This window comes from Juglans regia, chromosome 7, assembly GCF_001411555.2.
Source record: "Juglans regia cultivar Chandler chromosome 7, Walnut 2.0, whole genome shotgun sequence".
Classification (NCBI taxonomy): domain Eukaryota; kingdom Viridiplantae; phylum Streptophyta; class Magnoliopsida; order Fagales; family Juglandaceae; genus Juglans; species Juglans regia.
Genome location: NC_049907.1, coordinates 22,559,067 through 22,703,245, shown reverse-complemented (window position 1 = coordinate 22,703,245; position 144,179 = coordinate 22,559,067). Strand labels below are relative to the sequence as shown.

Genomic DNA, 144,179 nt, shown 5'->3' with positions numbered 1-144,179 from the left:
GAGTGCAGTCTATGATACACAAACTTGCGAACAATTTGAGGAGAAGTGGGTGCAGTTAATTCATAAGTATGATCTTATTGATAATGCATGGTTGCAGGGGTTGTACACCGAGAGGTCCTTTTGGGTACCAGTTTACTTGAAAGGTGTATTCTCGGCTGGTATGAGCACTACCCAACGGTCTGAAAGTATGAACGCCTTCTTTGATGGATATGTGCATTCCGGTACGACATTGAAAGAATTTGTCGATCAATTCGACAATGCTTTGAGGAAGAAGGTGGAGGCAGAGACGACATCTGATTTTCAGTCCTGTAACCAAACCGTCCCATGTGTATCCCTATTCAAAATTGAGAGCCAGTTTCAATCAATGTACACAAATGCAAAATTTAAAGAAGTCCAAGCGGAGGTTTGGGGGATGCTTTTATGTAACCCTACACTTGTGGGCACTGAAGGGTGCATTTCCACCTTTGATGTTTTCGAAGAAATCTCTACACCTGTTGGACAGTCCAAAATTGTGAAGTACATAGTGTACTTCAATGAAGACGAATGCGAAGTTAAATGCACGTGTGCCCTGTTTGAGATGAGGGGGATTCTCTGTAGGCATGGATTGAAAGTATGTCAAATGAAGTACATTCATGTGTTGCCAGATAAATATGTGTTGGATAGATGGAGGAAAGACTTAAAGAGAAGATACACACTTGTTAAGAGTAGCTATGATGATTTACGGGTCAATGCGGATGCACGACGGTATGAGCTTGTCGTTAAAAGATGTCTAAGATTTGCGACGCGTGTATCTCGAAATGAGGACCATGTGAATGCATTCTTCCATATGTTGGATGAGTTTGAGCATAAGTGTGTAGGATTAGAGCCTGAGTCCGGTTCAGCAAAGTTAAAAGAGAACGTGGTTGCCGATAAGGATAAGAAAATATTAAGCCCGAACGTTGTTCGGAGGAAAGGGAGACCGCCAACGAGAAGAAAGGTCCCAATGGTTGAGAAGGCTACAAGGAAGAGAAAGAAGACACAGGTATTACATTTTGCATCGTCAGTTGTATAGAATTCTGGTGGAAGAGTTACATATGTTGTTCCTAATAGATGTAAATTTTTATTTTCCAATTTAGACATACAGGAATCTATTTGACGAAGACTCCACTAATATCGACCTGCCGGTGTCAGAAGTTGGTGCTACCGTTGACGAGGTTGTTATCCCAACGCAATGTAGTACTCTAACACAAGTAAGGCCTCTGGCCGATGACGAGGTGTGAGGTTATTCCTACCTCTTGGCATATATATTTTTCTGTTTTTAAGCAAATTCTGAGAAAATATTTTGATATTTTTAATATTTTTCAGGCTACGCCAAGCTTGCCCCATGGAACATAGCGTACATACTGTCCTCTTTTTTTGATTAGCATTGGCCTGCTAATTGTGTATATGTGTTTTGGAGATCTCAGTCTTTTGGGAAATATGGGCATTTTGGCTGATAGTGAATATGGTGGAAGCATCCTGAGTTCTCTAGTTTGCTATGGATGGATTTTGCCATGAGCATTGGCCTGCTGAATGCGTATATATATTTTGGAGATCTCAGTCTTTTGGGAAGTATGGTGGAAGATAGAGTTTTGGGCATTTTGTTTGAAAGCGAATATGGTGGCAGTTCATAAGAGATTCTGTATTTTACTATTTCCAGCTACATTGCAGGGTAGCTGTTTACAGCACTTGTTACTAGCTTTTTCTGCTGTTGGTAAGTGTGAGACATGTTGCAAATTATTTGGTATGAGTTTTAACTAATTCAGACAATAACATTGCTGACACAATATTGTTTTTGTTAGGCTCTCAAAGTTTATACAATATTGCTGACACCCAAATCTATGTTTCTAGAGTTCAGGAGAAACACTTATGTTTCTATCACATTATGACGTGGAAGGAGTTCAAGTTTCAGGACTGATAAAAGTAAGTTCCCTAAACCATGCCACCTTGTTTCGTTTAATGCTTTTATGTTTTATTTGTTACTTAGGCTGTGTATCTTGTTGAATGATAGTTTTTTAACTATTTTCATTTTGGTCAAGATGCCACATCAGAAGTAAATGATGTCTCATATGCGAAGTAAAATTTTTCTGGAGTGTTTAAAGTGGTCCAGATGCCACATCAGAAGATTTGGACTTACATGCTTGAGTATACTGGAAGTGTGAGACCAAAGCATACGAGGCCCTAGCAAATTCTGAGAAGGTATGGATGCACTCATGATGTTTTCGAAGACATTTTTTTTAATGAGTCAGCCACTCTTTTTTTTATTCAAGTTATGATTTTTACAATAGTTTGGGGCCATAGATGTGAAGGACATTCTGAAATCCTAAAGTTGGGTGAGAAATGCATCCTAATAGATGCAGGAGTTGTTTCTGGAGTTGAAATGAGACATATGGAAAATGAGAAAGAGCATGTGGGCTTGGTCAAAGTCTGTAGTTTCTGAACCTTCATTGCTTATTTCAAAGAAAAGTAGAAGTGGTCTTTATGCTTCCCTTCCAGCACTTGTTCAATGGGAGGCAATGGTTATTGCTCTATAGGTGTGTAGCTCATATGCATAAAAGAAATGGATCTTCCTAAGGTTGTACCGAAGGAGCATGCTTTGGCCCGGGCTCATACTCACGCTGGTAAGTGCTTTTATTCATTGTTTTTTTGGATATTAACTTGAAGTTTGTGGATTTTTGGATGTAATACTGCATGGAGAAATTGAAACGGTTGTGTATATGTAAGTCTGTCTTCTGGAAGTTTAAATTCTCTGGGACATCTTGCAAATTAAGTGGAGGCAATATTGGAAATTGAAACGGTTAATTAGCTGAAAAAGATAGCCTTTTTATTTCTATTACTAAGATAAATCTGCTGTTGGTAAGTGTTTTTATAAATCATTTGGATGTCACTATATAAAAGGATCATGTTAGTCATACAGCCTATTATAATTCACAACTTGGACTGATTAAATTATAATGAACAGGGCTTGGAGACTCAATGTATAAGAGGATTACAGTCTTCGTCTCATGATCCCGGGCAATTCCTCCCAAACTCTTGTACAACCATGGAGATGTTTATTTGGTAGAGTGCTGAATGAAGTATTACATGCATGATCCCGGGCAATGAAATGAGACTATACTGATGGAGTAGAGTCTGGAGCTGGTTTTGCCTTCTTTGTAACAAACTCTTGTACAAACATATTGAGTAATTTTCTTGCGTCAATCCTGAGTGCTTGAACCTCTATGGACATGGGTTGTGATGGTACATTGACTATTTCATTTTAATGGTTGCTTTTATATTTTGAAGCAACTGGAACCAGTTTTACAATAGTTTGTGTTTAATTGAATAATAGCTGATGTTTGTGTTAGGATCTGGGGCCATTTATGTTTACTTGAATAAACTCATCTGTTTGTGTGTGTGGCATATAATGTTTTTCCCTAAACATTACCAAACACAGCATGATTGGTATGATTAATGTAGATATTTTATTATATGTTTTTCACTAAATTCTTTTACTAAAATCTGGCTTTGTGGTTTGGCCGTAGCTTTCTGATGAGATGAGTTTTTAGTTGAATCTTCCTTCATGGCTTTAGGATGTGGTTTGGCCGTAGCTTCAGATGATTTACGGGTAGCCAGTTTCGTGATGTTAATCATTTTATAGGAAGAAAAAAAAAAAGTCAATGTATTAATGTATTAACTCTATAGTTTGAAGCTTATCCACCAAAAGCTTCATTTAAGACAGGTCGTGATGATGATGAATAGCTGTTTACAGCACTTTGTTTACACTTTCAAGGATGTCCCAGACCATTACCTTTTGTGGGTGTATCGTTAGCAACCAAAGAAGGAAGCAGAAGAAATGGGTGGATTTTATTTTACAATTCACTCAAAGTTTACTTTATTATTAACTTATTAGTGTTGGCCTGATTTGAAAGTATGTCTGGACCTATATTCACCAAACCGTATGCCTTAACTTGAAGGCAGGTTCGTGGGTACCAGCAAAGGCGTAATGTGCTTCGGTTTTCCATACATCTTACCCGCAGCAAATACTCATGATTCTATGCCAACCGTAGCTTTAATACTCATGTGCTTCAGTTGAACAAAGAATTATGCTCTGTACCAACTACATAAGAAAAAAATGGCTATGCCAACTACACGCAAAACAAAGTGAACTTCATATACATATAAGCTGTCATAATTATATTCATAGATAATATATCATACATGTTAGGATTCCATCAGTCTTTTTTCATTTCTAACCACTCGGCATCTACATTCAGAACCAACCAAAAACAATTACAACTGATACAATCCAATAGAGACACAACAAAATACGTACAACCCTATTCTCTACTATCATTTTATGAAGGTCGTCATCTTGCTTCTGCAGCGTTTTCTCTCTCTCTAATAGTTTGTCCTCTTTTTTTTGAGCTTCATACTCACGCAACAACAAAGCATCCTCCCTCTTCCGAATTTCATTCTCTCTTGTCAGGTACTTCTCAGATATTACTGATTGAAGTATATCTGCCCAAATGAAGAATTGGCATCTTGTTTCTCCCTGTGTATAATTCAAGAATTTCATATTTAATTACAAGAGAGAATTTTGGTACATGCATTCAACTGCAATACAAAAAAGAGGCAAATTATTTACCGTTCCATAAGTCGGACAAGCATAAAATTTCCTTCCAGGATTTTTGTGGGTGTGGGAGATCTTTAATGGCGCTTTCAAACCACACCAACAACTCGGTGATTCCATTTCAATATCATTAACTACACATGATGACGCTTGACTCGATGCCATAGTCGGTCTACGTGATGAAAGAGAGATGACTACTTTTAAGTGCAACACTGAGATAACAAAGTGCAGACATTATAGGGGAATGCTAACAACAAATCTAGGTGCTTCTAATGTTGGACATTATTATTTTTTTCAAACCAAGTATAATCCTATCTAAAAGCAGTTAAGATGCATGTTAATATGCTAACAAGATTCTATGTTTCTGTCTGCATCTATTGTGCATCTATTGTTTGACATTAATTGATTTTTTAACCAACCAAGTATAAATCTATCTAAAAGCTAACAAGATGCATGACTCTTGTTTATTAAAAAGACAGAAAGCCAGAAATTGAAGAGGTATTCAAAGTTAGAATTTCTTAGGTTATTGAGAGTCATGAGTGCAGTTTCTGATCTTTGCCATTAAACATTTTTTAGTTAATGTATCCCCAGCCATGCGAAGTAGACCTTTTTACACTTTAATGAAGTAGACCTCCTATAATTTTTATTCTTTTTTTCTTCTATTTCTGTTGTTAGAGTAAATTTTAATTTTTTGGTATTTTTGTCTCCAAAAGTCGCCTGGGAGCCAACAGCTTCATCTCTGGAAGCTTCAACATGACCATAACAGTTTTGTGATACTCACATCACGCAAGACCAACTCAGACTCTAAACTGTTTGATGGAAGACCAACTTATTTCTGTTGTCACGCAATATATCAACATGACCATACCAGACTCTAAACTGGTATTAGCAAAATGGTTTCCACACCCCATGCCTTCCTTTCCAGAAAAAAGTTCACCATCTAAAGACCAACTCAGATACTGTGTAATTTACTAAGCAATGCAGTTAAATTTACTTCTGAGGGGCATGTAACCATTCGAGCTTGGGTTAGGAAACCCGGTTTTCAGAATTCAATCAATGCTTCTAAACAGAACTGCTTGCCTTGCTTTTTATACAAGAGCAGTCAAGCATATAATGACTTTGAAGTGGTGGATACAGCCCAACATGATCCAAATACTATGGACTTTGTATTTGAGGTGGATGATACAGGTAAAGGAATTCCAAAAGATAACGTGCATAACAGAACTGTATTTTTGTTCTTGATAACAGAACTCATTTGATATTTATAATTACTGTGATCACTGAAAACACAAAACAGACATGGATGCTATCACTGAAAACACAAAACAGATTGAAAACACAAGAGACAGTCATGGTTTCGATTGTGCTAAGGTACTCAATATCAAACCAGAACGTATATTCAAATAAGCCTATATTCAAACCAGTCTATATTCAAATAAGCCTATATTCAAATAAGCCTATATTCAAACCATCCTCTCCAACCAGAACGTATATTCAAACCATCAACAAAGGTAAATCAGCCTATATTCAAACTTATGTAAAATCATCAACATAGGCACCAGAAGCCAAAACATCCAAGGAGAATGCTGCTGCTAAAAGTATGCTAGAAGAGGGTTTACGATTCCATCTGCAAGAGACTGTCATTCTAATAGCAGCAAATGTGTGTGATGGTTCCTATAAGGCTGGTTGTGATGTATTTATCAGATATGATACTTCTTTATAGACTTCCATATGCAAATGCAATTTAACAGCTCTATAATAGTGAAGCCAGAAAACTTTGCTATTTCTTCCAATTCTCAGAGAAAAGGCTTTCCAAAGCACACAAAGATCAAAGGAAAACTATCTAGTGTAACAAGCATGATAGCCAGCCCCATCTCAGCCCACTGAAACACTATTTTAAATATCTTAAAGCTGTTATTCCTTCCCAGGACGTAGATGGATGGTAGAAATATAATATTGGATTGACTGGGATGGACTTTGAATGTCTTAGAGTTTGTTGTGTTGGATGAGCTCATGGAACAGGTGCACCGAGTTGTAAACAAGTTGGAATTTAAGCATAGGTGCTCGAACTCGACTCAACTATACTGTTTAAGAGCTAGAATCTGAGTCATTTATTTATTTATTTTACCAAGCTCGAACTCAATTGAACCAATGTATTTCAATTGAGTTAATTTCAAATCAACACACAATCTAAACCGTGTAAACCAAAGAGACTAAGCAACGAATACCTAATACCCAGAAGCGTGTAAACCATTGAAGCAAAAAATACCCAGAACAAATACACACAATGTTCTTTTCATGCGGTGTACAAATACCCAGAACAAGTTTGATGAGGAAATATATGGATATGCGGTGGTGTACCTACCACAACCAGAGGCACGATTCGACGCCGAGGAGTGGGCAGCTTCTGGCCAATCTGACGATGGAGTTGGGACTGCGTAGCGGAGGAGAGCAGCCGATTTCAGGATCTGAGGGAAGAAGAAGGCAGAGACGTGAGAGACAGAGGGAAGAAGAGAAGAAAGAAGAGGCGCGGGAGACAAAGAGGGAAGAAGAAGAAAGAAAGAAATTGCGGGAGAGGAGCCGAAAACAATAAACAATTCATTTAGATTTGGAACAGTTCTTTTCATCTTTGAAAAGAAAGATAAAATTACTGTAGATCAAATTTAATATGAAATGGGTTTGAAGAAGCCGATGTCAGTTATTTATAAAATTATCTAAATTTGAAGATAAAAAGCATTTTGAAGAAACGGATGCCCGAACTTCATATAATGGAACATCTTGCTGCTGCTATTCATGATATGCAAGTTTTATGGCATTGTTAATGATAATGAGAGTGGTCCCAAGTGGTGATGGACAATTTGTTCACTTCACTTCACTTCACTTTCCATGTGCACCCAACTTTTGTAAAAACAAAAAAAAAAAAAACCCCTTGGGAATTCACAGCAAGTTGTTATGCATGAACAATTCGGAATGAGAGCCTACAACCGAGATTCTACAAAGCAAAGCAAAGCACAAGCTCCCAGTTTGTAACTTATTGATCACTTTCTGGCTTAGGATTGTTGTTCAAGTTCTTCACTTCAATTATTGTGGTAAAGAAAAGGGAAGGTTAGTCAATTTCTTATTCTAATAAAGTTTCTAATTTAAAAATCCTAGCAATGACCAACTCACATCTATTTTAGCTCACATATTCAAGTTCCTCATCTACTTTGAAGTTTCAAATGCTAACACAATTGAGACGCAGAGCACCCCCATACAAATTGGGTATTCTAACACTCCCCTTGATCTACTATGTTGTTCATGCATCAAGAAGAATGAAAAGAACAAAGAAAAACCTATATGGAATTATACATATTTCAAAACGGGCACTATAACATTGCTCCTGTACAAGCATGTGTTGAAGAGATGTTGACAAGGCATATAAATCCAAACAGCTTATACTTAATGTGAAGAAGTGTCTAAGATGCCAATTTAGAAAGAAGAACCATTTTGAAAATCTGAGCACGTCATTATTAGTGCTCCATCTAAGGAGAATATCAATTCTCTGTGACAGCCATGATTTATGTTGTTTTAAAATCTAACATGCCAAGTTAGCCACTATCAAGCACATTAGCTTCTCTGGCATAAACTATTTTGGCAAATTGTTGCTAACTGTATGCTTATATATTATTTTACATTCAACATTTAACATAGTTCATAACAGAGAGCTTTTACAAAAACAAAATGTAATTTACAATGGATGTTTCCTAATTTCTAAAGGGTTTTTTATTTGGAGTCCAAAAAATTTTTCAGTCATCGGCTTTTGCTTTTGTGCATTGTACCATAGAAATTATACATGGCCATTAACATTTTAATTCAGACGCAGAGCATAAAAAAAATCCAGAATTTAATGTGTAAACATGTGCGACAATTCAGAGTCCCATTAAAGTGTGTCTCCATAAAAAAATGCAGCAATTCTGAGCGAACAAAGGTAGACATTTCAAACGAATTGCAAAAAAAAATTACCTTTCACGGAGATTTCTTCAAACTTAAGGGGCTGAGGGAGATGGGTCTTCAGCTGAATCGGTCCGCGTGTACCTAACAAAGAATGCAGAAACTCTGAGAGAGACAGACGCAGCATTGACACAAAGGTAGACATTTAAAATGAATTGGGTAAAAAAAAATACCTTCGACGAAGATTTCTTCTACTGAAGGGGGTGAGGGAGATGGGTCTTCAGCTGCTTGGGGCTGAAGGGGGGAGAGAGAAAGGGTATGAGGTTCGAGATGTCTGAGGGAGAACGAGGGTGAGAGGTCTGAGGCTCGTAGAAATTTTCTAGGGTTCGGGATTTTGGGGTTAGGGCGTCGGGGTGAGAAAGAAGGCGTGAGAGAGAAGAGTATGAGGTTCGAGATGTCTGAGGGAGAACGAGGGTGAGAGGTCTGAGGCTCGATGCATTCTTTCTAGGGTTCGGGATTTTGGGGATTTCATAGGGTTCGGGAGATTTTGGGGTTAGGGCGTCGGGGTGAGAAGGAAGGCCTGAGAGAGAAGAGTATCAGGTTACAAGGGTCTGAGGGAGAACGAGGGTGAGAGGTCTGAGGCTCGTAGACGATTCAAATCGTTGTGCCAATGTCAATGTCACTCTGAGGGAGAAGAGGGACGGAGAGGGAGGGAGATGCGCGAGTCACTCTGAGGGAGAATAGGGAGAGTAAGCAGCTCGGGATAGCAAAGAACCGTGACATTGGCAAGAACCGGGTTCGGCCACGTCAGGAGTGTGCCGTGCGGTTAGAGAACCGGGGGTTGAATAGAGTTTTCGTAATATTATTTGCCGCAAATACTAAATTGCAATTGCAAACAAGATCAAATCCTAGTTAGTCTCAATTGCAATTTAGTACTCCAACTACATATTCAATTCCCGCAAAGGATTCTGCCATTTTGTCCATCTAATAAGCATTTTACAATGAATCACGTACATAAGGATAGCTCGATCAGTCATCTAAAAGAAAGAAAAACAACTAAAAGAAAAAATAGGGTTTGCCTTCCACAAAGCCAGGTGATAAGGAAAATGCCGCTTACCACATGAGGTATATATTAATATTTAATAATTTTAATTCATGCCATGCTGTAAATAAAATACACCAATTATCTATGTCGCATGCAATTCTTTAATTAGCATCTTTCTCGTAGAACCCTACGCGCGTCCCCAACCCTTTCTCTCTTCACTTGGCATTGAGAAGAAAGAACTACGAACAGCGTACCCGAATTGCAGTAGAGTGAAGCTAAAATGGATAACGAACCGAATGGTACTGCGAAATTTGTCTTTTTGGGAATGCAAAAGGGCCTCCGAATCTCCTCCTCGCTAGACGACGATGATGGAGAAGAAGAACAACTACAACCAATACATGAGGAGCAGCTAGACGTAGAGTTCTCGTAAAACTCTACTCCCTAACCCTTTCTCTCTTCACTCAGCATTGAGAAGAAAGAACTACGAACAGCTTACCCGAAGCTTCAAGATCATTAAAGGTGAAGCTGAAATGGATAATGAACTGAATGGTACTGCACAATGTGTCTTTTTTGGGAATGTAGAAGCGCCTCCGAATCTCCTCGCTAGACGACGATGATGGAGAAGAAGAAGAACTGCTACCACAGAAGTATTTGCCGCATATGGAGAAGAAGACGACAAATAAGAAGAAGAAGATTTTGTGATTTTAGATTTTCTAGAGAAGCCTAATAACCGCTAGTATCTTCTCCATCAAATGTTTCCTGGTAAGGCAGGAGGCGTACCGCGCTGTACTTATCAATGCTTCATTTTATCGAAACTTCTATTTTTGTTTACTCTAGAAAGCGTTTTTGGGCTGCTTCTGTGATTGTAGCTAGGCTTGGTTGGGTCCGGTAATTTACCATCAGGATCATAATCTTGTGTCTATGATTTATGCGGAGAACCTTTGCAGTTCCTACTTCAGGTATAGATCTTTTTTAATTCTATAACTACAAGTTCTTTTTTATTAATATAGCCCAAATAACAAGGGTTTCATAGGATCATACGTTAGATGAAATTCTGATTCATTATTCACAGCGGCGGACCTACATAGGGGCAGGGGGGGGCCACGGCCCCCCCAAAAGTTTTAAAAAAAAAATAATATATATTAATTTTTTATAATTTAATAAGATTATATTAATATTATTTTGTGTTGGCCCCCTCTAAAAAAATTATCTTGGCCCCTTTTTAATTTTATAGATTAATTATTTATAAGTCCAATTAGATTCAATACTTGATGATTTTATTTCTTTAAAAGAATGCAAGTTACAATTTTAGATATTCTGTGTTTCTTTTATTTGATATATTTGTATGAACGTCTTTATGTTATTTTAATGATATATTGTTCTTGACATATTATATACTTTTTTAATACATAGGTTGTATTAAACGTATTTTATTTTTATTTTAGACCTTACTGTCATATTGTTCTATACTGTAGAAAAAATTGTATAGAAATAGAATAAAAAATATTTTATTATAGTTTTAACTTTACTAATTGGCCCCTCCTAAAACAAATTCCTGGTTCCGCCACTGATTATTCATGTGAGTATGTATAACATTAATGTAATATGGTATCTGGATATGTGCATATGTACTATTTACTTGTTAGAACATCATTTTTTTTCCAATCAATTCAGTTGGGTTTATATGTTGAACAGTAGTTGATAATAGTTACCAATTATAACCGTCGTGTTTCTAGGTTTATGCACTAATTGAGAAAGATTATGCATTTCATCAGTCATTACTTGTTTTGATGTGTTCATCAATGAACTGACTTCTTCGGGATCAACATGAGCAATGGAAACGCCATCCAGTGAAGCCATCCAGAAGGTATTCTCTATTATACCTGTTATCAATATATATATTTTCGTTTGAAAGTATGATTTGTAGCTATCTGATGATAAATAGAAGGTAGCATGAATTTTGCATGCAAGTAAACCAATTGTGTTTGTAAACAATATGACACCCACTTGTTTATCATATTGAATAGATTTTTTTAACTTGGGAAAAACTAATTATATTGAATAGATTGGTCTTTACAAAACCAAGAAGATTGGATATGGTCATGAACATGTAACTACATTACATTAATGCACTTGCAAAATCTCATGATGTGATATGTTAGATCTACTTTACACTAAAAGTAACTTTACAATTTGACGTACTGCATCAAGCCACGTCAGTTAGTAGATTTATTTTTATGTAATCCATTTGTGGCTAAAGTATTTTTCTTTTGAAGAGATTCCACATCTGAAAAGTTATGCTTTTGCAAACAGTTGCAAGCAACACTCTATGGCCAGAATCTGTGATTATAATTGAGAATGAAAGTGAATTCAGCACAGAAATGATCGAGGATAATTCATTGGTCTCTGAGGGCAAAATAGATGGCGCGATGAAGTCGCTGTTGGACAGATTTGAGGTATTTATTATTTGTGCTGTTGGAGTTTAAACTTATGTTTACTTGTTTTGGTTCTAGTCTTTACATGCTTATTATATCTTTGTCGGTGAACAGGGCGACGATGAGAGGAAAAGTTTCCGAGGCCACAACTAAAGTCTAAAGTTTCTAGTTCTGAGTGGTCGGCAACATATATACACTGATCAGCATGCTATGCAATGATGCTTGTAGGCAATTGAAATTAGCAACATAAAATCATCTGCGAACCATATAAGCAACAAATCCTCATTATCCAGCTCTATTGCTGGAGCCTTTTATTTTCTTATGCAATCAGTCAATTACAACTTAACTTATCACAAAGATACATTGCTTCATGAGCCAGATGAGAACCTGTTCGATTATGGCGTCATGATTAAATATAACAAGTACATGAGTTGCAGATTCTTTACAGTGGCACATCAAAGAATATATTCAATAGCTATCCTACAGGTAAGCTACCCTTCAAATTCTTTCTTTGGCAGTTGCATCATATACCCTCCTTAGATAGAATGGCATGCTGAACAAGCATCACAAGGCTCATCAGCAGAAATTTATAAATGGATCTCGACGGCCAGATCTGACCTTTACACGAAACAAAGAAAATTCAATCAAAAATTCTCTCCCCTGTTGAAAACAGTATAAACACCAAAGAACTAAAGATGCAGAGAAACCCAGGTATGTAAAACACTGTTCTCCAGGTTTCTGGACTTGAAAGGTCTGCATTAGCACTTCTCGCAGCTTCAAGAAGCCTACCAGTTAGATCAACTCCAATGATGCCAGCGAATGTGCCAGCAGTATTAGAAACTCCCATCAAAATCCCTGCATATCTCGGAGCAATATCCATGTGGTTTACCGCAAACCCAGCTCTTCCTAATGCCAAGAAACCAAGAGCCACAGAAGAACAGAAGATGGCTCCACCAGCGGTTCTGAAAATGGGAATTGCCATCAACGCAAGAGCAGCAACTAAGAATCCAACAGTGTTCAACAACTTCCGGATTTTAGTCACAGACAAAATTCTCTTGGTGATTAAGTGGTCAGCAACCACTCCCCCAATATTTGAAAATATAACCATGTTACAATATGGCATCATTTTAGATGATCCCATCTCCTGAAGGCTAAGCTGCAGGCCTTGCTCAAAGTATGTTGGCAGCCAGTTCATCAACACATACAAGGCATAATGGAAAGTGAAATTATTTACAACAATAGCCCAAACTGGCAAGCTGAGTAAAATCTTTTTCCATGGGATGCTGGGAGTTCTGGCAGACAATCCACCATTCTCCACTTTCATTTTCTGGTTTCCTTTGAGTGGCAGCAAAGACTCACCAAAACCAGCAGCAGTGGCTTTCGGATGTTCAGACCGAGGAGGGTCACTAGCATACTTGAACCAAAGCAAGCACCACATGGCACCTAATGCTGCCTCAACAAGAAATACAGATTGGGGCCCTCTATACTTCACCAGGCTTGGAAGGACAAGCATTCCCACAGCTGCGCCAAGATACATCCCAGACATTGTTAGAGAAACGGATCTGGATCTTTCATGGGGCGGAACCCACTGTGCTAGAACTGTGTGGATGGAGGGGAAGATGAAGCCTTGTGCCACACCAACAAGCAAGCGGGCAATCACTAACACCACAACTTTACTAGGGTCTAAAGGGACTAATGCACAAGTCGACGACCACAACACAAAAGAAATAAGGAGGACCTTCCTTCCCCCAATTTTCTGAGCTACCCATCCTCCAGGCACCTGTGAGCAGGCATATCCACAATAGAACGTAGAAAGTATCATTCCTTTAGTTGATTGGCTTACCTTGGCTTCATCAGCTGCAACTGTATATGCAATAGAGAAGCCCACACGTTCTATGTAGCAAACAGATGTGCTGATGAAGGTTAAAATGACTATCAAGTAACGCTTTGGAAATTTCATCATTCTCATACTTCGCCTATAGTCTTGTCTGGATAATATACTCAGTCAATTGTCTTTTTACAATCCCGTCTATCAACAGCTTTTAAACTACTAACAAGTGATTCCAGAAAAAATGGCAACAACTTCATGCCTATCACACATTGGAAGATGATAAAATCAGCATAGCTCATACATATCGAGCAGAGCATATAAAAAAAATGGGAAAAAATGAGCAACTTGCAAAACAACAGACAGAAATCTACTCGAAGAAAGCAATAATTACTGTGCAAGAAAAATGGAAAATAAAAATTGCAGGAACCCAGCACTTATCAATAGGGGAGCTCTAAATGAAATTCTGAAGCAGATACTTTGATAATGAAACTGGAATCTTCTCATTCTAATTGATGATCTTGAACTTATAAAATGTGATCCCGAGTATCTGATGACAAAAATCGCTATTACCAGGTCCATCAGATGAATAAATGATTTGGGGCATCTCGGTAGAGAGACAGCAATCTGTGTGTATACAATGCAGCTGCCCTGTTAAAGACTGCCATATAGGCATCCCCTTATAAATATGGGCTCTAGTAGAAACACTATGCAAAAGAGCATGAAATGAAATGGAAGCAAGTGCTAGAATATGCATAAAAAAACCACAGGTTCTGCCAGGTAAATGCATAAAAAAGGGATAACTTTAGCAGACAGTGCTGTTACGGTTGGTGGCGAACATGCTTTGAGAGTATTAGTAGCCTATATTGCATGGAAGGGTTACAACGATACCATGTTCAAACAAGAAACTCATTCAACACTGAGATCACATGAGACAAAATCTACTTTACAGTCAACAATATCAAATCCCAGGACAGAAGCATTGATAAAGAGATAATTTAAGGCATTGACTTGGACCTGTTTGAAACAAATCTATATTTTTTGTAACCTAATATATCAAAACTAACAATATTTTACTTCGCAGATGTTCATTTTGAACTCTACTGCAAGTGCATTATCCAGCATATTCAAGCCCAACTCAATAGATTTGGCAAACCTCGTGTTTTTTCTTTTGCCTCCTCTCTTTCCAGGCAACCAAACAGACCCAAATCAAAATAAAATGCAGAGAACAAAACACGCTAGAATTAAAAAGGACATAACATCAACCAATCCGCCAGACTCTTCGAACACAAGCTAAGACAGATACAAGAATCTATCAGTTAAAAGAGTTCCAACAGACAGAGAGGAAAGAGAGAGAGAGAGTGACACAGATAGAAACTAACCTTGGGTTCTTGATATCTACGACGGAGAGGCTGCCTTACGACTGGCGGAGCGCCATGGGGGGATGAAGACGAGGGCCACGAGTCAACGAAGCTTCGATGGCATGGAACCTAGGGTTTCGGCGTGCGAGAGAGAGAGAGAGAGAGATCGCCGGGGTGAGTAAAGCAATTGTAAAACCTCAAATTAAAACGACGTCGTTTTGGTTGACAAAAACGTCGTCGTTTCACTACAAAAATGAATTTTTAAATAGAAACCAGACCGAGTATCGGGTTTAATGTTTAAACCCGGTATCCGGGTCCTATACCCGTACCCATTCCGGGTAGGGGCGGGTTGGGTAATCCGTTTTATGTCCGGGTAAGACCCGGCCCGGTTGAACAGTCTTGACTCTTGACTCTTGGCTGTTGCCTGTTGGTGAGGAGAAGAAGCCAGAGGCGCTGAAGAAGAACAAACACTCGTACTCTTCGATCTCCCTCTCCAATCCGCAACCATGGGTAATGAGACAATCAGCAGGCACTTTCTCTTTTCTCTCCCTTTCTTTCATGCTCGAGCTAATGGAAGCTTCTGCTCGATAAATGTTAGGTATCTCGCGTGACTCTATTCACAAGAGGCATGCCATTGGAGCAAGAAGAAGACATGGAGGAAGAAGAGAAAGTAATGCAACCCACCCTTTCTCACTCATTAATTTGTTTGTGTTATTAATTTATAATATTCTCTCCCGTCTCTGTTTGGTTGGTCAGAAAGAGTATGGAAGCAATGTTTTCTTTCCTTTCCCGACTGCTATAGTACTCTTTGTTCTTGCATTTTCTCGGCTTCCTGATCGGGGTTTTTATCTCTTGTCGGATCTGTTAGTGCTGTGGACCGTGGTCTTCATTTTTATCAATTCTCGACCTTTGGTTATTCAGGGCTGTTTGATTGTTAAACTCAATGAGTGCTTCTTACCCAATATACATATATGTTGCTGTCCTGAGCTGAACTCTCGTTTTCGAATCTTACGTTTGAATATTTACACTGCGTTTCAGTTACAAAACACATTTGAGTAATATCCTTTCTTGACTCTCTTTTGTTTTGTTTTCTAATTTTTCTGTTTTCCTTCTTTCCCTTGTCCTAATGCGTAGCCACGTGAGAATTTTGTACAACGGCTCTATCTAGTGTGATGTATTGAGTTTGGTACTTTAGGATACGGGTGGGAATCTCAGGTTGTTTGGTGTCACTGAAGATTACCTTTATTTATCGTCGGGTCGTTTGATATAGTGTTGCATGGTTAATATTTTAGCACGAGTTCAAATTTTGTACTAAAATTTCCCAAGGATAAAAACTTGTTATTGTTTCACCTCCTAATATGTATACGGTATTTCTGAGGATACTAGATTATATAAGTCGTTGTGTGTAGGTATTTCCTCGTATATACTTTGTACTTGGGTTATGCCTATTCATGGTAATAAAATTCTTATTAGTTATAAAAAAAAAAAAGATTATATAATATGTGATTCTCGATATATGTATATATATTATATATATGTGTGTGTATATGTATTATTGGTAAAATTAAAGCAGACATTCCTGAGTCATGATAATATATTTGAGTTGGCTTTTTCACGTGAGGCTTGATGTTCGCATTTGCCTGTAATATCACTAATTTTCTCTCTATGCAATGCTGATCACTTTTAGACTTGTGCAGTATGAGCTTGGCCACCAGCCTGCTAATACTAAGCTTTCAAGCAACAAGACTGAGGCGAATTCGGGTGAGAGGAGGCAATGTGAAATGGAGAGCCCGCAGTTTGGATACCGGGAACTACTCATGGGGTAGTGAAGCTGACACCTGCAAAACACGTATGTTGTCTACAATGCTTCAAACTACTCATGGGGTAGCCACCACTGGATTTTGTCTACAATGCTTCAAACAATGAGCTTGTGAGAACACAAACTCTAGTGAAAAGTGCCATTGTTCAAGTGGATGCTGCCCGATTCAAGCAATGGTGGCTGCTAAGAAGGAAACCCCAGAGGTACCATTGGTCATTTTCTCCAAATTGTTTGCTTTCATTTAGATTGATTATTAGCTTCTGTACAGCCAGATGTTTTTTTTTATAAGTCTCTGTACAGCCGGTGTGACAATAACCTGACAGTTAAGAGGAAATTGCTCATTGTATCAGTCTTATTGTGTGTTGCATTACTAATGCACATGGAATGCTTGCAGATGCGAATGTATTGTACATGATCATTTTTCATATAAAATACAGTTTTCAAAATCTTTTTTTTTTACTACTTGTTCGGTCTTTTTATTGGCGTTTATAGCATTTACCCTCATTTTCTGCTGGCAAATGACAAGGTCCTGAAATTACTGGATCTAATAGAAAGGGTGCATTTTATGAAAATTTGGGTGGCTGGCCCCCTTCTTTCCCTTTCAAAAAGTTCTATGTTAATGGGCTAAGGTTATGTTTTCTTTCAACGGTGAAAAGCTACATGTAAGTTGTAACCACTTGCTGGTAATGATGACAATTTATGAAATTCAGTTAGGTGATGTTGGTTTCAAAGGTGTAGAATTTATCGTTTTGATTTCTGTTGGGTTTTTTGCTCCTTTGCTAATCCCACGTTGGTAGAAAATGAGAAAGGGCATGGTTCAAGGCTTATAAAGGAGGTTTAACCTCCTTGATAAAGGACACCAATCTAAAGCTTAACTAGTAATTTTTTACTTAAGTAAAATTCTTCTGTTGGCCTTTTTTTTGTAAAAGGAGGAGAGAAGAGTTATAGTTTTGCTAGTGGGGAAACTTTGTGGGTGTCCTTGGGATGAGAAGAAAAGTTATATGATTATAAAAATTTTTCACATAGTGGATTTTCTTCTCTGAGTCTAATGGTTTTTCTCCTGTTTTGGGAGTTTTCCACTTAAATTCTTGTGTTGTTATTATTTCTCTGTTTTTTTTAATATTCGTCCAAATGGTGGATCTTGGAGGGTGAATTTGGGAGGTCCAAATTCCCAACAAGTGGTATTAGAGCTTAGGTCCTTTTGTTGGGGTGGAGCTTTGGTGTGGTAGTGTGGATATGTAATGTCTAAGGAGGTTCTGTTTAGGAGATTGGAATTTAAGCAGGACCATTGTGACCCTCCAATCTTTCCTAGGAACTTACTTAGTGAGTACTATTCATTTATACGGTAAATTTCATCAAGGCAATGTCAGGAAGTAGGGCTTCAAATCCTATCAGATTTGAGGTGGAGAAATTTGATAGGAGAATCAATTTTGGCTTGTGGCAAGTTCAAATCATTGATGTTTTGATTCAATCAGGATTATACAAGGCGTTGAAGGACAGACCAACCCATGAAGTCAGTAGTGATACTAGCGAATGGTGAAACGGCTAGTACAAGGAGCAGGTTCGGCAAGTGGCTCCAAGTCAGTAAATGGAGATACTGGAAATGAAGCTAACTTTGTGTCTCTCTCCATGGAAGACGATCTCCTTTGGAAATGGACATGTACATCCTCATGGCATGCTACTAATTCTCAAAGTTGTCATGATAGAGGATGTGTTAATGTTAGTGAGTCCACAAGTTTGCACACAAGCATTGGTTTGGCATTGATCCAGGGTGTGAGGTGGAAATTCATGTCGATGGCTGATGAACTTCCAGGAAAGCCAAAACACCATAATTTTCAGCAAGATTTTTTTTTACATGGGCCAAAGTGAGATGCTTGGAATTGGTTTATTCTGAGTAGGTATGCTTTTATGGTGGAGCATGATAGCAGAAGTTATGAAGATCTTCATTGGGTTGGAGCGTGGCTGTGGGATCAGCCAAAGTCACAAGGTGGAGATTGTTGGGTTTTTTACTCCTTTGCTAATCCCACATTGGTAGGAAATGAGAAAGGGACATGGTTCAAGGCTTATAAAAGGAGGCTTAACCTTCTTTATAAAGGACACCAGTCTAAAGCTTAACTAGTAATTTTTTACTTTAGTAAAATTCCTCTGTTGGCCTTTTTTTCTATAGAATGAGAAGATATGAGAGTTAAAGTTTTGCTAGTGGGGAAGTTTTGTGGGTGTCCTTAGGGTGAGGACAAAAATTGTGTGATTGTAACAATTTTTCACATAGTAGATTTTCTTCTCTAGGTCTGGTGGTTTTTTTCCTATTTTGGAAGTTTTCCACCTAAATTCTTGTATTGTTATTATTTCTCTGTTTTTTTTTTATATTCCTGCAAATGGTGGATCTGGGGGGGGTGAATTTGGGAGATCCAAATTCCCAACTATTTCTTCCTTGGTTCTTTTTAATGATGGCTAGCATTCATGTGATAATATTTCTTCAATTCCTGGATACTATTTCTGAATTTTTCAATCTTATATATTCTATGAGAGGCCTATCGGTACATGATAGGATGCGGTGGAGGCCCAACGGGAGCAAACGGTTTGCAGTGAGATGTTGGCATCATATGGTAATGTTCCTTTTCCGTGGAAGAGTATTTAGAGGTCTCGTGTGCCTTCCAAAGTCACACGATAGCATATGGACTGCCTCTTTAGAGAATATTTTGACCACAGATAATTTGAGGAAGTGAGGTCTCATTGTAATGGATTTGTGTTATTTATGCAAGAAGAATGGGGAATCAGAGGATCATTTATTACTGCATTGTGAGGTGACGAGAGTTGTGAGATGAGCTCTTTAGAAGAATTGGTGTGGATTGGGTTATGCCTTTTAAGGGTGGTGGATTTACTAGCTTGCTTGAAGGATATTCAAGGCTATCCCCAAGCGGCTGTTGTTTGGAGGATGATTTATTTGTGCATTATGTGATGTATTTGGATGGAAATGAATGATCGGTGCTTTGAAGATACGGAGCACACAATGGAGGAACTTTGAAAATTTTTTGTGCACACCTTATTACTTTGTTTTTCACCCATTGTGCTTAACGGAACTAGTGTTCATGATTTTCTATTTTTAATTTCTGGTTCCTAGAATATATTTATCCTTTCTTTTGTATACTTTCTGTATACATGGGTTTTGCCTACTTCATCCGTATCAATAAAATTTTCGTTGTATTTATCAAAAAAAAAATTTCTTCATTTCCTGTATCTATTTGATAATGCAACTTGCTAGGTACCCTTTTAGTTGGTGGGAAGAGGGTGAGTTAGACCATTCTGGTGTAGATATGGTGTGTCTTCTGCTTCTAAGCTAGGATCAATATATTTTTTGTGATTTTAGTATTGAAATCCAGTATTTTCGTACCAATTAGATCAATATATATTTTGTGCTTTTACATATATAACTGAATGTTATGCCTTTACAAGCAAATGCTCGCTTCTATGTATCATTTGTAGTCCTTAAGGCTTAAATGAAGGAAGTTTGGTGGGGTATAGTTCTTGGATTATGTTATTGACAAGTTTTCTAGGATGATTTCGCCTCATTTACTTGATCTGTATCACAAAATTGATTCATTAGGGTATCAGGTCTGGAATATCATTGCCTGAGCATCAAAATGCCAAAACTCTAATATTAATACTGTGTATTCTGTTTAAAGATGCCATTGATGTGGGGGTTGCTTCTTTTCCGTTGTCTTCATTGTTTCCAATAGTTGATCTACTTATCATGCAGGAATACAACTCCAGGTATTTGTTATGGATAGAATCGATGCCATTTCATTGTTTTTTTTTTCTTCTCACAAGTAAACGGTGGTTCCTTCTTCATGTCTTGTATCAAGCTGCAATGGAAATCTAGATAGTATTTTCTGATGAACTGTACATTTGTTTGCTGTCAGAACCGTTCATCTTCTTTTGTGGTTTGTACATCATCAATTTGAAATAACAAGTTTCATCATATCAATCAGCAGGAAGTAGAAGCAGCTACTAGGGATGCAACCCGAGCTCAAAATACCAGTTCTGCGACCGACCGACCCGATCCGACCGTTCAAATCTAAATCGGGTCGAACCCGTATGACCCGACTGATCTTATTAAAAAAAAAGATGCCTTTTTTTTCTAGGAAACATCCATCGACCCATTTACTAAAGTAGGAAGGAAGACGAGTTCAAGTAAATAATGCGAATATTACTGATAACAGCAAAAATTACAGTTATATGCAGTTTCAATCAATTAAGAACCCCATAGATCTGTAAATCCTCAGATGGAAAAATATGTACAACTTGATTGGAATCTAGGCCGTTCTTGGTGCTCCCGGCTCCTTTCTTGTGCACATTTTGAATGGTCAGCGGCAATCTCACGGAAGATGGCTTGGGACCCACCATGCGTATGGACCCCAAGTCACCTCTGAAGAAGAAGAAGAGCTCGGAGAAGCTAAGGTGAGGCCACTGAATGCCCCAGCCAGGTTGAAACTCATCGACGTAGCCACCGCCATTTTCTTCTTCTTTTCTCTTCTTACGTAACCTTCAGTATCTAGTCTATAGCTTGTGAACGAGGGTAGAGAGAGAGAGTAATTATGGGAGGGGTTGCGTGAAGGAGGAGAGAGAGAGAGAGTAATTATGGGAGGGGTTGCGTGAAGGAGGAGAGAGAGAGAGAGTAATTATGATTTATGGGAGGTTGCGTGAAGGACTAAGGGAGAGTAATTATGGGAAGGGTTGCGTGTCATTTGTATGAAACAAAGGAAGTTATGGATGGAGGATTTATGCTATTTTTGTAAAAGAGAAAAAAAAACAAAGTGAATGTTGCGGTTTCTTCGGTTTTGACCGATATAAAACGTAGCCAACCCGTTATTTCCCTTGATCCGATGAACCCGAATTTTGTCAGGTGGGCCAATAGCGGTTCTTGCGGACGGATCGGTTTAGGCCTTTTATGAACAAGCCTAGCAGCTACAGAGGAAGCAAAGAAGAGTAATTGTGTCCTTAGGAAGCTTGAGAAGCGCCAACAAGGTCGTAAACTTGATCTTAGGGGTGCTAATCGCCCCCTACGGGGCGGGGGCACCCATTCCCCGCACCCCGCCCCATATCGTTCCAACAACTTTTGCAATAGTATTTTTTTTTTTTTTGCCTCGTTCTAAAATATTTGCAAAAAACATATTTGAGCAATCTTTTTGTACTTATTCTAAATAAGTATAAAAAAATTCGAACCATGCTTATAATGTTTCTTCTTTATTTTTTCTTATCTTTGTCATTAATCACTTTCTCTTTGAGTACGTAATAAACGTTTTAGCCCAACTTTCCTTATTTCATTGCAATAGTGTAATTATGCCTTTTGCAAAGAATGGTTTTTTTGAATTTGTTAATTTGCTACATTATTAAAAAAAACAAAATTTATATTGTAATTATAAAACCAAAAACACTTGGGACATTCTTCCTTACCAAGAAAAGAGAATATAATTTAACATATTTTATTCAAATTTTTTTTTTATCTCTTTTTCTTTGTAAGGGAGGAATGTTCTTAGTGTTTTGAGAATTGTTGTTATGATAAGTTTTGTTATTGCTCAAAAATGTAATAAATATGACAAATTCTAAATCTTTTTTTCCTAAGTATTTTAGTAAAATAAAATAATGGAAGCCATAATAATAATAATAATAAATTGGAATTAAAGAGTCAATAATAATATAAAGATGAAACTGAATATAAAAAACTATCCTAAAAACAAAAAAAAAAAACTAAATTAGAATAATAAATTGTTTTATGAATATACAGATTAGAGCACATATAGTATTTACAACCATCAAATTTTTCATTTGAATTATACTAACTATATTTTTTTGTAAATTCTTTGTCATGAAAGAACATGATTTTTTAAATTTGTAAACTTACTACATTATAAAAAAAAAAAAAAAAAACCAAAATTTATATTGTAATAATAAAACCAAAAACACTTGGGATGTTTTATTCAAATTTTATATTGTAATAATAAAACCAAAAGGGATGAATGTTCTCAGTGTTTTAGGAATTGTTGTTATAATAAGTTTTGTTCTTGCTAAAAAATGTAATAAATATGCCAAGTTCTAAATCTTTTTTCCTAACCATTTTAGAAAGATTTTGGTTTTTTCCCGTTGCTTAATTTATTACTGAAAAGTTAAAAACTTTAAGGTTAATTGTGTACAACAATATTTGTTACAACGTACATTTTTTTCTGTATGCATTAAATTATTGATTGAAATCAACTTTTTTATAAAAATACAAAGGAAGAGAAAACAATAATGAATTTCAAAAATTTATACATGTGTGTGTATACAATGCAATCAAAACTTACAATGTATTTTATGTGTAGACAGAAATTATCCTTCTTATCAAGAAATCTAAATATATAAAAGATTCTCTACTGTTCATTGAAGACATGTAAGTGCCTTTATATAAATATATATATATATTTATCTTTTTTTGCAGGTCCTACTTGTAATTTTTAGTTGGTATTTGCTAATAGTAAATTAATTTTGAGAAATATTTTATTTTAAGAATTTTTATATGTGATATCAATCTATGTTTTTTATAGGTTCCCTTTTCATGGTATTTTTTCATTTCATGTGTTATTTTGTTATCTTCATTTCCTTGTTGATTTAATATGTATTTTTCAACGTATGAATCAACGAAATTGTTTATAGGCTATAGCATTTAAAATGCACCATGGAGGTGTAGATGTCGTATTAAACAATTGTTAATTATTCATTTAGGAGATGTTTGGATTCGAAGATGAGTTGAGATGACTTGAGATGGATTGTGAATAGTAACGATATGAGTTATGAATAGTAGTGAGATTTGTGAGTTAAAGTTGCTGAATAGTAATGAATAGTAGTGAGATGAGTTGAGATGAGCTGAGATCTCTTTCGAATTCAAACGTCTCCTAATCTTGGTTGTGTGGAACAGTATCCAACGTTTGGAAGAATTGTTTGCTTCATTAACATAATGAGAAGTGTTAAGATTGTGTTAATGAGTTATGTAGCATTTGTTTTGAAATAGTAATATTAATTTTATAAAAGTTAAGTTTGGAAACTATTTTTTGAAGATCATAGAAAACAACCAGCAAAGAAAATCTCGTATAAAGATTTATCAAAATAGAAAAATGAAGAACTCTGTAGAAAACAGAGATAAAGATATGCTAAAAAAAACATCTAGAAGCAATTTCATCCAGTTAAAAGATTCAGTTTCATTTGGTGATAATAAAATGACTACGTCAATTGATGAACCTTCAAATGATGATTTTCAACATATAAACATCATTCAGGATTTCACTGTTCTACAAAAAGTGTCAAAGAGACAATGAATTTTTCGCGCTGATGTTGACATCGATGAATTTGTTTCGTCTCATGAAGTATGTGTTCATCTTGGTGTTAATGTCTGTGTGGTTGATTCAGAAGCTACTTCATCATTAAATAATGTGATGAATCGTTCTAATTGTCCGAGTGATTCTATGGATTTACTGACACGTAAATCAGGAAACAAATACATAGATGAAACAATCATCTCTAATCAGTTTTTGATTTAACAGGTTTTCCTGAAATTATTTTTTCATCTTTCTTATTCAAGCAACTTTATATTCTTTTTCATTGAAATTTGGGAACATCCTATTCAAATAGGCTCCATGTGTTGTTCGAGAAGAGTCAAGCTTTGAAACAAGTATACCGCCACCTTGTAGGGATAAGAAACAAGTATAATTATATTATTCGTTCTTCTGATTCCATTGTCAACTCTTGTCACTCTTCCAGTAATGTCCTTAGTTAGATCATTCAAAGAATTCAATGGGTTTATGTCTATTGTCTTCATAGGTAAAAGGCATCACCGCTCTGCTGGACTTAAACAATTATTACAAATCGTGTCATCTAAAACATATTCATTGTTATATGTGTCTTGTTGTAGATATTGTAAAGCAAAGCAATTCAATTATGAAACAAACAGATTTTGCTGTATTGATGGGACAATTTCTTTGGCCACAAATGATGTCTCTGATCAACTTTATGATCTTTTTACCTCCAACACAGACGAAGCCACGCCTTTTAAGACCTATGTTTGGACTTATAATAACAAGTTCGCATTTACATCTTTTAGAGTTAAACTCGATAGAGATTTTTGCAGACGAAATAGAGGAATTTATACCTTCCAAACGCAGGGATAGATCTATCACTATATCAATTATTTAGTCCCCTTAAATGGTCGTCCTTCTTATCTCCAATTATATTTCTATAATACTGAGCATAAATTAGAAAATTGCATTTCTAATTCATACAAAATGAATCCATCAATTATAGCTCAACTCATCGATATTCTTCGCATCAATCCATATTCTGTGTTTTTCTTATCTCTTGGTGATTTGCCAAATTTGAAAAATCAAGTAATCCATATAAGATTAGATGCTGGCCAAGATCAGCGTGTATTCAATGCCTCGACATCTTCATAAGTTGCAGCAATATGGGTTGAAAATGAAGATGCAGATCAGTTGGGAGGACGAGACATATGTTTCTTTAGTCATTCTGGTGGAATTCATATTGTTCAGTATTATTTTGGCTGCTATGATCCACTTCAATATCTACTGTTATTTTCTTTTGAGGATACTGGTTGGCATAAAGACATTCAAAAGGTAAAGAGAGGAAGTACATTAATGTGTAATAAAACAACCCGATCAATAGATCATCACCAATCAATGTCAGCAGAAAAATTACTTACAAGAGAACAACGAGGTTAGAGTGTAATCTTAATATTCCCAGTTTGTACTCAGTTTGTAGATATCCAATTTTGTAATATTTAATTCCCCTTCAACTTTTGTAGCATTAAACAGAAAAATGAAAGATCTAATTATTTCGTTCCATGAATATTATTGCTACAAATTACAAATCAGAGAAAATGTCAGATCAATTTTGCTGTTGTCTGGTCATCTATTGCAATAATTTGTTGTTGATATGTATGTTAAGATCGATGCATCAAGATTAGATTATTTCCATAGCAAACAACAACATATTCAATCTGAGTTATATCAAGATATTGTTGATACCATTACGCTTGGGAAAACTAATGCTTCTAATGTTGGCAAACAGATTATTCTGCTTTAGTCGTTTATTGGGAGTCCAAGAGACATACGAAAAAAATATAAGAAAGCAATGGCTTTAGTTCAGCCTTATGATAAACTAGACATTTTTTTTAACAATGACATGCAATCCAAACTGGTAAGAAATTTCAAATGAATTATGCCTGCAATAGGAGAGTCAAAATCGGCCCGATTTGGTTGCTTATGTCTTTCGTGCAAAATTAGAAGAATGAAAGGATTGATTATTCAAGCAACAAATATTTGGAAAAGTCTCAGCATATGTTTATGTTATTGAGCACCAAAAAAGAAGGCTTCCACATGTTCATTTTTTAATTATATTATAAAGGGATTGGAAACTCTATTAGCCTGTATCTTTTGATGAGATTTTATCGGCAGAAATACCTGATAAAAATATGAATTTGCACTTGCATAATGCTGTTGTCAAGCATATGATGCATGTACCATGTGGAGTGTTGAATTCAACAAATGTTTGCATGAAAAAAAATGGTTATTGCAAAAGCCATTATCCAAAAAATTTTGCATCAGGTATGACTGTTGGAAATGATTACTTCGCAATATATAGACGTTCTGACAATGGAGTAACTGTCAAAGTGAGATGTCATAATTTGGATAACCTTTGGGTCGTTCCATATAATCTGTATTTGCTTGCAACATTTGACTGTCACTTTAACGTCGAGATTTGTTCTACGATAAAAGCTATCAAATATCTTTATAAGTACATTTACAAAGGGCATGATCGTGCTGCTTTCAATTTGGTTTCTGAACAAAACAATCAACAAATAGATGAAATCCAACAATTCCAATCGGTCCGATAGATTGCTCCGCCTAAAACTATGTGGAGAATATATGGCTTCATTGTTAATGAAATGTACCCAATAGTGTATAACTTACATTTACATATTGAGGATCAACACTAAATAACGTTTCGAGCAAATGAAGACTTAATCAATGTTCTCAATCCTGATCTGTTTCTAAAATCGATGTTAATAGAATTCTTTACATTAAACCGAGTGGATGAGAATGCCAGGATATTGTTATACAAAGAATTTCCAAAATTCTATATTTGGAGCCAACAATACAAAGAGTGGACTTGTCGGAAAAAGAAAACTGTTATAGGTCGAATATTTACAGCAAATCCATTTGAATGTGAGATGTATTATTTGCGGATATTGCTAAATCACATAAGAGGACCTTTGTCATTTGAAGATCTGATGACAGTTAATGGTGTTGTGGCTTTAACATTTCGTGAGGCAGCAACTATGCATATTTTGCTAGAGAGAGACAGTAGCTTAGAAGATTGTTTACATGAAACATCTCTATATCAAATGCCGTCCAATTTGAGATGTCTATTTGCTACTATATTGATTTATTGTAATCCAACCAATCTGAGAGAGCTTTGGAAATGTTTTGAGCAAGATATGTCAATTGATTTTAGGTCAACTGAACATTCTATGTTGAATGTAATTTATTGTAATCCAACCAATCTGAGAGAGGTTTGGGAATGTTTTGAGTAAGATATGTCAATTGATTTTAGGTCAACTGAACATTCTATGTTGAATGTAAGAATGCAAGTTTTGCGCTCAATCTCTTTTACACTTGAACCAATGAGGAAAGACATTAATTCGTTCCATCTTTTTTATGACGATATTTGTTTTGATGAAGACCAATTCAAATATAGGGAAACCAATGATGAATTGGTTGTTGAAATTCCAGAAGAAGATATTGTTGCATTAAAAGCCCTTAATAGTGAACAGCGACATGTCTATAATTCAGTTTTGGAAAAATATTTTTTCAAACAAAACTGTTACATTCTTTGTTGATGGCCCTAGTGGGACAGGAAAGACATTCATGTACAAGGCATATCTCGCCACAGTAAGATCAAGAAAATTAGTGGCACTTGCAACTGTTTTATCTGGTGTTGCTGCATCTATCATTCCTAGAGGTCGAACAGCACACTCGCACTTTAAGATTCCACTAGATACTGATGAACATAGCATGTATTGTGTCAGTAAACAAAGTGCCATTGCAAAGCTACTATGTGTAGCAAAGTTAATTATATGGGATGAGGCCCCTATATCAAGAAAACAACACATTAAAACATTAGATAAAATGCTACAAGACATTAATGATTCAAAGTTAACATTCGTTGGAAAAGTTACCCTTTTTTGTGGAGATTTTCACCAGGTTTACCTGTGGTTTGTAAAAAAGAAAACAAGAATAGGTTGACGTCAGTTTGGTTTCTTTCTATTTGTGGCCTACATTGATCAAGTTTCGTTTGACTGAAAATATGCGAGCAATATTGGATCCTATTTTTTCATAATATGTGTTAGAATTAGGCAACAGAATACCACCAATCACAGTTGATGAAACTATAAAAGTTTCCGATGGCATGCATGTTCCCTATGAAGATGATTGTACTTCTTTAGATCATTTAATAAATCTATTGTTTTAATAAATATTTCAGCTATGATGAATCGGGTCATATTAACACCAAAGAGCAGTTATGTTGATGAAATAAATGCATTACTAATTCATAGATTTCCTGGTGAGTTTAGGCGATATTATAGCTTTGATAAAGCAATAGATACATCCGAACAATCAGTTATGAGGGATTTTTTAAATACTCTGATCTTAAATGGACTTCCTCCTCATGAATTGTTACTGAAGATAAATTGTCTCATCATGCTACTTAAAAACATTAATCCTTCAAAAGGACTATGCAACGCAACAAGTCTAATTTGTCGTGTGGCGCCCTTGACCCCCACGTGTTATTTTAGTGGAGTTCGTGACACTGGGATGATGACCACACGGATCACGTACCCCAACGACCAGTGTTCAGAGTGTATACATCATGCAATAAGTGTACAAAATAATATTCGCAGTGGAGAAATAAAAGGTCTTTCTTTATTAAGTACCAAAATTGTTCAAAAAATAGAAAAGTAACTTTACAAGGATTAAACAGGCATCCGACAAATAAATTAAAAACAAGAAATAACATAAGGGAAACAAATCCCATAACGTTGAACAGTTTCTCAGCAACTCAAACCTAGGGTGGAGCTGATCCCTCGGGTTCATACTCAAACTCTGCATCAGACTATACGGCATCATAAGACGGAACCGTAGAGTAAAACACCACAATGAGATTATGACATCTCAGCAAGTAATTAACCAAAATTAACATCTAAGAAATATATAAAAATAACACGCGTCCCCATACGAACATAATATGCATAAAACAACACCATATGTTCTTTTTCCCAAAATACCATTTTTAACCACTCACGCCAAAAATCTCATTTTTGGTTCAATCATAACTATTAATTAAAAAGCATGCGCCACGGTCTCCCCTATGGACCGTCCGCACGACCTGGCTCTCATCGTCACATCACGGGTAACGTCCATGTATGAGACTTCGTAACGAACGATGTCCAGTTCCGCGCCCAGCGCGTACATGGCCAACCATCCTCTAACCTCGCCAGCCAAAGGTCACGGAATCGATACAAGAGAGTTACCGTCTCGTCCATTCCCGTCGTCGCCCTGCGACAACTCAGGGGACGTCACGTCAGTCTGTTACTCTCCCGAGTGACCAGAAGAGCTCCACCGAGATAATGCCCCATCTCGGCTTGGGGTCGTGATACACACGCACCCACATTTTCAGTCACCATTACAAACAGACCACGTGACATCACAACACATTTTTAATAAAAACCATAAATATACATTTCAACAATTAACTGGAATATACAATTAAAATAATTCATTTATAAAAAAATCCTTCATTTACAATTTCACCATTTCATAAATACAAGTCAAACCCTGTCCTCCAAACCGGCCCAAGACCCAATTCCAACAACTACAATTTACAACCCAACGCTTCAACAGCCCAAGGCCCAAATCCAACAGCTCAGTATAATTAATAGTACAACTGAAACCACAGTTTACAAAAAAAATTACTACAATTATATTATAAAATTGGGAAATTACATTCACACGAAGACAGGAAAAATTCTAGAAGATCATGTGAAAGGAAAAGTTGCACAAGGTGACGGCACAACCGCAGCACACGACAAAACACTGCCAAAAAGGCCTCTCAACTCTCGGGTTGGTCAAAACACAAGTAGATGGAAACTCAACACAAACAACCCAACAATTTACCAAGAACCCGAGCAAAATTCATGATTTTAGAAACAATATAGAGCTCGGCAGAACAACACCAGCTCACAGGTTCATAAACAAAAACCCAGAAAAATTATCAAATACCAAAAATGCGAAAAGCCTAAAAGAGAGAGAGAAGATGATGATCTCGGAAACATTTAAGTTGGAGATATTGTAACGCCCCATTCCCGCAGGGATCGAAAAGTTACTTTATATAACTCAAAACTCACAATTCATCAATATATTTATAGACTCCAAAATATAACGTCATCAGAATACTACAAAATCTCTTAATAAAATCCGCCACTTAGAAATCTTCTATGAGTAATCCACTATGCTTAAATAATCATCTCACCGATGCTCCATAATCCTGATCCTTAGCTGGACTATTCAAAAATCATCTGAAAAATAATTGGAGATAAGGGGTGAGTTATCAACAACTGAGTAAGCAGAGGACATATACTAGTATGTAAACATGAGCATTTTTACAGAATTCAGAATGCAGAAAACAAACATTTCAGTATCAATATGCAAATCTCAACAATACATATTATCAGAAAATCAGAGCGACTTTTCAAACATTTCATATGCAGAAAACCAACTTTTCATATTCAAAGACTCCTTTGGCACAACATGACCGAACATTTTCGTCTTATCTTATCATATCAGAATATCATATCAGAACAGAGACCATGTTTAACCCCCGTGGTAGGGTTGTGCATCCTGCGAAAAGCCAAGCAGAACATAAATCACCATGTTACCAAAGCGATTGCACTCAGAACAGAAAACCACTATTATATCCCGTGGGGGCCAGAGGTCACTATTGTATCCCGTGACAGGCCCAGAGGTCACTATTATCTCCCGTGACAGGGCCAGAAGTCACTATTATATCTCGTGACAGGGCCAGAGGTCACTATTGTCTCCCGTGACAAGGTCAGAGGTCACTATTATATCCCGTGACAGAGCCACATATCAAAGTAAAACATAATCAGAATTACCATATCAGAGTTAGAATCAGAGTCAGAACAGAATCAGAAAGCCATGCCAAAGGTTTTTCAGATGCCACATCATATCAAAACGGAGTACTGATATTCAGATCATTTCACATTTTCCAAAACAGATTCAGAACATCTTCACGTAACATGCGAAATTTATCAAATTTTCATATTCACTCATTTGTTTTAGTTCAATAACAGAATGCCAAAAATAAGCTCATGTCTACACCAGTCATGACAGAAAATATTTTTTTCTTAAACAAAATCTCATGAGTAATGCGGAATAAATATCTGAGGTTGTTTTCAGATTTCTTTTCATAACAAAACATGTACATTTTCCAAAAAAGACCTCAGTTCATTTTGTTTTAATGCAAAGTTAAGCATAGGAATCCCGCTTACCTGGACTTAGCTTTTTCAAAATTTTTCTCAAAATGTCGAACAATTAACAATCGTCACCTATAAAATAATCAAGTAATTCCAGTAAATTTCTAATCAATCACGTATTTCGATATTTAATCCTAAATTTCTAAAATAACCTATTTAATTCCGTAAAATCTAAAATCTCATAACCTTGAATTATAAAACATCGCTTTCTAAAAATCATCAATATTGATTTAATAACCTTGACTAAAACATTTAAAAGTTGACATATTTATTATTGAAAGCAAACTATAAAGTTTAATACTAGATAATATAATTATCCTAAAATATTTTAAAATAAACCATAACTATTTTTGAATAGACTAAATCATATCTAAAGTGTAAAAACAACATTACACCAATATTATATACTCTTAAAATAAATATTTACTTAATAACATGTTAAAATACTTAAATGATTTTCTGTAATCATAATAAAAAAAGTTTATTAACACATAATACAAATTTTAAAACATTTGGCATAAGTTGCAGTTCAAAGGGTAAAAGAGTAATTAAATAAAATTAGTGTAAAGTATAGCTTAGAAGCATGAAATACACTTACGTAAAAACTAATTTCTTTGAATAACACAGCAGCTACGTACGCAACGAAGGGCACGAAGGCAGCTAGCTGGGCGGTTGCTTACGGAGGTGGGGGCGTCGGCAGCACACTGGTTAAAGAGAGAGACCATCTAGAGAGAGAGAGAGAGACGAACCTTACGTAGAAAAGAGAGAGAGACGGAGAGAGAGAGAGAGAGAGAGAGAGAGTGTGTGTGTGTGTGAAGCTCACCGTGAGCCTAAGGTGGCACGCGGCAGACAAAAAGGGCTAGGTGGAGGTCTACGGTGGTGAGCTCGATGGCTGGGTAGTGATGTAGCTTGAGGTTGAGGCAACCAGCGTGGAGGAGTTGCGGTATGTGAAAATGCTCTGTTTTTAGTGGTGAAAAATAGAGGTTTATCGTGTGACTGCTGGTGACTTGGTGGCTTCCTTGCACGGTGGTTACAAGGCTGGATCCGGTGGCTGGTCAGCGGTTGTGAGTTGGCTGTGAAGGAGCTTTGATAGTGGGATGGTTCACGATGATCAGACCTACGGTTTCTACAAGGGTGCACTCTCCACGGCTAGGTTGTGGAAAGGAGGAGGTGTGTCCGGTTTGTTGTTGATTGGGTGGACGCTGGTGGCAGTGGCTGAGGCCATGAAGGAGGTGGTGGCGCACGGCAAGGCTTTGAGCCTTGATGATGGTCGTTAACGGTGGAGGGTATGGGCGTCAGTTTTACGTGCGTGGAGGTTGGTGTCGAACTAGGAGGGCCCGGGTGGTTCTGGAGGCTGGTTGCAGAGATGATACAGGGCAGTTTTCGAAGGTCTAAGATGAAAGTGTATATTTATATGGGTGCTAAGAAAAACCCTGGAGAAAGAAAAGAGATAGACGTGCATGGGATAGTGCCGTGCGTGGGAAAATAAAATAAATAAATAAAACAATAATAACAAACACTAATTAATATCACCAAAGCACATCAAAGTAAATTTTACAACTTAAGAATTATAAAATAAATCCAACGAGAAAATTTGATAAATTTTAAAACAAGAACAATAATATTTAAATTAATTGAAAAAAATAATCTTCCACATAAAATAAATACGCTAAAATACGAGATATTACAGATGTCGTGGCCTATTTATAGACCAATCATGGCGGTTTGTAAAACCACGTGTCACACGGGTGGAAAGGAAGAAACCGACAACACAAGCCGTGGAGAAGAGGTAGCATATCGAGCAGACGCGTGGCGAGGGGGCAAGGACAGCACAACCCGAAATCACAACCAGTTGACACGGAGTTGCTTATGGTGGATGGAGGTGGCCTCAAAAAGGGACGGCTTGACAGCAACCTAAACCGAAGTCCCACTGAACGACACCGAGAGTTCATGCAAGAAGGAGGTGGAAGAATGAGGTGGAAATGGGAGGGGTGACTCACGGCAACTACTGCGTGTAGCTCAAAGGAAGAAGAAGAAGAAGAAGAGAGGAGAAGGGGCACGGCGCAAGGGGAGAAAAAGATGAAACCCTACTCCCCCTTGACCCAAAACGACGCCGTAGAGATAAGTGTGGGGCTGGGTTCTCGCACAGGCTGGGCTGGGTCTTCGGGCTGGGCTGGGCTGGGTCACCACTTCACACGGGCAGGTTTAACACAGCACACACACACCCATGGCCCACAACCAGAAACACAAAAACACAAGCCCAAATAAAATAAAACACTACAAAAATAATTAAAATAACACACTTAAAATAAAATAAAAATTAACAAAAATAAAATACCATGAGTAAAATAACACAATCAACATAATTAAAATAACACATTAAAATAACAAAATAACACCTCAAAAAATAATAATATGGATTAAAAACACAAGCAAAAATTAGAGATCTCACATGTTGGACTTTTGATCGAAATGTCATTGATACAGAAATTGCAGTTGGGAACTATAGCGAAAAAAGGGTCTTTATTCTAAGGATCTCATTCTTACCAAATGTTGATGAAAATAGTAGTTTCTCATTCAAATGAATCCAGTTCCCTATCAAATTAAGCTTTGCAATGACAATAAATAAGTCACAAGAGTAAACATTGGATTTTGTTATGATATATTTACCTCAACCTGTTTTCTTACATGGTCAATTATACGTGGTTTTATCAAGGGCTAAAACTGCATCTATAGTAAGGGTCTTAATACAGCCAGTGTCGACTGAACGATCAGAATAGAACTACACAAAAAATATTGTGTATTTGGAATTATTAAGTTTAGCATGTTCAGATTAATGTTATATGGGTAATGATTCAATTGTATAATTTGAGTTTAACTACTTAAACAAAATTACGCATTTAATATAATTCTCTTTTCTATATGTTTAGTATTGTATTCTTTAATTTATTGTGTTCTTTTATTCTCTTTGCAATTTTTTTTTTAATTTAGTATTGGGTTTACTATACTTACACATTTAATATCTTTGTATGTGAACAGCTTTAAAGATGTGGACGGTTTATACATCGATAAAATATATCACTCCAATTACAAGGAATTGGAAAATCAAAATGATCTTGGCAAACAAGTCACCCAAACAAACAGGTCAACGCTCACCAGTGAAGTACTAAAGTCTAACATTAATTGATCCATAAGTATAGTATTTATTTCTATCTATTGACTTTTGTCTTCTTCTTCTTTTTTTCTTTTTTTTTTTTTGTGTGTACTAAAAACTGGTAAATGATTTTGTTATTTTTGCATCCTATTTATTAAGTTTTTTTTTTTTTTACTACTAATTTGTTGGGTCTTTCGATATTTGATTTCTTAAATCTTTTCATATTATATAAAGGTTGATGATGTTCCGCTTATTTAGTTTTCTTCTTGTAATACATTTAAAAAATATTATTTTTTTAAAACCCAAAAATAATTTAAAATCAAACAAAATTATTATACTCAATTATTCATTACATTTTTTTTTGTAAATTATTAGTTTCAATTTCTTATACTTTACAGAGAAATCAAGTGCAAGCGACAATGTTTGATAAAGATATTGACTCGTGAAATGATACTTTACATATTTTCCGGTCATATTACATCAGTAATACATATGTGACGCCACTAGATCCAAAATATAGAATTGAAACACATGAATATCAATGGATCTTAAATTCTAAAACGATAATTGAGGAAATTCCAAAAGATGAAGAACAATTGGAGTCACCGAAGTACCAACTCATTCCCTTCAATGAATTAGACTCTTACAATGACTCAATTATAGAAATAAGTAATTCACTCTTTATTTTAGAATCTTTAATTATCAATATATTAAAAATTTAAATCTTATTTGTCAGATGTTTTAGCTGTTGCAATCCATATCAAGCCATGTAGAGAGATAACTTCAACGCGTGGACCAATAACTATTTAGGAAATATATGTCATCGATCAAAGGTAAAAATATTTTTTGGGTATTTCACTCTTTTAGAATTATGTTTCAGTCTTTATTTCATGCATATTCTGTTAATTCTTTTTTTATTCCAATTTTATACCTAAACCCCATATGTTTAACTATATGGGGTCAATTTGTGCAAGATGAATGCAAAAAAATCTCAGAAATAATTGGGACAAAACCAGTTATACTTGGAACAAGAATAAGAGTTGGTTCTTATAATGGTATTTTTAATAATTAACAATCTTATGTTTTCTTTTTTATTGTATATACTTGTATTAATCATGATCTCTATTTCCAATGAAGGATTGTCTTTTCTATCACGTCTGAAAAGTAAATTTATGATCAATCATGTTCTTCCTGAGGCAACTTCATTGCAAGAGTGGTAATCGTCACAAATAAGTCATTATTTGTTTCATGCCACTTGAATATTAAAATCTTCATATTTTTATTTCTTACGTTGCATTTGTTTTTATGAATTTTAAGAGCGGTGATTAATGATTCATTACTTGAGAGTATTATTGCAAAATGCTTGACATACCCGTCTACATCTCTGTCTTCTTTTGGTATTCGGGAAATAAACAAGAATTTTGATGTTGCTAAGTTGATCAAAAGTTTGCAACCTATGGCGATAAAATCCTATTTTTCGTAACAAATTTAAATATTTATACAATCAATTCATCTAAAAAATTGTTTCTAATGTAATGTAAAAAGTAAAATTTTGGATAAATGCGAAGATAATTGTGGTTGACTTGCGTCAAATATTTTTTTACATGTCATTTATCAGTTGTAATAAAGGAACTGGGTATAATTACAATAATAACTTTCTTTATTACCATTGCAAACACCAAAGCATTTCTCAACCACGGTATGTATCTTTCAACTCGACGATGGTACATGAAAACTATCTACTGTTATGTTTGGTGAAGTTGTAGAGGAAATATTCGTTCGTTCGGCAGTTGAGCTTATGAATTATACTGGCGATATATATTTTCTTATTTCTCATTGCCTTTATTGTTGTGAGTAAAAAATTCAATCTTAGAATTTTTGACATATTTACTACATTATCTATAAGTACATTGAGGTTTATATTAAAAAAAACTATTAAAAACAAATTATAACAAAAATAATTTAAATTGATTTTTATATACTTGTATATTATGCCAATTTTATTTTTATTTATAACATGTATAGTAATTTAATTAAGAACATTACATTCAAAGATTTGTGTAATTTACAAGACATCAATTTCCAACATATATGTTCTTTAAGTTTTTATTAATCATGCAAAGCTATTAAAAATTTCATTTGCAAGAATATTTGTCATATATAGAAAATCTTATAGCACAAGTTTCACAGAAAGAGTGGATGATTAAACTTTTAGTAGACCCCAATCGACTCAACCAACAGCAGCACAAGAATTTCAATGTTATCTCTATTGATGTAGTACAAGATGACACAAAATGATGGATCATAGTAAAAAAAATAAAAGGACTCAAATTTTGAACTGATGTTTTTGTTAGGTTTGTTGCTAAAACAATAGATGTTATCAATATATGTTGAACTATGTTATATTTTGAACTAATGTTTTTGTTGGGCTTGTATTAAACTTATCACAGATAACTTTACTAAAACTATCGTTGTTATAAATATGTGTTGGACTATATTATATTTTAAACTAATATTTTTATCTTCTAATCTATGCAAACATGTAATTATTATACTCTACTTAACTATCATTATCCCTAAATATTTGCTAGATTTCACATTTTTTCCCATATGCCTTAAATTATTGATTGAAATCAACTTTTTTATGAAATATATACTATTTTTTTAAAATAATTATTCCATCGAACTAGGCAAATGTGTTTTGCACGTTGTTCTGACCTAGTATATATATATATATATATATAAATATATAAGCAGTGTTACTCTGCCGACTGAATAGCACTGCTCATTTTGACCACTGGTTCAAAATGCTATTTTTATTTTTTTTAATTTTCTTATTCATATTTTTTTATTATTTTAAAACATTTTTAAAATATATAAAAAAACATATCAATACACTAATAGTTAGTTCTTTAACTATTCAGTAAAAAAAAATTAAAATATATGAGATATCAAAATGAGAGGACAAATAAAGTAGGCAAAGTATCATTTATATATATATATATATATATCTTCTATATATAAAAGCGTCAATCCAAAAAGCAATAGTGTTTTTTATTCCGACTTTTTCTGACGGTTTTATCCCTCATTTATTTGTCTCATTTGTCCCTGCTTTTGTCATTCAGTTTGCTTTTTCTTCCCATTTTGCACATCTGTCGACTCTCATCCTCGATGTCTAGCAAGCTCTACACAGCAAACAAAACAGGAAGCCTCCAAGCATGCCAAAACAAACCACCGTAGCACATTGCCAACCTCAAGCTCACGACAATTTTTTTTCTCATTTTGTGTTAAAGCCGAAGGCAATAACCCATAGGCCACATATGCACCAAACCCATGTCCAAAGTCAGCTCTCCTCCGTCTAGGGTCTCCACTGCATAAAACAACCTAACATCACCACAAAATATCTCTATTTTCCCATTCCAAAACAAAGCACGATAGCTCTTCTCTCCCTCACCGGAATCCACCATTGTGAGCCATTACAAAATATACTGAAGCCATAGAATACGCCGCACGTGGCTAGCACCTCCATGTCGACTCCCCATGCACAGAAAGTGCCGACCACCACGTATAGAGCACCACCGCGTTCAAGAGAAGCCGACGAGTCTCCACCACAGCTCTACCAGCCTAAGATCTGTCGCACATAGGTTTCCTCATGTTCTTCTGAAGCTTTCGCCGTTGTTGATCTTCTCGTCTCCATCCATGTCATTCCTGCCTCCATCTCACACGGCATACCTTTCCCCCTATCATGGGTGTGGGAAGTAATTGATAGAATGAAGTCGTTGGGAGAATCAGGGATGCAACAGGGAGTTTTGGGGTTTTAATGAAACGAGTCATTTATGAGGCATGTGTGATAGGGTGTTGTAATAAAACGCATCGTTTTATGATTGCTTTTAGTTGAAACGGTGCTTTAGCTTCTTCTTCCTTAGATTCATTTGTAATTATGTTACTATAAAATGTAGAGAGGGAAGAGAGGATGGTCATTCTGAATGCTTGTGGAGTTATCTTCGAGGTTAAGGTTACCTCAAATAATCCTATGTGTGATTCAATCTTGATTCAATAATACCAAAATGGATTTTTTCACTATTTTCCTTGTTTCTTAATCTTTGTCACTTACACCCTCACGATAAGTCTTGTGTTTAGGCGCAAGAGGGAAAAGAGAGAGTGAGAGAGGAAAGAAGAAAAAAAAATTGTGTTTCGGCGTAGGAAGAGAGAGAGGAGAGAGAGAAGGGGGGAAGAAGAAGAAAAACAAAATTTAGGGTTTTATATCCTTCATTAAACGGGGCCACATCAAATGGAGGGGCTAGATTGTGTTTCTCCCTTTTGGGCTTTACACGGGGAAAAAAAAAAAAGAACATTTGAGAAATCTGGGGTAAAAGTGTACAACACTATTTTTCCCAAAAGTAACATTTTTTTTAAAGAGAATATTACTTCCAATAAAACGGTGCCGCACATCTCACGCCAACAGCACACCCTTCTCCACAAACGATTTCCTCCCCTGCCACTCCACCCCTCGTACAGCCCACCGTGGTTTCATTGCTCGACACAAAGACCAGCAGCCCCACGAAACACCAACACAAGCCCCTATTCTTGCTCCTCAAAACAGGGCAGGCCCCCACTACAATGAACGATGAACTCCAGCAGTCACAGCCCCACCATAGCCTTGCCTCGTCTCACCCATGCCATTGTCACACGTCCTCTCTCCTCCACACTGCAGAAGTCACAGACAGCCCACCTTCCTCCACTAGCCCTTCACGTCGCTACATTCGCATGGTAAAACACCACCCGACGCCAAACAAACGTTGTTGCACTGCCAAGTCGTGTACCCAATGTGCCCACCTCCTTGCATTGTTGCAAACAGCATTGGAACACCACCCACCTTCATTTTCGTTGGTCCGTCACAAACGCCAAATACATTAAGGCCTATAGAGGGGAGACCCAACTTTGTTGTTGTTATAATAGATGAAGATGCAGCCACTACACAGGGAATTACAAGACCAGACGGTCCACTGAGAAAATGAGTGGTTTGCAATCTACTCTTAGCACTAGGGTGGACGTGCCAGTATATTCTTTCATTTTGTAAACATGTATACATCAAAGTTTTGAATTGCATTCCGTACCGGCCGGTACGGCCGAAATTTTTCGTACCGGCCATCCGGCTGGTACAGGGACTATATCCATTTCGTACCGGCCAAAATACCGGCCGTACCGACCTAAATTTTGGCCTGTACCGGCCTCAATTTCGGCCGGTACCGGTCAATATTTCGGCCAGTGTTTTTTTTTTTTTTTCAAAGTACAAATTTATTTTTTAACCCTCAATTCAGACTAGACTATTTATAATTTATATATATATGTATTTATATATAATTTATTTATATATAGACTATTATTTTGAAATATAATTTTTATATATAATTTATTTGTATATCGACTATTCCGAAATGGTATCCCGAAACGCTATCCCGAAATGGTACCGGTACCGAAATATTTCGTTCCAATGCCTTGACCGGTACAGCGTCCGGTACTGTATTCAAAACATTGGTATACATCCTTGTGCACATGTCAGAATTTAGTTGCTTTCCTTTTTGGTCTTTTCTATTCATTTGTAGCTGTGTGTATAGCATATAAAAAATTGTATTCATTTGTGAAGAGCTTAATGAGAATTACATAAAATTTATCTTCTTTGTTGGCCCTCAGTTTCTTCTCATTCTTCTTCCTCTTCAAATCACTTTTCTAACATGGTATCAAAGCAGGTCTACTAAACCCTACTCCTCTCTTTCTGTTCTCAATCATCCCTCTATCTGTCACCTCTTCTTTTCCTTCCTTTGCTCTTTCATTACTTTATCTTTAACTCTTTGTTCCCATGGCTGAGGGAAATCCACAGCATCACTCTTCCCAGAACACTTCTCCATCCGAGGACCCCCATAGTCCTTTCTATCTGCACCACAGTGACAATGCCAACACTATGGTGGTCACACCTCATCTCACAGGCCCCAACTACCTCTCTTGGCACCATTCATTCACCCTGGCCATCTCAATCAAGAACAAACTTGAATTCCTAGATGGAACCATTGAAACACCTAAGCTTTCCAGTACCCTTTTTGTCCCTTGGCTCCGCTGCAACAACTTGATTCTCTCCTGGATCTTCAACTCAATCTCAAAAGAAATTGCTTCCAATGTTCTGTATATCAGCTCAGCTAAAGAATTTTGGGAGAAATTCAAAACTCATTTTGCACAACCTAATAATGTACGCATATACCAACTACAACTACAACTTGGGTCCATCATTCAAAGGACACAATCCGTGAGTGATTACTTCACCCAACTTAACGCAATGAGGGAGGAGCTTCACAATTATAGACCATTACCTCATTGCTCTTATGGTCTATGCACCTGCAAGGCTTTAAAGTCCATAAAAGAAGCTCAACAAACAGACTCAGTGTTCAAATTCTTAAGGACTAAATGAAACCTATGATAGCATAAGAGGGCAAATCATTCTCATGAGTCTCATGCCTTCATTGGACAGGATTTTCTCTCTTGTTCAGAAAGAAGAACGACAAAGGCAAGCTAGAACTCTTGTTATGGTTGCCACTAAGTCATCTATTTTGATTGCTTACCATAATCAAGCCAAAAAGAAGGAGGAAACAGATGTTACATGCTATCATTGTGGAAAGCTGGGACACACAAAGGAAAAATGCTACCGTTTGGTTGGATTCCCACCCAACTTTAAGTTCACTAAGTCTAAGCCTGGGTACTCAATTGGTGCACCATCAAATGCCCATTCAGCCAATCAAGTCACTACTCAAAACTAGGAAAAGAGCTTCTCGAGTCCTTCACAACTACCCCTGACTGAAGCTCAAAATTAGCAAACAGTAGCTCTTGTCAATGCTCAATCTTCTCAGCTCAGTCCAAAAGTGGGAAACTTGCTAATCACCCAACCTAGCACTCAGCCTTTCAACAGCCACAGATGCTAAATTTCCCAGCCATCACTAATCCAATATGGCAGGTATAACTCCTCAAACTCTTACTGATTTTAGCTTGCCAGCATCTTCTATTTTTTTTACAAACCATAATCAAAATGCACATTCCTTCATAAACCACAAATCTGATATGTCACATGCTATCCAATGGATACTTGACACTAGAGCCACAAACCATATGGTCTACTCCATCTCACTTCTCACCACCATTACATGTGAAAAACAAACCCAGGTACACCTCCCAAACAAAACACATGCTAAGATGACACACATAGGCACTGTTAGGATTCAGATAAACTTACTCTCACAAATGTCTTCTGTGTACCCACCTTCACTTTTAATCTTATATCTTCCAGCAAGCTCACTCAAGACTCTTCTCTTTGTCTTGTATTTCTTGAAAAATTTTGCTTCATACAAGACCTGTCTTCATGGATGACGATCTGTCTTGCTGAAGTTTTCAATGGCCTCTATTTCCTCAGACCTCAATCCCCCTCCTGCTATGCTGTTAAAGGTCCTTCATCAACCAAAAACCTTTCCAATCAGTCCACACACTCTGCCAACAATCAAGACTCAAGCTCAAGTAAACCAAAAAGCTTTGATCTATGTCATTTTAGATTAGGCCATGTACCTCATCAGAGGATGAATATTATTCGATCTCATGTTCTTAATGTAAGATGTAATAGTGAAATGCAATGCACAGTTTGCCACTTGGCTAAACAAAAGAGGAAACCATTTCATTTGAGTTCCATTTCATCTTCCCTTCCTTTTAAGTTAATTCAGTGTGACATTTGGGGACCATACTCTAATCCTTCCATCCAAGGTCATCACTATTTTCTAACTATTGTGGATGAAAAAAGCCGAGTCACTTTGGTTTACTTAATGAAATTCAAGTCTGAAGCAAGAACCATCCTACAAAACTTTGTTCATATGATAAAAAATCAGTTTAATGCTAAAGTTAAACAAATAAGATTTGATAATGGCCTTGAGTTCCAAATGATGGACTTTTATAATTCTCATGGCATCTTACATATAAAAAAAAATCCTACATCTACACCCCTCAACAGAATGGGGTGTTGGAGAGAAAACATCAACATCCCCTATCCACTGCTAGAGCCATTCTTTTCCTAGCCTCCCTTCTACTAAAATTTTGGATCGATGTTGTGCTAACAGCAACTCATCTTATCAATAGAATTCCAACTCCTGTCCTCAACAATAAGCCTCCATATGAGGTTCTCTTCTCATCCATCTCTTCATATTCTCACTTAAAGATTTTTGGATACCTATGTTTTGCTTCCACCCTCAAGAGTAATAGAAGTAAGCTAAGTCCCCGAGCCCAAAAATGTATTTTCATAGGTTACCCACCTGGTGTGAAAGGGGTACCAAGTTTATGATCTTAAAGATCATTCTTGCTTTGTCTCATGAGATGTCATATTCTATTACTCAGTTTTTCCTTTTCATAAACTCAATTTTGATGTCATGTCCTCTATTGACTCTCACAATATGGTTCTTCCCGTAGCAATACCAGAATCCATCTCTTCCCTTTCCACATGCCAATCTTTCGCTCCCTCTACTCCACTTGACACCCAAGAAAATTTTCCTACCACTCAATCCAACTCATAAAACATCGATCACAACAACCTACCTCCCTATTCTCCCACTGAAAATAGTGCCCCACCTTCACACACTTCTATAGAATTACCTCCTCCTCCAATCTTCAACACACCCCCTGTCACCCTTAGGAGAACTGACAGAGCTCGACAACCACTTGTTTACCTCCACGACTACCACTGCCAGACTGCTCATGCCAGTCCAACAACACATTCACCTCCTACCAACACTGCTCACCCCCTTCTCCAATACCTGTCTTATAAGAATCTGTCCACCCATCAAAAATATTTTGCCCTTCCACTCTCACTACTTCCTTAACCTCAAAATCACCAAGAAGCTGTTAAGTCTAAGTATTGGCAAGATGCCATGAATACTAAATTGAAGGCTTTAGAAGATAATAGGACATGGTCAGTCACTATTTTACCTCAAGGAAAAAGAGTAGTGAGATGTAAGTATGTCTATAAGATCAAGCTCAAATCTGATGGAACAGTAGAAAGGCCTAAGGCCAAGTTAGTGGAAAAAGGCTATACTCAAAGAGAGGGATTCGTGTGATACCCTGCTCCTTCCTTCTGACGTACGTTCCTTCTTTATGACGTAAGCAAATCCCGAGGGCAGAGATTTTGTGATTGTCTGCCCTTCTATCTAGCGACTGCGAGACTCGTCATGCATGTCGAACCATGATGGCGTGTTTTGAAAGATATCGTGTGACTTCTAGGGCACGCCCAGTGTTTTAAATGTGCTGAAAATATTTATAAGGAGTATTTTGAGTGTTATTGAATTAAGATTGATCTTAAATATGACAATCATAATATTCTTGAAAAGCTCCAAAAATATTATAATCGTCGGAAATCATTTTAATATTATTATTAAAATGATTTCAATTATTTAAGATATTATGAAATTTAAATTATGTTGAAAGCTTTTATTAATCAAATGGTTTTATTCTCTTTAATATGTTAAGTGAGACTTCACCATTTTATTAATGACGAAAAATATTATTTTATAAACTAAAGTTAGTTTAAAATAATATTCTACCTTAATTCCTCTAAGCACATTTAATTAAGTTAATGTTTTACGCATTTTCAAATCAGTGTTTGAGATCCATCGTTAGATCATTACATGAATCCCCAGACGAAGGGACTGGGTTAAATACCCAGACCCCCTCTCTTTCTCCCTCATTTCCCGTAGCTCTCTCCCTCTCCTCCCTCTCCCCAGCGTACGTCGTACGCGGTCCACCCCCACGCCCGATTCTTCCGTGGCTCAGCCCGGCGCCGCCGTGCATCGCCAAACCACATCGCCGGCACCACCAGCTCCACCTCATGCCGGTGAGTCCTCCCATGCCAGCCTCTCTCTCCCATGCTCCCTCTCTCTCTTCGCTGGCCATGCACAGCCCGAACAGGCTTAGTGCTTACTGCGCCGCCATGCGCTGCTCAATGGTGCCACCACCTCCACAGCAGCTTCCCCTCCCACCGGCCATCACTCTCCAGTGAGCTTAGGCCCTCCCATGCAGCCACCTTCCCTGTCGCACGCACAAGAGACCCACACACGGCTTCACCATGCAATGCCTCTAGCACCGTCGTACGGGGTACCCACGGCCACCAAGCACTGCCATGGACCTCCCAACTCCTCCCCCTTCCTTCTCCACGTGACCCATGGCCAGAAGCCCCTCCTCAACGCACTGGCTTCCCCTTCTCCACGCACGGGTTGCACAGCTCTCACCGCCATGCACCGCCACCCACGGCAGATGACCATCACCTCCAGCCTCCTTTGGCCACCACCAAGCTATCCCAACCGCTCATAGCCTCGATCTACCACCCATGCACAGACACTCTCTCTCACTCTCCCACGGCTTCTCCTCCACCGTGTGGCCAGATCCGCCGTCGTGAACCACCATGGTGCCACCCCTCAGCCCAACCCTAGGTCCAAACCACCACTTTGAGTGGTGGGTAGTCACTGCAAGTGATGGACAGCCACTGTGCGTGGTTGACCACCACTGTACAAGGCTAGATCCGCCGTGTTACTCTCTTTGCCATCATCATAAGGCCACCACGAGCCCTTCCAAGACCACACCTAGCTATCCAAACGCCTAAACAGTTAACGTACGTGGGTTAGCCGCCACGTACGACACTTCCGACATCATCGGCTGTGACGATCAACTAGCAACGCACAGGTTTTCTCGTCGATGGTATAACCCTTTATCCCTCGTTAATTATGTTAGATATTGATTAGTTGACTAGGTTGTGGATTTTGCTGTTTGTATTGTGGAGTTTGGTATTGTGATGTGGTGCTGTGTGATGAAGTGTTGGGCATATCTGTGTAGTGTGGTGATGTGATGTGATATGATGCATATGTGAGGTGTTGGTCATATATGTGTTGGGTGGAGATGTGTTGTGTCGTGTAGTGTACTGTGAAGTGTTGGGCATAATTGAAAAGCGTACTGTGAAGTGTTGTGGACTGTGCCGTGTAATGTGGTTGTGGAGTATGTGTTGTATTGGTGACGTGGCAGATGGAATGGGAATAGTACACGCTGGGTGTATTTTGTGTGTGGCGTAATATGAGACAATGAGAGTATATGTAAAATATACCCTCCTGACGTAGTGTGGAACGGGAAGAGTACACGCTGAGTGTACTCTGTGTGGGGTATGGTATATGAAGGGAGTACATATGAAATGTACTCCGTATAGCGAGTTGATGCACCATGTGGCGGATATGCCATAATGGTGATGTGGTGTGATGCAAGTGAATGGAGTACACATGGAGTGTACTCCATGTGGCATAGTGATGCACCATATGGCGGGTACGCCATAATGGTGATGTGGCATGATGTGTATGAAGGGAGTACATGTAGAATGTACTCCGTATGGTGGAGTGATACACCATGTGGCAGATATGCCATAATGGTGATGTAGCGTAAGTAAAGGGAGTACACGTGGAGTGTACTCAATGTGATGGAGTGATGTACCATATGGAGGGTATACCATAGTGGTGATATAGCGTAGTATATGAAAGGAGTATACGTGGAGTGTACTCCACGTGGCAGCGACACTTCGTGTGGCGTGTCGCAGAGATAAGGATGGTTGTGTGACTGATGAGCGTAGAACGTGATGGGTAGTGTCAGGAACTGTGGAATAGTGTCCCGAAGTAGTTATGGCGTAGCCTGTAGTCTGAGGTGGTAAATGTCACCGTGATGGACTTATGGCTAAGAGTATGCGTAAAGTAGCAGTACAAGTATAAAAGTGCGTAGCGGAAGCATGACTAAGGAATGTCACAAAGTGATATGACTATTGACAGTCGTGCTTCCGATGGACGAAGTAGCGGAATAAGTGTAAGAGTACGCAACGGAAGCATGACTGGGCAACATTACTAAGTGACGTGGTTATTGGCAGTCATGTTTATGATAGGTGAAGTGTTAGAGTGTAGAAATGGCGTAACGGGAACGTGATGAGGTGTCACGATGTGACATGAGTACGTGAGGAACCGTACTCGTGATGAGTTAGGAGTTGGCGTAGAAATGATGTAACGGGATGTCAGGTGATGTGACAAGGTCATGATGTAGCTTGGGAGCAATCTCAAGCTATCTGACGTGACATAAGGCGTAGTTGTGAATGGAGTCCTGTCATGTCAAGTGTTGGGATGAACTATCAAAAAGGGACGGGTAGCGTGAAAAGTATGCTAGTCGGGTTAAGAGAAGGTTGATATCGGAGCATGGCCCTTGTCTCTGTGAGCAGGTGATCAACATGTTATATATTGGTCTTAGGTGATAAAAGGGTAAGGTACATGTGTAATCTGGTTAGACACATGTGCTGGACGGATTCACCATATATAATGGGTAATCTGTCGTTAGCACAGTTACACGGTGCTTAAGCCACAGAATGGCTTAGAGCCGTGTGGCTTGTATGGATGGGAATGAGGATTTAGTGTGGGCTAAGATGCATGAAGATAATGACGGTCGTATTATCTAGGATTGGGATGCGTGATTCCATCGATCGGAATCATGCATCGGAACGTGGTTGTAAGAAGAGTAAGACGAATGTCTTAGTGTCTTAATCCTAAGGTGAATCATGGGTTCACTTTAGTGGATGAGCACTCGAGGAAAGACTTTGAGTTGCAAGATGTGGTGATCGTAAGTGGTGCCTGAAGGGTTTAACATAGTAAAGGAGAGTGTTCTAAGTGATGTGTAGCTCTATTTCTAGTTAAGTTGCTTATGTATTAGATAGAGAATGATGCTAAGGTATGTGTATGCATGTAGGTTGTCATCTGACAAGTACATGAATGGACTGCATGACATGCAAGTAGCATGGAGTTCAGGTAAGTGTTACGTTCATACTCTTCTAGAGTTTTCTAAGATACAAGAAACGTTTTTCCTTTAAGATGCTTACGAAAAGAAACGAAAGGCTTTAAGAAAGAAAATGGTAAGTGTTTAAATGTATAAGTATGTACGGCCCCTCCTTGGCAGCCCCTTTTTATGCAACCAAAGTATTAATTGTACGCATGTGAATGGATGACTATACACTGTATCTATTCTATGTATTTTCTAAGAAAATCCATAAACTGATGAAAATGCATGAAAGGCATGACAACTAATGCTTTTATGGATCCTACGAACCGACGCTCTCATATGCGCCACGAGGTGATGCTTGTGGATGCCATGATTGACGACGTTCAAGGTGACGCTTATGGATGCCATGAAAGCTGACGTTTAAGCCATGTATGTTCTTAAATAACATTTTCCACGAACGAACTGTTAAAGAAAGGATAGGATTGAAATGAACTGAAAAAGGAAAAGACGATTTTCGGGCTTATGCCCAAAACGATGTTTTTCCATGAGAAGAAATGTTTTCTCATGAAATGACTGTTAAATGAAAGAATGAACTGAATGAAAGCTCCAACTCTTTCGAGCTGACATGAATGAATGAATGAAAAGCAAAGAAAGAAATGAAAGCATGAAATGTATGAAGATACGTAACGGCCACATGAATGAATGAAAAGGGTACCAATGAAAGGGCAGATTGCAAAGCTGGGTAAGTAGTACTGGAAGTGCACCCAGTGCTGCCCCCTATGAAAGGGATTCTCAACCCGTGGCCATGGGCGGAAATCCGGGTCCAAAGGAAGACCGCTAACTCCAACACAGGGGGCGTAACAGTGTGTACTGGCCTATGAAAGTGATAAGAATGAATGAATGTATGCATGTATGTACGAACACACGAATGCACGAACCTTTAAGAAATGAAGGCACTGACGGGGGACACGCTTTAAAGAAAGGAAAGCCTTTTGAAAGGAAAACTCTGTCCAGTGACGTTTTCAAATGAACGCATGTACGCACGAACTCTTGAAGAAATGAAGGCACTGACGGGAGAAACGTTTTACGAAAATGATGCCCATGCTTAAAAGAGAAAAATTCCATCCAGTGACGTTTTCAAATGAACGCACGTATGACACGTATGCATGCACGTAATAGTACGTACGAGTGATGAATGCATAAATGAAAACCTATACTGTTATATTTTAACTGTATGAAGTAATGCTTACGAGTCTTCAACTCATTTAAGTTTTTATGCATGTCCCTCCCCCCACAGGAACTGCATGATCAGGACACGACTCATGGGGAAGAGCACGAAAGTATAGGCATGAGTTTTAAATGTACGAGAGGCCTTTTATTGTAAAAATTAATATTTTCCGTTGTAAACCTCTTTCATCCTAAGCACATTTCATTTTATAAACGTAGAGTCTCGCACTCTGGGTATGCAAGTGAAAAGTTTTAAATCGGACGGTAATTTCTGTCGTCCTTTCTAAGAATATTTTATAAAAAGTCCCACCACAAGGACGAGCGTTACAATTGGACTACCAAGAGACTTTCAGTCCAGTTGCCAAACTCACAACTGTCAGAGTTTTCCTTGCATTGGCTGCTATGTTCAATTAGCACCTCTATCAACTAGATGTGCACAATTATTTCCTTCATGGGGAGTTTGATGAAGAAATCTATATGGAGTTACCTCCAAGTTATCACAGTAAGGGGGAGTCCACTACCAAGAGAAAACTTGTTTCAAAACTTCACAAATCACTTAATAAGCTCAAACAGGCCTCTCGGCAATGGCACTCAAAGTTTTCTCATTCTCTTGTTTCCATTGGTTTTCAGCAGTCAAAATCAGATTATTCCCTCTTTACCAGAAATGATGAGAATGGTTTCATAGCCTTACTTGTCTATGTTGATGACATAGTCATAAGTAGTTTTAACATCAAGGCAATTAACAATGTGAAAGCCCATTTACACTCTCAATTCAAAATCAAAGACCTTGGCATCTAAAGTTTTTCTTGGGTTTAGAGATTGCAAGGTCGCCTGCTGGCATCCATTTGTGCCAAAGAAAGTAGAGCCTTGAAATTCTAGAAGATGCAGGGCTTCTCAGGTGCAAACCAACAAGCACACCCATTGAGATCAATCACAAGCTCTCACATTCCTCCCTAGATTTATTAAATGATCCTACAAGCTATAGAAGACTTATTGGCAGACAGATCTACCTCACCATAGCTCGGCATAACTCGGCCTGACATCACCTATGTAGTAAGCATACTTAGTCAGTTCATGGATAGGCCAAGTGAAGTCCATATGCAAGCTGCCCATCAAATCTTAAGGTATGTGAAAGGATCAATAGGTCAAGTTATACTCCTCTCCTCCCAATCTATTAAGCACATTAAGGCTTACAGTGACTCAGATTGGGCAGCTTGTCCACAAACAAGAAAATCTATAATAGGTTTATGTGTGTTCATTGGTGATTCCCTAATCTCCTTACTAAAGGACTTTAACATAGAGCACTCTAAGCCTACCCTCTTGTATTGTGATAACCAATATGCTCTACACATTATTAAGAACCTAGTTTTTCATGAAATGACCAAGCATATTGAATTGGATTTCCATTTTGTTAGAGAGAAAGTGTTGGCCAAGGTTATCACCTCTATACATGTTGCGTCAAAATTCCAACTTGCAGATATTTTCACTAAAGCTTTAAGCACTGCAAGTTTTCAGTTTTTGCTGTCCAAGATGAGCATCTTAAACATTTATGTCTATCTTGAGGGGAAGTAACAAAAGCCAAATACATTAAGGCTTGTAGAGGGGAGACCCAATTCTGCTGCAGGTATAATAGATGAAGATACAGCCACTACATAGGGAATTACATGACCAGACATTACACTGAGACAATGAGTAGTTTGCAGTCTGCTCTTAGCACTAGGGTGGACATGCCAGTATATTCTTTCATTTTGTAAACATGTATACGTGCTTGTGCACATGTCAGAATTTGGTTACTTTCATTTTGGTCTTTGCTATTCATTTGTAGATGTGTGTATAGCATATAAAAAGTTGTATTCATTTGTGAAAAGCTTAACGAGAATTATAGAAAATTTCTCTTCTTTGTTGGCCCTCAGTTTCCTCTCATTCTTCTTCCTCTTCAAGTCACTTTCTAACACTGTGAGCCACCATCAACCCATGGCAGAAATCTACTGTCGCATTTCTCTTCTCTCGACACCCACCACCATGCACAAAGGAAGCCGACTAGCAACCACCGTGATTCTCAGCCCAACCACCATTTTGTCGGCCTCTATTTTCAGTGCACGTTAAGCCTCCGTCGCACTACTCTTTTCCTCTCAAGGGAATGTCGGATACAAAGTAAAAAAAATGATGTTTTCAATTCTTCAGCAAGCATGTTACCTGTGTACAACTGGGTAAATTTTAAAGTGTCTTTACAATTTTACACTTATCTTTGTTATGAATATATATATCTTAATCTTTTTTTCAGTTAAAAATTCTATTTGTCATCTCTACAAGTTATATTTTTTTTTAATTAAATATGTGGTGTATAGATAATAAATAGAAGAATTCAATTAATTTAAAAATAATAAAATTAAAATAAATTAAAAATTAAAATAAATATAGTGCATGAGATTTTACAAAAATATGCCCTTTTCAATCATTTGTCGTTGGTGTTCTGGGAAGCATCTTGAAGAATTGATTTTACAATAAAGTTTGTATGCCGCCTCAACTATACTGCTCAGTGTGACTGCTTGCCAAAAAAAATATATATATATATTTAATAATTAAGAAAGTAATTTTAAGTATATTAATATTTTTTAAATTTTTTAAAATATTTAAAAATGATAAAAATATATGAATAAAAAAATAAATAATAAAAAAAAAACACTAGTTTGCACTAGCGGTCACTTGCAGCTGCAAGTGGCAAGCTAGTGCTACTCTTGATTTTAAGAATAATTACTTTTAGAGTAATTCTATGCATCAGCCTACACTCTTCACATACTATGCATTTAATTTTTTTTTTTTTAACTCAATACACTAAGTGTGTTGAGTGTAATAAATAGTAGGCTAATGTAAATATTTTTCCTTACTTTTATGACCTTACGCTTCAGTATTTGTTTAAGTTTGCCTCATTTGCGTGGGCTGGGCTTAATTTTGACATGGGCTTGGTTTATTGTATTTCAAGAAATATTATAATATTTTAAGGAGATCGATTTTTCAGATGGATTTTGACGTTTAAGTTGAATTCAGTTTTAATCTATAATTAGCCCATAAACTTTATTTTTCATTAACCTTATTCTTCTTACATAAAACATATAAGAATTTTCCTATAAAAAAAAAACTATAAAAATTTAAATTGTATTATTGAGTATTAAATTTTTATAACTAGATTTCAATGGTAAAATATTAAGAGTTTAATCTTTATTTTAAATGTGATTAAGACTTGTTATGAAATAAATTTCGTTGTTTATTTCGTCAAATTTGATAAAAAAATTTCTATTACAGTTATAATTAAAAATTAAAAAAATATGTTAAGAATATTTAAATGATATTATTATTTATTAGATTTCTTATAGAATCGAACAATTATTTAGTGTTAAAAAAAATTAAGTTATTTTATGAATTAAGATTTCTGCGACTTATTTTAACAGTGTGTATAAAGTCTAATTATTTTACTAAATTATAATTTAAAGTGAAAATATGTTATTAGTATTTAATTTATTATATGATATTAGTATTCAATGATTTTGTATGAAACATAATATTTGTTAACTTATAATCCATGTTATGAATTAAGTAAGCAGAATATTACGACACGTTTTGCTAGAAACGTTTGTGACGATTCATACTTTGTGTAGATAATGCGCTATGAAGAAAAATTCAGATAAGATAAGTATAGTAAGTCAAATAAATTAAGATAAGTCATGCATGACATGAGCATATGTATGAATGATCATGATTTTAAATTCTTAGCATGAAATATTTTATGAAAAATCTTATGTTTATTATGTTTACGTTATAATGAGTTTCTTACTGAGTTTTCTACTCATTTTATCTTACTGAGTATTTTCGACTCATTTTAGTTTTATTTTATGTTTTTAACCACTCAGGAGAGGATGATAAACACGAGCAAGCGAGCCAGAATTAGATGAGGCAATTAATTAAATTCTAAACTTCTTAGAATAAATTATTTTTATGACATAAATTTTATCAAATTGTTTCATTTAATATTTGGAGACATGTTTTATTAAATAAATGTTTATTTTATTAAATATGACATCTCTTATAGAGTTATTTTTATAAAAACATGTGACATCTCTAGCTTACGGAAAGGGATATTGCATTTGCTCTTCATGCTATTTGAGATTTGGCCTTCATGACATTGCTTTCATATTATGAGCTAATGATAATGCTTTTTTTTTTTTTCCTTAAAAAAATCTACAACCTCCCCTTTTAACCATCTATCGATTGATTAGTAAATAGCTACTACCATCGACCGAATGTTTTTAAGAAGAACATAATAAAATTCAGGAAGATTTAGACTGTAATTAGATGTTTAAGTAATTTCATGTGATTTGAATTAATTTGTACAAAGTAATATTTTGTAAGTTATATTGAAATATGTTTTCTTTTACAATAGGGCGAGGGATTTCGAACTCAGATTTTTATTTGAAAAATCAAGCTATATGTCATTAGATCATTAAACTCTTGGCATTGAAATATATTTGAATGTAAATATATTGAGATATATCTTTAAATATATGAAATAAATTGAGATAAATTTAACTTTTTTTTATGAGAAGTTAAAAAAAAATAGATTTCATTAATAATTAATTTGAAATGTGTTGAAAAAGTAGTGTTTAGGCTTTGTTTGGCAAGTGAGAGTACCTCAAGTACTCTCATTACTATTCTTTACTTTATTATTACTTTTTATCTACTTTTCTACTATTCATTACTTTTCACTTACTTTTTACTACTATTCAATATTTTATTATTACTTTTTCATTACTTTTTCACTACTATTTCTAAACATTCTCAACACTTCTCACTACCCAAATGTAAACCTTGCTCCCAGTCTCCCATAATGCGTTCCTCGAATTGATCTCAAACTTGATGCCGTCCTAGAAATATTTCATATTTCATATTGCGCATTAAATGATAAATGTAAAATGGTTATGATAAATAGAAGGTACAAAAAATTAATTTTTTTTTTATTTTCTATAATCCGCTTTACCATTCCTAATTATTTCTTTATTTTTTTTAATAGGTGAATTTTAAAGGATAATTAATTGTGGTCTAAAATAAAATGACAACTTTGATAGTCTGATGATACTCATATAGCAAAAGGAATGCCCAGTTTATAGCACCATCCTCTTCAAACATGCAATTACTACTCATAGCCATAGGAAGAGTTTACACATTTTATTAATTGATTACACAGTACTCTGATTTACATTCCAAAAATATTCACCAAACTCCAACAAATAACCTCAATTCTCATACTGTTTGTTGGTTTTACAATAGATGAGATGATAGATGAGTGGCTGGGAGGTAGTAGGTAGGGAGGGAGGGAAGGAAGGAAGGAGGCCGTTCTCAACCGACACTAGACACTGGCTCCTGCTTTGCTTCTACTTTCTGTGTAAACACAGGATAGAAAAAGAAATCATTAATGATTGACCACAAAAACAAATCAAACCATGGTATTGCAATCAGATAAAATAAGATGTTTAGTGAACTTACTGACGATCTCGCTTGCTCTAATTTGTTCATCTTCGAAAAGATGGTGCCATAAAACTGGGCATCCTTCTTATTATATTCTCTGACTTTCTCCTTCAAAATCTTGTATTCGAGTTTTACATCCCTGACAACAACCGATAATTTTTTTGGGTTAAGTCACAAAGATGAATATAATACAAATATTAAAATCTACCTCTTTTCATTAGTTTAAAATTTTAGAACGAGTAAAAATCTAACATGATATGATCCTGAGTTCAAACTCAAACTCTACATTTTATTCCATTTAATTAAATATACCACGTGTTGGATCTACTCATTGAGAAGAGTCTAACTCATATATAAGGGGGAGTGCTGAGAACAAAATACAAATATCAAAATCTACATCTTCCCATCAGCTTAAACTTTTGAGACAAATGATGATTTTACATAGTTACAGAATCGATCCACAAAACACAACATTCAGTGCATCGATCAGAAGAAAAATTTGTTCAAACAACATCTTATATAGCCCTATCTTATATATATCAGAAAAGCACAGTAATCCATGAAATTAGTGAACTCACCTGTTGTCTGGGTCTATCTCAAGAGCCTTTTTGATATCCAGTTCTGCCAGATCCAAATCAACAAGTTGTATACATGCTTGTGCCCTCCTGTATAGAGCTTTCACATTCCTACTGTCAAGTTCTAACACCTACATAAAGACAAATCTTGCAGATATCAGGACATTAATTAATTCCACACATACACAGCTGGAAGAAGAATAACAGGAACCATCATACTAAACTAAGTACAAAGAAAAGACAGACCTTTGTGCACAGCCTCTCAGCCTGCTTGTAGTCTTTAAGTTTCAGCTTGCAAGCTGCATTATTAAGATTGCAGGTAATTTTGAGCACCTTGGCCTGCTTCTTCTCTTCTTCACTGAAAGAAGAGTCATGGTCAATGAACCTTACAGCCTGCACAACACAGAGAACGGTTATATGAGCACGTCCATATCACAAGCACGTAATATCTTATACATCTTAAGCTTAGATCTAATCACAGATGAATTTTCATGTAGACCTTTTCATATCGTTTTGATGCTCTTTCATATTTAGCAGCCTTGAACAAAGCGTTCCCTTCTTCCTTCTTCTTACCAGCTGCTTCAATCTTCTCCTGCGTATTCATCTCCCAAGATTCCTTATCCTGCATTCCATTTATTTATTACTCCTTATCGTATCCCCAAAGTATTTGAACGACGATAACCTTCATCCAAAGAGAAGTGTATCACACAGAAAGCAACACCTTACACCCACCTTCACAAAGGAGAGCAGCTCAACTTCATAATCCACAGTCGCATTTGCAGGAACGATTGCCAATTCTTGCTGTGTTTCGGATGGCCCAAAAGCATACTCTGGTTGAATAGTCACAAGAGCAACTTCCCCTTTCTTCATTTTTTTCACAGCTCTATCAAGTCCGTCAACAACTTGTTCTGGACACAAATCATAATCCAGGTATCATCTGTAAATACCTTTTGAAAATTATGTGCAAAAAAAAAAAAAAAAAATAGAGTAGACTTTAATCTAGGAAGATAATCACAGAAGCAAAGAAATTTGAGTTACAAACTACAAAAAAGCTGTTGTACCTTCATCTACTTTGAATTCAAATGGCTCCTCCTCATGACCCTTCTTTGTGAAGATAGTCCCATCATCCAGCTTGCCAATTAGTTTCACTGAAAAGTTGGCAAGGATAACAACAAGATTTACATGGCGCAGTTGAACAAAGAAATTGAGGAACTTAAATGCCACAGATCTACTTATTGCTTCCAGCCATAATACCTTGGACAACTGCTCCATCATTTGGTCGTTCATATCCCTCTCCCTCCTTCAGGATCTTTTTCAGAACCTTCTTGTCTTTGGTTATTTCAGAAACAGCCTTCCAAGAGACCAACTCAACAGTTATCTGGAGGGTAGCATTTGGAGGCACAGCACCTTCGTCACCAGATGCCGGTCGTCCTGACTCCCCAAATGCATCTGCAAAAAGTAAGAATAAATATGATGAATAATTGCCGATATGGTTATCAAAATAGAATATAGAAGTTAAATTTGCAAACAAGACCTGAACTCACATTGTGGCTTCACTGTCAAGAGGACTTTTTCCCCCTTCTTCATTGTTTTCACAGATTTTGACAGAGCAGGACAGAAATAGCCTGCAAACAAAAAGACAACACATTGCAATTACTGAAGTAGCTAATTTACATGGTGCAATAATTACTTAAGACAATGTAAAATGCACTTGTCTACATATAGTTATGGAGGCAAACCATTTCCAACATTGAACTCCACCCCGTCAGATTTTGAAATGAGAGTTCCATCTTCAAGCCGAGCTTCATATTTAACTGCAATGCAGAGAACAAAAAATGGTCAGAGAACAACAAAACAGGTCCATTAAAGTTATATCAATGAGTCGAGAAGTACAGGATTGAAGATATACCAAAGGCTTCATCCAAGTCTTTCGGATTCTCCCATTTCTCTCCTTTGGTAAGTATTTTCTTGAAAATTCCCCCATCTTTGCATATGTCCTTAATACTAGTCCAAGACAGCAATTCCACATCAAACTGAAGGATGGCATTGGGTGGTATAGCTGGGGGGGATCCCGACTCACCATAAGCCAACTCAGGAGGAATGGTGAAAATGGCTTTCTCGCCCTTCTTCATGCTTTTTATGCCTTCATCCCATCCCTTAATCACTTGTCCTGAAATCAAGAAACATAATTATGAGCTTGACCTTGAACGCAAACCACAGAGCACAGACACAAGAAAGAACGGCCAAGACCAAAGAAACACTCAAGGAGCTACTGAGGTGACTTTTGAGTGCAATAACTGGGTAATAAAATCTTCCAAACCTAAAATTCTTCCCATCTATATAATATACAATGGGGGAAGTACAACACAAAATATCTTTGATCGTGTATCATGAAAAATAGTCCTCAATTATTCTAAAATACAATACTGATGAAAAAACACCATTTTTTTTCTTAATCCAATATTCCTTAAGATGCAAATCTTATTGAATCTCCACCTAGAGAATGGAACGGAGAAACGATCAGACTTTCTTCTATCTACTAAAGGCCAAGCTCAAGAAATCTTATTGAATGTTATGTTGTAACTTCAAATTAAAAGAGAATACTTAAGTGTAACCCGCCCATGTACTTGACTAACAGAAGCACTACATGTTTTGAAGCGCCCTTAATCCAAAAGAAGGGATGCTTGTATTGAAAACAAAAATTTCTGGGTAAGTTACAAAAAAGAAATCACTTGATGCTTCTAACCAGCAAAATCAAGATTTTGCAATCCTAAATATATCTGGATAATCAACATTGCCAAACTTCTTTATGTAAGAAGTTTGGAAACATCCATTTTGACCTCTCTGCTCGTATTCGGATGACATCAACTAGTTAAAACCTTAAACTTAACCAGATTATGAAGCTTCCATCTGTAATAATTAAATCTTAAAACCCTCAAGTAGAACTCATTGTCCATGAAACAAATAACAGCTCCAACAACCAATTCATAAAAAAGTTCTAATTTTTCGATGGTTTAATTCCCTACGCTTGCAGTTAAATGAACCATGAAACTAAACACAAGAAAGTTTCTTCATACGTTACTTCGAACCGAAGCCCGACAAACAGGCTAGGCTAGACTAGTACAAATGCAGAATAAACGAGCCAAAAAGCCATGTATAATTAAGAAGAAAGTTAATTACCTTGGCCAAGCTTGAACTTGAACGATGTGCCCCTGTCACGGCTAGAGTCGAACTGCGTTCCATCAAGTAGCGTCCCAGTGTAATGAACTGCAAATGCAATGCCAACCCATCCACAAAATCACCTTCCACAACCAAAGAAACTCAAACAAACATATATGCAATCGATCAAACAGCATACGAACCTTCAACTTCATCTCCTGCACTAGGAGTCTCCCAGCCTTCGCCTTCCTTGACCAGTTTCTTCTTCAGCCCGTTCTTCCCAATTTCCTTCTCTTCACCCTCCTTGAGAATCGGATTAACTGGATCATCCTCGGGAATGCCCATGTCCTCGTCCATATTCACGTCGCTGGAGGTCGGGAGCTCGAAGTCGTCATCCATGGCTAAGGTTATGAACCGATTTTGCAATGAATCAGATAAGGATCAATGTGTGAGAGCAACGCTTGATTAATGCTTTCAAGATGACTCACGTCGAGAGAGGCTGGGTTTTAAGCTTTAATGGTGGCAGAGACGAGGGAGGTAACGTGAAATGTCTAGAGAGTTCCAAAAGCTGAACAAGTCAATATTCTTCCTTCCGTTTTGGGCGCCATTCGTAATGTGTTTTTCGAAGGAGTTCGTCTATCCATCTGCCCGTTCCTCACATACGGCACACGAATTCTGACGTGGCCTTTTCTTTTTTTTTCTTTTTTTTTTTTTTTCTTTTTTTAAACGTGCGTAAAAGTAAAACATTGAATGCCCCCCGCGTTCAACCCCACCCCCCCCCCCCCCCCCCCGCGCGATTCATCCTCCCCTGCATTCTTCCTCTGCCATCACACTCTTCCTCCCCCCGCATTCTACCTCCGCCAGTGGCCTCTTCACGTCCGGCACCGTCTAGCACCGCCGAATCCACGACTGACCCACTACTGTCTACTGGTAAATCTTCTCCTGAAGATTTTTTTTCTCTATTTTATAATTTTTGAGAGGCAAAATATTTATACAAGTTCACAAGTTTATTTTCTTTGCTCAGCTCAGGTGTTTTTTCTTTACCATTGATAAGTTTTTTAGACGAAGTAGATTTTATTTTCGGTGATTTTGTTTGCTCAGGTTGTGGTTTTTTATGTGAATCTTGCAAAGCCTTTCTTAACTTTATTTGGACTTGAAGAAGCAGAGGACATTGTAGTTAGTTTTTCAATTAGCAACTAATTATTTTCTAGGGTTTTATTGTTAAAGTTTCTTCTTTCTTGAAAAATCTTTAAATGAGGCTATAATGAAGATATGGTTTTTGTTTGCTCAGGTTGTTATTTCAGTTCAAAGTTTGGATTTTTCTTAAACCGAAAATCACAGTAAATAAATAAAGTTTGGATTTTTCTTTACTTTTTATTTTTTGTTTACTTCTTATTGAATTTTATGAACTATGACTTGGCTATATAATCATCATGTAAAATGTAAGCAATGGAATTGGCTATCGCAAGTTCATTACATTAAGTTTTTTACTCTTTTGTCTATATATTTGATATGTTTCATTTTCTAATTTGTTTGGAAACTTGGGACTTGGGGTGTTAGTGTAAGGTAATTTTTTTTGTGTTGTATAAGAGTGGGAACTACTTTTTTGATGCGTTGTATAAAAGTGGGAACTATTTTTTGTTTGTTTTGGATTCAAATTTAAAATTAAATGATTAGAGCCGTATAAAGAATATTAGTTTGAGTTGGGTAACCATGTTCTTTGTATTTTTTTTAGTTGGGTAACAATTTAATTTAATTTCCGTATCTTCAGTTGAAACAGCGGGATGGACAAAGAGGAAGATAAAACACCACCTACACCATCTACATCGATTTCACCGACTCAAGTATGAAATATAATGGTCATTTGGAAATGTCGTTGTGTCTGCTATTGCCATTTAGTTAAATCTATTTTTTATTTGTGTATTATAGGGATATTATGGTCCAGGAAACCCGTACTACCCGTTAGTTATCATACCTCAAAATGCATATCCAAATCCATATACATGTGCTTGGGGTCAGGTAGATTCTTTTTAAACTGTTTTAGTTTTTTTTTTTTTTTTCCTTATATGCATTTGGGATGTTCTAACACCGTGCATAACTACAGGTACCGTTGATGCCACCTTTTGCACCAACGATGCCCTACCCTCTGTCGAATAATCTGGATGAGTCCACACAAGTTCAATATACCTACCAGGTATATTCCTTTCAAACCTTTTTAGTTTTTTTTTTTTCTTATCATGCATTGAATTTATTTGAACACCGGGCCTCATTATAGCCTCCATCGAGTAATCCGGAGGAGTTAGCAAGATCTGAAAAGACTCCTCAAGCAAGTGAATCATCAATTGTGCCATTGCCATTGGGTGCTGAAACTGAAAAGAATTTTGGAGGTACATCACACACGATTGATCAGAGCTGTCATGTAACTAACGGTATTAGACTTTTAACTAAATTAGTAGACATCCAATGTTATAATATAAATTCTAATACAAAACATGCATTTTTATTTTCAGAAACTTCGTCGGACATAAATAAAGAGGCAGAGGCCGAAGGAACTAATGAAGTATCGGATGATGATGAACGAGTTGAGGAGCCAAAGCCTGGTATGGAATTCGCCACTGATAAAGAGCTTCTGGCATATTATAAGCGATATGCCAAACAACAAGGTTTTAGTGTTATCACACAAAGGACGAAGAGAGATGCATCTGGGAAACCGAAGTATGTGACAATTGGGTGTGCACGTGGCGGCAAGTACCATCCGAGTCATAGTAATATCTCGAAGCCGCGGCCAACCATTAAAACGGACTGTAAGGCGAAGTTAAATGCTCACTTGGACAAAAAGGGTGTATGGGTTTTGACCACTGCTGAGAATACTCACAATCATGGTACTGTCAGCCCACAGAAGTCTAGATTTTTTAGAAGTCACAAGTGTTTAGATGAATACAGTAAAAGAATGCTCGATCTAAATGACAAGGCATGTATTCGAATGAACAAAAAATTTGGAGCACTTGTTGTTGATGCGGGCGGGTTCGAGAATCTTGAATTTCAAGAGAAAGATTGTCGAAATTATATTGACAAAGCAAAACACTTGAGGCTGGGTAAAGGAGGTGGCGAAGCACTTAGTGATTACTTTAAGAGGATGAGGAAGATGAATGATGGATTTATTTCTGTGATTGATGTGGATGATGAGTTGCGACTCAGAAATGTGTTCTGGGCTGATGCACGTAGTCGAGCTACGTACGAGTATTTCGGAGATGTGATCACCTTCGATACGACGTATCTAACAAATAGATACGGTATGCCTTTTGCTCCTTTTGTTGGGGTAAACCATCACGGGCAGTCCATACTGTTAGGGGCTGGATTGATTTCAAGCGAGGATACAAGTACTTTTGTGTGGTTGTTCCGAGCATGGTTGGACTGCATGAATGGTCAAGCTCCAAAAGCAATCATAACAGACCAAGATCGGGCAATGAAGAGTGCCATTGCGATGGTATTCCCAGAAACACGCCATAGATATTGTCTATGGCATATCATGCGGAAACTGCCTGAGAAATTGGGATCCCACTCACAATTCAACGCAGGGTTGAAGACTGACATTCAGAGTGCCATATATGATTCGCATACCTGTGAAGAATTTGATGGCAAATGGGGGGAACTAATTCAGAAATATGACCTTGGTGATAACGCGTGGCTAGAAGGGTTGTATACCGAGAGATCATTTTGGGTTCCAGCTTACTTGAAGGGTGTATTCTGGGCTGGTATGAGCACTACACAGCGGTCTGAAAGCATGAATGCCTTTTTCGACGGATATGTGCATTCTGGTACAACGTTAAAGGAATTTGTCGATCAATTTGACAATGCTTTGAGGAAGAAGGTGGAAGTAGAGACGACAGCTGATTTCAATTCGTGCAACCAAACCATCCCTTGTGTGACTCCATTCCACTTTGAGAAGCAGTTTCAAGCGGTGTATACAAATGCAAAGTTTAAAGAAATCCAAGGGGAGGTGTGGGGGATGATTTGTTGTAACTGCATACCTGTTAGCAAACAGGGTTGTATTTCCACCTTTGACGTGTTGGATGAAATTACCACGGGTGATCATGTCAAAACCGTCCATTACGTAGTTTACTATAACGAGGAGGAATGTGATATTAAATGCACGTGTGCACTGTTTGAAATGAGGGGCATTCTTTGTAGGCATGTATTTAAACTTTGTCAAATTAAGAAGATTCATGTGTTGCCAGAGAGGTATATCTTGGATCGGTGGAGGAAAGACTTAAAGAGAAGATACACACTTGTCAAAAGTAGCTATGATGATTTGCGGGATAATGCAGACTCACGAAGGTATGAACTTGTGATTAAAAGATGTATGAAATTAGCGACGCGTGTATCCCCAAGTGATGAGCATGTCAATGCATTCATGCGGGTTTTGGATGAATTTGAGCATAATTTTAAAGAATTACCACTTGAGTCCGGTTCAACCAAGGTCAATGAGAGCGACGTCGTGGATAAGGGTAAAAAAATATTAAGCCCTAACGTTATTTGAGGGAAAGGGAGACCTCCAACTAAGAGAAAGGTTCCACCTGTAGAAAAGGCTGCAACCAAGAGAAAGAAGAAACAGGTACTCTGTTTTTTTTTTCTATTAATTGTATATATGTTGGACTAGTGTTTCTTTTCCTTTCTAATAAATGTGTATTTTCTGGCATTTTGGAAATTAGACTTGCAGGAAAATATTTGCTGACGAACAAGTTGGAGTTGGTGAGGTATTGGCCCCCCAAGTTGGTGCTAACGTTGAAGATGTTGTTGTTGGAACCCAATATAGTACTGTCACACAACAAACACCATCGGGCAATGATGAGAATTTGTGAAACGTTGTTTATGGGTTTCTTTGAGTATTTTTTGTGGGTGTTCAACATGTATGACAATCATTATTATATTTTTGATGGGTTATTTGAAAGATTTTGTGAAAATCTGGAGCCTTTTTGTTGACAGTTGTGGTTGTAAAGAATGTACAGATAGTCGAATGCAGTACTTGTATAAAAACATTATTATATAAATTATAGAAATCTTGAAGTATTTTGTGCACATTTATTTTGAGGTTGTGGTCGTATGTGACAATTGTTGGTGGAATGTTTTTATGCATTTCATTATTATAAATGCACCACGTTAGTTGTATGTGAGTTTTGCTCATTTAGGTTGAGTTTTGCTTTGTTTTGTTATTCATTATTGTTTTGCCTGTTGGTATATAAAATAACTAGTTATTTTGTTTTAAAAAAAATAAACAAAAAAAGGTTGGTAGATGTACAGGTTGCTGCATGTATATACAGTCCCTCCTTGCAGCATTTACAGGATTCTTCTTAATTAATATATTGTATATTCTTGCCTGCATGTATATATTCTTGCCTGCAAAACATGTCCATAACATTCTAAAACATTGACAAAAGCCAACTCATTACATCACATGTTCATTACATTTACTAAACACGACTAATTACATCACATGTTCATTACAATCAGTTGTCTAAAACTAAAACAACTTACATTACATGAGTTGAAGCACTGTCCGACATACAGAAGTATTTTTGGGATACATAAAAATTACAGCAAAAATCGCAATAAACAACAACCACGATGTGAACAACACTTTTAAGGTTCCCTTATACTTCTTCTCCATTGCGTTATATTTTGCAGTTTCGATCGTTACATGTTCATGAAATAACCTCTCGTTCCTTCGTTGAGCTAACTCTAACGTCATCTTGCAACATGGATTTTGTTGACTTTCAAGATCAATCCATTCAAAATATTGACATTGTTTATTGATCTTATAGTTTGGGCAGTTGTAAAATCTTCTGCCAAAACTATTACTCTTCCCAGATATTCGAAGTTTCGATGGAATGCCACAATAGCAAAGTGGCCTGTCCAAACTTGCTTTGTCTTTCCCTCTTGAAGTCCACGCACTTGAACCGATATTGGTACTTGAACTTGTCATTTGCTGAAAATAGATAAACATTGTCATTGGTAAATAGATAAACATAGGTTGTTGTGTCATTGGTAAATGGATACTTTGGGTGCACATTGCAAAATAGGATAGATATTCTTGTCATTTCACTAACAAATGAATAGATATTCTTGATATTTAACTAACATGTCCACAATTAATTTCTTCCTCAAAATTACACAAATAACTACGTAAAAAGAACATTCAGCAACACAACAGCCTTCTTAGTCTGATCTGAAATGGCCAGCTCTAGAAGACAAGATAATGCCGACAAAATGTTTACTTTCAGAAACATGAGATTCATGGAGATAACTAAAACTATGTAAAAACCATCGTTCTTCTTTGCCTATAATATATATATATATATAATATTATATATATATATAATATTCTGAGGTTATAACTGGGGTGCATTTTGATTAACATGCACATCAATGGATCCACATATGCACATGCTCCTGCTAGTGCATAATTATTTTCTTGCATGTTTCATCCTCTCACGAATTTGAATTTCTTTAAACCTAACTAATCCTGTGGAGAACAAGCCTTTCATTTTGAGTTTATACTGGAATTTCTTTGACAAATTAGGGAATTGAAATTGATTTTCTTTCTTTTTGTTCAAATTCTAATTAGTTTAGTTAACCTTGTCTTATTTGAAGTTGATTCTATCTTTTAAAATCTGTTCGTTGTTTTTGGGCCAGTTGTCAAGTTAAGACTTTATCACTGTGAATACTGTAATTTATTGAAAGATAATTTGTCTAATTTATCTTTTCTGGTCGGTGTTCCTTTTTTAAAACATATTGAATCTTTGTAATTTATTTATCATGGCTAAGGCTTTATATCTAGCTGTTTATGCTTTACTACAAATTGTTAGTGCATTGTGTTGGTTGTTTCCAATTAATCTGTAAATGCTGACAATGCACTTTAGTCAAAGTTAGAGTATGTTTCCAACTTCAAGTATTGTCGTATAAACTTAATTATGTGCCACCAGAACCTGCTTGGTTGAATTTTTTTGTACAAATTCACACACCTGTATGGGACAATATCTATTACCCTATCCTTCACCCTTTGTTTGAGTGAGAACTACTTGGCTTCATAGCATGCAAACCTAATCATCTTAGCAAATTAACTACATTAACTTCAAACTTTCTTCTTAGAAGATTCAAACTCAAGCCGTGTATGCCTATATAATCTGTAGAATGAAGGCTTATCCACCATTAGTTTCTTGTGTTGATTCCCTACTAAAGCTGCTCTCCATAGTTTCACATGCATGCAATAGCACAGAACATGGGGGCCCTAACAGCACAAGGGAGGAGCAGTCTTTTAGATGACACGGGTTTCTCATTACATCACATTAAGGTCACGGGCTCAGGAACATGTTTGGCTCAGGAACATGTTTGCTGGGTCACCCCAGTTATACCAGCCTTTGGGAATGATAATGTTGTCCATATATGTGTAAGCAAAGAAGACCCGAGAGAAAGGACCCCATGCCCTCCCAAGGAAACTATAATATTAGAGTACATTTCATTAGTATACCGAGAGATAATTTGCATGCCTTCACTACAAAAGTTCTATTAATTAGAATGAGATAGTCTATTTTGTCTATTTTCACATGCATCCAGGAAAATAGCAAGTCAAATACTTATCATTGAAGGCCATTTTTCATCTTCATCTTACTATCGTTCTTCTTTGCCTATTATATATATATATATATATATATATATATATATGTAACTCACTACATTTACCAATGCTCCACAATCCCATCCCAAAAGTTACAGTTGTGTGTATAGCATGAGCATACACTAGAATCACAAGTGAAACATTGAAATGCATCAACCTTTGACTAAGCTGTAAATTCGAAAATCCAGCTAATAATATTCTAGAAACAGAACTGAGAATCAGGTGTAGACTAGGTATGGCTTGGAAAAAAATAAAAATGAGTGCAGACTTGATATGAAGCATGCCATTCGCATCATTTCCATCACCACAGCGCAAAATGAGCAAATGTTTTCTTTGAGGGGCAGAATGTTTTGTTTGAGTCTTTTTTACAAACACATGCTATTCAATTCTCAAAGTGGCATTATCAATCCATATGCCTACATATTTCCATAGCCTAGATTACAATCACCATAACAAAGAGAATAAAATCACTTGTACTTTACACGACATTTAAAAAATTTGAAAAAATGTATTACTCGTCTTTGTGAAGAACGCCCTCTCTCTCTCGGGGTCGAGATCAGTCCGTCGCGGCTTTGGGTGCTCCGTCCTACACTTGGCTCGGGGGGTCGAGTTGCCGTCGTGGTAATCAAGAATCTTGAGAGAGTGATTTCTGAAGGGAGGTCGTTTCGAGATTCAGGGAGGGGGAGGAAAACGAGGGCAGGGGTGGGTGGGAATTCAAACTCAATTTGATTTTTATTATTCGGTAACTAAACGCACGTTTAAGTGTAATTCAAAAAAAAAAAAAAAGGAAAAGGCCACGTCAGATTTCGTGTGCCGTATGTGAGGCAGTAGGCAGATGGGTAGAATATTTCTTTTCGAAAGTCCTAGAAATATGATACTGCCCCAACCTCCTTAATTTTTATTTTTTATTAAAATTGAAATTAATTGGGAGTTTATTATACAATTATGTTGTACCTTTTCTGACTATAGGTGTAAAAAAAAATCGAAAAATCGTTTGAATTGAATCCTATGGATTTGGTCTAGTTTGTAATCAGTCTAATGAGATATTGATTCTTAAAACTGAAAATCGATCGTAAATCTGCACTGATTTTCATATTTTAAAAATCAATTTAAATCGAACTAAATCGATATATATATATTTTTTTAATTTTTTATATTATATATAAATTTTTATATTATTATATACATTATATATTATATTTCTAATTAATATAACATAAAATTTTAATCTTATTATTCAAGTTTATTAACCTTATTAATAAGTTAGAAACTACTTGTATTATAATACTATAATTAAACATTAATGAATAGTAATTATTAATAATAAATACTAAATTATCACAATTAAGTTTAGTATTAAAAATAATTATAATATTAAACGTATATAATGTCACATGTGTAAATGGTAAACAGGAAAATCAGACCAGATCGGATCGAAACTAAAAAAATCGAAAAGTTCAATTTCGATTCTTAAATTTTCAAAATTGGTATATACCAATTTGATTTCAAATTTCTCTAAAATTAGATTAAACTGGACCGATTATACCTCTAACTTTTCTCACTTCCCATGCCATTTCATTTGGAAGCATTTTAGACTCCAATCAAACGATGTAACTGCCAAGAAAAATTATACTTGGTCTCGTGAGTTTATCCTTTTAAAATTATGGATATTTTATTTTATTTTATTAATTTTTTAATAGTTAAAAATTTAACTAATTAGTAAAGTGGTATATTTTTTATTTTTAAAAGACGTTTAAAATAAAAAATAAAAAAGTAAAATTTGCTCTAATGATAAGTTTAAAGAGACAAACTCATGGGAATAGGTAGCAGCACCCAATTGCCAATGCTTAGTTCACTTAAAGACTATTAGAGTATACCATAATCTTTCTCATTTAGATAAAAATGTAATATGATATACTAGATTGTAAATATTTTTTTATTATAAAATAGATTTAACGTATTATATTCAACTACGTCAATATGTAAACTTTATTTTATAAAAATTTTATGTGGACCCTACCCTTCTTAAAAGATAATAAAGAATTTTGAGTCGACAATATTTTATGGAAAAATATTTGATTAATCTTAAATATATATATATATATATATATATATTTAATAACTAAGAGAATGCTAAATAGATCTAAATAGTACAATACATATAATAGAATTATTTTGTTATATCCATAACTAATACCAATTTAAAAATAAAATGTGACCAAGCATAACGTGACTTGAATCAATTGGACACAAATCCGATTGACCCAAATAACCCACTGGTTGAACTGATTAACTCATTTAATACATCATTTTTCACAGTAGAAAGTTTTATTCAGTGCTACACATAATATAGACTTCGAAAAGTCTTAACAATTCATGAAATAACTTTTAGTGACTACCATTTGACATTGAATTATTTGAATATCGATAAAATGCCAAAAATTATCACATCTATTTATTATGATAATTGATTGAGTTAGGACTTACCATGGTTGAAAAGTGAAAATCTTTAGAACGTCACGTTTGGACAGTGAGATAAAATAAAATGATTTTAGATGAATATTAAAAATTAAAGAAAATATTATTATAATATTATTTTTTAGTATCATTATTACTTTGATATTTAAAAATTTTGAATTATTTATTATATTTTATGTGAAAATTTGATAAAATTGTAATCTCATATCGTCTCATCTCATCATTACAACTTTTTTAAACTTCCATATAAAATATAATAATCAATTCAATTTTTTCAAATCTCAAAATAATAATAATATTAAAAAATAATATTCTAATAATATTTTATTCAATTTTTAACTTTTATCTCAACTCACTATCCAAACCACATAATTTCAAATAAATAATATATTCTTACTCCAAATGATGTTATCGATGTATGTTGTAGATGAACAATATAACAAAACAAAGAAAAGACTAATGAAAACACGTTAAAAACATGTCTCTTGATTGACATAATCTGTAATCTTTATCTAGAGTTCGAAACTCTATTCTTCCTGTATAAAAAAAAATGAAAACATATATATAATTATATAATTAAATTAAGTTGATTAGAAAGAAGATAGATAATCTATGAGTCAACACAAACCTGAATGACTGAAACTCGACTGGCATGATTTTTGTTATTCGGGGAAAGTCAGGTTTGACCGATTGATGACTCACACCCGAATAAAGTTTGTGATGGTAGATCCATTAAGTGCCCCATTAAATTTCTGATAGTAGGTCCAGAATGAAAAATAAGTATGTGGTTATTCTTGAATGAATTAAACATAAAAAGGGGCAGAGTGACTATAGTTATTATATGAGATATATACTCAATACTATATGTAGAGACATATAATAGATCAATGAGTATCATGAGTTGTCCATTGATAAAATTAATTACAATTCCTCTTTAGAACGGTAATGTCGAAGTTGGGAGTTTAATGGCAACCAATGCTATGCTGACACATCAGACTCCTCATAGAAAACTCATACAATGCATCACAGCATAGCAAAAGCAAAACTTTCACTTTCCCTCGTGTATGTTTTTTCCTCCTGTGAAGAGAGACCCACTTCGACACCTTCGCACTTTACACCCACTCCAGACTAGATCGGCGCACCCTTTCAAACCGTTGTGTTAGGGCATTCAAGATCCCATTGAAGTTGGTGGATTCGAACAGGGCCTTAGCAGTCATATCCCTCTGGAACTTCCAAATGTAGCTCAGTCCCACTAATAGCTCGGTAATGGTAGCCTCGATCTTCTCCTGATTCACAAAACATAGCGTCTGCAAAAGCATCACGTTTATTTTGGGCACCAAAGTGTGCTACTCAAAGCTCTATCACTTTGCCATTTTATCATATTATGTGCTAATGGTGACAACCAACCCAAGATCCTTCCCAAGGCCTCCCTCCACTTCTCAGCAAGAACCGGATCGCTCACCGAAAACCCCGCAGATCCCTTCAACCTATCCCTCAGCATCGAACGCATACTACTTTGTAACATTGCATTAAGATCATCCCTGGCATCCACACCGACCAATTGTGGTGACTTGATCATCTTCTCCAACTATGATCAAATTCGAGTAGCGTAGGGCTAAAGCTGCACCTAGCGTAGTTGCTGGGGGCTTTAGGAGCGTGGATTTGGACTCGAAAAACCCATCATCCAAATCTTTCTTTTCCTCAAATTTTGAGCTTTTCATTAATGGCCCTGACATGAAAAGGCAAGAACTTGGGTTGTGAGGAATGAGTGAGAGAGAGAGAGAGAGAGAGAGAGAGAGAGAGAGAGGGGGGGGGCGACTTGGGAGTGAGGAAGAATTTTTTTTTCTTCCTTTGCAGTGCGGTCCAGGCTTCTGAATATGGGGTGTCTACATGGCAGGCAACCATTGAAGACTATTATTTGAAGGAAATCGGAAGGCCCTATGAGAATATATTCTCATTTAATTATTATTGTCATTTTAGTCTTGATTTATTCTCTTTCTTGTATAACCCTAGTTTAGAGAATAAATAGATAAGAGAACCCATAGAAAATATGACTAGAAACGCATAATAGAGTCTAACCACAAAGACCAAATTGATTTTCTTCATATATATATATATATATATATATATATATAGACTCTAGATTGCCTAGTAACATGAAAATTAAAAAGCATCACAAACTTCTCATTTTCTTTTTATTGTAATGTTTGGATTATTATATGATCATGTTTAGATCTATGATAGATGGACTAGTAACGACATCTCTTATCTTGATGACATCATATGAATAAAAAATATAAGGAAATAGTGTTGCTTTGAGATTTCATATGAAATGAGGCATGAATATAGTCACTCTGAAATGGCTCTTGGAGTTACTAAGGAAACTTTGAGCTTAAATTGGTGGTGATTGAGAATATAAATTGAACTCTATGAGCTTTTCTCTCCTAGTATTGCTCGATACCTCGGTGGTAGAGCGGTAGACTATTTAGTTAACTGGTTATATGTAATGACCCGGCCTAATAATTCTAAAGTTGAAATATTGATAATTTTTATTTGACCTAAATTATATTTAATGGGCAATATTGGATAAACTCACGAGCGATAAATTATTGAAATTGATTAGAAGTTTTAATTATACTCAATAACTAGGTTAAATCTCATTTATTATTTATTGAACGAGTTAGACTTCTTTTAAAATTTAAAGATCAGTCATTAGAAATTTATTTCAATTTAAAATATAACTGATTGAATTTTTTACATAATCTCATTCACTGCTAATCCTACATTAAATGAACTACTAGATCATGTTTTTAAATTCAATCTCTCTTCTTGAATGATCGTGACCGAGTCCAACTCGAACTCGAACTCAAACTCGTCGGCATCCTATTCCAACAGGGATACAACTCTACAAGTCATTTTCACATTAAAACTCTTTAACCGACTGTCTTCTCAAACTCTAAGCTATGCACATCTCTACCTTCCACTAGGATTCATGACCTAATAGAACTCTCTTACAATTATACAAATCATCTTCACATTAAAGATTTTAAATTGATTCCTTATATATACGTTCAGCTTCATGCACTTTACGTGTATCTCATTCATTTTCAAGCCCAGTGTAGTTTTTGTTTATCCAAAATCACGCAGAGCACCTCTAGTTTACCACCATCCCTCACATGTTCTCTCTCCTTCTAATTTACATGATCGATCTCATGTCGAAAATATTGAATTAACACTACGAGGAAAGTAGTACGATCATATCCTTACACATATGAACGGTAAAATGCATATCTTTTATAAAAATATTATGCATGTACGCCCTCAATTGGAAACACTTTTTTATGTACCCAAGTCATAAATATCATAATTTTATGCATAAGTTTCGTGTTAGTTGCAAGACATGCATTAAATATTTTATGAAAATTCATGATTTATGTGAAGATTTATGCATTAAATTATTTATGAAAGGAGTTGTGCATCGAAAGATTTATGAAAAATCATGATTTTATGTAAGGAAAATTGTATCATGACATTTTATGAAAGAATGCGATTTCATTGAAAATTTATGATATGACAAGCATGCAAGTATGATTATGATGAAGTATGAATGATAATATACGTAACGACATATGTTATGATATGAAAATGGTACCATATGTTATGGGCATATTGCATTGACATGTTGTACATGCTGGTAGTGCAAACAGAGTGTCTTCCTTATGTATGGGTTCCATAACCTGCAGCCATGGGCGGAATCGAAATCTACTTAGATTTGCTAACCCTAACTCACATGGGTCAACAGTGGGTACCAATTTATGAAAAGTGAAAGATAAATAAATGTTCATGTTATTTACGTATATATTAATGAGTATGCATATTTTTCAAGAAACCTTATATTTATTATGTTTACTGTTCGAAATGTTGCTTATTTAGTATTCGACTTATTTTTTGTATGTTTTTATTTTTTTAACCATCACAAGTGATGATATTTATAAGGATGAGACTACATGACATGATTTGGCTAGGGAGGCGAGGCAAAGGCCTAGATAATTTATGTCATGCTCAGTTTTATGATTTAAAGTTTAATATGTTATTTTGATAAGTACATGAGACTTTATTGAATTTAAATAAGTGTTTCTTCAAACTCTCTTTTGAATTTTAAGTATTTAATAAAGATAGTATTATAAGGAATCTTTGTACCTAGCACTTCATTAGAAGAAAAAAAAATTTAAGTTCAAGTTTAGTAGCATACCGATTCTCCGAAAATTTTAAAAATGACTTTATTAGGGAGTGAGGTGTTACATTATAGGTTCAAATTTTGTATACAGAGGTTTAGGGCTTGTTTGGATACTTGGAACATCTCATAATTATGTGAATAGTGGTGAAATGGTTTGAGTGAAAATGTTTTATTAGATTTTGGGAAATAAGAGAGAGAAATTGAATAGAAATAGTATATAAAGTTAACAAATTATTTAAATATAATTTTTTAATATAACTTTTGTTTTGAAGTTTGTAAAAGTTGTATTGATACTTGTGTTATATTTTATAATTTATAAAAGTTGTGTAGGTTTTTATGTATGGATAATGATTAGATGAAAAAGTTTAAAATTCAAAATTGATTTTTTTTTTTTTATATTTGAATGATATTTGAAAATAAAATTTTGAGAATTCTATATCTCATCTCTGTATCCAAATGTTTCATTGAACACATATTTGGACATTGTCGAAATTCTCAAAAAATTTCTCATAATTTCATTCATAATATCAATCAAACACAAAACATTTGTTAATTTCAAACTTTCAATATTTTCATCTAATTATTACTTAATCATTATTCAAATACAAAAACCAATACAATTTTTACGAACTTCATAATAAAACAAAAAAAGCAACAAAATTTTTATAAAATTCAAAACAAAAATTATATTGAAAAATTATATTAAAATAATTTTTTAACTTTATAATATTTTTATTCAACTTTTTCCTTCTCTTTTCTTAAAATTTAATAAAATATTTTCACTCGAACCATTTCATTCATATTCATAAAATTCTAAAAGACTCCAAGTTTTCAAACATGCACTAAATCAATGAGAAACTGTTTTGCAAATGGTTTAAAACTGGAATGTTTTGCCTTTCTATTTTGAGATATTGCGAAAGGTCTTTGTGGTTGGCTATGTTAGAAGTAGGGGTGTAACCGGTCCGGTCCGGTCCAGTTTTGGACAAAATCTAGGACCGAAGCGGTATGTACCGGTTTTGCATTTTTCAAAACTGATTACGCCTCGATTACCCTCCTAAACCGGTACCTTCGATTTTACTGGTTTCCAGTCCGGTCCGATCCGGTTTTTTTAAAATGTAAAAAACATATAATAAAGTGTTACTTCTTATGATAAAATGTTATTAATAATTTAATATATATATTATGTTTAAAGCATATGATCAATTAAATTTTTATCTTTAAGATTAAACTTTTATTTGATAAATTATAACAACATTATCTTATATATAATTATATTAATAACATATGATCAAACAAATTACAAATGTTCATATTTAAAATTAACATTTTATGTTATAATTTATAAATTATAATATGAAATTATTTCATATATGATATATAATTATATATATAAATATTTTGTATAATATATAAAATAAATTTATATATTTTTTTACCAATTGGTCATGTTCGGTTCGGTCCGGTCCGGTTCCAGAAACTACGGAACCGAAACCAGACCGAATTCGACCGATTTTCATAAAATAGGAACCGATTTTCTGATTTAAATTTATACCCTTAGTTAGAAGTACTCGCTCACTTAAGTTAGTCAGCTTAGCCATATACCAAATTATAAACAAATGTGATATTATAAACATATAGGTGTCGTTTGGATTCGAAGATGAGTTAAGATGATTTAAGATGATTTGAAATGAGTTTTGAATAGTAGTGAGATGAGTTGAGATGAGTTATAAATAGTAGTGAGATGAGTTGAGATGAGTTATAAATAGTAATAAGATGAGTTGAAATAATTTATAAATAGTTGTAATTTATTTATGAATTGATATGGTTTTAACTTTATATTAATGTTATTTATAAATACATTCATAAATAAGATTATAAATTACCCAGTTACTTTTTTTTTTTAATGAAGTGAATAATAATATTTTTTGGATTACAATAGTCTTTTCTAATGAAATTTTGTTGTATTTATTCAACAAAATTTCATTAGAAAGTTAATATTACATAATAATAATAATCATTTATTCAAAAATGACTATTGTAATTGTTTGCAAAAAATGGTTAAATAATACTAATATATATAAAATAATTTTTTACAAATAGCTGTGCTTAAATTCGTTTCCCATATTCACCGTAGTAATGCTCATTTTGCCTACCTCTAATTTTCAATTATAGTCAGTGATAATCAATTAGGAAAATAACATCATTAAATTATAAAATCAATCCTTGTAAATTTTAGTACGATAAAATTTACATATCGACCAATTATTTATGAAACTAAATTTACGTATATAGCTTATAATATTAGCAACCATATTTTCTAAATAAATTTGCTACAAACTTCCTCATCTATATAGATTAGTAATATATTGCCAGACCAAAATCAAATTTGTAATACATTTGAATCTCTAACTATACCCTTATATTGATAATAATGTCAATATTTATCAATATAAGTCAATGACCACCCCTAGTTTCCCACATACGTTTGGCAATGTCATCCCTAATTGCAGCCATAGCTCGGGCTGATTCGACGGTCATGTCAGGATGATTTCCTGAAACTGCGGCGTCACTATATGCACGACTGCTTGGACTGAGCTCCATATTTCTCCACTCCTCGAACAACCAATCATTCGGGGTCATCATTCTAATAAAATTGTGTAACGTACAACATGCAATGATCAGATCCCCTTGCCTCCCAACTTTATAACCAGGCATGAGTCTTAAAATTCTAAATCGTGATTTCAAGACCCCAAATGTACATTCTATTACGTTACGAATGCATGAATGACGATGATTAAAATAATCTTTATACCCCCTAAATCCCCGGTGACCCTGACGGTCACTTCTATGATATCTCTCTCTAGGGTAAAGGGGCATAAATCCTCAAGTACATGGGTACGCCGAATCGACTAGATAATAATGACTTGTCAACCATTAACATTCTGAGATAATCAGGCCCCAAGGAACGAATCCCATAGATTTAACAACAGCAGATATAAAGACCCAAAATTTTTCAGACAAAAATAATTATATAATATTAAATATTTACCATCGAGAGGCATTGGAAATGCGTTGCGGCCCTGACTCAATGCATCGATGAATACACGTGCATCATGCGAGCTTCCCTCCCAACCAATGTACAGGAATGTGAACTTCATGTCCAAGTCACATACACACAATACGTTTTGGGCAACTTTGCCATGCCGGTTGCGATATGCCTCACGCACCTCTACAGGTACAACAACGTCGATCATGGTCCTATCAATTGCACCAATGCATCCCTACAAACGAAGAACCGGACATGATACATATGATTCCATACGGTTCAAGTAATTTACAAAACAATGACCCAATATAATCAGAATTATATTTTATTATCTACCATAAACAACTTACCTCAAACCAAGGATAATTTCTCGGATTGCCTGCGATTGTTGGGTGCACCCCGGATGTGTGAGTTGGGTAAATAAGATGTGTCCTTAGCCTACACAGGGCCTTCATAACGTTCCTTACATGGGCATTAACAGTTTCCGTTGAATGTTGAAATCGCTGCCCCACAATCCGTTGTTCGTCTCCAGCCACCACTACCGATGTGAACATGCCTATTTGTTCCTCGACGGTCAGCCATTTTCTAGTATCATTCAAAAAACTATTTGAACGTAACAAGCTGCATAATGCGCGGAAGGCATCAACCTCAATTCGGAATAACTCGCGACAATTTCTTGGATTCCCATTCAAAACTTCCAAAATATATTGATGTCCCCGTAATCCGATATTGTGTTGTGGTTGTCTAAGCTGTTGTTGTGCTTCTCTACCAGCCCTCACAAGAAATGCGAGTGTCTCAAGATCATCAGTTGCAAGGTCATCTTCACTACTATCAGTCCAACACACATTAGGGAACATATCATCTGCATCTCGATTCACGTTCATCGAGTAGCTTCCTGCTGACCAATTCCCATGGTGCACAGTGGGTTAATTCGTACATTTTATCTTTACAACAGTTGTAAATAATCTCTCTCAAGTTAACAAAATAATAAGGGGGCATTACGATAACCATATAATAATTAAACATAATCCAATATAATTAGACATAATCCGAACAAAGCCTTAAACTCGCCATAATCCGTCCCCATTTCGATGAGATTACAACAAATCAAATAGACAACCCACATTGGAAAAGTAGCTGTTTATAAACTCATCAAAGGAATACAAATGGTCTCATGAAAAATAAAGGGTGACAATGCCATCGAAAATAAAACCTAACAATTAACGCATGCATGCTACTTTAACAATTACGGGCCCAATCGTCCCTCCCTGCAGCATCCAAGGACAAGAAAAACGGTCGCATATATGGGTTTAGTAATTCCTTAATTGCGCGAACAAGTTGAGATGGCTCCAACCTTGGGGAAAGCTCGCTGAGCAACGTCGCACAATGATTAATCGGATCATACCCCCCATTGGTCCCATCACTAGGCTGTGACTCTTTGTTGCGCTTCAATGATTCCACAGCTTCTTGATCCTCATATCATTTACGCCTCGCTCTCTGCGTCAGTTTCACCTCCACCACGGCCTCAGAAAGCTGCACCTCAAAATCGCTCTTCTTTCTTGTCTTCGGCCTACGTGATGATTGTGTCACTGCATCGACTGAAGGTGACCCGATCCCCATCAAGTCAATAAAGTCATCATTGTCAATGGGCAATCCCTGTCGATGGCCTAGTGCGGGAGGGCGTCGAGCTCGCATCTCCTCATCCAGGCGCCGCTCCTTGTCGCTATCTGCGGGCAGCTGTGTTGATGCGTGTTGCATAGTCCCGTATGCAACTGAAGCGCCAAATATGGTGCACAACTCCTCGTACTTTGGGCAGTCAAAAGTACGAAACCTCCCCCATTTCGATTTAACCTAACAATTACAGAAGAAACATACCCAGTTAATAATCAGACATCGAGTGCTCAAACATACTGTTTGGTGCAATAAAGATGGTTAACTTTAATTAAAATTTTACCCTAATGGCATTTTCCCAGCACTCGTCACTCGCGACTACTGTCTTTGTGTCGGGATCCCAACCCATACCAGTTTGGCTCAACAAATCGGTAAACAAGCGCTGCATCCCCTTCAACCTCGTCAATTTTTCACAAACCTGGTTCCCCCGTCAAACACTTTCTTCCCAAGGTGAGTCGCTGTGCATAAACTCCATGCTCTCTAAACGTTATCTTTCCGCCCTTTAATCTACCTTAAAGGGCGTCCTGGTAGAGCATGTCGATGAATATCTCCTCCATGGCATCGCCCCAAAGCACATTATCCCGGCTCGTGTCTTCTGGGTCATCCATTTTAAATAGCTAAAATGGTAATATAAGACAAAAAAAAAAAAAGTTTTTCATGTCAACTACGCTACGTTATATGCGTTAATATGAGTAATGACTCGAAATTAAAAATGAGACATACCTGTTGATACGGCTGATGTCTAGCAGATGAGCGTAAGGAGTATCGCTATGGGAACATGGATGACAGAAGTTTATTAATCCCCATATATATTTGTTATATATAAGTACACAACAGTAGTAGAGGAAACTTGACAAAAATCAAAATACCCCACTACCACATTCAACCACATGCGTACCACAATAACAACTCCAGAAACATAACATTAATAAATACACAGGGCCATGATAGAAATTAACATACTTGGAAGAATTGCAGATTTTTTGGTTATTAGGAAAGCTGATAGAAATTAATATAGGATTTCATAATTGCAGATTTTTTGGTTATATTATTTTTGACTTGTGGATAAAAACAAGAATTTAAACAGATGCTTGTAAAATGAGTGAGTACTATAGATATTATTTAAGTATATTCAAGAGAGGAAGCTTTTTTTTAATAAGTATATTGAAGAGAAGGAAACATTGCGATGGACCAGTTGAAATGCCTGGTTTCATTGTGTATGAGGACTGTGGTTTTAACTTTAATTTTTTTTTCTTTCCTGGGAGTTGTACCCAGAACTGAAAGGCTGAAAGGTCCTTTCTGCCTTCTGGTGTGAAACCTGACACCTATAAACATGGCCCTGTGTATCGTATTTTTTAAACCCAGATTGCCTTCCTACTTCCTAGTATAACACTCACACGGAGCACCAGTGAAGTGCCAAGCACGGAGTCTTTTACCTTGAGGGGTACCTTTTAATTGGCCAACAATGAACAATCTTCCAACATGGGTATTTTTTTTTTTACCAAGTTAAAGTTAAAACTTTCAATTTTGCACGTCTATTTTTTGGTCAAGTTGTTATAGCCATTTTCTTGTGTGCTTGTCTTCATAGTCAAGGATGGGATGGTTGTTGTGATTCACGTTCATATATTGAGAATGAGCACTATGTAAACTTTAGATAGATAGATAGTCAGTTGCTATAAGTTGCTAGGTGAAGGAAAAATATGTAATTTGCAGGAAAAAAGATCATTTGAACACAGAAAAATGTTATATTATTTATGTATGATACCATAAATAAAAAAATAAAAAACACTATATAAACATAATTCAATCTGCTTAAAACACATCAAGGTAGTGACAAATTATAAATTATAAATTATAAATCATGATTCTCTCTTCAATGGAGACTTACAGGCCAAAAACCATTAGGGGATCAATTTCATTTGTACAATCTTATTGTACAAGTTCAATATGTGGGGAATAAAGGCAATGTTCAACTGTCCTGGAGAGTTGGAATAGAGCTCCAGTATCTTCATTATTCTAAATTTGTATAAGCTCATGCGAATCAAATAAAGTTTAGGAATGCTACTAAAATGAAAGTGCATGATACATCCCATATATATATAAGTTTGTTTTGCTTCAGGCCCCAATAATGGGGGAAAAATAAAAGGCTCGGGGCATCCACAGAAAATTGTGAGTAAGGAAACTTTTCGATTCATATAATCTAAGGATAACATGTTTTCTGTTCAATTCATATTAATCTCAGTCAATAACCACAAGCCGAACCAAATTAGGGTCAAATTCATGTTCAAAAAATAAGAGTAATGCCCACTGAAATTTACACATTTCGCATAAGGAACACGACAGTAGATGAATTGAGATGAGATACACATACTTGGAAGGATCGTGTTGTTGGAGCCGTGGTGGTGATATGGGTACCCCGAAGGTGCTTATGGTGGAATCGAGTTCTTGAGGTGGGGTGTTTGGTGGTTTTCGGAATTGTGGCATTCATTTGTGAGGGGGACACAATCAATTTCTAATGTAAAATCCCACGGAAACACCTACCTAAATCTACACTGTTTGATGCGAATCTATCACGAAAACCCTAGACAGGGTCGCAGCGTTTGGGTCAGGGGCAGGGGAATCTCTGTAATGGAAGGGGGACCTGATTGGGTACGGTTACCAGATATGGAAGATCATCAAATCGGTTGCTTGGATTGAGATTTGTACGCGACTGACCTCCCTGGGTTGCCTCTGGCCATGGGAAATTTTGTTGCTTCTGAAGCTCGGCTTGCCTTCGAACACGCCTATTACCAGAGATTGCAGATGAGCTGCTGCATTCAAGCCGTGATAAACGGCTCTTAACATTCGGTCTGGCGTTGATGGTGGCAGGGAGTATCACTACCCAGAGTTGAGACGAGCTCTGCGCGGAGATGACCGCTGAGCCTGAGAAGCTTCGGTGAGGGTGATTCGTGTCTTGCGTGGAGCTGAGTGTGCGTGAACCGAATGGGTGAAGGGTGGGTGGGAGGGCCTTCAGAGCCATTACACCCGATGTCAAGTTGCCTACAGTCAAAAGTGGAAAAGCTGAAAAGCAATGGTCGTAAATCACATTTGTCTTATGCGAGAGTTTGCTGAGATAAGTGTAGTTTGACAGACCACTTTACCGTACGAAATCATCCTCACATATTCGAAGTCATCCTCATATATTCGAAGTCACCTTTGAAAAGGCCTATACTATAGGTAGGTTTGGTTTGGATTACTGATTTAAGGAGGATCTCTTTCCCTACCTGAGAAAGGAACTTCAAATTCCAACTGCTCACCTTCCTTCTAATTTTGTCTAATATAGTGTTAAAAGCCTTGGCCTTGTGCCTACCCACGTATGAGGGTAAACCCAAATATGTCTCATAGGAATTAGATGCCCTCACTCTAGTGGTAGCCAACAAAATTTCTTTCACATCAGATTTGGTATTGCTGCTAAAGAAGATGAAAGTTTTGTCTCTATTTAATATCTGACCCAAGGCCTGCTCATAGGTTTCAAGGATTTTGTGAAGCCTGCTCCATTCCAATGAGTTTGCTTTGCAAAAAAAGAGGTTGTCATATGCAAAAAATAAATGGTTAATTCTCAATGAGCCACGAGCCAATAGAATGCCTGAAATGAGACCATTAGATTCAGCATGATTGAGCTAAGGGCTTCTGCACATAAGAGAAAAAGGTAAGGGGAGAGGGGATCCCCTTGTCTAATTCCTCTAGAGGGTTGAAACTTCTTTTGAGGGGCACCATTTATGAGTATTGTATAGCTCACTGAAGAGATACATTGCTTGATTAGAGAGACCCATCTGTTGCATGACAGCTTCCACAAAGTCCAATTCCACTCGATCATAGGCCTTGCTCATGTCCAGTTTAAGTGCCATATAGCCATCCTTTCTCCCTTGCATTCTGGTTTTCATTATGTGTAAGGCCTCATAGGCAACAAATATATTGTCCGAGATAAGTCTACCAGGAATGAAGGCATTTTGAGTGGATGAAATTATCACAGACAGGAGTCTTTTAAGCACGTTAGCTAAGACTTCAGCAATGACCTTATAAGATACATTGTAGAGACTAATGGGGCGATATTCAATCACTAGTGTTGGGTTCTTTTTTTGGAATGAGGGTAATATAGGTTTCATTAAGTACTTCAATCCCTGACTTGGAAGATAGAACATCATTCACTGCATAGGCTAGGTCTTTGCCAACTGTATCCCAATGGTTTTGATAGAAAATAGCTGGGAATCCATCGGGCCCAAGAGAGTTGAGAGTAAACACATCTAAAAAACTACCTCCTTTATCTCTTTAGTTGTAAACTTAGAGAGTAACTGGGTATTCATCTCAGCTGTGACAACTTTCTTCATGTGGATGAGGTTGTCTTGGATACCTTGAGGCTGGGAAGAGGTGAAGAGTCCCACATAAAAGGCCTGAAAAAGATCACTAACTGCTTTTGGATGTGATGCAGAAACACTTTCTTCATTTGAAACACTCTGAATATAATTGGATTTCTTCCTTTGGTTTGCACAGGAGTGGTAGAATTTAGCATTCCTATCACCATCTCTCAGCCATCTTTGCTTGGCCCTTTGGTGCCACTTGATTTCCTCCTCTTCCAAAAAATCATTCACTTCCTTCTGCATGCCTCTAATCTCCTCTGGGAGATTCCCTTAGTTTAGGTTTGCAACTATTTGATCTTCTTCCTTTTTTCAGCAGTAACCTTTTTAGAATCCCAAATGAGGGATCTGCTCCAATTGGTTAGGTGTTGTTGGCATCTAGAAAACCCTTTTTAATGAAATAAGTACTGCAAGGGAGTCTGGGGGTGCCCAGCCATGTATGTTTAATAATTAATTCTTGCATACTCTTCCTTTTTGGACCATGAGGCCTCATATCTGAAAATTCTTTTCTTGTGCCTGAGAACACTACAAGGGGTGGGGCATTGAGTGAGCAAGGGCTTGTGGTTAGAACATTGAACTGGGAGGACAGAGACCTTAGTGTTATCATGAAGAGAGATCCAAGTTCGGTTACCCACCACTCTATCTAATATTTCCTTAGTGAATGCATTACCTTATCTACCATTACACCAAGTGAATTTAGAATCCTCATAGCCTAAGTTATTCAATCCACAGTCTTTGAGAGTTTCCCTGAAAAGTTCCATATGTTTATAAGGTTTAAGTGCAACACCTACTTTTTCATCTTGGGAAGTAATTTCATTAAAGTCCCCCATGCAAAGCCAAGGAACTTGATCATCTGAAGTAATTTTCCTCAATAATTTCCAGCTTTCCATCCTTTTAGCAACCAGTGGATTACCATAAAAACCAGTTATAAGCCACTTATGATCCCACTCCTGCATCTAAAACTCTAAATAAATATGGCTTTGGGAGTAATTGACTAGTTGTGCAGTAAGGACATATGTCCACATAATAGCTAGACCACCAGTTCTCCCTAAGCTGTCAACTACAAAACTGTGAGTAAAACTCAGTTTATTATGAATTTCAAATTTTTGTCTTCTACATTTAGTTTCAATGAGAACAACTACATTGGGTAGCTTATCTTTCACCAAAAGGTGAAGTTCACGAACTGTTCGAGGGTTCCCAAGCCTTTGACAGTTCCAGCACAGGATGTTCATTGAGTATGGTAGGATTGCACAACAACCTCTACCAATCCTTTCTTACTAGCTTTACCAATAGTTTTTCAAATTTTGGTGCTTATATTTGATCTCAAATGAACCTTTATATCATCATTAACTCACTTCCCAACACATTTTAAAGGAGGATTAGTATTCACCTGGTTCTTTAAAACCCTGGCTCTTTTCTTCCAGGTGGAAGTGGTTTTGGTGCAACCTCTTGGTTTAGATTTGTTAGGAACTGGATACTTGGCAGGATCACCCACTAAGGACTCTGTAGGGCCTTTCACCTTTCCTGCAGCGTTATTAACCTCAAAAGATCTTTTTGCCTTGTCCATATTAATGGAAAGGGAACCACCTTCCTTTTCCTTAGAGGCTGAAAAAGTGACAGCATTTCTTGCAGAGGCATGTCCTACCTATGTCAGGTCGACCTACATGCTTTCTGATCCAGCCTCCTCATTCTTTATAAGAGGATTTGTCAGCTTGGTACGCTCCAAAGGACTAGGGGATTGCCTTGCTATATTCATGTTTTTTCCAGCTACTGGTTCATTTCCTTTTTTGGTAATGTCTTCTTAAACTGTTTGATCAGCATCTTGCTTCCCACCCTTTGAGCTTGGAAATGGACCAGATCCTCCCATGGAATGTTTGAAAAAGGAGTTTTTGGATGGTGGGTTCACCCTAAACCAAGAGCCATATTGTTCTTGCAAACCATTTTTCGTGCTCCTTTAATCACCCTTCTTCTGGCATCTTTAGTTAAAGTGTTAGATAAGACCACATTGGAAGCAGAAGTTAGGAAGTCTCTCATACTTGAGAGGAATCCACAGTTTTTTCTCCCCCAACGTTAGAAATCTCCCTCGAGCCAAAGGTTTGCACAGGTTGATAAGGATTTTCACACATCGGAATTTACCCCAACCAGCACCACTACCTTCTGTGTCAACCATCAGAACCTCACTTATCGTAGCCCCAAGTTGTTCCCCCACCTTCTTGGTCATGCCTATAAGAGGGACGTCATGAAATTGCACCCAGAAAGGTTCAGTTGGAAATTGGATATCCCTAGGAGTCAATCCAACACACTCTTGGAGGCATATCAAAAACTTATCAAAGGACCACGGTCTACCTTGCAAAACAAAAACATTTTCTTCCTTGGACTGAAACTTGACTAAAAACCTGTTCCAGCCAATCTCCTTGAGTGTTATTTGACCCTCTGCATGCCATAGTTTCAACATGATTGTATGAAAAGCTCCTCTTTTGATTTCTCTATAAGAAACCACCATTGCCACTAAACATCTTTTGACTCTCCCAACCGAGAGGACCATGACTTCATACTGTACACACACTTCTTGCCTTTCCTCCTCAATAAGAGTTAGGCATTCACATAATTTGAAAATCTCTTCAGCACTACCTCTTCCCTCTACGGACATGGTGTCCGAGGGACTAGGCTCTAAGCACACTAGGGAACTAGGGAGAAAATAACCTCGCCCTAAGAGGGAAGGACGTCACTCATATTCTAATTTTATACGATTAATCCTAATTTTCTTTTAATTATATTAGAGCTTAAATAAATAAAATCTGTTAACCCTCCAAGAATTTTTAAATATATAGGAAAAATAAGAGCCCCCACCCACCTACGACATCGGCTCTGTTGGCGTTACAGTACAAGAAGAAAGGTAGTACCTGTTCTTCTCTACACGAATGGAAAATCCCATATGCCATCGTCACAGCCTCAATTTAGCATTACCCCGCACAGACTCATAGAATCACAATTTCTCGTTCAAACCCGAGAATTCCATCTACGCCCCCCTCTCGATCGATCGACTCTCCGTCGTGATCCCTTATCTCTCATCTCTCGAGGGGTTGCCTCTCTCCCTAGAGAACACAAAAATCTCGAATCAATCTCGAATCCTATTTCCAATTTCCTCTAGATTCCGCACAGTTCGAATCCTTTAGAGAAAGAGAGATGTCGGAGATGGCCAACACAGATCCGGAGGGTCTCGATGGAGTGCGGATGAGTTGGAACGTCTGGCCTCGCACCAAGGTGGAGGCGAGCAAGTGCGTGATCCCACTCGCGGCCTCCTTCTCCCCGATCCGCCCGAACCCGGACATCATCACGCTCCCTTACGCGCCCCTCAGATGCAAGACCTGCTCCGCCGTCCTCAATCCCTTTTCGCGCGTGGATTTTGCCGCCAAGATCTGGATCTGCCCCTTCTGCTACCAGCGGAATCACTTCCCTCCTCATTACTCTATGATCTCTGAGACCAACCTCCCTGGTGAGCTCTATGCCCAGTACACCACCGTCCAATACTCCCTCTTTCAAAACCCTAACCCTAACCCTAATCTCACTCCTACCCTCCCGCCCGTGTTTTTGTTCATGCTTGATACGTGCATGATCGAGGAGGAGATGGGGTTCGTGAAATCGGCGCTAAAGCGCGCCATCGGGTTGTTGCCGGAGAACGCGCTGGTTGGGTTCGTTTCGTTTGGGACTCAGGTTCAGGTCCATGAATTGGGGTTCTCCGACATGTCCAAAGTTTACGTGTTTAGGGGGAACAAGGAGATTTCCAAGGAGCAGGTTTTGGAGCAATTGGGGCTCGGCATTTCGGCCAGGCGAACTGGTGGACCGGGGTACCAGAAGGGCTTGCCGAATGGGTTTCCTAATTCAGGTGTCACGAGGTTTTTATTACCCGCTGGGGATTGCGAGTACACTCTTAACGCGGTGGGTTTTTTGACCGTTTGGTGCAATTTGGTTATGTAGGGATGGTCTTTGATTTTGTTTTTTGAGTTCAGCTGTGAGTTTTTTGTGCGTTTCAGCTGTTGGATGAACTGCAAACGGATCAGTGGCCTGTTCCGCCTGGGAGTCGGGCATCGCGGTGCACAGGAGTGGCTTTAAGTGTTGCCACGGGATTGCTTGGAGCTTGTTCCACTGGCACTGGTGCTAGAATTATAGCTCTGGTTGGTGGTCCTTGCACGGAAGGGCCCGGCACGGTAAAAAGGAAAAAAAAAAAGAAGCTATTTTGGACTCCTGTTTATTTTGCTATCACTGCTTGTAACTTGTGTTTGATGTTATCTTAGACTTGAATTGATCTGCAGTTTTTTGGCTCTTATAGTTTTTCGTCCTTACCTTATTCTGTCAAAGTTGCGCTTGTTCATATATTTTTGTGTAGCACTAGGAATGCATGATATTATGAAACCAAGTCTTTGGTAGCTAGTGGTAACTGTTAAGGACCTGTACATTATTTTGCATATGGCTGAATTCAGTTAATATTATTAGGGTTTTATCTAGGCGATGCCTCACACCATAAGAATGGGACCAAATAGTTCATGCAAAATAAATATGCGACTTCCTTGCTTGATTGCTAAGTCATCAGATGAAGTGTTGTTTGTTGGGTCTCGCATTATAATTAATTGTGTTCTTATTTCCAGTCCCATTTTCAATTGTGTTGGTCGCATGTTGACTTTATTTTCTAAGTTCATATATTGACATATATTTTTCCAGATTTTCAGTGACCATTGATCTATTTATTGAAACCTAATACCATGCCAAACCTAGACCCATGCATTTATGTTTGGGTTTGTAATTTTTCTGTTGCCTTTGTGTTTTGTCTCCACATGTCACCATAATCCACGCATCACCACAATCTGCACGAAATCACAATTCAAGTTCACTACCTCTGTGAATGGTGCATAGTCACCTATGCAGCATGATTAATATTAGGGAAAAAAGTTGGGGGTAAGAAGCTCCTTATTTCTCTTAAACTGATAAATTTCTAAGGCGTTATCTTCTGTTTAGTTCACAATGGTAAGGATATTGATTTGAATAAAGTATTGCAGATTGTATCAAAAGATCTCTCAGATCCAGTACGATCACATAAAGATCTAGACAAGGATGCAGCACCTTATTTTAAGAAAGCAGTTAAATTCTATGAAAATCTTGCAAATCAGCTGGTCAGCCAGGGTCATGTTTTAGACCTTTTTGCTTCTGCACTTGATCAGGTCTGTGTCATTTGGATATTTTATTTCTGTTACAACTTATGAGAAATTTTTATGTGCGCTTTCAAACAAATCAGTGATTGTTTATTTAGTTTTTGTCTTTTACAGTTTCTTTTTATTTTTTTCATTTAGTCAAGAAATCTAAAAAACCCTCACTTTTTAAGTGCTTGTTATAAAGTCAAAATTTGGGTCCTTGCTCCTTTTCATTAGGGTAACACTGTATTAATAGCTTACATGTGGAATTATTGGTATTGTATGCAGAGTTAGGCCTCGTTTGAATTCAAAACTCACCTCAACTCATCTCATCTAATCATTACAACTTTCTCAAATTCCTACACAAAATACAATAAACAATTCAACTTTTTCAAATTTCAAAACAACTTTCCCAAATTCCCCACAAAATATAATAAACAATTCAACTTTTATTCAATTATTCACAAACCATCTCAAGTCATCTCTGAATCCAAACCACTCATTAATTTTACAATCAAACTCACACAGGAAAGAGAAAAGGGGGGGGGGGATTGGGGTTCCTGTTAATACATTGTAATAGGCCTGTTCTGGCTTCAAATAAGTCATTTTATGCTTGTAGGAAAAAAATATTTATTATTAATTTGAAATAATTGACATCTTATGAAAACCTAATTCTAGTACTAATAAAAAAATGAAAGCCTAATGCTAGAGATTTTTATAGTTCATTTTTCAGGTGCAAAGACACAAACCTAATGTTGGAAGTAATACCTAATGCATTGTATGAGAATTCCGTGTGTTCGTGTTGCCTTTGATTCTTTTGTTGGGTGTTATTGGGGTTTCTATGGCATATTTATGGCCTCTATCAAGAATGCTTATGGTGACAGCCAACTAGTACATTAGAGTCATGAATATTTACTTGATAAATGACAATTTCTTTCTTTCGTTTTTTGCTTGATTGGCACTGAATATCTGAGAAGAAAGTCCCGACTAATCCCAAGAGTGCACAGGCCCTTGGCAAATTGACAATTTCTTTCTTTGATACATAAATCACAAATCACAATTTCCATGCACTGTAGATTGTGCTTATGCTTTGACTGACTCTCGGCATTTTAAATATATAGGTTGGGGTTGCAGAAATGAAAGTTGCAGTAGAAAAAACTGGCGGCCTTGTTGTTCTAGCTGAAAGTTTTGGTCATTCTGTGTTTAAAGATTCTTTCAAGCGTGTCTTTGAAGAAGGGGAGCAGTCTCTCGGCCTTTGTTTTAAGTGAGTTCATCATTGTGGAACACTTGAGGTTTCCTCTTCTTCTACAATGTCTTGTGACCTAATTATTTTCTTAAATTTGTGCTTTGAATATCCTTTTATTTAAAAGTGAAATTGTTCCCGCGTTTTTGAATTTCTGTTTTCTTGTAACTTGTTTCTTTCTCTAGTACCACTCGAGCTTAGTTACAAATACATTCCATACTGTTGATGTTGCAGCACCAGGAACATGGTCCTTCGAATTTTTTTTGATCAGTAAATAAGAGCTTTATTAAAAATATGCATAGCCAAGTACATGGGACATACAAGAGCAACATCTATGCATGAGTGTCTAAAGATACAATAACTTTTCATTTTTAAAGTAAAATCTTCAATTACTTAGTGGAAAAAAATGGAGCCATTTTCTGGCTTGGAACTAGTGGCTTTTTGTTTTTTAATAGGAAACTGTTGAGATAATAACTAAACAAGGAAAAACTCAATTGGAAGAATGAAGCATCTCTTAAGAGAAAACTTTAAAAAGGAGATGCAGAACATGAGAGAATGTACTTCTATGCAACAGAGAAAGGAATGCAAAGAAAACATTTGTGCCAAAGCTTGTAATAGTGCATTTACAATAAAAAAAGAAGCTTCTCATCATTCGTTGCCTCATGGAGAAATGGCTATTAACTGCTCCTAGAAAAGGAGCAAACTCTTTCATTTTCTTATTTGAGGATACAAGTATCCTCTTTCTTTAAGAGCAGGAAGGTGTATGATCTATTAAGGAAAATGGTGCATTTTTTCTTGAATGCATGTGTATATATTTAGTGCCTCCAGACAAGGGCTTCACACTGGGGATGGATGGGAGAAGAAATAAATACTTTTGAGGCACATTTCTCTAGAAAGAAGGAGAATAATAAGAGGGAAGATGAAGCGGGTTGGGGAAGAGGATTTTGCAAGTTCTAGCATTTGTGCCTTGCCCAATTGGTTCACTGTTGCAGACCCTTTTAAACTTTTTTATTCTTTTACTTTGGCCTTATGCTGCTGTTTGCACCATTCATGGTCTATATTTTTGCTGTTATTAATGGTCAAGCTCATTTGTGATTACTTTGTTTCAGTGGTACACTCGAGATCAATTGTTCAAAGGACATCAAAATCCAGGGGATAGTTGGACCTTGCACATCATTGGAAAAGGTTGGACCATTTAGTACTAAAAGCCAGATTTTATTCAGAGGCCTCATATATGGGGTTTGTTTAAGGTCCATTGAAATAAGACTGAACCAAACTTTTAAATGGCGGTCTTGGCACCGGTATCTTGCAGAAAGGACCTGCTGTCGCTGATACGGTCATTGGGGAAGGGGGTACAACAGCATGGAAAATGTGTGGTCTTGATAAAAGTACTTGCTTAACAGTGTTTTTTGATCTTTCCTCAAGTGATCGGTCAAATGCTCCGGGAACTGTAAATCCAATGTTGTACTTGCAGTTTCTCACAAGGTACGTCTGTGGATTGCATCAATGTGGGACTACCATGTGTATGTTCATGTGTTTTCATGCACTTACAGGCCTTTTTTTTTCCCTTCATATGGAATATAATTGAATTTTGATGGTCTTATATGTAATTGCAGTTATCAAAACCCTGAAGGTCAATTAATGCTTCGAGTGACAACTATTAGTAGAGCATGGATAGATAGTGCAGTTAGCTCAGAGGTTTGCTACTTCAATTTCCGTGTCTTCTTTTTTATTATGTGAAGGTCATTTGTCTGCTACTGTTCAAAAGATGACCTAACCCTTTGTCCCCTTTTTACACTTACATGTTTTATTTGTTTATTAAATCCTGATTCTTCTAAAACTATAAATTTTTGTGGGATTCAGTGGGTTCAGTTTACTGGCTAAGATAACCACCAATGTCAATTTATGTGAGATTCACTGTGTCAAAATTGAACGCTGGGTATGTCTTTCAGTTAAATGATTGCTGGCACGCCTCCCACCTTTTTCCGGTTGTTGTATAATAGTTTATTTAATTGTGGGCTGGAGGATGCATTTTTTGATATCTCATGTGGACTCTGATAAAAAAAACTAATTTTTGGGAACTCTTGAGGTCAATTCCATTGTTATTTGTCATTGTATTTGATATGGCTTGGGAAGATATTTGGTAAGGAAGATTGGTTGACGGTGGAGTTCCTTCTGGATATCTATTAGGCATGTGTATACAGATAAGCATGGTGTAAATCTTGTAACAAAGAGTGTCTGTTGTTGCATAATTTTTTTTTTTCTTTTTGTCTCAAGTAGAGCATAACTTAACCACTTATAAAAAAAAAAAAAAGGAAAAGTAGAGCATAACTTAATAGAAAGTCTTGTAGTTGGAATGAAACTATGAACAAGCTTTATACCTCTTATGTCATTTTTGTTTTTGTCCTAATAGGGTGAGTTAAGGTTTTATTTGTGGCTGTGTTTGCCACTTTGGACACACCTCCTGTGCATGGGTGTGCACACACACTAGCACCTACACATGCATTTTGTACACGTGTCGACATGTATGTGCGATGTTATAATTACTTTTAACGATTGTTTTAAATAAAATGGGAGGGAATGTGCATTGCCCTAGCCAGGATGAATGTTTCTAAAGCATGTGCATATTAGATGTGTTTGACATGTGTGTTCCATGGTGCCGCCATTTTGGTTGGAATTTTGAAGCCTTGAGTTTTCAATAACAATGTGGAAGCTTGAGCATAATGGATGCTTCTAAACATGGCTATGTGCTATTAGATTTCGGGTTGCACATTTTAAGTTTAGATTCATGGCTGTCATGGCTTGGTATGAGCTAGTGACATATTGGGATTTTTTAGAAGAATAAGAAATTAATATGAAGTGAAAAGTATGTTAGGGGCTAATGGAAACATTTTATAGACTTGTATAATGGAGTAGGGCTCAATATCTCATCTTTTGTTTACAGATGATACTTCAATATTTTGAGGCAATTGAAGATCACCTCCGTTACTTGAGCTGCTTATAAGCCTTCTCTGGTTTAAAAGTTAATTTGGCTAAGTTGGAATTGCTTCCAGTTAGTAGGGTTAAAAACATACTTATGATGTAATTCAAGTATCTCAAATTATGTATAGAAAAGTTTGAAATATGAATTTATTGACCACCTTCAATAAGAATGTAATATGAATCTAAATAGTTTCGATAGGCCTGCAATTCATGTATTTGACCTCAAACGTTCTCATTTATTTTATCAGTAAAATTTTCTCATTTTTTTTGCCTCAAATATTCTCGTCTATGAAAAAGATAAATACTCTCAAGTTATAAGGTCATGACAATGGTGGTGTTTTGTGCAGTCACAGTTTTTTTTTATAAGTAACAGTCACAAATTTAATACAAAATACTCATTGAGCTCTAATTTTTTTCCATTCAACTGAATAAAGTAAAGAACTCTTATGTTTATCTTTCAACTTTTGTATTCTTCTTACAAAGCGCAAAGATGAAAAAATCAATATATGATTAGATTTATCATATTTTGAGAAAAGAAAAAAAGGACTTTTATCTAACAACCCAAAAAAGAAACATAATTTTGAATAAGTTGGAATCGACTCAAATTGGTTAGAATCGGTTTGATGGGCTCTGATTGAATTGGTTCTGTGAACTATTAAATAAATGCACTGAAATCACTATGTTTTCAAGAAAAAAAGGACTCTCTTTCGAGCCATGTTCAAGGGAATATATCCATTATTACTATATAATTAAAGAATATGTTTGAAATCCATGAAGTGGAAGTTAATGTTGACGATTATTGCCTTTATAGGAACTGGTACAAGGATTCGATCAGGAGACTGCTGCTGTTGTAATGGCAAGGTTGACTTCCTTGAAAATGGAGACGGAGGTATTTTACAGGATTTATCATCAGCTGTTGATCTTTCATGTGTTCTTTTTGTAACAACCCAAGGAAAAGCTAAAGCTACATTTGAATATATACTTCCAAATAACCAGTCAATGTACTAATTGGAACCCATTAGAATCATTATAAACCGCAAAGACTCCTCCCAAGCAATGAGATCCCCCCATTCACTGATCTCTTACAAAACTTGGATTACAATGGATTAATTATGAGAGGGTTGTGAATGAGATCTCATATTGCATGGTAGAGAAAAGTTATTGCAGTATATAATGATTTCATTTTACTTATAAAAAAAAATGATTTCATTTTCATGTGGTTTGTAACATTGACTAGTTATAAATATAGAAGTGGTTTGGGCTTTCCTTTGGTTGTTACACTTATTAGTCAAGTATATTTTGCTATCTGTTGTATGCCTAATTTTTTGCTGGTGTTTATTTCAAGGTTCATATATTTCATTTGACACACAGTTCCATTCTTGTTGGAATGGATGATAGTGGGTAGTTTAATGAGAAAAGAGAGAACAACAGATATTTGAAACTTGATTTTTCATTGTAGAATAATGCTGCATCCAAGCATTTAGTTCATAGGAGTTATAATGATCTAATTCCATTTTAATCAATTCATTTTCTTATTAGCTTTTACAAGATGTTGGGCCTGAAGTTTTTGGGTAAAAAAACATATTAGGATTTCTAAATTCTTGTCTCTTAAAGTATTGCACCTGATGACGGATTTTGTTTTAATCAGGAAGGGTTTGATGCTACACGGTGGTTGGATCGGTCTCTTATTCGTCTTTGTTCTAAATTCGGTGACTACCGGAAGGATGATCCAGCATCTTTTACATTAAATCCTTCCTTTTCATTGTTCCCCCAGTTTATGTTTAATCTGCGACGATCACAATTTGTACAGGTTCTCTTTCTCTCTCCCCCTCCCTCCTTCCCTCTCTCTTGATACACGTGCATGCACTCGCGCACACTCACATGTATATTGTTCTGAGTGATCTCCCTGATATTGTAATTGATGTGTACATTTGCATCTAACATACTTTTTGGGGGTTTTGGTGGGGATGTGGCAGGTTTTTAACAACAGTCCAGATGAGACTGCCTATTTCCGCATGTTGTTAAACCGAGAAAATATCACAAATGCTGCTGTTATGATTCAACCGTCTTTGATATCATATTCATTCAATTCGCTGCCTGCTCCAGCATTGTTGGATGTGGCTTCCATCGCAGCTGATCGTATTCTCTTGCTGGATTCCTATTTCAGTGTTGTAATTTTCCATGGAATGCAAATAGCTCAGTGGCGAAATGCAGGATACCATAACCAGCCAGAACATCGGGTATCTATGCATAATTTGTCTAGGAACTGTTGCAATTTTAGAATTTGGCTTGGAATTTATTGCCATAAGTATATGTTCTGCAGATATTTGTGTTACCAAGCTTCTTAAAATGTTCTGAGCATTTCTTTTGGATTGTTTGACCAAATCCATTATGGAAGTCTTTACAAGTTGTAAGCTTAATTTCCTTCTTTGGGAGGGTGGGATTAGTATGGGTGATGCCTAGAAAGTTTACTTCCTAGCAAATTGGAGGGGCCTACATGGCAATCTACAAATTGCAGCAATATGGAAGGTTGCTCGATTTGCCTTTTGTGGTGCCTTTGGAGGGAAAGGATCAATAGACAATAGATGAAATTGCAGCAATATAGTCTCTTTCTTTGATACTTTATTTCAATGGTCAATTGCAATAGATTTTAATGGACTAATTGTCCACAATATTCTTGTATTGGTTGTCGATCATGCTTAGGTTGTCGATCATGCTTGGGTTATTGCCTATCTCTATTTATATAATATCGATTACTTATCAAAAAAAAAAATGTATGTATATCCTGTGTTTATCTCTTGTATACCTTCTTGTGTACTTGGACTATGCCTATTCTTATTAATACTACCGTTTACTTATAAAAAAAATTGTATATCCTGTGTACGTGGGCTATGCCTATTGTTCTCTTTAATAAAATCATTATTACTTATAAAAAAGTTGCAAGCTTAATTTTAGCAATTACTTACCTGGGTTGTGCATTTGTGAAATAAGCTTTCTCCATCTAACTGAATATTTGTATATATGTGCGTTTATCTTTCAGGCATTTGCACAGCTATTGCAAGCTCCTAATGATGATGTCCAGATGATCATTCGGGAGCGTTTCCCTGTCCCTAGATTGGTGGTATGTGATCAACATGGCTCCCAGGTTAGTACATTTATTCAAATCTCAGTTTTTTGAAGTTCCACTGTTACTTCGTAATTCTTCTTCCTGAATGAAATTTCATCTAACAATCACTGATGCTCAACATTCCTAAATCGACTCTAGTCAATGAATGTTACTAGAAGCTAGATATGCAGTTGTTTACATGATTGAAAACTGATTCTGTAGTCTGTAGAAGCTAGATATGCAATTTTTTTTTTTTTACTTATCAAAACATTTATTCTCTTCATAACATCAATATGTGTAATAGAATGAATTTAGCTAGAGGATGTTTTCATAGGGGATATGAAATGCTGCAACTGCCTTTGTACCTTTGGTATTAAAAAGGGCCACGGCAAGGTTTCATGTCTCGACCCCAATATAACAAATGTAGCTAGAGGAGCTTCTCACAGGGAGATGAAATGCTGGAATTGTCCTTTTACTTGGCCATGAAAAAGGGCCAAGGCAAGGCTTCATGTCTTGCACTTGCATAGTGACAAATCTTTGAATGTAATGGTGAATTATGTTGCATTTGGTTTGATCAAATTACAATTTAAATGGAAATGATAGCTAACCATTGACTTCTGTCATTCTCTTCCTGAAAGGCTGGTGATTTCATTGCAGTTAATTCTGCTCCACGGTAGATTTAGGAACTCATTATTACATGTAACATATGTTGGGTCCATGGTTATTCAGTTGACGATTAACTTTTATCTTCTACAATTTTAATAACGAAGATCTTTACCTTATTTTTTCCATGATATTACAATTTTACTGGTCTATCTTGAATATTCAGTTCTAGTAATTGCTCTATTGTTGTAACTTCGTTTATGCCCACTTTCTGGAACATTTGACGTTACCCTTTTAAAGGAGTCTCATGCTATTTATGCCTTTTGGCTTGGCCAAGTAAAGCTTCTATCCTTGGCCTCTGTTTTACATTCTACATTGAAGTTGTTTTGTCCTCTAATTACTCAACAAATTGTACCTTGATTTAGTAATTGTAATTGAGGAATCAAATGATCTATAACATGCACATTAAGTTGGGGCTTGAATCTTGTCCATCTGTTAATAAGATTTAGTTGACTAAGATGAAATACTCCCTCCTAGCCATAATTTGTGAGTTCTATCTTGGGCTACCCAACAAATACACGGGGCTTTTAAACAGCAAGTATTTATACATATAACTTCTTATATTGTCCCTAAACTTGAACCTTATTCCTACATGACCTGATTGATTCAATCAGGCACGCGCTATATGTTTTCATTTATGCTCTTCTGGCGGATGCTTGTCAAAACAAGACTCTGACATTGGTTTTGGCAGTACAAGAAATCCCCTTCAGACTTGACAAACATGCAGAAACAATTGCTCTCATGCCCTTTCTCAATTCATACCAATAATAATGCATTGTTTTTTTCATTCTCTTTCTTCTAAAATAAATTCCTTTGTTTGAACTTCAAACTCAAAAAAAAAAAAAGAAGCCAATTTGGGGCCTGTTCTTTTCACTACGTAAGTCTTCCACGACTTAAACTGTCTCTTGCAATGTCCATGGGACTTCCATCATGAAAATAATTACAGTTATGAGTGTAAGCATACATACTGTTGATATCAATCAACTCATTTTCTATATGCACTCACTGTTGTTACCTGGACCCTTTTGCTTTACTATGGGGTATACGTGCGCTAACAAAAACCAGTAATTATTTTAGCATATCACTTGAAGTAGCCTGGTCTTGGCTTAGGTGGTAAAGGGGAATTGAGGTGGGGGTGGGACTAGGTCTTATGTTCAGATCTCGCAGAAAGTAAAATATCAGTTTCTGATGTATGCATAGAACTGCAGTCTTCAAATCCACGGCATGTCCAATACACTCAACCGGTCTTGTTGATGGCTGATCTTGGCCCCCAAAATTTTTAATGTGTTAGTTGAAGCAGTGTGGTTGATATGATGCCTTAGCTTTTGTTTTATGTGAAGCGTGATATGGTTTGTTATCCCATGATGAACAGGCTAGATTCTTATTGGCAAAATTGAATCCATCAGCCACATACAATAATGCTCATGAGATGGCTGCTGGGTCAGATGTGATCTTCACAGATGATGTGAGCCTTCAAGTCTTCTTCGAGCATCTTCAAAGGCTGGCTGTGCAATCTTGACAGCAGAAAAGGGTTGAGAGTTGTACACTTGCTCTATGGGTTTTGTTTTGAGGAGATTCCCATTCCTATATCCTTCTGTTCATTCGGTTTTTCCCCTTTCTTTCCATTGTTTTTTTAAAGATGAGAGATCAGACCCCGGATTATTTGAAAAATAAAGAAATCATGTGTTATTCTTTGGGGGGGTTTATGGGGGAGGTGCTGCTTCCTTGGAAGAATAAGGGGAGGGAGGCAGATATCGGTTGAGTTTTGAGTTATAGGGAAAGAAAGGTATGATGGTAGTGTAATTTAGGGGCTTTCAATAGCGGAGCCAATCAGGAAGATATATTGTCTAAAGATTTTATTTTCCATCTTCACCTTTTTGTATTAAACCAAGATCAGAGAAAGTATGCCATGTGTATCTGAATTTTTTAAGTTATATACTTAGAGATGGGATTGATGCTCATAGGTGGGAAAGTTTGGAAACTCTGGTCACTTTTTGTTTTCATCTCTCTCTCTGCAGCACCTAAACGGATTGTGGCAACTCAATAATTTTATCTTCTCTCTCTATGCTTTGGAGGGGGACTTAATTGACACACTAATATCTGACTGATGTGGGGATTTGTAAGTGATTTCGTGTTGTCCTCGATTGTTTTTGCAAATGAGATGAGATGAAAGTTAAAAGTTGAATAAAATATTGTTAGAATATATTTTTTTAATATTATTTTTTTTTTTAGATTTGAAAATGTTGAATTTTTTTTTATTTTATTTTGTGTAAGAATTTAAAAAAAGTTGTAATGATTAGATGAGATGAGTTGAGAATGGTTATGAAAACAAACTAGGCCTGAGTCATTTTTTTCTCATAGAGCTGTAATCCTAGCAGCAGAACCCTTTTTCAACGGCGTTTTGCCCCTTGTAATTTCTTGGTCATTCTTTATGGCGAGCTTGATGTGAGGCAAGACTGGAAGAGGTCCAATTTAATCATGATGTTGTTATTCGGTTAGTGAAGGTTTTAATTCGTGATATTTTGAGCAAGATCCAGAAATTCAAAGTGCTCAGGAAGCATGATAGGGAGGTAATGGAGAAGCTACCATGTCCACTCGTTTATGTGGTATTAAAGAAATTTAATCTAATTGCTAGGAGGCCACCGGATAGAGGGTGCGTGAAATTAAACATAGATGGATGATCATGAGGAAATTCGGGAGAATCAAGAGGAGGTGGAATTATTCGAAATCATAAAGGGGAGATTTTGGCAGGATTTGGGCATTCTTATGGGCATACTACTAATACCATGTCCACTCGTTTATGTGGTATTAAAGAAATTTAATCTAATTGCTAGGAGGCCACCGGATAGAGGGTGCGTGAAATTAAACATAGATGGATAATTATGTGGAAATTCGGGAGAATCAAGAGGAGGTGGAATTATTCGAAATCATAAAGGGGAGATTTTGGCAGGATTTGTTCATTCTTATGGGCATACTACTAATACTATTGCTGAATGTCGTGCTCTTTTGGATGGTCTCAGATTGTGTAAGCGTATGGGTTTGTGGGACTTAGTGGTGGAGACTGATTCTCAAGTGATAGTGGGTTGGTTGGCTTCAGGGGTAAGTAAGTATCGGTTTCTATGGGATTTTTGGGAGGAAATTATAGGCCTTGTTTTTGAGTTAAATGTTAGGTTCCAACATATTTTTAGGGTTACAAATATGGTTGCTGATTTCTTGGCTAAACAAGGGACTCAAGGTATTAATGAGGATTTTTTAGGCGAGAATTCAGTACACGGAAAGTTTAGAGGGATTTTTCGTCTTGATAAACTAGGAATTCCTTATATTAGATGTTAATAGTTGGGATTTTTTGGGTGCTTGATTGGCTGGGGTGAGGCTTATTAGCATTTGAGTTTATTTTTGTAAACATTCAGATGTTATTTGTTTTTTTACATGGTATTCCTTCGCTTAAAGTGAAGGTTTTTAATAATATATGAGAATGAATCACTCTCGTACATGTGATCTCGACTCTTTGAAAAAAAAAAAAAAACCATCACGTTCCCTTTAATGGTATCTTCCTTGTCATTATTTTGAGTAAAATCGTGTCTACGGAGGTTGGAATAATGACTTCTTAATGAGACCTTTTGATGTCTCTCGGGATTCCAGTTCCCTACCATTTTAATGGAGTTGAGCATCTATTTTGACCGATCCAAAAACATAAAAATAAGTCTCGTATAGTAAATATTATTTGATATCTTATTTAAATAAATATAATATTTTTGAGTTTTATAAATATATACATATAATTAGTAGTTATATATTAATATGTGCGATTTATAATATGTTTAATACATATAAATGGTGATGCCGTCTAAAGTCATTCTATCTCTTTAGACACATTAAATTCAAGTTGTACAAACTTACAGATATCATATTTTAAATTAATATTACCCGAGTGACATCTAAAGTCTTTTTTTATTGCATCCCCAAACTTTTGGTCTGTATTATGAAAGTTGGAGAAAATTCTACAACAAACTGCAAGTCTTAAATCATAGGATTCCAATAATAAATGTTTTGGTTTGCTCAGTAGATTGTATTGACCTATCTACTCTTAAATCGATCATTTTATAAATTTATTCTGACCTTTCAAGTTTGATCAAATAGTCTCATCTTAGGTCTTATTTGAATTCAAAGATAAAATATGATGATTTATGAATAATAATGAGATTTATGAATTGAAATTTGTGAATAATAATGAGATAAAAGTTATCTTAACTCATCTCTTTATCTAAACCTAACTCTTAAAACTTGTCATATCAATACCTGTGATTATATGAGCCACGTCTTTCCATAGACAGCATATGCATCCCGTATTACAAGCTGATATATATAGAATGAAAAATTCTATTCCTAAGCTTCATACACCACACACCATTTTTTTTATAATTTCTTTAATTTTATTCTCTTATCAAATGTGTGGTATATGAATTATGAATAGAATAGTTCAATTATTTTAAGAATAATAAAACTAAAAAAACTTTAAAAAAATAAAAAAAATTATGATGTGTGGTGTATGGACTTATAAATAGCAATGCTCATATAGAATATACTATTAAGAGATTTAATTTTTAAAAATCAATTTTTAAATCAAATTATGTTAGGATAAAGAGTTGGCGAACCACGTGACATCACAGTCACCAATCCCCCTCGCGCCAAAACTTCAAAACCGAAGGCCCCTTCTCTCTTTGCGTGAGAAGTTGGGAACTGACAAGTGAGCTCCGGGGACAATGTTCTTCAACGATTCACAGGAACCGGACCTCGATCTCGAAGAAGAAGCAGAATCCTACTTTGATCCATCACAATCATGCCCCCAAGGCCATCGATCTACACTCATCCTCCGAACCCAGCAGGGCGGCTCCATCTGCCTCCTCTGCTTCTCCAACCTCGTTTCCAACCCTCTCTCTCCCACTCTCCATGTCTCCTATGCCCTCTCCCAGCTCTCTCATGCCCTCTCTCAGCCCCAATTTCTCCACTCCATTCGCTCCTTCCACTCTCACCTCCTCGTCTCCCCTCTCGTCAAAGCTCTCTCCTCCTTTGACGACGAGCCCATTGCCCGACAGGTCATCGATCTCATCGTCAATATCTGTGGTTCAGATGATGGATCGGTGTGCTGTGAGTTTGTGGCCCGGGTTTCGGATTCGCTCGCTTCCGGCGCGTTGGCGTGGAGTCGGCGCCAGGTTTTTATGGTAATGCGATCTCATTCTTTTTTTTTTTTTTTGCCTAATTGTTAGGTTTCTGTCTTTATTTTTGTTTTGATTAGAAGTTATTGTGATAGTGGATGATATTTTTCCTGCTTTTCTGTCTTGTCGCTGGGATATTGAAAGAAAAAGAAAAGATAAGCGAATTTGCAATTAATAAATAATAACCGTTGCTGGCAAAGACCGTCGTTTCCGGTGAACATCATTTTTATTTGACATAAGCGACAGCCTGACTTGGTCTTATATGGCTTTACCGAACCCAGTTGTTTTGGGACACGCTTACCTCTTACGGTTAAGCTGTGATCGGACTCTGCCTGCACGAACTTGATAACATGTTAAATATCGGTCGATCTTGCGATAGTGGCTCGAAGATGTATCTACCTTTGTTTTTGTTCTATGCAGAACCAGACTCGGTGACTGAGATTGGAAGTTATTTGCCTCCATGTTTGAACCGATGTGGTTGCATTTGGATTTTGCTTCTCCGAGCCATTTCATTTTTGTTAAAATTGAAGCGCATTTTGATTTTGGTTTTCTTTGCTCACTTCTTAGCGGGTGGAATAAAAATAGTTCAAAGAAGTAGGTTCCTTTGACATTTGCAAAAGAAATTTAAGTCATTATTTGATGGCTAATAGTAAAAATTTGGGCGAAATATCATAGTTGTACTTATAGTTATAACTCGGTGAAATCAAACAGAGAGGGATTTACCATCCATCATGTGGCAGCATATAAAACAAGATAATGATCATAATAGTCATGATTCAAGGAATGAGATCGGGTTGGCCAAAATGATCACCTAAAAAGTTTTTCTCATATCTTTTGGATTAGTAGGTTCTCCGCCCCACGCAAACTCCCAGTGGACTTTCCAAAAGTTTGAGTTAGCCTGAGATAGCTGGTAGCCGGCCTTTACTACTGAAGTTAGCCTATGTAATCGAGGAATCTGAGTCACCAGCGTACATAGGGTTGATTTCGAATTCACTTCTGCAAGGCAAACTGTGTATAGGTGAGATGACCTGAAATCTTAGTTTACTGGGGGGTCTCCCAAATAAATACATTTTAAACGACCTCATCCTTCAATCAGTTATTCTTTTGTACAGACACGTGCTCATTTGATTGATTTATTTTACTTTCACCATTATAAAATATTTTGGATGATGTACTGGAAACAAAGTACTCAGAAATTAAACAAAATTGACACATCAACCAGACCATGAGAGTCTTTGCATTTAATGGAAGGGTTAAAACATCTGACTGACCTTCATTTTTGAATTCTTAAGTGCAGCTTCATTGCTTAGGGGTTCTCTTAAACTGTCAGACAAATAACCTCTATGCACACATCAAGGACAAATATGACCTTGTGTCCAACCTTGTTGTGGGTCTTCAATTGCCCAGGTAACAAGCAAAGTAACCTGGGTTGTAATTTTTTTTTTTTTTTGTCTCTACACATCTGTCACATTATACTGCACCAAAAAATTAATGGTATTATTTTTATGTCCTCAATTCTTTTGACCCAGTGAGGAGATCCGAGGAGAGATCATGTTTGTTCTGTACAAAGTAGCTATTCTCCAGTATACATCAGAGGATGGTGATGGATCTGATGTTTTATTGGCCTTTGGTCCTAAGATCTTGCATCTGGTAGTGGATGCCCTCATGAAGACCCAAATTGATGATGTCCGCTTGAATTGCCTAGGTTTGTCATCCAGTCATTTCTTTCTCATTCCTTGGAAAGTCAAGTATGGTGTCTAGTCATTTCCTTTGGGAAGTCTAGTTGGAGATGCCAGACGATGTGACCAACATCTTGGTCAGATGCCAAGAGCATTTTCCCTTCTTGGCTCTGCTTTTTGATCTTTTAATCCGTATGTACAAATGAATTTCCAAAACAATTTGAGAAGGAACCACACAAACTAAGGGCTTGTTTGGACACTTAGATATTCTAGAAAATCCTCATAATTTCCTTCCCAAACATCACTCAAACACAAAACAATTTTCAATTTCAAATTTTTAACTTTTTCATGTAATCATTACCTATTTATTATCCAAACACAAAACACAATACAACTTTCCCAAACTTTCAAACAAAATATAAAAAAAAAATACAACTTTTTCTAATTTCAACACAAAAATAATATTAAAAAATAATATTCAAACTATTTTTTAACTTTATAATATCTTATTCAACTTTTTCTCTCTCCTTTCCCAAAATTCAATAAAATATCTTAACTCAAACTATTTAACTACTATTCACAGAATTATGAGATATTCTAATTGAGCCTCGTTTGTATTCACAGCCCATCTCAACTCATCTCACTACTATTCACTACTATTCAGCAACTTTAACTCACAATTCTCACTACTATTCACAATCCATCTCAACTCATCTCAACTCATCTTCGAATCCAAACGACACCTAGTGTCCAAATGAGCCCTAAATCATCATTTACAGAACACCTTAACACACATACCGAGATATTGTCTAGGGAGGTAAAGCCCCTTGTTATTAACATCAATATTTAAAGCAGTTATGAAGCAATTTGAGTCAACTGACTCATGAGCAAGTATTGAGGTTCATCACTGAGATCACTTAATTGAGATCACAATATGGCAGTAATTCTAAAAGTGTTCCTTTTATAATACCAAAAGATATTGTACTAGCTCTAAAAAACTATTGTGAAGTAGAAACCTATTGTCTGTATCATGGACTTGACTAACTTCAAATAATGTATGGCTATATGTAGCAGGGATCATGCTACTGGGCATAACAAATGACTACCCATTTGACCGAATTTGCCAATTTTATTTTTTTTCATTTTCTTTTTAAAATTTCGATTTTTTTCAGAAGTAAAGTTAGTAGAGATGTATTTTTATATATTCAATAAATTCCAAAAATTGGAAAAAGAAAATGGAAAAAAAAAAATTAACTAACTTTACTTCTGAAAAAATGTTATAAATTGTTATGCTAACTAGCATTTTTCATGTAGCCGTCACTTTGACACAGCATGGAAAACTCATCCATCCAGATCACATGATCATTGTTGAGTCATTGTCTTCATCATCATCTTCATCAGTATCGCAGTCCTTTTCTATCAACTAACAATTTTCAATTATACTTGCCTAGCACTTTTGATGGTGTTGACTCAGAGAGGGTTTTTCGCTAGTGCGAATGCAAATGACACAAGCAGCATGAATTTGTATGAAGCAGATAGCTTCATTCAAGCAGCTGAAGATAAGAGAGATGGGCCTCATTTGAATATCAGTTTTGCTGAGGCCATCAAAGGCCCATTGCTTTCATCAGACAGCCAAGTCCAACTGAGCACATTAGATTTACTATTTCATTATATGTCTTGTGATGGTGCTTCAGGAAAGCAGATCCAAGTCCTGGTAGAAGAAAATGTTGCGGATTATGTGTTTGAAGTACTTCGATTGTCAGGTGAACAAACTTGCTCAGTGTAATTAATCGAAGAAAAAAGGTACACTCTGCATTATTCAACATGAACATTAGAGTAGCCTCTGGAATCAGAGATGCTACCTATGATGTAAGGTCCACAATCCTTTCGAATAAATTCAATGGAGTCCATTCTAGTTTGCCTCAATTCTTGTCATCATAAAGTTATTCTTGGAAAGTTTGATATTGATTGTTATTTGCTGAAGGTCTTGCAGATAAAGGCCATATGCATGTAGGCCTTAACACCACTATATGCATTAAGGCCTCGTTTGTTTTGGGAAAACTTCTCATCTCATCTCATCTCATCTCATCTAATCATTACAACTTTCCCAACTTCCAATACAAAATAAAATAAACAATTCAACTTTTTCAAATCCCAAAACAAAAATAATATTAAAAAATATACTCTAACAATATTTTATTCAACTTTTTAACTTTAATCTCATCTCATCTCATCTCATCTCTGAAAACAAACGAGGCCTAAGTGTTCATATATCTTTTTTGAACTTTGAAAAATAAAGTATTTGTATTGCAAACTCTAGTTTTGTGCTAATGAATTTTGTCTATTGGTGAACAGAATGCAAGGATCCGGTTGTTAGCTCTTGCATTCGGGTACTTGATCTTTTATCAACAGCTGAGCAAGCCTTCAAACAAAGGCTAGCCATTGGGTTTGGATCTCTGATTTCAGTAGTACGTTACGTATCTGAAGTTCCCTTTCATCCTGCCCAAAGTCCGACTCTAAAGCTCATATGGAATTATATTTCTGATTGCCCTGGGATGCTATCCACTTTGCAAACAGAGGAGTTAGTTCTTATTCTCACAAGGATGCTCAAAATGCATACTGAGGCGGAGATGGGCATGCTTCCCGAGGCATTTATAATGGTTTGCTCAGTCTTTGTAGCTCTTCTGAAGTATTCATCTTCTCATGGGACTTTAAATCTGGCAACATCGGTTCAAGAAGCATCAAAACATGCCATTTTAGCCTGTCTAGATCTCTCCGAAAAACATCCTGGACAAATTTTGCATTCGTTGTACCTACTTAAAGAGACATATCTGTATGGTAATGGAGAAAACTTCAATGAATCCGGTAACATTGAACTACGAAGTTATGTGGTGGAAGTATGCATAAAACAATTATTACCTTGGATTGTAACAGCCATCAATGAACTGGAGGAGGAAGTTGTCCTTGGGGTGCTGGAAACTTTTCATTCATTACTGCTTCAGGATTGTGATATCCAAGCCATGAGACTTGCAAAGACCTTGGTTTCATCATCTTGGTTTTGTTTCTCGTTTGGATGTCTAGGCTTATATCCTACAGAAAAAATGAAATGCAGAGTATATCTGATGCTTAGTTCACTTGTGAATGTTCTTTTGGGAAATGGCTCTGGGCAACCCATCAGAGATGCTGCTCTATATCTGCCAGCTGATCCTGTGGATTTATTGTTTTTACTTGGGCAAAAGAGCTCTCATAATTTGGAATTGTCTTCTTGTCAATCTGCCATTTTGCTGGTGTTATACACCAGCTCTTTGTATGATGAAAGGTAATTGATTCATAATTCTTCATCTCCCTCCTATTATTCTGTTGGTGGTATGCGTGTCACGTTCCTTTCCTTACATCTTTAGTATCTTCTCAAGACTTGCAGATGAGAAGTTGGTTTTAGCTTCTCTGGATCAGTATCTCCTAGTCAATGGTAGAGATTTACAATATGGGGCTGCTGATTCCCTTGCAGTGATGCGACTAGTGAATCTTTATGCTCTTTTTAGGGGTCTTGCCAAAATGAACTACCAAATCCCCTACAGTTCAAAAGCAGAGAGCATACTTTTTCAGCTGATGACTGAAAATGAATGGGATTTGTCTTCTGCAGGAATTAACTCGGTGTCATTAAAATGGTTGTTTCAACAAGAGAAAATCTGCAAGCTATTGTCTTATCAGATTCTCAAATTCAGCAGAAGCACTAGTTCAAATGGGACTGACATCATAGTCCAGGGAAGAAATGATCGAGTTTTAAGCAAAGAAGCAATTGCGAAGCTAGTAGCAGCAGGAGATAACTATGGAGCAACAATTTTTGTATGCTTGTTGACAGATCTTGCCAAGGATAATGGCCAAGAGCATGACATAATCTCAGTGGTTACTCTCATGGAAACTATTATTACCATCTTTCCAGCTGCTTCAAACCAATTATGTTTGTGTGGCATAGGGAAGGTGATCTACACTCTTTGTTATGACACAAGCCACACATTTTCCCCACAGATATTGAAGGCCACCTCAGTTTTTATTTTTAAGATTTTAAGGTTGGTGCAGCCTGAAATCCTTTCTAGTGATGAAAATTGGCTCGCAGTGACTATGAAGGTGATTTGTTCAACTTTAGCCTACTCTAATTTGCTTGATGTTGTAGGAATTTAATCGAACAATTTATTTTCTTTTGTAGTTGATGGAGAATTTAGACACCTTGGAGGCTGCGGATAGGTGGAATCAGGAAAGTCTTGTTGTAATTGGGGTTCTTTCCCTGGTTTTGCGCCACTCCACCAATGAAGTTCTGTTAGAAGCTTCAAAAGCTATTCTTTTTAATACTTCTCTTATATCTACAATCAACAGCATAATCGACGCTGCCCACTTAAAGGGGCCTGCTTTGGTCGACCATGATGAGGGGACCGGCATTGGAGAAAGTTTGATATTTGTGCTTTTACTAAATTATTTCTCTTTAAGAAGGTCAGTGCCTCTCATTAAAAACTAGTATGATCTCAAGTTGTTGGCGCTGACTTTTCTTTTGTTGCCTCAGTTTGCCTGCTGTCCTACCTGAGTTTGTGGATTGGAAAAATTTCTTTGATCTACCAGATAGGATGCAGCCGTTGTCCTTCATTGGAATTCATTGTCATGATCTATGCAGACTGATGCATTTTGGGTCCTCTCTAGTGAAGCTTGTTGCTTCCTACAGTCTGTTACAGTTGCTTACCAGATTATCAGACCAAAGAGATAAAAATCACTTTGAACTGAAATGCACCGTGGGGTATCTTATGTCTGTAATTGATATATTAGAAGGCTTGATTTTTTACAGCGATCTCAGAGTGGCTATGAACTGTGGCCTCTGTCTATCCATAATTTTGGGGTGGGAAATTCTGGACATGCAGAAGACAACGTTGATTGAAAAGAACAGTTGGTGTAGGTTGATTGTAGAAGAGCTAGCAATGTCTTTGGCTGCTCCTTGTTTAGCGACAAAATCTTTCATTAATCATCACAAGCCTGCAATTCATGTAGCTGTGGCACTTCTAAAACTCCAGAAGGTTCCTGGGTGGATGAGATCTGTGTTCAATGATACATGCATATCTTGCATAATTGAAAACCTTTCAGCGACTAATGTGAATACGGAGATGGTGTTTTTGTTTCGAGAGCTACTAAATTCCAAGTATCTGAAGACTGCACATATTGCTAACCTGAATCGGGTGCTCCAGGTGACAATTCCCTGTTCTATATATCATGTTTATTCTATTTCTTTGCTGTCTTTTGGTTGCCTTGTCGGTTCAAAGTGCCCTAATAATTCTAGCATTAAAACGGAAGGATTAGTTTTTCACAACAATGGTTTCATTATATCATCATTTCGTGCGTTTTAATGCCATTATTTTTCTCACTGGTATCCAGTTTTAACTTCATTGTAAGGCTTGTAATTAAAGGCAGTGTAATAAGACAAAAGATAACAAACAAGCATTAAATTCCCCATTTATGCTTTGACACTGCAGGCTTGCAGACAACATTTGTATGCTGACATTACTCAAGATGATGAATCAGATGAGCATGTGAAGAAGACGGCTACCACCACAAACGATGTGGAAGAAGTTTGTGAGTTTCTCATTTACTTGATGTCATCTCCAGATATGGATTCTAGGGGATCACATATTGGGATTGGGAATAAGCAACTGTTAGAAGAGATAGAGTTGTTTTCTAGGACATTGACAGTGGAAAGATGACAGCTAATGGAATCAATCCATTTAGTGGCAATACCACCCGTTGTGTAACTAAGGTAGTAGTTGTCTTTATCAAAGTAAATAAAAAAAAACATAACATATTGTCCTTATGGTCAGAGATACACTAATAACGACATACAAAGTTCAAAAAGTGGATATTCGATACACATACGAATATAGTCAATATATATATTTGTGTGTGTGTGTGTGTGTTTGTTAGTGTACGTACATACATCAACACCTACACATCCATATATACACATACGCTTGTATATGATGGAACATTTGAAGATAAAAAAGAAAGATATATAGAACATTTGAAATGACGTCATAATTTAGTAAGTAAGGAGCACTGCTTCTTCATATGAACACCAATAAAGTGTACCCATTTTTTTTTTTTTTTTTGCAAGTATTTGTGTGTATTTATTTTTTTAGTATTTTTTAATATAAAAAAATATAAATGATTTAAAAAAAAAAAAAAACCCTGATGAATACACTTTTGGATGCCAATTATCTGTGCATGTAGCACCGTCCAACTATCATTGATGTCTTCATTAGAAGAAAAATTATAAACACAATACTTTATACAATAATATTTTAGAAGGAGGGGTATTTTTGTAAAATATCTAATAAAACTAACATCATTTCAGTACTAATGCATTTATTACGTCTTGATAGGCCCCCTCCTAAAATGCTAGTCAGAATTAAAAGCCGAGTAAGCAACCCTGATAAAAAGAGAGATCGAATTACGCAGCGCGATCAAAATAGTAAAAGAGAATATATTTTTAAACGACTGGAGTCCGACTTTTCCTTCCAACTCTACTCTGACTCGACATTTAATTTCAACTCTAATATTATTGTACATATATTATAAAAATATATATATTTATATATATTAATCATATATATTTTATATAACTATATCTTATTTAGTTAGTTAAATTTAATAATATATTAGTATGAACTAATTATTATAAAATAATATATTTATAGGGTTAATTACATTTTACCTCCTTAAACTTTTACTCAATTTACAATATATCTCCGAAACTAATAATTGCATTAAAGTAGACTCTCCAACTTTCAAAATTTGCCAATCCTCCATTCTGTCTACCAACAGCATCAAATCTAATGAAAATTCACTACAGGTATTGTTCATGTACATAACATTCATTACAAAGATATAATTTTTATCTAATTTATTATCATTGAACATATAAAATATAAAATAATATATGATATCAATTAATAATAAATTATAAATCATTAACCATATATAAAATGTATGATATTATTAATAATAAATCATACTAAAAATTAAAATCTAAGTTAGTAAGTAGTAACTATCAATATCATAAATATAATTATAATAAAATAGTTTTTAATGAGTTAGTTACATAATTCACTTAATTTTAATTTAGTAATTTAAATAATATTTTTTTATTAATTTATATATGGTTAATGAATATCAAATAATTTCATTATGTACATAGATTATTCATACTTGCTTGCAACTTAGGTATCAAATAATTTTATATATGGTTAATGATTTATGATTTATTATTAATTAATAACATATATTATTTTATATTTTATATGGTCAATGATAATAAATTAGATAAAAATTATATCTTTACAATGGATTTTCGTTAGATTTGATGCTGGTGATTGATGAAAGGGCGGGATTAGTCTTGAAAGTAAGTGGGTCTACTTTGATACTATTATTTGTTTCAGAGACACATTGTGATTTGAGTGAAGTTCGATGGGATAAAGTGTAATTAATCCATATTTATACTATAATATAAATAAATTAAATTGACTAATAATAATTTAGTATATGTAAATATCATACTATTATTACCATGTAATACTAATGTATAATAATATGTAATATTAATGTATAAACAATAATATATAATAACATGTAATAGTAATGTATAATAAATAAAATATAATAAAATCTAATAGTAATGTATAATAACCAATATATAACAATATGTAATACTAGTGTATAATAACACTAGTATAATAACATATAATATTTTAGTATATAATTAAGTTAGAAACTAATATAATAACATATAATACTTAGTATAATAACATATAATTAAACACTATAATACAAGTCTATGATAGGAATAAGTTAGACATTAATATAAAATATTATAATGAGTTAATAACATATAATATTATAGTATAATAACATGTAATTAGATAGTAGTTAAATAGTAAATAGGAATAAGTTAGACATTAATATAAAATATTATAATGAGTTAATAACATATAATATTATAGTATAATAACATGTAATTAGATAGTAGTTAAATAGTAATTGTTAATAATAAATATTAACAATTAAATTTAGTGATAAAAAAATTATAAATAAAAAACGTATAGCTAAAACAAATATTAAAATTGATTTAGGGTTTAGAAGAAGAAGAAAAAGAAGAAGAAGAAGATGAAAAAAAAAAAAGCCCAGCCAAAACGGCGGGCCAGCCCGCACTCCACATAAAACGGCGTCGTTTTAGTAAAACGGCATGGCCTTGACTTTAAGGGTTTTGGCCTCCCACTCCTGGAGTCGCTTCTCTCTCAGAATCCCGTTCCCTTCTGTCTTCTCTGATCCTAGCCGCACGGCCTCCCCCTCCGGTAAGCCTCTCTCTCTCTCTCTCTCTCTCTCTCTCTCTTCTTCCGTCGTCTTCTCTCTGTCTATCTCTCTTTTCTTTTGATTTTTTATTTTCTCTGAAATTTTTCCAGGGTCTCGAGGGTAACGAAGCAAAAATCCGTTAGCCACATCACGGAATTAGAGTGAGTTTTTTTGAACTTTTGCATTTTTTTTTCTGATTTGATTTCGAAGTGCAAATGGAAAATGAATTGATCTATTTCGAAGTGCAGTGGATTGATCTGTCTGAATTTTTTACCTCTTCCTATTAGAGTTAGGTTAATGGAAACTGTTTTCTCATTGTAGATCTGAGTGCATATGGTTGTGAATCTGTGTGCATATGGTTGTGAATATGGTCGTGTATATTTATAATGGTTGTGAATATGTGAATCTGTGTAATTCTGGGTAGATGCCTTTCATATGATTTTAAGTTCTATGTAATCTGGTTGTGAAAAAATATTATACTTATGGGATATATCTCGATCAACATTAGAAAGTTTCAAAATCAACAAATTCAAAGCAAAATATACAACCCACCCTCCCTAACAAAAAAAAAAAAAACAAAGCAAAAAATGTTAACAACATGAAAGGTAACCTATTCATGAGTGGTGCTTGGCAGCAGCTTATCCACATGCTGAAACTAGTTCTCTCTTCTGTTCCTCATCAAGCAAGATTCAGTTCGGCTTTCTTTAAAAACAACTCAAGCACCGTATTTATGCACAACATATCCCAAAATACTAAGTACCATTATCATAATCAACTAGGGGAAAGTTATGAACGACATACGTTACTAGCATCTCTAACAACAAGGAAACTACTTAAGAGTTTCTCATGAAAGCATCCGATATGCAATCTAAAATTTCCATGGATTAGCAAACACCTCAATATCTAACTAACAAAATCTTTAGTCAGATCCTAACGATTCTTGACTTGCGTTAACTACTTCATAAAACACCAGGCCCAGAAATGAATTGACTTAACCCTTCCACATACATTATGAAGCATTAACTGACAATTTTCCTGGATTTTTGGAGAACTCCCAAACTCAAACCTGATTTCTCATTTTTCAAAACCATACATTCTATATATTTAGTCACAATTGCAGTTCAGTCCAAGTACAGATTCAGTTACCGCAAAGAATTCCGCCATTTGGGCCATCTAATAAACATTTTAGAAAACTCTGAAGTCTTTTAGAATGAATCACACAATGATAGCCCGATCAGTCCTCTAAGAGAAAGACAAAACAACTAAAGAAAAATGGGGGATTGCCTTCCACAAAGACAGTGGATAATGGAAATGACGCATACCATGGCATCTGACACTGAAATGCAACTAAAAGACTCTTGATTTGCCGCAGAAGTTGGACCAAGGAGATCTGATTTGGGACATGGTTGTCTTAACACAACACATTTATGAGAAAATTGGGCACCGATTAGAAAGGCAGGGCCTTCCCCAGACCCCCCACGAGAGAGTCGTTTGCTTGGTTCAAACTTCAGTCCATGAAATTAGGGGACAAATACCTCTCTAATGTGATTGCTAATGTATATTTTCAGGACCAAGTGAGAATATTTAGGGTTTTATGTTTTTAGGTAGGAGCTAGAGAGGTACTTGTAACCTGATATCTACGAATACTACTTATTGAGTATTTAACTTATTTTTTTCTATATGTTTTAACCACCCAATGCGAGAATATTTAGGAGGATGGAGCTACATGTAGGGGTGTAACCTGTCCGGTTCGATAAGGTTTTGGACATTTTTAAGAACCGATCTGGCATATACCAGTTTTGAAAATTTAAGAACAGATACCGGACCGATTTACCACCGAAACCAGTTTTTCTGGTTTAGGTCCACTCCAGTCCAGTTTTTCGGGTTTTACGAATAAAAAAAATTATCTCCAACAAAGCTTTAGCAAGTGATTAACCCAAAGTAAGTTTATAATAATAGCTTTATTAATGTTTATGTTTAAGATTCAAATTTTATGTTATATTAATTTTATGTTATAAAATTAAAATTTATATGTTATAAAATTAAAATTTATATGTTATATCAAAATTCAAATGTTATATTAAAAATTATAAAATTAATTTATGTTATATCATAACCAAATTTTATATTAATTTTATGTTATAATATTAATAGACATGAATAATAAGATTTTAAAATTTTATGTTATATTAATTAGTAATTTAGCATATAACATATATAATTTAATGGACAATGCTAGGGTGCACACCAAATGTGCTTCCCAAATATGCACACTAGTGCAAATAAGTTTTTTTGTTTTTCTTTTCTTGTTCTTTTAAGTATTTTTTAAACATCCTCAACCATTAAGAAAATAAATAAATAAATTCACTAATAGTCACTTCCTTAACTATTAAGAAAAAAAAAAAAGAGTGGGCACATTTGGTGGGCATATTTTCCTAATATAATAAAAAAAAATATATAATATAAATAAATCATATAAAAAATATTTTATATATAATATAAAAATTAAAAAAATAATATATATGTACCGGTCCGGTTTAGTTCGAACCGGTGTTCTAAAATTCAAAACCAGAACTGAACTGGTTTTCAACTGGTTTTGCTAAATGGAAACAGATACCAGACCGAACTTGTATGGAACTGGTTTGAACACACTGGTTCGGTCCGGTTCACCAGTTACCCGGTTTTTTTTACAGCCCTAGCTGCAATATGAGACTTGGCCCAGAGAGGCAAGGCAGAGGCCTAGATCATGTACAAAGCTTTTAAGTTATGATTTTTATATTACAAAGTTTGAGAGATTTTAATAATTGTTTGCGTGTACTTTCCTTTATAACTTAAGTATTTTAATAAAGAATGACTCTGTAACGTCCCAATAGAAGGCCCAAACCACATAGCCTATACTCCAAAAGGACTAGTCAATGATACAATCAGAGCCCCATTGGAACCTTATAAAGAGCAAGAACTTCTCATTCCCAAGCAATGTGGAATCCCATACACCACCTACCCTTATCCATATCATATGGGATATCACAGACTCTATTTATTATAAGGAATTTTTTGTACCAAGTTTCTTCGTAAATGGTTTTAAAGGTTAGTAGCACTCTGGTTCCCCTAGATTTCTAAAAATGTAGTTATTCATATGGCTAGGGGAATGTGGTGTTACAATATCACAATGAGAGAAAGAAAACGATATGGAAGTATAGTTATAGAAAGAAAAACTAAACAAAAAACGAGAGAAGATATTTTAATGGCAAAAATGCACTTAAATTTGAATCTTAGTTACTTTGGACCGAGTCTTTCCTTCTCGAATTTTTCAAAAATCAAACCAGAAAAAGAAAGCAAGGAAAAAGTAAAATAAAAAGCAAGGAGCAGATATTGCTTTTTCCTTTTAACTCTTATAGAGATGTTTTATTTGTTTACACCAGTGTCCCTGTATATGTTATATTGTGTTTATCTTTACTGGGAGAGTTAATTAATTACCTTAAAAAAGGGGTCTTTGGATAACCTCATGCAGTTTCTCAGATGTTAATAAAAGATTAAAAAAATCTTTCCTTTTTGTTCAGATACTTCCGTTGTATGTTGGTCATTGAGTTCTGTGCATGTAATGCAACTTTAAAAAGAAAGGGGACGATTCCCCTAGGGATTGGCTCAAGTGGCAAAGGCCTTGGGCTTGGGGGTATGCTCCCCCTAGATTTATGGTTCAAATCCCCTTGGGTGGAAACAATCTCTTGGGGCCATCGGACTGGGGGATTTTTCTCTTGAATTACCCGATGTGCACTTGTGGAAAACTCCTTGCTGAGGGCCTATGCACCCCCGGGATTAGTCGGGATGCTGTTCCTGGACACCCAGTGCCAATCAAAAAAAAAAATGGGGGCGATTGGATTTTTTTCCTTTCAACACTAATAATGCATCATGTTTAGTTAGCATTGTAGGGTATGACCAACATGGGCTGTTGTTGTTGGACATGGTTCAACCCTTGTTTGTGATATTCTCTAAGTAAAGACAAGACCATCTTGGAAACATTAAAAACAAGTGCACAAGACAAGACCAACCCAACCCAACCCAGAAAAGTATAACAAACAAAACTCTGAAATGTTAAAATAATAATAATAATAATAATAATAATATGGGACCATTTTGACATTTGGAGTGAAAATGAAATCAACTTTGGACAATTTAAGTCATTGATTTGGCCCTGTTTGAGACAAAACTATATTTTCTGTAACCTAATATATCAAAACTAACAATATTTTACTTTGCAGATATTCATTTTGAGCTCTACTGCTAGTGTATTATCCAGCATATTCAAGCCCAACTTTTTTTTGATAAGTTATTATTATTATTATTATTTTGATCGGTAATTTTTTATAAAGTTATTCAAGCCCAACTTAATAGATTTGGAAAGGAAAATGCTAGTATGACTCTCAAATGTGCCCACTCATTTTTTTTTTTATTTTTTAATTTTTTCTTAATGGTTAAGAATGTTTAAAAAATAATTAAAAGAAAAAGAAAAAGGAAAAAAAAAAAAACCATTTGCACTGGTGTGCATATTTGGGTGCACATTTGGTGTGCACCCTTGCATTGTCCATTTGGAAAACCTCGTGTTTTATCTCTTCTCCTATCTTTCTAGGCAACAAAACAAACCCAAATTAAAATAAAATGCAAAGAACAAAACAAGATAGAATAAAAAAGGACATAGAACATCTACCAATCCGATAGACTCTCCGAACACAAGCTAAGATAGATACAAGAATCCATCAGTTATAGAAGTTCCTACAGAGAGAGAGAGAGAAACAGAGAAACTAACCTTGAGTTCTTGACATTGACGACAGAGAGGCTGTCCTTATGACTGGCGGAGTGCCATAGAGTGATGAAGACGAGGTGCCACGAGTCAATGAAGCTTCGATTGACAGAGGAAGAGTGGCTAGGAGCCTAGGGTTTTGGCGCGAGAGAGGGAGGGAGAGACATTGATGGGGGGGTTAAGTGATTTTAACACTAGGATGAAATGGCGTCGTTTTGGTCAGCTAGAATGTCGTCGTTTAGTACTCAAATGAGTTTTTAAATAGAAACTGGGACCGGGTAACGGGTTAAAGTTTAAAATCTAAAATATCTTATATATCAGCTATTAAAATAGTAAAACTTTTAAAAGCCGAAATTTGAAATTAATTAAAAAAACACTGATAAAATTATATGTACATGTAGCATTACTCTTTCAAAAATGGAAAAAACCTACGTGAAACCCTCTTTTTAAAAGGAAAAAAAAAGACGTCAACAATCGAAAATAAATTTATGAATTTTCACAGTAATTGGTGTATATAATTATTTTTCTCTCTTAGAGGGTGACGGGGTGGTGAATCTGTCACTCCATGTGTGTTTATTGCCACTATTGCCAACACTTGAGCTGCGACTCCATACATCTCCATCGGTTGTCTCTGATCAATTCACCACACTCTGTGTCTCTTCTTCTACTTTCACTAGGCAAGTTTGTTCCCTTTCATTCTAAGTGGTTAATCTACTGGTTCGAATCAAAATTTATGTTTTTGCCTGCAAGCTGTTCGATAATTAGTATCTGTGAAATTCGGGTGCGTTGTAAGTTTGTAACAAAACTTATCCATTCGTTTTCCCTTGATTTGATATATCTTATTGATTGGTAATGATAAAATAGAAAGCATATTGTAAAAGATTTTTGAAAACATCGTTCCCAGTTTTATGCGGTTTGAAGCCAATGGTGACGGCTGTGAGTGCCTTTGTTTCAGTTATAGCAATTCAAAATAAATTGGGGAAACATGCCGTCTCTTCAAACTGCACTGCCTCCTGAACTGGCCAACAATGTGATTAGAGTTAGTATCAAGTTCTTCTTTGTATCTATTTGTTCTACCATTTCTCTTTGTGTACTTTTAACAATTTTGATTGGAATTTGTTGTGCCTGTCTAACAATTACAATGTACACATTATACTATTATAGAATCTGTTGCGCATGTTTTCTAATTGATGCTTCTTGTTGTAGCTTTACCGTGAATGCCTTCGAAGAGCTAAATATATTGGTCATCGGGTATGCAAAGTTCTTCTCTCGTTGTCAGATTATGCATGTGCGAGTGGTTAAGCCCCTCGTTGATTCATAATGATAGTTTTGGTTTCCATGGATGCCCTGCACATTATAATATATTATATTTTTTATTGTCTCCTTGATGCTGTCTATACCTCTCAAAAAAGGTGCCCAAATATTAGATACGTTTCATTTCAGATTAAATATTATGTATATCTGCCAATTCAGTTCTTTATAAGCTATGTAGCCTGATGCTAGAACTTATAAAAAAAAAAATGTAGCCTGATGCTAGAATTTTTGCAACCACTAAATCGGTACTTTTGTCAGTACAACCACTGAGTCGGTTGGAATACTAAGTGAGATATATATGCTTCTGGCATGTCTAACCTAGTAGGTTTTTGGCGAATGAGTGTTCACTATGTTAATGTTTCTTTTTGATTGACGAACTTTTTCCGATAGTATGGAGAACATACAAGAAACTCACGTTGGGCCATTGTAATTTGTCTCTTCTACTACGCAGCAACATAATACAGCGCTCCTTGTTGATATGGTGAGGCAGCAGTTCAAAAGAAACATGCAAGAGACAGATCCAGAAAGGATTCAAAAGTTGAAGGATGAGTGAGTTTCTTGAATGGATTTGTACTTATAAAAAAAAAAAAAGTTTCTTGAATGGATTTGTGCTTCTTTTACAGTTATGTGGGGAATATGGTGGTAATGATGTCTATGGCCATCTTATATATCCACGGTGCATTTTACTAGTCTTTCTTGATCCTCCAATGCATACCTCTTCATTATTTGTTTTTTCTGCTCTATTTTGTGGGTTTAATCCGAAAAGTTGGATTTGACCTCGGATGTTTCAAATAGTTGCACAGATGCATTTCTTATTCTGCTTCTTTTAATTGTTCAAGTGTTAGCAAAGTATTATAATCTTTATTTCTTTTGTTTTGCCAGTGCGGCAAGGGGACTTATAAATCACATACTATATGAGTCTGAGAAGATCTCTGGTCGTAAATTCAGCAAGAGCTTTTGATGTTGTTCAGAAGATCACTTTTAGGCTTCTTGAAGCTGTGAAAACTGCTAATGCAGACCTTTCAAGTTTAGAAACCTGGAGAACAGTGTTTTACTTACCTGGGTTGCTCTGCATCTTTAGTTCTTTGGTGTTTATACTGTTTTCAACAGGGGAGAGAATTTTTTATTGAGTTTTCTTTGTTTCTTGTAAAGGTCAGATCTGGCCGTCGAGATCCATTTTATAAATGTCTGCTGATGAGTCTTGTGATGCTTGTTCAGCATGCCATTCTGTCCAAGGAGGTTATATGATGCAGCAGCCAACGAAAGAATTTAAAGGGTAGCTTTGCTGTAGGATAGGTACTTATTGATCAATATATTCTTTGATGTGCCACTGCAAAGAATCTGCAACTCATGGGGTTGTTATATTCAATCATGACGCCATAATCGAACAGGTTCTCATCTGGCTCATGAAGCATTGCATCTTTGTGATAAGTTAAGGTGTAACTGACTTATTGCATAAGAAAATAAAAGGCTCCAGCAATAGAGCTGCTGACCTGCACAACTGGATAATGAAGATTTGTTGCTTATATGGTTCGCAGATGATTTTATGTTGCTAATTTCTATTTCCTACAAGCTGCATTGCACAGCATGTTGAACAGTGTATATATGTTGCCGACCACACAGAACAGGCCAAAGGCATATGCCTGATGGCATAACACCTAAACCTCTAAAATGGAGGTCTTCGGTTCGACTCCACTCCCCGAATCAAAAACAAAAAAAACCTACTTTTGTGGCCTTGGAAACTTTTCCTCTCATCGTCGCCCTGTTCACTGACAAAGATTTAGCCATGTAAAGACTAAAACCAAAACAAGTAAACCTTAGTTTCAACTACAACAGCACAAATAATAAATGAGCTTTGTTCTCATCATTCTAAACACTACTTATTTTTCTTTTTTGGTTTTATTCTTGCTAAACTAATTGAGTTTTCCTACTCATCATCCATACAATATATACTTTCTAAAGAAAAAAAAAAAAAGATAAAAAATTATATATATGGTGTGTGGTGTAAGAATGATGAATATAATTTTTCGTAATAAATACCTCAAAACTGTCCAACAGAGACTTCAGCAAGCCATCTATTTTGCCCTCAGAGACCATTGAATTAGCATTGGCATTATCCTCAATCATTTTTGTGCTGAATTCACTTTCATTCTCAATTATCATCTCAAATTCTTGCCATAGAGTGTTGCTTTCGACTGTTTGACTATACCTCTAATAATAGAGTGCATTTTAATACTTTAATAAATATAATTCTCAGACTACATAGGAAAATATCATGTGAACACCTAGAGGCCAGGAGGTAGGATGGTGACTAAATGTTCTCTAACCCATTAACGTCTTTTATTTCATTACTATTCAAGATCAATAAATCGCCGTGTTCATGTCATCTAAGACTAAGACGTAACTGTTTTTTTTTTTTAATATTCCTATAGAAAATATATCCCACACACACACAATCTCATATATTTAAGTCTATATTCCCAGTCAAACAATCATAGAAACCATATACTTTATTGGCCTTTTTGAAAATTTTCTGAAGTAGTTTCATTTTATTAGGGGCATCAAATGATTGAGAAGAACTGTTAATCTGTGTACAATCTATAACCAGTCTCCCCTCTCCCTCCTCCCTATGGTTCTTGCTCCCTCAAAAACTTAAGCCACAGAGTCCATCATGGACCCTAGCACCCCATTTTCCGAGGAGAGACTATTAGGAGATGTTTGGATTCGAAGATGACTTGAGATGACTTGAGATGAGCAGAGATGAGTTAAGATGGATTGTGAATAGTAATGAGATGAGTTGTGAATAGTAGTGAAATTTGTGAGTTAAAGTTGCTGAATAATAATGAATAGTAGTGAGATGAGTTGAGATAACTTGTGAATCCAAACAAGCCCTTAGTGAGAGAGCTAGAGGGTATTGAGCTTATGGACTACACCCTCCAGTTGTTAGAAGGAACGCACTTTGAGTTAGTGGTCGTAGGTACTTAGGAAACAAAAGAACATATAACAAGAACCAAAAAAAGAGAAAAACTGAATTACTTGGTGTTTCTCTAAGCAATAACGAGCAGTCATGCAATTGCTACACAACTTATCTCCTTTGCAGGTACCACACCAACTACAAAGTACAACAGCTAACGCAAGGAAACATGTCAAAACCTCAATAAAAACCGCCCTAGGACAAAGTCGTAAGCATGCATGGGTAGTCGAGATTGGGCCACTTTCGGGGTCAAGCCCAGCTTTGGAGGCCTTCCCTAGGGGTCTAGTGTATGCCCTAGGAAGATTGCAGGAATGACATGGGTCAATTAGAACATGGCTCATGTTTTCCCTTTTGACCGTGCCATGGTTCAGCCCTGACAGCCCCTTGACATTTCTGCTGACATGCCATGACAGCCCCTTGACATTGCCGCTGACATGCCATGACAACCCTTTGACACTGTAGCTGACATACCCTAACAATCCCACGGGCCATGCCCTGACACTGTCATTGACATGCCATGGCACGCCCAACTATAGTCCAGCGCCCATAAGCATGGCCAGAAACCCATTAGAATGGCCAACAGGTAGCCCCAATGCCCATTGGCCTGCCCAGCAGCATTAACAGCCCATCAACACCCTTACAGACATGTCATGACTCCTGCCATGGCACCCATATAACAACACCACAGCAGCCCCTGCCATGACATGCCCATGACATGACCACAACCCAGGTCATGCCTAGGCCATGCCAACCACACGTCAGCAACCATGCCAGCCATGGGTCAGCCTAGGCCACCAAGGGTCAACATATGTCACGGGCCACATTGGTCATGCAAGACCATATCATTTTATTATATTTATTAATTTTATTTAATTATATTCCAAGGGACCTATTGTGAGTTTCCACTTTGTAATCTCTCTAAATAAGACCCTTAGCATCTTAGTTTACATTTTTTGGCACTTGGGCCACTTGGGTGAAATTCGTGAATCCATAGTAGAGGATCATCACCTTGAAATTCGTGAATAAGTGTGATTCAATCTATCTTATTTCCTTTCAACTTTATGAAATTCGTGAATCAAAGTTGATTTGTTATCTTTGTGTTCATTCATAGTTCTTACTTTTCCATCTTGTTCATCTATACCTTCTTGCGTATCAAACAGATCCTAAACCTTGTTCTTAGTATTCTTTAGTCTCTCAAAATATCCATATAAACCAAAAAGAGAGTCTTCATATTCTTTTATTGAGTCCATTCATCCTTCGTTCATAAAATTTCCTACGTTTTCATAAATAATCTCATTGTCATACATTGTCATGCATTTTCTCATCTCACAAACACATATCATGCCTACCACCACTCTAAGTCCATACTTTCCTTCTTTCCAATCTCATAATTCCATATTTGCCACTTACCAAAATTAGCCTTCTTCCACCTTCCACAAACCCTAGCCGTCCTTCAAGAGTCCCACTTGGCAATTTCCTTAATTTTAGAAAAGTTGACTCATCCCAATCACATCCATTGATTCTAGGAATCTCCATCTTATCTCTCATCCCTTAAATCTCTCAAACCCTTCAATCCATCTAGTCAACCAAGATCATCTTCCCATTGCCAAAACCGAATCACCCTTTCCATATTTGATCCTACAATTTAGGGAGGGATCACAATAACCAAACCCCAAAGTCGGCCAACCTTAGCCACCAAACCCTAGCCTCACTCATCCACATCCTTCCAAACCCTAACAAGTCATCCTACACTCCAACCCTAATCCAATTCTTCAAATTTCGTAATCCCCGTGTAACGCCCGTCCTTGTGGTGGGACTTTTTCTAAAATATTTTTATAAAAGGGACGACGGGAATTACCGTCCTGTTTAAAACTTTTTCACTTGCATCCCCAGGGTGCGAGACTCTACGTTTATAAATAAAATGTGCTTTGATCATAAAAGAGGGTTACAACGGAAAACATAAATCTCATAATAAAAAGGCCTCGTACGTTTAAAACTCGTGCCTAGACTTCCGTGCTCTTCCCCATGGGCCGTGTCCGTCCTGATCGTGCAGTTCCTGTGAGGGGGAGGGACATGCATAAAAACTAAAATGAGTCGAAGACTCGTAAGCATTACTTCATACGGTTAAAATATAACGACATAGGTTTTCATTCATGCATTCATCAATCGTACATACTATTACGTGCGTGCCTACGTGTCTTGTGTGCGTTCGTTTGAAAACGTCACTAGACGGGGCTTTTCTTTTAAAAGGCTTTCCTCTATTTAAAACGTGTCCCCCGTCACTGCCTTCATTTCTTCAAGAGTCGGTGTACGAGGTTTTACTTTAAAAAGGGCTTTCTCGCCGTAAAACGTTTCCCCCGTCAGTGCCTTCATTTCTTAAAGAGCCCGTGCTCTTGTGCTATTGTGCATACATGTGCGTTCGTGCGTGCGTGCGTACATCCATTCTTTCTTATCACTTTCATAGGCCAGTACACACAATTACGCCCCGTGTGTTTGGGGTTAGCGGTCTTCCTTTTGACCCGGATTCCGCCCGTGGCCACGGGTTGGGAACCCCTTTTCATAGGGGGCAGCACTGGGTGCACTTCCAGCGCTACTTACCCGGCATTGCAATCTGCCCATTCATCGGTACCCTTTCGTTCATGTCATGTGGCCGTTACGTGTCTTCATGCATTCATGCTTTCGTTTCTTTCTTTCTTTCTTTTCATCCGTTCGTTCATGTCAGCTCGAAGGAGCTGAAGCTTTCATTCAGTTCGTTCTTTCATTTAACAGTCATTTCTTTTCATGAGAAAACATTTCTTTTCGTGAGAAAATATCGTTTGGGGCGTAAGCCCGAAAATGGTCTTTCCGTTTTCTTTTTCATTTTCATTTCAGTTCTATCTTCTCTTTAACAAGGAACATACATGGGCTTAAGCGTCAGCTTCCGTGGCATCCTATAAGCGTCACCTTGAACTTCGTCAATCATGGCATCCGCGAGTATCACCTCGTGGTGCACATGAGAGCGTCGGTTCGTAGGATTCACAAAAGCATCTGCTTTCATGCCTTTCATGCATCTTCATCAGTTTATGGATTTTTTCTTAGAAAATACATACAATAGATACAGCGTATAGTCATCCATTCACATGCGTACAATTAATACTTTGGGGTGCGTAAAAAGGGGCTGCCAATGAGGGGCCGTACATACTTATGCTTTTGAACATTTAGCCTTTTCTTTCTTAAAACGTCTTTAGTCTTTTCGTGAGCATTTCAAGGGAAAAGCGTTTCTTGTATCTTTGATAACTCTAGAAGAGTATGAACGTAACACTTACCTGGACTCCATGCTACTTGCATGTCATTCAGTCCATTCACGTGCTTGTCAGACGACAACCTACATTCATACACATAACCTTAGCATCATTCTCTATCTAATGCATAAGTAACTTAAACTATAAATAGAACTACGCTATACTTAGAACACTCTCCTTCTATCCCATGCACTTACGTGCCCTTCACTAGGTTAGAACCTTCGAAGACCACTTACGGTCACCACAACTTCCAACTCGAAGTCTTGTCTCGAGTGCTCATCCACTAAAGTGAACCCCTTATTCACCTTAGGATTAAGACACTAGGACATTCGTCTTACTCTTCTTACAACCACATTCGACGCATGATTCCGACCGATGGAATCACACATCTCAATCTTAACGATGCATCCGTCACTATCTTCATGCATCTTGGTCCACACTAAATCCTCATTCCCATCCATAAAGACACATGGCTCTAAGCCAACTCTGAGGCTTAGTACTGTGCAACTATGCTCATGACAGATTACCCATTACATATGGTGAATCCGTCCGGCACGTATCTCTCACCATGTTACACAGGTGTCTTACCCCTTTATCACCTAAGATCAACGTATATAATACGTTGATCACCTGTTCGTAGGGACAAGGGCCATATTCCGATACCAATCTTCTCTTGACCCGGCTAGCATGACACTTCACGCTACCCGTCCCTTTTGACAGTTCATCCCAACACTTAACACGACAAGACTCCATCTATAACTACGTTTCATGTTACGTTATATAGCCCAAGATTGCTCCAGTGCTACACTGTGACATTGTCGTGTTACCTAGCATTCTACTTCATCACTCCTGACTCATTACGAGTACGGTTCCTCACGTACTCCCGTCACATCGTGACATCTCGTCACGTTCCCATTACGCCATTTCTACACTTTAACACTTCACCCATCATAAGTATGACTTCCAATAACCACGTCACTTCATGACGTTGCCCAGTCATGCTTCCGCTGCGTACTCTTACACTTATTCCGCTACTTTGCGCATACTCCTGGTCATAAGTCCATCACAGTGACACCTGTCACTTCAGACTACAGGCTACGCCATAACTACTTCGGGACACTGTTCCACAGTTCCCGACACTATCCATCAAGTTCCACGCCCATCAATCACATAACCATCCTTATCTCTACGATACGCCACACGGAGTGTCGCTGCTACGTGGAGTACACTCCACGTATACTCCCTTCATACACACCACATCACCATTATGGCATACCTACCATATGGTACATCACTTCATCACATGGAGTACGTTCCACTCGTACTCCCTTTACATACGCTCCATCACCACTATGGCCTACACGCCATATGGTGCATCCCCAATCATATGGAGTGCATTCCACATGCACTCCATCCATACACACCATATCACCACTATGGCATACCCGCCATATGTTACATTATTACATCACATGGAGTACACTTCTCGTATACTCCTTTCATACAGTACGACACATCACCATTATAGCATCCTTGCCATATGGTGTATCTCACCATCTCATGGAGTACATCCCATTTGTACTCCCCACATATACAACACGCCACATCACCACTATGGCATACACGCCATATGGTGCATCGTACCATCTCATGGAGTACATTCTACATGTACTCTCCACATACATACCACATCACCAATATGGCATACACGCCATATGGTGCATCGTCCACCACATAGAGTACATTCTACATGTACTCCTCTTACACGCATTACGCCACTGAGTACACTCCACTTGTACTCATCCCGTTCCACGACACGCCAAGAGAGTATATTTTACATATACTCTCCTTGTCTCACATTACGCTACACATAAAGTACACACAGCGTGTACTATCCCCATCCCACATGCCACATCACCGTTATGGCATATCCGCCACATGGTGCATTACTCTACCACATAGAGTACACTCCACGTGTACTCCCTTCATACATATCACGGCATGTCACCACTATGGCGTACCCGCCATATGGTGCATCTCACCATCACATGGAGTACATTCCACATGTACTCCCTACATACACAACACGCCACATGCACATAGAGTACACTCAGTGTGCACCGTATCCATTCCACATACACCATGTCACCATTACAGCACGTATTCCCAATCACACTACACAGCACACTTCCCAATTACACCCAACACATCACAGTACACTACACGGCGCAATGCAGCTCCATCCAATACAGATAAGCCCAACACTTCACTACACAGAATGCCCAACACTTCATCACAATGCCACAACTCCACAAATACTAACAGCACAGTCCACAACCTAGTCAACTAATCAATATCCAACATAGTTAATAAGGGATAGAGGGTTATACCATCGACGGGATAACCCGTGCGTTGCTTGCCGATCGTCATAGCCGATGATGTCGGAAGAGTCGTACGTGGCGGCTAACTCATGTACGGTGACTGTTTAGGTGTTTGGATAGCTAGGTGTGGTCTTGGAAAGGCTCGTGATGGCCTTGTGATGATGGCGAGGGGCATAACATGGCGGATCTAGCCATGTACAGTGGCGGTCAATCACACGCAGTGACTGTCCATTACGTGCAGTGATTACCCATCATATAAAGTGATGGTTTAGACCTAGGGCTTGGCTAAATGAGGTGTGGTGAATCTCGTGGTGGCGTCGAGGTGGCGCCACGGTGGCAGATCTGGCCATTCCATGGAGGAGAAGCCGTGGGAGAGTGAGAGAGAGTGTGCTCCCGTGGGTGGCAGATCGGGGCCAAGGGAGGTCGAGCTAGCTTGGTGGCGACCTGAGGAGGCTGGACATGGCGGTCATCAGCCATGGGTGGCGGTGCACGGTGGTTCACGGCGTGAAACCCGTGCGTGCGTGAGTGAGGAGCCGTGAGGTGGAGGGAGAGCTTCTGGCCATGGGTCACATGGAGGAGCTCGGGGAAAGGGAGAGGAGGTCCATGGTGGCCATGGGTGGTCGTGGGTGGCCGCGTACGGCGGCGCACAGTGGGAAATGGGCTAGAGACCCATTTCGGGTACTTGCCGTGGAAGGAGGGGGAGGACTGCTTCGTAGGGGTTGGCTTCGGTGGAGGATGATGGCCGGTGGGAGAGGAGCTCGCCGTGGGAGCGGTGGAGCCATTGGGCGGCACACGGCGGCGCTACGCGCACTAAGCCCATACGGGCTGTGCAGTCCCAAAATGGAGAAAGGGAGAGCGTGAGGGGGAGAGGTCGGCATGGATGGACTCGCCGGCGTGAGGAGCAGCCGATGGTATCGGCGGTGTGGCCTGGCGACGCACGGCGGCGCCGGGCTGAGGCCTTAAGCCGTTCGGCGTGAGGCGGTCTGCGTACTGCGTACGCCGAAGGAGAGAGGGAGGAGAGAGAGGGTTACGGGGAAATGAGAGGGAAAAGAGAGGGGTCTGGGTATTTAACCCAGTCCTTTCGTCTGAGGGTCTACACGACGATCTAACGACGAATAATTAAAACACTGATTTGAAGATGCGTAAAACATTAACTTAATTAAAAGCACTTAGAGGAATTAGGGTAGATATTATTTTAAACTAACTTTAGTTTATAAAATAGTATTCTTCATCATTAATAAAATGATGAAGTCTCACTTAACATATTTAAAAGGGTTAAACCGTTTATTTAATAAAAGTTCTCAACATAATTTAAATCCCATAATATCTTAAGTAATTGAAATCATTTTAATAATAATATTAAAATGATTTCCGGCAATTATAATATTTTTGGAGCTCTTCAATAATATTATGATTGTCGTATTTAAGATCAAATCTTAATTCAACAATGATGGAAATACTCCTTATAAATATTTCCAGCATATTTAAAACACTGGACGTGCCCTATAAGTCACACGATATCTTTCGAGATACGCTATCATGGTTCGACACGCATAACGTGACTCGCAGTCGGTAGTGAGAAAGGAAGATGATCACATAATCTCTGCCTTTAGGGTTTGCTTACGTCATCAAGACGAAACATACGTTAGAAAGAGAGAAGCGTACGTAAGAAGAAGGAACTGGGTATTACACCCCGTTAGCCACCACCCAAAACCTTAGCTACACTTCACCATACATCAAGTGGCCCCAACATCAAGGGCAGCCTTCAATCTGTTCCACATTGCATCAAATACTCATATTCATCACTTAGAACACCCGAACTCATCATCATCATCATTTCTATCACTAAACACCATATCTTCATCCACCTAGGAACTCATAATTGCCATTATTGATCAAAGATCAAGCAAGAGGGCTAAGACCATCGGTCATCACGAGGAGAACCAAGGTGAGGACAACCTAGTGTTTAGAGACTAGACCGAGGTCCCTAACAAAACATCTATGGTTGAGTAAAAATTCAAAAATCTGACTTCAAATACAACTCCGCTCCAACTCCGACAAAATAGTTGTTGGAGTCGGATTTATTTTTAATTTTTCAGTCGAATTCGGAGGTGTTGCTAGACCGACTCCGACTTCGATCCGATCTGACTCCGACTTTTTGTTCCGATTCTGACTTTGCCCTCCGATTTCGACTCTGAATCCGACTCTGATATTGTACATATGTTATAAAACATGTATTTATCTATATATTTATCATATATATTAATATAGTTTTATGATTATATAACTAGAACTTATATAGTTAAATTTAATAATATACTAGTATGAGCTCATTATTATAAAATAGTATACTTATACTATAATATAAATAGACTAATGATAGTTTAGTATATGTAAACGTCGTATTATTACTACAATACATAATCAAATATAAAAATAAATTAGACACTAGAATTTAAATAAGTTTGGTATAATAAGTTAATAACACATATACTAATTGACTAAAGTATAATAACATGTAAATAGAAACTAGAAAGTTTAGTATATAATTAAGTTAAAAATAAGTTAGACATTAATATAATAACATGTAATACTAATATATCATAACATGTAATTAGACACTATAGTATAAGTCTTGTATAGAAATAAATTAGACACTAGTGTAAAAATAACTAATAACTCTAGTATAATAAGTTAATAACAAATAATATTAATTTACTAAAATATAATAACATGTAATTAGACACTATAGTATAAGTCTTGTATAGAAATAAATTAGACACTAGTGTAAAAATAACTAATAACTCTAGTATAATAAGTTAATAACAAATAATATTAATTTACTAAAATATAATAACATGTAATTAGACACTAAAACTAAGTATAGTGTAGAAATAAGTTATAAATAAGTTAGACACTAGTATAATATAATAACATCTAATATTATAGTATAATAACATGTAATTGGACATTAAAAATACAATTCTTCTAGGTACAAGTGGCGCACCAGCCCACGCACCAATTATTATTTTAATTGTTTGTTGTCAGATGTTATTTTTATTAAAAAAAAAGGAAAAGGAAAACACTGTAGAAGAGAAAGCAGAGGAATATTGTGCCCTGCTCTCGACGGGGAGCCTCCAACTACAATGGTGGTGCTTATCTTTCCATTGTGGTGAAACTTGGGCTTGGAAAAGGTTCAGAGATGGAGAACATGCATCTGATGCTGGAGCAAAAGCTACTAAAGGACAATCTTGCCATGCCAAACCAGAAACTGGAGGTCCTTGATATCCTTAAAGCAGCTCCAACAATCTTTTCCAAGAATTTCAATTTCATCATCTTCATCCTTTTCATTTCCCTCATTATTTTCTTCTTCATGGTTTACTATGAATTTTTCCTTCAAAGAACTCTGTCAAATATTCTAGAGCAGTCTTATAGTCATGACTTAGAATATCATCGTTGGTCAATAGTAACTTCTGAAGTTACAACCGAATTAAGAACGGCTTTTTCTCATCAACTGGTTCAACTTGGTTTCCTTTATCTGGTGCCCTTTCATCTTCTTGAGCTTTGCACAATGATTGTAACGATGGATTTGGCATTAAAGATATACGCAGAAGATAAGCCAATATTGACTCTGAAGGAGATGCTGTACAAACAGATTTATGAAGCAAGAATAAGTGGTACTTTTATCACATCCTCTTACTTCTCTTATCAACTTGTAATATGCTCGGATTAGTATGGTTAGTAAAGCTTCAAGGACTTGAGAAGGAGAACGAATTCCGCAGGCTAGGTTACGGAGAAGGAGATAAAATTGCCCCATTTTCTGCTCTACCCCATTCTGCCCAAAACGTGATCTTCTTGTTAAATTAAAACGCACCATTTCATTAAACGGTACAGCCAAGTCAATGCTCGGTATTCAATCGGTACACCAACTTGCCTTACTTTAGAGTTTTCCTTAAAAATAATATGTAATATTATAGTATGATAACATGTAATTAGATACTATAATATAAGTCTAGTATAAAAAACAAGTTATATATTAGTATAAAAGTAAATTAGTAATCAATGATTTACTTTTAGTTTTTAGTTTTTTTGTAAAAATTAAAATTTGAAAGCGCATATATATTTTTTTTTTTTTTAAAAAGGGCTAATTACGAAGGTAAAAAAAACTCAAAGCTAAAAGCCCAAATTCGACCTCGCTTAGACAGGTCGAGTAATCCGTGCCCCTTTTTCTCATAAATGTGTTGCGTTAAGACAACCATGTCCCAAATCAGATCTCTTGAGTTCAACTTATGTGGCAAATCAAGAGTCTTCTGGTCACATTTCAGTGTCAGAAGCCATGGTAAGAGTCGGAGTCAAATCAAAGTGGCGTTACCTCCAATTCCAACTCTTACTTGTCGAAGCTAAAGCGGAGTCGGAGTTGAATTTATCATATTGTACCAATGCATTATATAAAAAATGGAAAATAGTTGAGAAAAAAAAATGGAAAATATCAATTTGTCCCATAGGTTTGTTTTTTGGGTTTGATGCTTATGCATTTTTTTTAAATGTTTAAAAACGTTACTATAATGAATTTGTGTATCTTTTTTAATAAAAAAAGCAAAATACCTAACAACTACGGCTAGCATAGTCCATATAGAAACCAGCTGTTAACAGATAAATATATATATACATATAAATGGTTTTACATCTATAAGGGGCCATTTTTCGAAATTTTTTTTTCTAATCTTTAATTATTTGATAATTTCAAAGTAGGGCATCTTATATCTACATGCAAAAGACACATTTATAAATTTGAGATTTGTATCTAGCATTATTTTTCCGTTTATAAACTTACTCTCTAAAACAGAGTATTTTACTTTTAGGAGTTCCAACTTTTGATTTTGAAGCTTCAGATTAAGCTTGCGTCATGATCCAGCTTGTTACAAAGAAACGTTGCATCTCGTACATAACCTTTGCGCTCCACACATCAATAAGACCATCACCATATCTCCATCAAGACAAAGAGTTCCAGTCCACCTTCTCAAGTGAAGTTGGTTAGTAACTTAGTCAAAACATCCATTTTTGAATAAGACATATCGTTATTCACACTTAAATGCACGAGTTATCTCCCATGACACACCATCATTTTCAAGGATACGACAACCATCACCAATTGCATAACCCTGCCTCTTGCAATTTACTAGTGCAACTACAAACCTCTCATTCTCTAGCGAAGAAGGATACATCACTTGTTCTTCCTGGAAAATAGATTGAAATTGGGAGAAAAAAAAATGAGCACTTTCTACTCTAGAAAAATCAGTTTCTTTAACATTGCAAATATTATCTGCCCAAAAGGAGATACCCATAATCAGAGCAATACGAAGCTATGCTATTCACGCTTTGTAGATTACAACCTCGTTTACACAGTACAAATATCATATATTTTATGTGAAGTTATGTATTGTAGCAGTATTCATTGACTCAGAAAGATATTGTCAGTCTAAAGACAATACTTTGGTTAGTGATGCAGAATAATTAAGAAAAAGCTGACATTGGACAGACTGGTAGTAGCATATATATATCTATATATATATATAGATATAGCATGCATGCATGTACGTATTATATGTGAAGTACAATTATTCAAAAAATAATTTAATATATCACTAAATTTAGCATCCTTCATAACCAGAACATTAATCGCTTCTGTCACTCCCTGTCAGCTCAATTCAGTACAAATAATTCTTAAATCAATTAATGGGGTAGACCACAAGAACTCTTGATTTATGAAAAAGAAATAAAAAAATCATAGAAAATGGAATGCAAACATGATTTAGTACTCTAGTAGAGCATGTATATTTTCCTAGTGTATTCCCCGGGATTCTTTCAGATAATTAATGATGAGCAGGCAAAAAGGAAATGATGTACATGGTTTCCGTCCTTGTGCACCTTAAATTAGGATGTTATTGTTATTATATTCATTACTTTTTGAAGCAACCTATCACTCTTCTAAAAGAATTTCACAATTACCAATTTGGGTTATTATGTAGCTGGTGATACTAAAACGTAGGAACTAAAAAAAACATATCATGAGTTCATATATTACCTCAGGCAGTTCATGGAATTCATCAGCTGAAATTTGAAGCAACTCTGCAGCCGTTTGACCAGTACACCATGCAAAAACTTTTGCACTCTCATCTGCAAGAGTGATTTTCAGATGGAAAGTGCGCATAACTTCGGTATCACAACTGTAACGACATAAGTTGCATTCCAAAATCCCACTAGGGGTCTTGGTAACAAAATGACCACAAAGAGAATGTGACTTTTTAACATGACAATGAGCGATTTGGTCAAGCCACACTCGACATATCTGTCCACATGTTTGGGAAGAAAATAAACAATAATTAGGTAACAAAAAAAAAAATACCACATTTTGAGAAACAGTGCAAGAACATGAAATTACATACAATGGTGAACATGAATTCAATGCCATACCGTATAAATGAAAGTGAAAAATCAAAATTATAAGAATAAAACATGGCAAGAAAGTGGCGGGAAGATGATGTTCATCTGTGGTATACGCCTGACTAAGATAAGATTCTTAATTCTCTCTTTTTTTAGGTTTCTTGTGGGATTGAGTAACTCGAGTGGGGATCCATAACCATAATGTATATGTATGAAAAGTCAGAATTGAAATATGATCGTCTGCATGTCCAACAAGGTTGGCCGCAGGAGCTATGGATTCACAAAAAGACCTTAAAAGACGAAGCAGAAGCAGAAGAACATACAAACTTAAAAGTTCATTATCCAATAAAATTGACTTAGGCCCCGTTTGGATAGTGAGATGAGATGAGATGATTTTAGATGAAAGTTAAAAGTTGAATAAAATATTGTTAGAATATTATTGTTTAATATTATTATTGTTTTGGGATTTAAAAAAATTGAATTGTTTATTATATTTTGTGCGAGAATTTGATAAAGTTGTAATGATGAGATGAAACACTTCTTGTATCCAAACGGGACCTTAGAGCTTCTTTATACAGTACACACGCACTCACATACTTGCACCCGTGAGATCTTTGGGCTACTTGATCTCTAGGGATTCTGTCTAAACAAACTTGATCTTTAGCCACTTGGATTCACTTTATATGTGTATTCTGACATGTGCATTCTGATTATAAAAACACCAAATATAATGCTAGTGCCTAGCTGCTCAAAGACTTGTGCAGGAAGGTTATTTTCTAATACTCTCCTATATAACTGCAGCTGTAGGATCTTTCTTTATTATAAAATCAAACATCCAGATGAAACTTTGTCCAAATTGTGATCAACCAACCCGAAAGACTGATCCAATTTTATGTATACAGGATTTCTAATAAAAGTCTAAAGAAGTCAATCTATAAATCTTAAAAACCATTCCTAATATCTAGGTTGTCTAAAATTAAAATGAATTGGCCATAATTGTAAGCAAACTCTCTGTAAGATAATTGTGAAGTACAATCTGAGTAAAGCCCTAGGGGTTAGCTCAAGTGGTAAAGGCCTTGGTCTTGGTGGTATGCTCCCTCCAGGTCTAAGATTCAAATCCTCTTGGGTGCAAATAATTTTTAGGGGCCATCGGATTGTGGGAACTTCCCCTTGAATCACCCGAGGTGCACTTGTGGGAAACTCCTTGCCGAGGGCCTATGCACCCCCGGGATTAGTTGGGACTTTGTTCTCGGACACCCGGTGCCAATAAAAAAAAAAATCTGAGTAAGGCACAACCCATGCCTGCGATCTGTTCTATCATTATAATTAATATTTTTGAAGCACAAGATTATGCATGGCATCTAATCATTCTCCCTGGTTGTCCCGGAGAGAAGAAAAACATATTATATCAACTACCTAACATTGGCACAGGATACAATAAGCATATGGAAACAACATTCAATTATGAATGAATTACAAAACAAAACCAAAACTCATGAGAAACCCATACTTGTGTGCTGTTAGTCTGGCTAGATAGATCACAAAGGTTTGAGACTTTATGAAGGCAAGAAGAGTTTATCAATGCAGGCAAGCAACTAAGGATGAAGAAAGAAGATCTGATATCATTCTCAAACCATAATGCTTCCAGGCTGTCGAGCAAATTAAATAAACACATGATTAGAAGTTTTCATAGCACTCCATTAGAAGTTCAACAAGTTCTAAACCAAACTAGAAAGCCACAAGAATCGAGGAAATAATTGCATAATGTATAAACAGTAACTACAAACGATGAATACCAAGGCTGGACTCACCGGTTTTGCTTTGTCATAGAGCATGTTAAACCAGAAATATAAACTGTATGACCAAAGCTTAATCGGCCCAATGACCTAAAAAACCATAATTTGAGTGAAACAAATATATGAAAGTTTAATACCTATAATTTCATTAAATTAATGGATGTTAGTTAGAAAAAAATAATCTACCAAAATTTGGCAAAATGTAGCGTCACCCAAATGGCTCCAGTAGTATCTTCAATTCTCAGAGAGAAGAGAGCTTCTGCTGCATGTTTCTCTTTGATAATATCTGTAACAACACCATAGAGGCTGATGCCTGTCATCTTGTCATGAAGGTCTATTACAAATGACTGCAAAACTTTGCACAGGTGAGAATGTTAATTATAAATAATAAAAAGAGTAAAGTCAAGTTAGTGAGCAAAAGATTCAAACTCAAACTAGGATACAAGGGTGAAAATGCAGATAGAAAATACCATAGTATTATCGCTTAACAAGTATGTACAACTAGGAACGGGTCCATATGATTGCATAAAGCACATCCATGGTGATTTATCTCAATGGCATGTAACTCTCAATGGCATGTAACTTTGGCAGACCCAGAGACGCACTGTTATTTAAATTAGGTTAAGTCTTTATGGAAGAATGAAAAATGAAAGTAAATCCAACAATCCAACAGATGTTGAGTCGTTGACTATCATGAAGCCTTTAACACAATAGAAAAAGACTATAGATAAAACTAGAAGGGTGATTTTAGATAGAGTTAGCAAAGTTTATATAATATCATGATCACTGAGGTATAAAGATGACAATAGCCTGATGACATTTTGAAAGTTGTATAAAAAGCCAAAGTATAAGCTGATATTCTGGTTGCATTATTGTTTAAAAATGTAACCATATTCAATCCTTCAAATAATACAACATTTTAAAAGCAGATGCCAGTGCCATCAAAGAGAAAGAAAAGGAAACGGAACTACATCTAAATAGTATCTAGGAGAGCAAGTAACAGTAAACTCACTCGAAAAGGATAACTACTGAAGTCAATCGAACCCCGTGAATCACAGGGTAGGGAAACTTGTGAAACTTTAGGATCCTGACTAGGATCCAATGTATTCAGTAGCCTTGGTCCTTGATATTGATTTTGTGTCAATGCTACACATACCTGAGTAACACACAAATTAATTGAATATCCTAAAGGGTAACAACATGTCACACTATAGTCGATAACTTACTTGCTCCTCATGTTGAATGGAAGGAACCAAATATAATTGTGTCGCACTACCGTATTCAAGGCAAAAATCATCACTTGTTTCAACTGTACTCTCTATGGAATTTGAAATAAAAGGTCTATCCAGCGCGAGCATACTTGAGACACTGAAAAGGAAACAAGTTATAAATTCATGGGAAAAGGATAGGAAGAAAGGCTCAATCCTGAACTAGAGTTTACCTGAAAAGGTTAGCAAGGAGAACCTGTTCACCCCACAAGACAAACTTTAACTTGACACCATCATTATCAACAAGTGTAATTTGTTTCCTCTGTAGGCTGCCAAACCTTCCCTGAAATTCCAATGACCCAATAGACTCAATCCTGCAGATAAAAAACGAAGGTATGAAATTTCTGAATAGAGAAAACTGACCTTCACCAGGAAGTAAACACATGAAAGCATGGTACAAACTGCCTCGTTTGTTTTTAGAGATGAGATGAGATGAAATGAAATGAGTTGAAATTAAAGTTAAAAAGATAAAATATTGTTAGAATATATTTTTTAATATTATTTTTGTTTTGGGATTTGAAAAAGTTGAATTGTTTATTTTATTTTGTGTGGAAATTTGAGAAAGTTGTAATGATAAGATGGGATTAGATGAGAGGTTTTCAAAGTTTTGGGTTTTGTTCCTGAAAGCAAACGATCTTGGTTTTGGTATTTTTCAATTGATGCACAGCCCTTTAAATTTTAACGTTTTGACCATTACCTTCATTTAACATAATTATGGCTTACTAGTTCACTATTTTATTTTAGTAAGGCTGTAAGAAATATAATAATTTGGGCAACCGGGGGGGGGGGGTTTGGGCTGCAGAGCAATCCTGCCAGTGAATTGACCAGTCCCCAAACCGACACAGGTGAACATATGTAATACAAGTAAGAGATTATAAGGGAACTTTAACTGGAACAATTAATATAAGATTGACCCAGTAAGAAGCAAAAGGCATGGTTGTAACTAATCATATTTTACCTAGCAAGCAATGAAAAGGAATCCCCTTTTTTTACCGCATCAGGAGAAATGGAAGAGAAAGTATCTGAACAAAACTGAGCTCCTAGCAGCATTGCATCGTCATCTTCCTCCTGTAGTAAAGGATATTGAAGATGTAATAACAGCTGCAGGAAGGATCCTGAAGGTGAAAAGATAGTTAATAGAAACGTGTCAGTTACCTCATCTAACAATATCACCAAATACTCTGTAGGCAAAAGTCTTGGACACCCAGATCCTTCGGCAGCTGTACGAAGATAACATCCAGTGAGTAAAATCTCCCTCCCTTTCTTCAGAATTCCATTCTGAGGATCCACCAAATCATAATATCTGCTACAGACAAACTCTATTTTAAGTTTCATAGGAACGTTTAAGTCCAAACGACCTAAATGGATGCAAATAAACATAAAAGAAGCAAAGGCACACGTAATAGTTGATAAAACAAGAGAAAACAAGATCCAATACATGTTTTTCCTTGCCTAAGCACGCTGGGCATTAAGTAAAGAAAGTAAAATATTATGGCAAGGAGAATGTTCTTCCAATTCATGGATACTCCACCGGTGCCTAGCCAGACTAATTTAACTATAAATTACCAACTAGGAGGGAACTGAACAACAACTTCAAAATCAAAAGCTCAAAATGCTAATGGTTTAACTGCAATACCAGCAAGTACATGTGGAATAAGCAAGAGGAGTAATCCCACAGGAAAACAACAATAGAGAAACGTAGTTCTTGTGGCCTGAAGTTCAGAGTCAAGGGTATCAAAACAGATATTTTAAATCTCAAAATACTAAAAGCTCATGGTATTGCCTTGCGAGCATTACTTTTCTGATAGAAAATCAAATGGTGTCCTCTTTTATTAGTAAAGATGTATAATTGCAAGACCAATAGTAGATTGCTTTTGTGTCCGTGGCTTACCTGCGGTGGAGATAAAGGTCTATGGTGTTGGAGCTTCGAAAATCCCCCAAAGTAAGCATGTAGATGTTTGTACCTGAAGCAAAGTCCATAATAACAAAAACATTAGTCAACAGAAGAAAAAAGGACATCATAGCTCAAGTTTCATAACTGTATCACAAAGAAGAAAATTGATTGAGCACTTGAAACGAAACATGAAGAGGATGCATGAAATTTTGAAATTGTAGCAAGTGCCTCATAATAATCCACATGGACAATGCTAATTATATTAACTCGTAAATATAGGTTACCTGGGAGAGAAAAGGCATCGACAATAACAGCCTCCAAGACGCTACTCAAGGAAAGGAAGTTTCTGTCATATATAGTGTCAATCGAAACCGTGTTTGGAAGCTTTGTTCTCCTATGGTTCTTTTTCAATTGATTTATACATTCCGGCCTTTTCTTTGGGGCTCCAGCCCTACATTGCTCGTTCCAAGCCTTCAAAATGGGATAAAAAATCAACAAAGATGAAATTCAATACTTCTGACTTGATTTTCTTGTCCCCCGTATAAATGCATATGTTTTTTTATAATTTTTCGGCGGCAGAGGAAAAGATTGCAAATAGCGATACCTGAGAGAGATCAGAGAGCAGAATCGCAGCGGTGACACCGCTCGAGTAGGCAACGCAAGTCTTGAGAATCCGAGAAGCGATCCAGCTCCACCCGGGGCCACTGCAGTTTCCATTAGGATCCGAATCATCGTCTGCGGGAGAGAGCACAGACCTCGCATAATCGATGAACTCGAGAAACGGATCAACGTCCATAGCTGAGACACCGCCAGTGCCATTAGCATAGTTTCCAAGAGAAATCATTTAATGACCCATTGGAGAGGGAAACTGATAGAGACGTTTGGCGCTATTTTTTAAAAGCGGGAAAGCCCTAGGTTCAGCTAGGCCCTGTTTGGATAAAAATATATTTCATATTATCTCATCATTATAATTTTATCAAATTTTTACATAAAATATAATAAATGATTCAACTATGTTAAACTCTAAAATAATAATAAAATTAAAAAATAATATTTTAACAATATTTTATTTAACTCATCTAAACTATCTTATATCATCTTATTATACAAACGAACCCTAGTGCAAGTTTGGTTCTTATCTCATTTCATATAATTATTATAATTTTTTAAAATTCTCACACAAAATATAATAAATAATTTAACTTTTTCAAATATAAAAAAAATGATATAATAATATTTTATTCAACTTTCAACAAAATATTTTATCTGAATTGTGTAACCAAACGAGATCTAGAAAACTTCTCCAAAATTGTTATTAAATGGAAAATAATAACTTTTGTTCAAAAATTTATTTATAAGGGACATTGAGAAATCAGGTTCCCATGTTTTTTAGCCATTTTATTTTGGACTAATAAATATTAAAATGATTTATGTGCTTGTTTAGACTACGTTTGGATGTTGAACTGAATTGAGTTGAATTGAGTTTAGATGATAAAATATTGTTAGAATATTTATTATTATTATTATTATTATTTTAAGATTTGAAAAAGTTAAATTATTTATTATATTTTGTGTTGAGATTTAAAAAAGTTATAATGATGAGTTGAGATGAGTTTAAGTTCTAAATAGTTTAGGTTGGTCGCTCAGCTGTGAAATTGAAACTTTTTTTATTTTTTTTGGATAAAAAAATAGAAGGCATTTCATTTTTAGTTAAATCACAATAACTTGATCGGGATTTAATCCCATAGAGCTGAAAAATATTTGGGCTGTAAACTCAATATTCAATTGGATGAATTACATCTAGATGACAAATTGGAGCAATATCATGAATAACTCGGAGGTAGGTTTCCTATCTGGAGATCATGACCATAATAACAACCTACTGGCTGAGAACTAAACATGAGGGGCTTAGATTTGGGTAAAAGATCAAAAATATTTTGGATAATTCTCAACCCAAACGTAGGTGAGATGGGTGTCTGTATTTTAGAAATGTTTACAGGTGTTGTAGATACATTCAAAAGATGATAAATTAATATTTGAAACTATTTCAAAACTCAAGCTAAGTTTTTTGTTGCAGATGACTTTTATCTTGAGAGGTGCTTGGTTGAGAGATATCTGGAACAACTATAGAGTTTGAACTGATCTCTAGTGAGGATGTGTCAACAAACCCCCACAAACTCAATGGCATGGCAACGATAGAGAGGTTGAACCGTAGCAAGACAAAACGAGGAAAAGGTAAAGGTTTTGTAAGAGCATTGGCAAGTTGGTCTTTCGTAGATAGGAACTTCACAAGCAATTGTTTGGAAGCAACTCTATCACAAATGAAGTGAAATCAATCTCAATATGCTTCGTTCGGGTGTGAAATGTGAGCCTTGTGGAGGTCAATAATACCATCTGACTTCCTCTTAAATTTGAACACCCTTTTGCATCCCACAATGTTCATAGTAGGTTCTGGAGGAACGAGGTCCCAAGTCTCATTCCAAAGGAGAGCATCGAATTCATTGCGCATAGCTTGACGCCAGGTGGGGCTCTTATAAGATTGAGAAAAACATGTCGGCTCAATGTCAAAAGGTTATAAGCTCGCCGCAAGGGCCTTTAGCAGGGGAAACCAAATTGAGCCATTAGTGAATTACTTTAGTTTTGAGATATGTTCTATGAACGAGTTACCATACAGTGAGTATGAGGAGCAGGAGGTAATTATTGAGATAATGGAGAGGATGTAGTTGAGGCCAAAGAATGGGAGACACGACTTGTGAAGGTGACATAGAAAGAGGTAGACACCTGTGAAGAAGAAGACATAGGTGGAGAAGTACTACGAGGTGAGGTAGGGGGAGAGTTTCTTGGGAGGAATGATGGAGGATCAACAATAAATGGAAGCCTGAGATTAAAGGATATTAAATGAGTAGTATGGGAGGTTAGAATTGAGGAGTTGAAGGTGGCAAAATTGGATGACTTTAGAGGAAACATGGATCCAAGCACTTGTAGCCAACATTCATGGAAGTAGGATTGAAAACCAACACTATCGATGCAATTTAGATTTTGGACCAAAACCGCATAGATAGTTTTTTAAAGGGGTGGTGTCGACCGAAAGCAACAGACAGGGATAATGAGAACCAGCCTAAATCTTACGACCAGTACTGATCGGTTCCACGGTCAGTCCATTGGTTGCTAACCCATCCCAAAATTCACATCACAAGTTCAAAACAAATCAACCAAAATTCACAAAAAAAAAAAAAAATCACAAATTCACAACAAAATCACAAATTCATAACAAAAACTCAAGAAGAGAGGTGAACGGGAGAGATGAGAGGAGAACGAGAGAGCTGAGGGACATTTCAGAGAGCTTGGCATGAAGTTGAACGACAGAGAGCTAAGCCTCGAAGAGACTTTTCAGAGAGGTGAGGGACAGACCGAGGATGAGAGATCTTGGAAAGATGAGGGACAAACCAAGCTTCGAGAGGCATGAAGGAGAAGGGGATGGGAGGGCTGCGGCGCAGCGTGGTGCTACGCTGTGCTGTGGGGTAAGAAGGGAGATAGAAGAAAAAAAGAGATTCATCAGGATGAAGAAGAGGGAGGGGAGGGGTTATTAAACCCTAGAGCTAAACAATGCCATTTGGTGTATTAAACCAAATGGCGTCGTTTCACTTATATATTTTTTCTATACCTTTGGTGTAAAATAATGACATTTAAATCACTTAAATGAAACGACGTCATTTTAGCTATGATATATATATATATATATATCGGCCAGTTCAGTGGTTTGAACCTTGTTCAGATTAAGACCGAACTGGCCAACGTCGATTTCTTATATTTCATACCATCAGTCAACCGGTTCTCTACCGATTCCTGATTTCAGTGATCGATTCCCATCAGTAATGGTCGGTCTTGTCAGTTCTTGTAGACCCCTACATGGAGGAGTAGCCAATGAAGACACAAGGCTTGGATTATAGCTCAAGTTTAGAGTGATTATATGGACGTAAAAATGGCCCACAAGTAGAGTCGTAGACCTTAAGGAAAAAGTAATATGAGACTTATGAAATAGCCTTCCAAAAGGACTCTTATTGTGTAGGAGAGGTGATGGAAGACGAGTTATTAGATAATAGGTAGATTGGTAAGCATCATCCCAGTAAACCATTAGAATCGATGCATCGTCATATAAGAGAGTCCAGTTTCTACTAGATGGTAGTGTTTACAACAGTGCCATCCCGATGACATGTAGGAGGGCAGCTAACACGATGAAGAATTCCTTGAAAGAGAAAAACCTTATGTAAAGTGAGAAACTCTCCTCACCAATCACTCTGGACAAATTTAATTTTGGCATCAAGATATCATTATACTAGTTTCTGGAAAAGAAGAAATATGTGAGATATATCAAATTTAGCTTGCAATAGATAAAACCAAGTATGTCTACTAAAAGCATCCACAAATGAAACATAATACTTGTTGCCATTGCTAGAAAAAATAGGGAAAGGTCCCCAAAAATCAGCAAAAACTAATTCAAGAGAAGAGTGCACATTGGAGGAAGTTGCTAGAAGATGAAGACAATGACTCTTAACTTGCTGACACAATGTACAGACTGAATAAGCGTTATTGGAGAGTACTGAAAGTTGAAAACGACAGAGGACCTGTCGAACAATTCGAATTTCTGGGTGACCAAGATGATCATGCCAACGACCAATGGTGGCCCATTCACTAAGGAGCGTAGTGAGTTTAGGCTGAGAAATTGGAGAAGGCCATGGCTAAAGACCACCTCTACTCAGACCTTTGAGGAGGACAATCCCTGTGAGGTAGTCCTTCACAAGAAAGCTAGAGTAAATTAATTCAAGGTAGACATCAATATCCTTAGTGAATTTAGAGGCAAAGATTAAGTTCTTTTGAATAAGTGGAACATGCAAAAGAATGAGTAAACAAAAATTGTGAGGATAGTTAGGAAGTGTAGAAGAACTTATATGAGATCTAGGCAAACCTTGACGATTACCAACAAGAATTTGCTCTTGTCCTATGTACGTACTCATTTGCACAAATATCGAGGTTTTGAAATTTTGGCATCAGGTGGTGGGTGGTGCCAGTATCTGGGTAACATTGAGCGTCGGAAACTGGTGTGGAGGTTGCAGTGTGACCGAGCTTGGGAGCCTTGGTCCAAAATGAATGGTCGAACTGCCAATAATAGGAGAAAGCAAGATGGCCAACTTTGGAGCAGAGTTGAAAAATTGGGCGAAGGAAAAAGCCTTGAGGAGAAGAACGCTATGAAATATCATGAACATGTCCATGCCCTTTCCCACGATTGTAGTGAGTGGAGTGAGACTTGGAATTAGCTCCATGTTTGTTGTTGCTCTTGACATCAGATTTTACGAAGGCATTGAAAATGTCCAAAGAGGAAGTATGTTGTACAGGTGGGCGACGAGCCCCCACATCTGCCCTCACGCTGTAAAGGGTCGGGCACAAGGCCCAAGCTGAGCCCAGGCCCACTTTGGATTTATATATTTCTATATATATATATATATTAGATTTATAATAAAATGACATCGTTTTGGGAATACCCAAAACGACCGTGTCTCGAGTCTCTCAGTCTCTATTAGCTTTCTATCACATCTCTCTCTTAGCCTCTCAGACCCTCTCACTCTGCTAATTATGGATAGTGGGAGAAATGCATCCATGTTTTGGATAGAAGACTTTATTTTCTTTTCTCTTTTTTATTTTTTTTATTTTTTTGTTGAAAAAAAGATTCAATTTGATGATTAACGTACACATATACAAAGGCCTGGGCCTGGTTTGAGAAAAAAAAAAATTGTGCAAACTCAAATATCATTGATTTGCATATATAACAACGCACATCATTTTAGATCTGTAAAAGTAGTTAGAATGCACAAAAAATTAATATACGATATGATCTATAGTCATTGTGACGGTGCTAAAATTGGAATGTTGTGAGATGTGCAGTGCTCCCATTAAATTCTACTAGGACAGGAGCATGATGCAGGTAAATGAGTATGATAATAAAAGTTCGCGCGCATTGACTTTTTTTTTTTCCTAAGCAAATATATTATTCAGATAAGAAAACGAGATACATAAAGAGGGGGCAGAGTTTCTCAATAAACACCCTATTACAATAACCACAATGCAAAAGAGAAAAAAAAGTAAATTTTTACACCAAAAACTTTATCCCCATCCATACCCTGCAAAGAGGGCATCGTCTTAAATAACGATTTTTTAGCTGTGCGAACTATGAAGCCACCGTTGGAGGTGGTGGAAGCTAAAGGTGTACTGTAGTTTGTTGTCTTGAGATGTTTCTTGAAGAGACTCATATTCCCTTCCTCAAGATTATTAGTTAGAGAAAGCGGAAACATAATAGGAAGATCGGTATCGAATGGGCTAGACTGCGGTGAGCCAAGTTTCTTCACGCATGCCTGTGGTGGCACGTGAGATGTGGTGGGGCAAATCTAGAAAATCTTGAGGTGGAAAATCTATTGTTACGACAAGTGTAGTCGACTAACGCAATATGGCATGGTGGAGCGTGATGGACACGCGCAGAACAAGCTGCACGTGAGTGTCACACGTCGAGATTTTTGTCACGATTATGTTATGTCCCAGTAGATCGACAGCTAGGAAGTTGCGTGGTGGGGTGTCATGTGTAGACAATCGATCACCAGAGTGCATTAGATATGTCCCAAATCGAGCTGGTGGAAAGAAGGGATTAGAAACACTAGCAAAAACATATATACACAGACAGGTATTGAAAAAGGAACGGAGAAGAGGATGGGCTCCTCTCTGGTGGAAACACTGGGAATTGATGAGTAGCTTTTCTAAATAGAAGTAGTGAGAGTTTCTCTTTCTAGAAACGAATGGGGAGAGAGAGCTTCTGTAACCTATTATGAGTATGTTAAATTGACTGTTAATCTGCATTGATTTTTTGTTAACTCTTTATGAATATTAATTTAACTTATAAATTAGATATATTATTTTTCATTTGATAACTCTTAACTTAATTAAACATATTATTTAATTTTCTTTTAATTGCATAATGAAGGAGTAGTACTGGATGATATTGGCTCAATAAAATTAATTAGCTTCTTACTTTCAAAATGATAAGTTTTTCATTTAATATCATTATAGATGAGTAGATGATGTGACCGAATGCTAATATTAGGCAACTAAGTACTAAAAAAATTGGTCGAATGCTAAGTAAGAAGGAAAGCACAAAGCAGTAAACAGTCGAAATAAAAAAGGTTTTCTTCCACATGCATGCTCATGATCAACGTACGTAAGTATCAAAACTACTCAATCTATCAGCTATTTTCTTAACATATAGTTGCCGGCAACCTTGAAGTACTGGACGCTAGCTAATCAATTTCATGATCATCCTAACATCCTAGATAGTAATTAAATGTTACGAGCTCTTGTGACGGAACGTGTGACTGGTGGGTCGAGTGAGAAACGGATCGTGTGCGTTACCTATGTTGATAAATTGTAAGAGATGAACGTAGGTTTTTTAGGAGGAACCCGCCTCTACAAACAATAGTTTGTAAATAATTCTCCAATGGCTTTATTAATAGCATCATTACATACTTATAGACTATAGTCAACTTGTTTCATACAAGGAAACATGTAAAATAAATGGTGAAATAAATGCTATTTGATTGTCCGAAATAAGGCAAGAATGCCTCTTCCTACAATTATTCTCTAGTAAAAAATACTCATAGTTGCCAAATAAGATCTTTCCAAGTTGGACACTAGACTTCCGTATCATTAAACCAATGAGAAAAGAATTAGTCCCGTTTGATTACAAGACTCAGTTGAAATCAATTCAATTCAGTTTAATTTTAAGCTGAATCTAACATCCAAATACTCAATTTTCAAATTACTAA

General features: G+C 36.5%; 9 protein-coding genes and 2 long non-coding RNA genes across 16 annotated transcripts in view; 7 read left to right on the top strand and 4 right to left on the bottom strand.

Annotated features, from left to right (window-relative positions):
• The window catches only part of LOC118348900 (protein FAR1-RELATED SEQUENCE 5-like), a 4,217-nt gene extending 2,281 nt beyond the window's left edge, over positions 1-1,936 (top strand). Inside the window, exons 6-9 of the mRNA XM_035691468.1 lie at positions 1-1,021; positions 1,116-1,253; positions 1,690-1,732; positions 1,821-1,936. The exon at positions 1-1,021 is cut by the window's left edge and continues 1,084 nt beyond it. Coding sequence (XP_035547361.1) covers positions 1-1,021; positions 1,116-1,253; positions 1,690-1,732; positions 1,821-1,936 — 1,318 coding nt within the window. The remainder of the gene's footprint in view (positions 1,022-1,115; positions 1,254-1,689; positions 1,733-1,820) is intronic.
• Positions 1,937-4,122: 2,186 nt separating this feature from the next.
• LOC118348996 lies at positions 4,123-9,064 on the bottom strand. The gene is made up of 4 exons (XM_035691795.1): positions 8,794-9,064; positions 8,633-8,704; positions 4,646-4,842; positions 4,123-4,552 (listed from the first exon to the last, which is right to left on the bottom strand). Exons 3-4 carry the CDS (start codon positions 4,793-4,795, stop codon positions 4,271-4,273), a joined length of 432 nt encoding a protein of 143 aa, XP_035547688.1. The 5' UTR covers positions 4,796-4,842; positions 8,633-8,704; positions 8,794-9,064; the 3' UTR covers positions 4,123-4,270.
• A 2,295-nt stretch (positions 9,065-11,359) lies between these two features.
• On the top strand, positions 11,360-12,239 carry LOC118349043. The gene is made up of 3 exons (XR_004802021.1): positions 11,360-11,472; positions 11,919-12,061; positions 12,155-12,239. It is a non-coding gene; the product is annotated as an uncharacterized LOC118349043 (long non-coding RNA).
• Positions 12,240-12,306: 67 nt separating this feature from the next.
• On the bottom strand, positions 12,307-15,402 carry LOC108996666 (probable anion transporter 5). 4 transcript variants are annotated; one of them, XM_035692491.1, is made up of 2 exons: positions 15,251-15,402; positions 12,307-14,130 (listed from the first exon to the last, which is right to left on the bottom strand). In XM_035692491.1, exon 2 carries the CDS (start codon positions 14,007-14,009, stop codon positions 12,681-12,683), a length of 1,329 nt encoding a protein of 442 aa, XP_035548384.1. In that variant the 5' UTR covers positions 14,010-14,130; positions 15,251-15,402; the 3' UTR covers positions 12,307-12,680. The 4 variants fall into 4 exon arrangements, with proteins under 4 accessions (XP_035548384.1, XP_035548382.1, XP_035548383.1 ...); XM_035692489.1 differs by having other exon boundaries at positions 12,307-14,529; positions 15,251-15,393; XM_035692490.1 differs by having other exon boundaries at positions 12,307-14,519; positions 15,251-15,393.
• A 270-nt stretch (positions 15,403-15,672) lies between these two features.
• On the top strand, positions 15,673-21,995 carry LOC108996655. Of its 2 annotated transcripts, none has more exons than XR_004801891.1 (4): positions 15,673-15,739; positions 15,828-15,899; positions 16,927-17,251; positions 21,038-21,995. It is a non-coding gene; the product is annotated as an uncharacterized LOC108996655 (long non-coding RNA). The 2 variants fall into 2 exon arrangements; XR_004801890.1 differs by having other exon boundaries at positions 21,041-21,994.
• A 32,149-nt stretch (positions 21,996-54,144) lies between these two features.
• On the bottom strand, positions 54,145-58,813 carry LOC108996649 (peptidyl-prolyl cis-trans isomerase FKBP62-like). Its single transcript, XM_018972661.2, has 13 exons — positions 58,410-58,813; positions 58,228-58,314; positions 56,957-57,217; positions 56,787-56,861; positions 56,592-56,672; positions 56,302-56,496; positions 56,109-56,195; positions 55,780-55,955; positions 55,547-55,669; positions 55,294-55,440; positions 55,051-55,178; positions 54,491-54,611; positions 54,145-54,385 (listed from the first exon to the last, which is right to left on the bottom strand). The coding sequence occupies exons 1-13, from the start codon at positions 58,603-58,605 to the stop codon at positions 54,344-54,346; spliced, it is 1,719 nt and encodes a 572-aa protein (XP_018828206.1). The 5' UTR covers positions 58,606-58,813; the 3' UTR covers positions 54,145-54,343.
• Positions 58,814-59,990: 1,177 nt separating this feature from the next.
• Positions 59,991-63,068, top strand: LOC109021051 (protein FAR1-RELATED SEQUENCE 4-like). The gene is made up of 6 exons (XM_035691467.1): positions 59,991-60,050; positions 60,136-60,225; positions 60,311-60,400; positions 60,482-60,593; positions 60,717-62,544; positions 62,927-63,068. Exons 1-6 carry the CDS (start codon positions 59,991-59,993, stop codon positions 63,066-63,068), a joined length of 2,322 nt encoding a protein of 773 aa, XP_035547360.1.
• Positions 63,069-84,562: 21,494 nt separating this feature from the next.
• LOC108996670 (protein transport protein SEC23-like) lies at positions 84,563-96,853 on the top strand. Its single transcript, XM_018972687.2, has 12 exons — positions 84,563-85,646; positions 85,742-85,915; positions 86,762-86,923; positions 88,015-88,157; positions 89,246-89,321; positions 89,449-89,621; positions 89,753-89,834; positions 91,930-92,007; positions 92,767-92,928; positions 93,095-93,358; positions 94,159-94,263; positions 96,260-96,853. Exons 1-12 carry the CDS (start codon positions 84,894-84,896, stop codon positions 96,404-96,406), a joined length of 2,319 nt encoding a protein of 772 aa, XP_018828232.1. The 5' UTR covers positions 84,563-84,893; the 3' UTR covers positions 96,407-96,853.
• Positions 96,854-99,633: 2,780 nt separating this feature from the next.
• On the top strand, positions 99,634-107,676 carry LOC108996653 (protein PUTATIVE RECOMBINATION INITIATION DEFECT 1). Its single transcript, XM_018972665.2, has 9 exons — positions 99,634-100,109; positions 101,401-101,510; positions 101,633-101,808; positions 103,234-103,545; positions 104,138-105,101; positions 105,196-105,910; positions 105,990-106,270; positions 106,341-107,010; positions 107,296-107,676. Exons 1-9 carry the CDS (start codon positions 99,651-99,653, stop codon positions 107,521-107,523), a joined length of 3,915 nt encoding a protein of 1,304 aa, XP_018828210.2. The 5' UTR covers positions 99,634-99,650; the 3' UTR covers positions 107,524-107,676.
• Positions 107,677-109,990: 2,314 nt separating this feature from the next.
• Positions 109,991-117,802, top strand: LOC109018787. The gene is made up of 6 exons (XM_019000973.2): positions 109,991-110,166; positions 110,275-110,325; positions 115,918-116,001; positions 116,169-116,213; positions 116,728-116,825; positions 117,159-117,802. Exons 3-6 carry the CDS (start codon positions 115,948-115,950, stop codon positions 117,235-117,237), a joined length of 276 nt encoding a protein of 91 aa, XP_018856518.2. The 5' UTR covers positions 109,991-110,166; positions 110,275-110,325; positions 115,918-115,947; the 3' UTR covers positions 117,238-117,802.
• Positions 117,803-129,721: 11,919 nt separating this feature from the next.
• LOC108996651 lies at positions 129,722-137,128 on the bottom strand. Of its 2 annotated transcripts, none has more exons than XM_018972663.2 (13): positions 136,919-137,128; positions 136,599-136,785; positions 136,312-136,384; positions 135,576-135,723; positions 135,379-135,488; positions 134,594-134,734; positions 134,379-134,520; positions 134,165-134,308; positions 133,339-133,499; positions 133,168-133,242; positions 132,867-133,005; positions 130,998-131,261; positions 129,722-130,149 (listed from the first exon to the last, which is right to left on the bottom strand). In XM_018972663.2, exons 1-13 carry the CDS (start codon positions 137,108-137,110, stop codon positions 129,991-129,993), a joined length of 1,935 nt encoding a protein of 644 aa, XP_018828208.2. In that variant the 5' UTR covers positions 137,111-137,128; the 3' UTR covers positions 129,722-129,990. The 2 variants fall into 2 exon arrangements, with proteins under 2 accessions (XP_018828208.2, XP_018828209.2); XM_018972664.2 differs by having other exon boundaries at positions 130,033-130,149; positions 130,998-131,089.
• Positions 137,129-144,179: the final 7,051 nt, after the last annotated feature.

Excerpts from the sequence above, each read along its gene's own strand:
- LOC118348996 (XM_035691795.1), bottom strand. The coding sequence starts at position 4,795 with ATGGCATCGAGTCAAGCGTCATCATGTGTAGTTAATGATATTGAAATG. Across the intron at positions 4,553-4,645 it reads CTTGTCCGACTTATGGAACG|GGAGAAACAAGATGCCAATT; the intron begins GTAAATAATTTG and ends AATTATACACAG.
- LOC108996666 (XM_035692491.1), bottom strand. The coding sequence starts at position 14,009 with ATGAGAATGATGAAATTTCCAAAGCGTTACTTGATAGTCATTTTAACC.
- LOC108996649 (XM_018972661.2), bottom strand. The coding sequence starts at position 58,605 with ATGGATGACGACTTCGAGCTCCCGACCTCCAGCGACGTGAATATGGAC. Across the intron at positions 57,218-58,227 it reads CAAGTTCAAGCTTGGCCAAG|GACAAGTGATTAAGGGATGG; the intron begins GTAATTAACTTT and ends TCTTGATTTCAG. Across the intron at positions 56,862-56,956 it reads AGACTTGGATGAAGCCTTTG|TTAAATATGAAGCTCGGCTT; the intron begins GTATATCTTCAA and ends TCTGCATTGCAG.
- LOC109021051 (XM_035691467.1), top strand. The coding sequence starts at position 59,991 with ATGGACAAAGAGGAAGATAAAACACCACCTACACCATCTACATCGATT. Across the intron at positions 60,401-60,481 it reads AAGTTCAATATACCTACCAG|CCTCCATCGAGTAATCCGGA; the intron begins GTATATTCCTTT and ends GCCTCATTATAG. Across the intron at positions 62,545-62,926 it reads GATAATGCAGACTCACGAAG|GAAAATATTTGCTGACGAAC; the intron begins GTATGAACTTGT and ends TTAGACTTGCAG.
- LOC108996670 (XM_018972687.2), top strand. The coding sequence starts at position 84,894 with ATGTCGGAGATGGCCAACACAGATCCGGAGGGTCTCGATGGAGTGCGG. Across the intron at positions 89,322-89,448 it reads CTTGCACATCATTGGAAAAG|AAAGGACCTGCTGTCGCTGA; the intron begins GTTGGACCATTT and ends GGTATCTTGCAG. Across the intron at positions 89,622-89,752 it reads TACTTGCAGTTTCTCACAAG|TTATCAAAACCCTGAAGGTC; the intron begins GTACGTCTGTGG and ends ATGTAATTGCAG.
- LOC108996653 (XM_018972665.2), top strand. The coding sequence starts at position 99,651 with ATGTTCTTCAACGATTCACAGGAACCGGACCTCGATCTCGAAGAAGAA. Across the intron at positions 100,110-101,400 it reads GTCGGCGCCAGGTTTTTATG|CTTCATTGCTTAGGGGTTCT; the intron begins GTAATGCGATCT and ends TCTTAAGTGCAG. Across the intron at positions 107,011-107,295 it reads ACCTGAATCGGGTGCTCCAG|GCTTGCAGACAACATTTGTA; the intron begins GTGACAATTCCC and ends TTGACACTGCAG.
- LOC109018787 (XM_019000973.2), top strand. The coding sequence starts at position 115,948 with ATGCCGTCTCTTCAAACTGCACTGCCTCCTGAACTGGCCAACAATGTG. Across the intron at positions 116,002-116,168 it reads TGGCCAACAATGTGATTAGA|CTTTACCGTGAATGCCTTCG; the intron begins GTTAGTATCAAG and ends TTCTTGTTGTAG. Across the intron at positions 116,826-117,158 it reads ATTCAAAAGTTGAAGGATGA|TGCGGCAAGGGGACTTATAA; the intron begins GTGAGTTTCTTG and ends TTGTTTTGCCAG.
- LOC108996651 (XM_018972663.2), bottom strand. The coding sequence starts at position 137,110 with ATGGACGTTGATCCGTTTCTCGAGTTCATCGATTATGCGAGGTCTGTG. Across the intron at positions 133,500-134,164 it reads TCAGTAGTTATCCTTTTCGA|TCATTTGTAATAGACCTTCA; the intron begins GTGAGTTTACTG and ends AAAGTTTTGCAG. Across the intron at positions 131,262-132,866 it reads GCCAGACTAACAGCACACAA|ATATGTCGAGTGTGGCTTGA; the intron begins GTATGGGTTTCT and ends ACATGTGGACAG.